This window comes from Xyrauchen texanus, chromosome 19 (assembly GCF_025860055.1).
Source record: "Xyrauchen texanus isolate HMW12.3.18 chromosome 19, RBS_HiC_50CHRs, whole genome shotgun sequence".
NCBI classification, from domain to species: Eukaryota; Metazoa; Chordata; class Actinopteri; order Cypriniformes; family Catostomidae; genus Xyrauchen; species Xyrauchen texanus.
In genome coordinates this window covers 9,091,655-9,235,833 of record NC_068294.1, presented here as the reverse complement: position 1 = coordinate 9,235,833, position 144,179 = coordinate 9,091,655, and the positions used below count along the sequence as shown (strand labels likewise).

At 38.5% G+C, this 144,179-nt stretch overlaps 1 protein-coding gene across 1 annotated transcript; it reads right to left on the bottom strand.

Moving 5' to 3' along the window:
- Positions 1-33,993: 33,993 nt before the first annotated feature.
- Positions 33,994-102,636, bottom strand: LOC127660129 (complexin-1-like). Its single transcript, XM_052150223.1, has 4 exons — positions 102,354-102,636; positions 101,396-101,506; positions 54,341-54,516; positions 33,994-34,534 (listed from the first exon to the last, which is right to left on the bottom strand). The coding sequence occupies exons 2-4, from the start codon at positions 101,424-101,426 to the stop codon at positions 34,337-34,339; spliced, it is 405 nt and encodes a 134-aa protein (XP_052006183.1). The 5' UTR covers positions 101,427-101,506; positions 102,354-102,636; the 3' UTR covers positions 33,994-34,336.
- Positions 102,637-144,179: the final 41,543 nt, after the last annotated feature.

Genomic DNA, 144,179 nt, shown 5'->3' with positions numbered 1-144,179 from the left:
GTAGTAATTTCATTGCTAAAAAGGCTGTGCAACAGAGCCACTGTGACCAAGTTTCTCTCATGGCGTTCATAAAAGTGCAATGGACGTCAAGATTTTAACTGAAAATGTACTTACATTTTGTGTTGTATCTCACCAAAACCTTTCGAATGCAGAGCCACAGCATGAAATTCTGGACCGTCTGACTGTATATTTCTCTGGGCCCCTTACCAGGGGTGTTTCTAGGCTCTGCGGCTATTCAGGGCTTATCCCAGACCCCTGTGGATACATAAGGCCACCTTTGATGAAATATTGAAATATAAAACACTTTATAATAAAAGTTTCAAATGTTACTTCTGCGACGTGTCATTAATATAATTAATATTTGAATATTACTGGAACTAAAAACAAAATGTCCTTCTAACTTTTGTCTTTGCCTCAGCTATGCTGCTCAAAATCAGAAATTGTGTACTTTTAATACTATGTATTTTAAAACATGGTTTTTGGTCCCTTTTACCTTTCAGTAGTTCAATGCTCATTGTGTACAATTGACCATTTTATGGCTTATTATTGATTTGTCTGGTGTTTTTAACTTTGTTTAGAAGATAACAGGCTGTAAATATGCTAAAATATTTCACAAAGAAATATAACAAAATAAATAAAAGTTGCTAGATTTGGCAAAGTTTGAGAGGTTCATGGCATTATTTTATAAAGAGTTTTGCAAAAAACACAAATGTCCTGGCTCGAGACATAAAGTGAGCAAATTCCTCGATCACATATACAGTATATTACTCTTGTATTAAGGGTTTTATATCTAAATATTTGGAACTGACCAGAGTAATATTGAACATAACAGATTATTGTGTGTTCAGTTCTCACACTGGCTTGCTGTAACATTTAGAATTGATTTTAAAGTACTACTACTCATTTATAAATCACTCAATGCATGGGCCTTAAATACATGGCAGATATGCTTGTTGCATATAAAACTAACAGACCTCTCAGATCATTAAGATCAAGTCAGTTAGACATACAGAGGGTTCACTCAAAACAAGGCAAGATGGCATTTACCTATTATGGCGCCAACAGCTGGAACCAGCTTCCAGAAGAGGTCAGATGTGCTCCAAACAGTACAAGTTCATACAAGTCCAGACTGAAAACACATCTGTTTAGCTGTGCATTTATTCACTGAGCACTGTATTGCACTTACTGTTTGCTCTGTATCATTTTATTTCTGTATTATTTTTTATTTTTGTATTCATTTTAATAATGTTTACTAATTGATTTTAACATGAATTTTATCCTGTATATTCTTTAGCATTTTAATACTTCATTCATTCACAAGCTTGGAGGATGTTAGCTGCCCTCTGCTTTCAGTTTCTCACTTAAATACGAGAGAATGATGGATGTACGTGCCAGTGTCTCATACTAGCATACTACTCTTACTAGTTCGGCCGATCTACTGTATATATATTGCTGAAACAGTAAGAGTAGCATGTTTGTATGCTACTGTGAACACAGCCACTCAGTCCGTGCGGTGGCGACTTTCTGCTTGTATGGGAAGGACGATGCCACAGCTCCTAGCAACCATAGAGAAAATGATACATGTGTGGTACAGCGACAGGAGAGAAAGATTATTCAGGACTATAGTCCCGAAAGCCCAGGGCTATCTACGCCTCTGCCTCTTACCTTTAAAAAAATAAAGTTTAAAATTTGTTGTTGGCCACCATGGACCATTGGGCCCGCAGAATCTTTACCACCTTTTACCACACTAGCTACGGCCCTGTTCGTATTCCTATAGAGGACTTGGAATATGATGCAGGAGTCATTTACCTGATTTGAATAATTCCTTTAGTGATTCACACACTAGAGTGCCTATTCTGTTTCCTTTATCAATTTGTGTGAGCTAAGACTTGAACTGGGAATGCAGCAATGTCAAAATAAGAGTCCCATTGTATTTCGGGCATTTCTGCATTGTGCACCGAATTTTATTTTTACTTGCTTCTGAAAAAACATCTAAATCGAGCAATTCAGTAATTTTTCAACTAAAAGCGTCCATTTGGCTCATTAATGATTCATTTTAGGAGCCAATGGCTCCATATTCAGGGCTGGAGCCCTGATATGGAAGTGCAGGATAAGGAAGGACTGGCGTGACAAAGCCTACAACACCGAGTAGGGACCAAAGCCTGGACTCCTGTCATCTACATATGACCTTCAGCTTTTCTTTCTATTCCCTGCAGACAGCATGTAGACAATACCATTCCCGCAGGAAGCTTCTGATTTAAAAAGCTTTAACGAATACAACTGAAAGGTCACATTTGAACTAGAAGTTCAGTTTGACAATTTGTTAAACTAATAAATGTTAATAAATGTGTCACAAAAGCACTAGCCCAAGGATAGATCCAGCTTGCCTGTTTGATTGTTTGTGACACAGTTAAGGTTTTTTCACCTCCGATATATTTCCTGATGTTGCCATAAATTGGAAAATTGTCAATTAGCAAAATAACAGCAGCCTCTTACGGGTGGACAGTGAGATTGAATTAGCCTGGCTACATACTACTGTGTTTGACTACACCACACGGATAATAAAACCTGAAATCACATACATTGTGTGGAGCAGAAAACAGTCCCCACAAGAAAACTGATAATTAAACATAAAAAAGAATGTTCTAATTCAAATCTGTGAGGTGTTGGGACATACAAGACATCCTCAATTGGAAATACGAGTCATGCATAAAATAATATTTGTTAGTTTTTTTATACAAAAAATTATACAAAAAATATTTTAGGGTAAGTGTGTGTGTTTGTGATTTTAGCATCTGCTATGGAGTTGCTATTTTATGATGGATGGAAGATGGTAAGATCAGACATGTTCCTCCTTTAATTTTATGCCTCAGGCCCACCCTGAAATTGGATATGCAGTCAGACAATGACGTCATGCCTCAATGAAAATGATCGATGCCAGTGCGCGTTCACAGCCAGTTAAACCTCAGTGCTGGCAGAATATTGTGACTGTATATACAGTATCCATATCTAAAACTGACATGATGCAGTGATGTCTCACACGGATTCATGCTGTGATAATCATCTGACTATAAATTCACCTAAAAAACAGAAATTATGCTTTAAAGGGGTCGTGATATTAGGAATCTAATTTCCCTTGATCTTTTGACATTTAAGAGGTCACTGTACTATAAAATCATTCTGTAAATGTCTGAACTGGGGCGCATGAGCAAGTGCTGACCCAGACGCTGGCGTGTTCATGTCTGTTATTTTTGTCTTAAAACAAGTTTCAGAACTCAAAACTTCCTCATTGCTGCAAAAAGAGCATTTATTGAAAACAAGCTGCCAAAACTATTTGTATACCAATCATCTGAAAGGTCCTGCGACTTACCTAATACCTAATTAATGTCAGCCATTCAAATGCTCGCACACTAAAACACACACAAACAGATGAAAACAAAAGCCAGTTTATTGTTTACAATTTTTTGTTTTTTTGTCTTGGATATTGTCTGCCTTATTGTACACGACAGACAAACGCTTTTGGACATTGGTTCTGCAATTACACACCGAAAACCGGACTTCAAATTCCTCAATGCCGACCCGCTGTTTACAAACATGCCAGTGGAGCCCTTTGTTTGGGCTGCACAGCCGCGAAAACGCAGAAGGAAAAGGGGAAGAGCCGGCGTTCTCATCAGAGTAAGACGTCGTGCAAATCGACCCCCGCTACCCAGTATACTACTGGCAAATATTCAGTCTCTGGACAACAAGCTCTGCGAGCTGAGAGTGCGGATCTCTTTCCAACGAGAGACGAGGGACTGCTGTGTTATCTGCAGAAACCTGGATTCTGCAGAGACTCCAGAACCCCGCGGGGTTCTCCGTGCATGGAGCGGACAGAGCGAAAGACCTCTCAGGTAAAAGCAGAGGTGGTGGTGTATGTTTTATGATCAACAAATTATGGTGTGATCAGAGGAACGTACATTTTATCAAGTCTTTCTGCTCTCCTGATCTGGAATATCTCATGCTTCTGTGTTGACCATTCTGGCTACCGAGGTAATTCACAGTGGTCATTATCACAGCTGTGTACATCCCCCCACAAGCCGACACAGACCGGGCACTCAAGGAACTGTATGGGAGCATAAGTGAGCAGGAAACCGCGCTCCCTGAGGCCGCGTTCATTGTTACCGGGAACTTTAACAAAGCCAATTTTAAAACAATCGCACCAAAATACCACCAACACATAAACTGCAACACACGAGGGGACCGGGTTTTGGACCATTGCTATTCTCCTTTCCGGGATGGCTACAAATCCCTCCCCTGCCCACCATTTGGCAAATCAGACCACTCTTCCGTTCTGCTTCTGCCTGCTTACAGGAAGAAACTGAAACAGGAAGCACCCACCCTCAGAACGATCCAGTGCTGGTCGGACCAATCAGACACTATGCTAAAAGACTGTTTTGATCACGTGGACTGGGAGATGTTCTGGTCCGCCTCTGATGACGACATCGAGGTTTACGCTGATAGCGTAACATGTTTCATCAGGAAGTGCATAGAGGATGTTGTTCCGACCAAAAAATACGGATCTACCCCAACCAGAAACCATGGGTTAACGGCGATGTTCGAGCGGCACTTAATGCGTGGACTTCTGCTTTTAATTCCGGGAACGCGGAGGAGCATAAACAAGCCAGTTATGCCCTCTGTAACTCTATCAGAGCAGCCAAACGCCGGTACAGGCACAAAATTGAAGGACAGTTCAACACCACTGACTCTAGAAGTATGTGGCAGGGAATTAACATCATCACGGACTACAAAGGAAATAAAAACTCCGCTGTGAACACCGCTGCCTCTCTCCCAGATGAGCTTAATACATTTTATGCTCGTTTCGAGGACAATAACACCACCCTCGCGGAGAGAGCACTCGCGGCCGAAGCTACAGAGGATGGTTCACTCTCCGTCACTGACGGGTGAACATCCGTAACATATCATACCCATAAGGAAGAAAAACGAGATCTCGTTGACAGTTGTTTCTCCTATATAAAGTTGTTTCTCCAATTAATGGACACTTTTGTCCAAGTCTTCTGCTTCTCAGATTTTCTCCTGAAAAAGTAATCTCTCCACAATAATCTTATATGTTTCTCCTCTAGAGTTTAAATAGAGATCTCAACAATGTATCAAACTGCTCAAATTTGCTAGGATAGCAAAGCCTGTAATCAAAAAATCTGTTACAAGTCCCTCAATGCAGACTTAAACGTAGAGGGGATCGAGCCTTTTCTGTGGTTGGGCCTCGGTTGTGGAACAGTTTGCCCTTGGACGTTCGGATAGCCCCTTCTGTGATTTCTTTTAAGTCACTTTTAAAAACGCACTTGTTCTCTTTGGCCTACAAATAAGGTGCATATACGTGTATATGTATGTGTATATGTGTACATATATGTGTGTGTATGTATGTTTGTGTATGTATATATATATATACGTATGTGTATGTGTGTGTGTATGGGTGTTTTTATAGATATATTTATACTTATATATTTTTTTCTGTCTATTTTATATTTCTCTCCTTCGAGTATGATACTAGTATTAAACCTGTTACTGTTTTCTCTGTTTTTATTTTCTACTACTGATAGTCTCTGAGACTGCTTGGACGTCTCCCGTTTTAAGGTGTTCTTAACCTTGTTGTACTGTTTTATGATGTGCTACTACACATGGTGTTGGTGTCTTTTAATTTTGTAGTTCTGTAAAGCACTTTGGTCAGTCAGTGGCTGTTATAAAATGTGCTATATAAATAAAATGAACTTGAACTTGAACTTGAAAAGTCAGAGAAATCAACTCAAGACTCTTCCAAGATTCCCAAGACAAATGATCTGAGCTATGTATCCACATTAATTTGATAGCTCTATACTCTCAAATGCTGTCTCAGATGTGTTTATTTTGTAAATGATCTTAATTCATTGAAAGAGCAACCTCTGAGCAATTACATTTTCCTCTCTGTTTACAGTATACCGCACAGAGTGGAATATATTTCTTACTTTTTTAGAGCTGTGTACAGGTAATTGTTAAAAAAGGAAAATTAAAGGCTCTTTCGATAAGATAGTCCTTGTAAACATGTTATAGATTATTAAAGACAATGAGCATTATTCATTGTTTTGCTGAACAATGGGGCTCAAGTTAATTTCTAATTTAGTGAAAACCCTAAGTTCTGAACAAAATTTGTTAATTTTCCTTAAAATAAGTTGTTCTTTATTTCAGTTATTATTATTATTATTATTATTGGCACTCTATGCAAAAGAAGTTGAGTTAAATCACTCCCAGGATTAATGGTGTGTTATTGAGTTTGTGTTTTTATAAGGCTAATAATATACATCAATGAGCCAAAGCATTATGACCACCTGTCTAAAATGCTGTTGGTCCTCCACGTGCCACTAATGCACAGTTTGCACAACACGATTTTAGCCCTGATTTTCCACTCACTGACAGTTATTGGAGATTGCAGACAAAAGGCCAAAATCAGAGGCAAATCAGTGCTCGCTCCTGTAAGCGACAATCGCTATGTGTGAATTTTCAAAGACACGATCTGACAGATGAGCTGATGCGTTGCAGATGCCTGAGTGATATTTAGTCATGTACTGTAAGCTTAGGGAACTAAATGTTTCACCTGCATAAGAAATAAAGTAATCACAAAATATGCATTAATATACCCTTAAAATTATCAATAGCTAAATCAATTAAATATTATTTTGATATTGCTTTGGTAGACCCACTGGTTGCCATGAACAGGCAATCCTTGCTGCCTGTGCCTCCTCAACCATTCTCTCCTCCATATTATTTTATTTTTGGGGTTTTTGCTGCAAATCAGCTCACAAACAACTTGGATCGCAAGCACCATTTTTAGAAAGAAGAACTTCAGTCTTGCATGAGAAATCTTGTCTTACGAGTGGTCTTATATAATTTCCTGTATTGCTTCTCGTATGTGTTTTGTTGTAAAACGTAGTTTGGAGACCAGACAGAGTTGTTGGGGATTCTTCCTCATGAAATGTTTTTAATGTGTGACCCCCTGTCGCTGATCCCTCATGTAATGTGCAAAAAACAGCAACTTCATGTAACTCCAGTATAGACAGACAGTTGTGTAATTTGAACAATACAGCAATCTGATGACTTTGAAAGTATAGTGTGTGGGTGGCATAAAACCTGCAGAGGTATGGACAGTACAAGACCTCTTGAGGAGTCCTGTGATATCTGGCACCAAGAAATTAGCAGCAGATCCTTTAAGACCTGTAAGTTGTGAGGTGGAGCCGCCGTGGATCGGACTTGTTGGTCCAGCACATCCCACAGACACATAATCAGTTTGAGGTCTGAGGAATTTGGAGGCCAGACCAACACCTTGAACTCGTCATCATGTTCCTCAAACCATTCCCGAACAATGTGTGCTGTGTGGCAGGGCACATTATCCTGCTAAAAGAGGCCACTGCCATCAGGAAATACCATTCCCAGGAAGGGGTGTACCTGGTCTAGAAACAAAGTTTAGGAAGATGGCACGTGCCAAATTGGCATCCACATGAATGGCTGGACCCAGGGTTTCACAGCAGAACAGCAGAACAAAACAACATCCCTCCACCGGCTTGTTGTTTTCCCACAGAGCATCCTGGTGCCATCACTTCCCCAGGTAAAGGGCACACATATACATGGCCGTCCATGTGATGTAATAGAAAACGTGACTCATCAGACCAGGTGACCAGCTTCCACTGCTCCAATATCCAGTTCCGACGCTCGCGTGCCATTGTAGGTGCTTTCGACGCTGGACAGGGGTCATCATGTGCACTCTGACTGGTCTAAGGCTACACAGCCCCATATGCAGCAGGGTGCAATGCGCTGTGTGTTGTGACACATTCCTCCCGTAACCATCATTACCATTTTCTGTGACTTGTGCCACAGTAGACCTTCTGTCGGTTCGAGTAGGTACTCACCACTGCTGACCAGGAGCACCCCACAAGCTTTGCCATTTCTGGGATGCTCTGACCCAGTTGTTTGGCCATAACAATTTGGCACTTGTCAAAGTCACTCAGGTCTTTACTCCTGCCCATTGTTTCTGCATTCAACATGTTGACTACAAGAACTGATTGTTCCCTTACCATCTAAAATACCCAGACCTTGACATGTGACCTTGTTAGGAGATAATCAACGTTAATCGTTTCAACTGTGAGGTGTCATTATGTTTTGACTCATCAGTGTCCTCTCTTGCCCTTGTCTTCTGTTGGGCTCTGCATTCTGTGATACAGCATGTATATTTCCTGTCTCCTAAAGTACCTCTGACAAGCTCAGCACTTTTACTCTAATCAAGATGATTTATTAGAACAGCTGTAGTGTGTGTTGATACTCATCTTGAAGGAACAATTTTAGTAATCTCATTATTACAATATAGACATACTAACAGTGCTAACAGTTTTGCCCTATGGAATTGTGTAGTCTTAAGCATAATTTAGTTTTAGGTACATATTAGCCTTGGCGCTTGATTAAAGCATTTTCTTCTATCATCAATTCCAGGTTTATAATAAGGTATTTTTATATGAGGTTCATTGAAATTAAAACTCTTTAAAAATATATATATTTTTCCATATTATGCAGTATTTTAAGATGTGGTCCAAAGTGGCTTGCTAGAAAGTCTGTACTACATAGACCTGACTGCCAAATTTTCAATCCCCAGTTCATAATGAGAAAGCTCGATTAGTCTATGTCATTGTGAAACCATCAAGCCAGCCAACATTAAACTTCTAAAACACTTGATCATTTCCGTTTCAAAACCATTCATTCATTTACCTTGTTCTCGTCTCCTTTGCCTTTGCATAAATCTAGTCTAGACTACAGATAGTGAGAGAGGCCTGAGCATCTTTACTTTAATAAGATCCAATTAGGTCTTCCACAATAAGTAATTGGTATTCTGATAGAGGCCTGGTGGACTCGGCATATGTGGGAGGTAGCGTCGGCCAAAGAGAGTTGAACTTAAGTGGCCCAGATGTTTCATCAATCAGTAAGATAAAAAGATATCAAAGGGCCCCTCTGGGACGGTGGTGACGCTCCACCAACTCTTGCACTCCTCTTCTCTCTTCTTGAATGCCTTGCTTTAATAACCATGAAAAGCTGATTTACTTAACACCACTCTTCTCATGGGCCTCAGAATGAGAGCGAAATTAGGGTTCAGTTGTTAGGCTCAGCTATCAAATTTCTATAGGTGCCTGGCAGTTCAATTTTGCAGCCCAGCAAAGCTTAATCCAAAGCAATGCACTGTGTGAAGTTGGAGAGGGGATTTGCTTGTAGAAAATGGGCTGTGATATTTAGCACCTCCAAATTCAATGACAGCAGGGCTTGTGTAAACCTGTCCTCAGTGTATGCTGTAGTCTGGTATATATCTAAAGTCTGGATACTTTAAACCGCATGCTGCACAGTTAAGCTCTTTCCATATCTTTGTGTTATTTATGGGCTGCTAAAATGCCATGAAGCATGGCATTACATAAACCAAGGCACTATAAGTACAGACATAGAGTATCTAAAGCATGCTAATGCACACCTGGATATGTTCGAGCTGACAGAAAGCCTATGGTAACTCTGATAACCGCTCTGTACAATTGTAGTGAGCAGAATAGCATCTCAGAATGCACAACATGTCAAACCTTGAGTCGGATGGGCTTCAACAGCAGAAGACCACGTCTGGCAATTTATTAGGACCATAAAGTGCTCAGTGAGTGTATATAATACAGGTCCTTCTCAAAAAATTAGCATATTGTGATAAAGGTCATTATTTTCCATAATGTAATGATAAAAATTAAACTTTCATATATTTTAGATTCATTGCACACCAACTGAAATATTTCAGGTCTTTTATTGTTTTAATACTGATGATTTTGGCATACAGCTCATGAAAACCCAAAATTCCTATCTCAAAAAATTAGCATATCATGAAAAGGGTCTCTAAATGAGCTATTAACCTAATCATCTGAATCAACTATTTAACTCTAAACACCTGCAAAAGATTCCTGAGGCTTTTAAAAACTCCCAGCCTGTTTCATTACTCAAAATCGCAATCATGGGTAAGACTGCCGACCTGACTGCTGTCCAGAAGGCCATCATTGACACCCTCAAGCAAGAGGGTAAGACACAGAAAGAAATTTCTTAACAAATAGGCTGTTCCCAGAGTGCTGTATCAAGGCACCTCAGTGGGAAGTCTGTGGGAAGGCAAAAGTGTGGCAAAAACGCTGCACAACGACAAGAGGTGACCGGACCCTGAGGAAGATTGTGGAGAAGGACCGATTCCAGACCTTGGGGACCTGCGGAAGCAGTGGACTGAGTCTGGAGTAGAAAAATCCCGCATTCCCCAGGTCAAGCCACTTTTGAACCAGAAACAGCGGCAGAAGCGCCTGACCTGGGCTACAGAGAAGCAGCACTGGACTGTTGCTCAGTGGTCCAAAGTACTTTTTTCGGATGAAAGCAAATTTTGCATGTCATTCGGAAATCAAGGTGCCAGAGTCTGGAGGAAGACTAGGGAGAAGGAAATGCCAAAATGCCTGAAGACCAGTGTCAAGTACCCACAGTCAGTGATGGTCTGGGGTGCCATGTCAGCTGCTGGTGTTGGTCCACTGTGTTTTATCAAGGGCAGGGTCAATGCAGCTAGCTATCAGGAGATTTTGGAGCACTTCATGCTTCCATCTGCTGAAAAGCTTTATGGAGATGAAGATTTCATTTTTCAGCACGACCTGGCACCTGCTCACAGTGCCAAAACCACTGGTAAATGGTTTACTGACCATGGTATTACTGTGCTCAATTGGCCTGCCAACTCTCCTGACCTGAACCCCATAGAGAATCTGTGGGATATTGTGAAGAGAAAGTTGAGAGACGCAAGACCCAACACTCTGGATGAGCTTAAGGCCGCTATCGAAGCATCCTGGGCCTCCATAACACCTCAGCAGTGCCACAGGCTGATTGCCTCCATGCCACGCCGCATTGAAGCAGTCATTTCTGCAAAAGGATTCCCGACCAAGTATTGAGTGCATAACTGAACATAATTATTTGAAGGTTGACTTTTTTTGGGGGTATTAAAAACACTTCTTTTATTGGTCGGATGAAATATGCTAATTTTTTGAGATAGGAATTTTGGGTTTTCATGAGCTGTATGCCAAAATCATCAGTATTAAAACAATAAAAGACCTGAAATATTTCAGTTGGTGTGCAATGAATCTAAAATATATGAAAGTTTAATTTTTATCATTACATTATGGAAAATAATGACCTTTATCACAATATGCTAATTTTTTGAGAAGGACCTGTATATTGAAATACATGCATATACATTTCTCTTGACTCATGGGATTGACTTATCAATGAAGGAAACATGTGATGCTGCCTTAAAATTTCAAGGTTAGATATCGTAACCTTTTTGGAACAGCCTTTGCATTAGGAGCCTTAAAATGTTGTCTTGGTAGCTTACTTTTTTGGAACAGAGCTGTTTATTGCTTACATTGTCTCTTGATGGCTTATGTGCATCGACTTGGAATATTCCGTCATTTTGGCTTCTGACTGAGAGCATTATGTGCCCGCTTCTCAGTATCAGTAAAATGGCTAAGGACACAGACTCTCTAATTGAGGTCATAGGGTCTCTCCAGTGGTGCTTTCTAATCTCCATAGCCTTCAATCTCTCTTTATAACATGCTGAAATGGAGATGTCCTCCAGGGGTAACCTTTGAAATGAAATGGGCCATAATTCTACCGATATGTGTCAGTGTCTGTCATTAGTTAGTGGGGCTTGTGTGCGTATTTGTATATGTGTGTTAATGATGTCCGTTTTGTGAACAAATCGTTCTTTTTAAAGGGTAACTAAACCCTAAACCAACTTTTTTTAGTTAATGATCTGTAAGCATGGGGCTTTATTAGTACTGGTCATTGATTCAAGTAATTTTTTTGACATTTGTGTATAAAGTGTTTTAATTCTACAATATATGGTGTAAAAACGTCTGAGTGCTGCCCTCTTCAGGTTGAACGGTGGCTACTGCAGTTGAATTTTCCTATTGGCTGTTGCGGTACTCGTGGCGTAAGCGGTGACAGCTGACGTAAGCAGGTTCCAGCTCACCACGCCAGATTCATGTACATGTCGTCTTGCGACCGTGTGAGGAATAATAATAAGATAGAGTCTGACAGCAGCTGTCAATTAATCCGTCACTACGAGTCTCAGGTCAGCTGCTCTATATATCAGGGTTCAAATCCAAGTCACACCTTTCAGTCTCAATTTTATCATTGGCACTATTAATAAACTTTTTTTTTTTTTTTTTTTTTTTTTTTTATCGAATTGGGAACCATTTTGTTACTCTATGTTATTAACAATATTGTTGGAAAATTAAATGCCACTTTTGACACTATCTATATAACCAGCTAAATTTCTAGGAAAACAAATATATTTACATATTTGGCAGATGGCTTTTATCCAAAGCGACTTACAGTGCAATTATTACAGGGACAATCCCCCCGGAGCAACCTGGAGTTAAGTGTCTTGCTCAAGGACACAGTGGTGGTGGCCGTGAGGTTAGAACCTGTGACCTTCTGATTAACAGACCTGTGCTTTAGCCACTACGCCACCACCACTCAGGATATATGTGTGTGATTTCTGGTAACACGTTTGAGTGATTACCCAAAATTTTCAGTGAATCAGATCTTTGAATCAATTCTTTGAAACAAAGCATCCAAAATGAATGAGACTTCCCAATGCTGGTGTGTGTGAGGGACGTAACCATCTTCTCAACTGTCTTTAAAAGCATGGCCACCACCAGTATTGCAATGGCAATCCTACTTTTAAATTAAGTATTGATTTGTAATTCTGCATTTTTAGCTCTGGTGATCCAGTTCAAGTCAGAACTGGTGATCCAGTTCTGACTTTACCTTTTGTGTTGTGATTGCAATCGTTGTGACTGGTGAAATTCAATTGGTTGCCCTGCCCTTCTGCTTAACTGAATGTGCTGCTTCAGCGTGGCCATATTTCCTGCCCGGAGAAGATGAGGAGCATGGGCAACGAATGTGAGAGAATAAAATAGCTATTTATGATACATATTGATTATTTGTTTATAGCGTATTATAGATTTTTTCCATTTTATTTTTAAAATTGTATTATTCTAAAAGACTAACTAAATACAGCATGGCAGAGTGTTGTAGCCAAAAAACGTACATTTAACTCGAAAACCAGTGATCAGGAGTAATCAAACAAAATGTGGATTGTCATATTTAGCATTTTGTAAATTGCTCGTATGTTTAATTTGCTTGCTAATGTTACAAATGTTGGCTGTTGATTAACTTTTGAGCTTTTTTCTATGCAGGAGTGGATAATGCTAGCTAGGTTTTTGTTAGCCATTCCAACCATGAAGCGCACATGTGCAGCTCAAAAGAGCAGAGATTATTTCTTCAAAAGGTTTCTCAAGGGATGTGGGCACAAAGTGCCGCCGTTTGGCAGGGAATGTGCATTTGTAGCCATCGCTGTGCATAATATTTCATTTAAATGAGCACTTTTCCCGGAAAACAGTGCAGGGAGAGTGAAGACACTTAAAGATGCTTATATGAAAACGGACTGAAATTTAAAAATTAAAGCAAACATTGATAATATTTTATTCAGCAATATTTAAATTTGTTTTGTAAATATTGAAACAAAGAGCTTGCTTACTAATTATTAAAACTATAGTTTTCATTGGACATAGTGGATATGGAACTTCTACCATTACGACTTCGTTTAAATCAAAAGGAAATTGATTCTTTCAGAAGTTTAATCAATTTCCATAATAAATGTGTATATCTTGATATATGGTTAAATAAAAGGGTTAAGAATTTCACAGTACAATATTTGCTTATAAGAGGTATTACAATTTGGCAATACCGCTTTGTGGCATGTAATGGAAACCCTGCTTAAAAGCATCAGGCTCCAGAAGTGCTGCTGTCATTAACTTCAACCATTACTCTTCTATTCCACAGCAAATGCTCTTTTCACCCTTTGCGTAACAATGAATCAATCAATCACTGTGTCCCCTGGCCGTAAAATATCCATCATATTTCAGAGGATGAATCTCAATTCCAGGGCCAAAAACTGTCTCTATCTGATGCAACTCTGATGGAGATTTGATCAATCCAAGCTATAACTCTCCCCCAATCTTTGCTCCCCAGCCTCATTTACACATCTAATCTTTGGATGTATTGAATGCAAATAGAAATTTCCTGACTGAGTGACTGACGTGCAGATTTATGGAAAGGGGCCGAATTGGGATATAACCCAGTTTGGTGATAGAATGCTTACAGTATATTGTGTTTTACTCCTAAGCAGAATCTGGAACATCCTTATTATTAATTTATCACTATTTAATCATGCTTTGCATTAATTGAAATTTAGGGTGCATTTTGTCAAGATAATGTATTGCTTATACTACAGATAATTTTCTAAAATAAAGTGATTTATGGTGACATCCATACATTAATTAAAACCACACACCTCCCACCTCCTGCTGAAGTGCTGATGTATGGTAGTGTCATTTTGTTCTGTGTTAAAATAAATTTTCCAGTTCAATGTGCAGATACAACTATTAGGTAGGCTGACTCCATGAAGTGTATATATACTGACTCTGTGGCACTTTCAAAACCCTACTATGTTTGAGTGGCCTGACATGTCAACTTCTGGATCAACCAGTGGCCTGACTACCAATTTGTCTGAAAAATGGAAGATCGGGGTGGGTCAGAAGTAGCGGTAACCATGTTTGCGAAGCTTGTTTGAGATTTTATGAATCTCTTTTTTTGGACTGAATAATGTCAGAACACCTGGGGATGTGATATCTGACCGGTAATCCCGGTATTGCCAGTCACCTTTTCTACTTATCAAAATAATCAGCTTTCAAGTAATCTTTTCAAGTAAGCTAATGAAATCATAAAATTCAAATCAATGTTCCATGCCCATGTATTAATTTATTTGGTAAGTAGTCGTGTAATAAGTGGAAAAATGACCAGCCAGATGGTTATTTTCACTTAATTAACACCAACAGAACTTGAAATTCAGCTGTTTCTGGAGACTCTCTTTCTTCTCACATAATATAATTTCAACGCAAATCATTATATGATGCCCATTTATTTACATATTTTATTTGGCAAGTAGTTGTGTAATAAGCATGATAATGAGCAGGCAGGTGTTTTTTTCTTTCATGATTTAAACACCAACAGAAATTTTATGCAAACCAGAGATGGAATTCAGCTGTTTATGGAAACTATGTAGTCGCTCTTCTAACATAATAATATAATTTTAATGGAAATTGATAATTAATTTCCATGTATTTGTTGCAGGTCCCGGCACCGGAGACCCAGCTGACAGATTACTGTTATCTGTAAAACAGGATTCAATGTAAAGAATGAGAGAGTCGCGTCTGCTCTTTCTCAGCCCCTCTGCAGATATCTTTATTTTATGCACAATAAGTCAATTAAGCACAACAGTTGCTTTTAAAACATTAATTCACATTCTTTTGTCTGTCTCATTACATCACTTTTGTCACCAACATCAAAATAAATCACTTTTTGTCTCATTTCGTCACTTTACCATCTTTAGTTAACATTTAACATGTATATATATTATTGTTTTTATAATTAGTAATACCAATATTCATTAGCACAATGAAATTAAGTATGAACTTAATTCATATGAACTCTGAAAATGTGTATTCCCAAAAGGCACTTGCTCCTTCAAGCCATTGTGAAACAATTCACTTTTTTTTCTACATTTCTATCAGTGCCCGATCACGTGGCTGGCAAGCGCGCCAAACGCGATCACAGAGTGAGCTTCAAAGATACACTAACTCGACATATTAACTAATTAACATGAGCAAACAAACTTTTCATGACACACAAACTATTAATACAACAGTATAGCTAAATATAATGACCACTGGAGTGAACTAATCTCATTTTCCTCATGTTATAGTGAGCATACATCAAGACTAACAAAACGTCATCAACTAAAACACATTTAACACTTTACACTCACTAAACAGTAATAATAGTGCAATCGCTGAGGTATAGGTACATAATACTCTTTTGAATGTCCATGTTTTTACCTGTAAAACAGGATTCAATGTAAAGAATGAGAGAGTCACGTCTGCTCTTTCTCAGCCCCTCTGCAGATATGAGGGAGCATGCACAGTTCATGGTTTCGTTCGCGACCCTCCAGCCAGCATGTCAAAATAAGAGTCCTTTACTTTTGTCCATATAAATGCAAATATAAGTATGTTAATTTGCATACAACATAAGCCAATAATGCAATCATTTTACTCTTAACCATATTCAAAAGAAGGGAAAAAAAACACAATTGTGTACATACTTTGTGTGTATCACACTCTCCCTGGCAAAATAAGAAAAGCTCCAGTGGTCAACCTCTTTCCTCCAATATGTGCAATCAACACACGGGCAGAGTGAAATTGTAAGGTATACATGTGTGGGGAATGTATGAATTGGGATAACCAATTTGTGATAAGCAACTATTTATAGCACGGTACGTGTGTGATTGGATAAGCGGTTACTGCATTAAGTGTCGGGTATGGCCGTAGCACAGGCTGACCTAAAGCGTCATATGTGTAAAGCTGGCGTGGCCTTTTCTCTCTAGTAGACCTTCTCCCTGCAGCTTCATCCCCCATACTTGGCGTTTCGGCCTCTCTTGCTACTCCCTCTGACTCAACACAAGCAGCTGTTTCCCTCTCCTCGTCCACATCATCCTCCACAGGTGGTACCAGGTAAGTATTTGGTTTCCAGTATCCTTGATACTCCCCTTCTTTGCATTTGATTGAACTCTTCCCTTACAGACGCTCGCTCAGGTAGTAGGTTATTCATTGGTTCGGTCCAGCTAACTGGGTTTCTCAGCCAGTATCCTCCTCCACTACTTTCCTCATCTGAGTCCGTCATGTCACTGTCTCTGTCTCTAATGTCTTCTCTGTTAGGTGACTGACCTCTTTTCTTTTTTTTCCTTTCAGGTTTTGTCAATCGGAATGTCGTCGTGGGAGCCTCCACAGGTAAGTCATTCACCAGTAGTAGTAGATTCCGGTAAAGTGTCCTAGTTTTCTTATTGTCCCCATTTTCAGGGGAGACTACATAAACTGGGTTATCAGATACCTGCCCCTTCACCATATAAACCACCTTTTCCCAGTAGGATCGTAACTTCCCTGGACCTCCTCGTTCTCCAAGGTTTCTGACGAGCACTCTGTCTCCCACTTTCAGTACCACTCCTCTCACCTTTCGGTCATATTGAGCCTTCCCTCTCGCACTTACTTGACGACTGTTTCCTTCAGCAATCTTGTATGCCTCAGCCATCCGCGCCGCACACTGATTTGCATATCCCTTTGAAGTGACTCCATCCGTTGGCTCCACCAGACCGAAGATTAGGTCTACTGGAAGGTGAGGATGCCGTCCATACAACAGGTAAAAGGGAGAATATCCAGTTGACTCGTGCCGCGTACAGTTGTAGGCATGCACGATTTGAGGCAAGTGCTCTTTCCACCTTTCTTTTTCTTTGTCTGCCAGAGTCCTCAACATCTGTAAAAGGGTCCGATTGAACCTCTCGACTGGGTTTCCTTGGGGGTGGTATGGTGACGTTCGAGAGTGGCCGATTCCAGCAAACTGTTGGAGAGTGCGAAAAAGTTCATTCTCAAACTCACGGCCCTGGTCATGATGTAACTTGGCCGGATACCCAAAGCGCGGAATGTAATCTTGGAACAAGCGCTCAGCTGCAGTCCGTCCTGACTTGTTCTTGGTTGGGTAGGCTTGGGCGAACCTTGTGAAATGGTCCATGACGACCAGGATATATTCATATCCTCCACGGCTCGGCTACAGGTGCAGGTAGTCAATGCAGACCAGCTCCATAGGTGAGTGTGTTGTGATGCTACCCATGGGCGCTCATACATGTACAGTCGGTTTCTTCTGTTTTATACACGGGCACTTTCTGGTCACATATTCTTCCACTTCAGCTTTCATGTATGGCCAGTAGAACCGTTCCCTCGCCAGGCTCAGTACTCGCTCCGTACCCACGTGTCCCATCTTGTCATGGAGGTGCTCAAGTGCCAGCTTTTTGTACTTGCTCGGTAAGACAAGCTGTTTTCTCTCCCTCGTTCTTCGATATAGGAGTCCTCCCTCAAGATGTAACTTATTCCACTCATACATCAGCTTTCTGTTGGTTCCTGTCAAAACTCCCCTCATCTTGTCTGTGAGGGTGACACCCTCCTCCTTCCATTGTCTCACTTGAGATATTACAGAATCTTCTTTCTGGGCTTGAATCAGTTCATCCTGTCCTATTGTTGGCAACCAGGTAGTGGGTTGACGTGGTTCATCCTCCCCAGTCGACATATACAGGGCAGCAACCCAGGCCACGTCCTTCATCTTCGACACATGACTGCCCTCCCATGCTGCTTGTATTGCCCCCGTGGGTAGCCCTTCCGTGCACTCTGAAGTGTATACATCAATGTCCAGAGGAAGATGAGACAAGGTGTCTGCGTCGATGTTGACCTTTCCTGGCCGATACTTGACATTGAACCGGAAGTCAGACAGCTCCCCGACCCACCGATGGCCTACTGCGTTGAGCTTTGCCGTGCTCATCACATATGTCAGGGGGTTGTTGTCTGTGTACACTGTGAAGTGTGGTGTGTAGAACAGGTAGTCCCGGAACTTCTCGCACACTGCCCACTTCAATGCCAGGAACTCAAGTTTACCACTGTGTAATCTGTAGTTCCTCTCCGTCGTTGTCAATGTTCTGGATCCATATCCTATTACTCTCAACCTCCCGTCTTGTCGCTGGTATAGGATGGCCCCTAGGCCCCTTTCGGATGCGTTGGTGTGGAGCGTGAAGGGTAAGTTGAAGTCCGGATATGCCAGTATAGGTGGGCTTGCTAACATACCAATTAGTTCCTCCAGGATATGTTGGTGATCCCTGGTCCATTGTACTGGAGTTCTGGAGGGAACTTGTGGGCCTTTAGCTTTTTTCCCGTTGTGGGTATCCCGCGTTGTTCCAGGCTGCGCCTGCAGCAGTTCGTACAAGGGTTTTGCGGTCATGGAAAAGTCTTGAATGAAGGCACGGTAGTAACTGAGGAACCCAAGAAGCCTCCTCACATCACCTACTGTCTGGGGAGTCCTGATTGTTAAGGATCGGACAGCCTCCAGGTCCTTAGGATCTATCTGCACTCCTTCCGCTGACACCAGCCGTCCGACGTACCTGACCTCACTCCGGAACATTTCACACTTTCCAGGTTTCAGCTTTACACCATGATACTGGAGGGCCCTCAACACCCTACGGATGTTCTCAACATGCTCTTCAAAGGACCTTGCATAGCACAAGACGTCATCTAAGTACGGGATGCAGCACTCATCCCTGAGCGAGTCAAGCATTTCTTCCATACTGCGTTGGAAGGCAGCAGGCGCATTGGACAACCCAAAGGGGATCCGGACCCACTCATACAGCCCTCAGGGTGTGATGAATGCTGTCATGTGTCTGGATCCCTCTGCGATGTACCCCTGGTGGTACGCTTTGCCTTGGTCGAGAATGCTAAACCAGGAGTATCCCCCAAGGGTGTCAATCAAATCCTGTATCCTAGGCAATGGGTGACGGTCAGGGATGGTTTTCCTGTTCAGGAGACGGTATTCAACACAGAGCCTCAGCTTGCCATCCTTCTTGCGGACACAAACTACTGGAGCGGCGTATGGTGACTTTGATTTGACGATCCATCCTTTTGCTAGGAGATCCTGTATGTAGCTCTTCACCTCCTTAAACAAGGGTTTTGGCACTGATGAGTACACCCTCTGAACCGGGATGTTGTCCTTAAGTGTGATTGGCATCTGCAAGCTGGGTATGCAACCAATGTCATTGTCATCTCTGCTGAAGGCACCAGACTCCTCATACAACATTCTTTGAACAACCTCTCGTTGGCCCTCTTCCAGGTGGTCCAGGTTGATGGATGGATGCCACAATGATGTTTTCATCTCATCCTCTCGAGTGGTCGCAGAATGGACCATTGTCTGCGTTGCCTCACTTGTTTTACCAGGCTCCACTAATATCCTCTCAATCCGCTGTAATGTTCCAATCACTGTGCCTCGTGGCAGGGTCACATCACCCACTGTGTTATTTCCAATGGGTATGGAAACACAAGGGTCACCTTGGGGTTGTATTTCTAAGAGCCCCTCTCCAATGTCCAAGAATCTTAAATGGTCACTATTTTCATGAGGCTCAAACAAGACCACAGTGTCGGACTGTGTCATCCTCAAAGGGATTCTGCACTTCACCCAAGTCACCTGTCCGGCCCGGATAACTACCCCTCTTGGACCCACCTTCAAGTACCCGTCTTCGTTATCTTCTTCAACAGCTTGGATCCCCTTGACTAAAGTTTGTGCCTTTTCGCGAGGGATATCAATGGCCCCAGCCAGTAGTGAGGTAAGTGTTGACATCAACTGCTCAGACTGTCCTTGAATCAGTTCTTCAATTAAGTTGAAACCCAGGAGTGGTCTCTCAATTGGCATCTTACCAGGAATGGAAAGACTTGGGTCCTCATTTCCAAGCAGGCTGACTGTAATGACTGCCCAGCCGTCAAATGGGATAAGGTCTCCATTTACAGCGTAGACTCTCAGATCATCTTGACACTCAAGAAGTTCCCGAAGCGGCCTCACCTCAACACTTGGCAGATATTTCTCTTTCCACTCACGGTCCACCATGCTGACTTGGGCACCTGTGTCGAGTAATGCCCTCACTGTCAAGCCATTCAAGTTGCACTGGGTCAGTGCCTTGCTTCCGATCAATTTGATTATGTTGTCATTTTTTTTCTTACAGGGGCCCAGAACACTTGCTCCTTGGCTCCTGGACCTCACCTCATTTATAGATTTGTTTGTTTGTCCCTGGTGCTCATGTTCTTGTTCTAGCACTTCTCTCTCCCTAGGCCTGGCCGGCTTTGGGGGAGCAACTTCTGGTTGGGGCATTTGCTGTGCGGTCACTGGTTGCCCCTTGGCAGTGACCGGTTCCCGTTTCCCTGTCTCTGAGGTCGTTGTAGGCACCCCACTGCCCGGTGTCCATCCTCACCACAGATGAAACAGTGAGTACAGTCCTGTCGCCCTTCGTCCGCACACCGTGGACAGCAATGCCAGCGGCTCACCCGGCGAGAGGATGGTTGGCTGGAGGAGCATTGGCAGCCACCCTCCGTTCACACTGGCATGGAGTGTTGTATAGCGTCTACCATGCTGGTTAGAGCATCAATCCTGGCAGTAAGAAGCTTAATCTGATCGTTCTGCCCTTTGTGTGCAGCAAATTCTTTTGCCGCTCTCACATCTCCGCCAGTTTCATCGCTAACTTGGGCACTATTAGCCATGGGTGGTTTTGCTCTGGTTGGTGGGCCCAGTCGACGCAGCCTCTCATTCTCGTCACTTGTGATTTTCATAACGTGCCTGAGGATAGCATCGTCAGTTACATCACTATCGGCTAGCAAGGGTTTCAGCTCGCTGCGAATATCTTTACACCGGTGGCTTAGACCCTGGTAGACAGTGTGTAAGAACACATCCTGCACCGTAGCTGCACTATACTTCCTGTCTGAATCCGCTTGTTTAGCCGCAAAGAGTATTTTTTGTTTCAACACCATGACTCAGTACAGGAACTGTTGAGGGGTTTCGTGTTCACTCTGCTTGGTGCACATTAGTTCTTGGAATAGCTCTGTGCTATTTCGGTCCCCCAAGTGTGATTGTAAGAACCCCTTTAGTTCAGCTACAGTCATGTCATCTTTGTTCATCAGCATATCTTTAAAAATGCCTGGCTTGATAATTCGTAGCACCCCTCTAACCACGTCGGCATCGCTAAAGCTCTCTTTTAGACCACTGTCCATTTGCCTGCAGACATTGTTGAATGTGATGTCTGACAAATTATCTCCAATCTGGCCTCCATGTATCTTAAACTCACAGGGCTGGATATACTTAAACCCCCCCATAGGGAACGCAAAGTCATGAGCTACATTTTTTTTCTGGTCAGTCTGGTACATGTGTGCTGTAGTGGCGCCTCCCTGTGCTACAGTGTGGGTCAAGTTAGTGTTCTGGGTAGGTGTCATGCACTGGCGAATTTTTCTGCCAATTTCTTCGTACTCTGCAAGCATTTTACGCATATCTGTGTTTGTTTCAGGTACAGCCCCCTTAACACTCCCAGAGTCAGGTGTTATATGTGATGTCAGATAAGGATTATCAGTGGTAGGTGTAAGGTGAGTGTCTGTATCAACATCAGATGTACATACAGCAGTGCAAATCTGTTTTGCTGATTTTACAGTCTCTTGCAATGACAACAGTTCACTCATACCTTGGTTCTCAGTCTCGAGTAAAGATTCACTTGACATGAAGGCATCGATGTACTCTAAACAACCCTCACGGTCTTCCAGGTCAAGTTCAAATGAGTCTTTACCTTGTACTGGCCCGATGACCTTGGCGATACGAAACAGTTCATCAGCAGGCAGCGTCATCAGGTCTTTTCTGATGTCCCACACCAAGCATTTCCTCGTATGATCTGCCATGACGTTGTTCTCTGTTGTCCTTCCCGAAACTGCCTTAACCTCAGGATGAAGACAGCTGCCTGTTCAGCCCTCTGCGTGCGTCTCGTTGTCACCGTTGATGCAGCAGCCACCGGCCTCTAGCCCCAGTGCCACCTTGTCCCACGGTCCTGATATCTCTGGATCCGCCTCCTAGCGTCACCTGGAGTGGATCCCGGAACGAGCCCCCAAGAATCTGTTGCAGGTCCCGGTACCGGAGACCCAGCTGACAGATTACTGTTATCTGTAAAACAGGATTCAATGTAAAGAATGAGAGAGTTGCATCTGCTCTTTCTCAGCCCCTCTGCAGATATCTTTATTTTATGCACAATAAGTCAATTAAGCACAACAGTTGCTTTTAAAACATTAATTCACATTCTTTTGTCTGTCTCATTACATCACTTTTGTCACCAACATCAAAATAAATCACTTTTTGTCTCATTTCGTCACTTTACCATCTTTAGTTAACATTAAACATGTATATATATATATATTATTGTTTTTATAATTAGTAATACCAATATTCATTAGCACAATGAAATTAAGTATGAACTTAATTCATATGAACTCTGAAAATGTGTATTCCCAAAAGGCACTTGCTCCTTCAAGCCATTGTGAAACAATTAACTTTTTTTTCTACGTTTCTATCAGTGCCCGATCACGTGGCTGGCAAGCGCGCCAAACGCAATCACAGAGTGAGCTTCAAAGATACACTAACTCGACATATTAACTAATTAACACGAGCAAACAAACTTTTCATGACACACAAACTATTAATACAACAGTATAGCTAAATATAATGACCACTGGAGTGAACTAATCTCATTTTCCTCATGTTATAGTGAGCATACATCAAGACTAACAAAACGTCATCAACTAAAACACATTTAACACTTTACACTCACTAAACAGTAATAATAGTGCAATCGCTGAGGTATAGGTACATAATACTCTTTTGAATGTCCATGTTTTTACCTGTAAAACAGGATTCAATGTAAAGAATGAGAGAGTCGCGTCTGCTCTTTCTCAGCCCCTCTGCAGATATGAGGGAGCATGCACAGTTCATGGTTTCGTTCTCGACCCTCCAGCCAGCATGTCAAAATAAGAGTCCTTTACTTTTGTCCATATAAATGCAAATATAAGTATGTTAATTTGCATACAACATAAGCCAATAATGCAATCATTTTACTCTTAACCATATTCAAAAGAAGGGAAAAAAACACAATTGTGTACATACTTTGTGTGTATCACATATTTATTTACTTGGCAAGTATCCATCCATCCATCCATCCATCTTCAACCGCTTATCCGAAGTCGGGTCGCGGGGGCAGCTGCTCCAGCAGGGGGCCCCAAACTTCCCTATCCCGAGCCACATTAACCAGCTCTGACTGGGCTGACCCGAGGCGTTCCCAGGCCAGTGTGGAGATGTAATCTCTCCACCTAGTCCTGGGTCTTCCCCGAGGCCTCCTCCCAGCTGGACGTGCCTGAAACACCTCCCTAGGGAGGCGGCCAGGGGGCATCCTTACCAGATGCCCAAACCACCTCAACTGACTCCTTTCAACGCAAAGGAGCAGCGGCTCTACTCTGAGCTCCTCACAGATGACTGAGCTCCTCACCCTATCTCTAAGGGAGAAGCCCACCACCCTTCTGAGGAAGCCCATTTCGGCCGCTTGTACTCGCGACCTAGTTCTTTCGGTCATGACCCAACCTTCATGACCATAGGTGAGGGTAGGAACAAAAATTGACCGGTAGATCGAGAGCTTTGCCTTTCGGCTCAGCTCTCTTTTCGTGACAACGGTGCGATAGAGCGAGTGCAATACTGCCCCCGCTGCCCCGATTCTCCGGCCAACCTCCCGCTCCATTGTCCCCTCACTCGTGAACAAGACCTTGGCAAGTAGTCTTGTAATAATCAGCATAATGAGGACATTTTCTCAATATAAACACCAAAATAACTCTGACACAAACCGGAGGTGGAATTCAGCTATTTCTGGAGATTCTGCTGTCTCTTTCTTCTCACACATAATTTCAATGGAAATCATTATTTCATGTCCATTTATTTATTTATTTGGACAGCAGTTATGTAATTACTGGGATAATGAGCCATATTTTCACAATATAAACACCAACAGAACTCTAACAAAAACCAGGCAGCTGTTTCATCTCTGTCTTTCCCATGGAAATTATTTCAATGGAAATAAATATGTTGTGTCCATTTATTTTTTAATTTGACAAGTAGTTATGTAAAAGGGGGATAATGATCAGTCAGGCAATCATTTTTAACAATATAAACAACAAAACAACTCTGACACAAACCAGAGTTGGAATTCAGCTGTTTCTGGAGACTGCAGCCTCTTTTCTTTTCTTATATAGTAACGTCATTTTGCTTAAATCACATTTTTTACTTATTTTATGTCAATTTAATGATTTACTTGGTAAGTAAGCCGCATAATCTACAATCATCCGGTCATTGTCACAGAATAAAACTCTTAAACCCCTTCAAAACCAAATGCTAAACAGATATTTTTGTCAGTGTTTTAATCTACTCAAAGTCATTTGTTTAAATAAAAAAGCAATCTTTGCCCAGTGTACTCAGGGCAGCATTAAGGTACTCCGGAACTTACCATTTCTCTGGGACCTGCTAGTCGTAAGATTGCGGTGTCTCCCACTGAACGAGTTTACATACGTGTCCTCCTGTGAACATCAACGGGGGAGAACATGGTGGCGGATGCCGTGATGGGGTCCCCCCCTCACAGGCCCCTGTGCGTTAACACGGCCTTGAGTATGCTCCTTACATTCATTAGGACCCAATAAACACAGATGATAGTCGTACTGCTGTCATGTTTATAGGTAAAATTGAGTTTTTTTTTCTCTAACAGAATAACTGCAGCCTCATGCTGCTGTGGAACAGGAAGTGGATTGCATACTTTGATAAAAAAATAACTGGCATGGTTGTAAGCGGATATAATATGCTACGCTATGCAATTAGAACACAAGCCATGTGATTTCTTGATTTCCCCCTTGAATGGTTTATAGAACAATGGGTGTCCAAAGCTATTTACTTTTATTAGAGCTTTTAGGCCAGAGGCAATTTGGGGAACCACAACAACAGAGCTACTTCTTTCCCACTTAAGTGGCAGCATTTAGCATTCAGGCTTTATTGTGGGGGTCAATGCTGGGAAAGCTACTTTGGAACTGGAGCTTGTCAAAAGAGGCTGAGGCTAGTTGTCACACTTCTTTTTATCCAGTGAATATTTCTCAGGCCAAGTGTTTATTGTCTTAAAGTCTTGGCTACCAAAAAAACGACTTAACATTTACACTGTTATTGCCCAATTCATGAAGACATATGACCTTTTGTGATTCAATAACCAAATAAATGTTGTCACACTATGTGGGTTAAGTTGGTACAATGGAGCCAGCCATAAAACAATTTTAAATACATTTATTTACTTAAAGATAATGTACAGATATCTCAAACCATTTATTTGTCCAACAAATATTGCAAATTGCATACATCTGTAATATTTAATACAGGATGTGACCCAACCTGGCATTGCCTGGATACATGCTAGTGTGGTTTAATTGTGTTTATCAAGCGTTATTACAATATATTTAAGCAATATCACATGAGCAAGAGTGCAATATGGCCCTACATCAGAATTGCTGTGATTCGGCCACAGTAGGTAATTACAGCAGTGCTGATATAGGGCCATATCGCACTCTTGCTCATGTGATATTGCTATTATACATAGTTACATAGTATCATGGCTTGTGCTGCTTCTAACACGTTATTGGATAAACAAGGATAGATGGCTGGATGTGTGTGAGAGAGAGTTCAGTCACCTGTTGCCACACCCAATCAGAGATGCTGTCAGCTTTTTCAGTGGAAAATAGACACCCAAGCTGGGGTATTCCTCTGTTTCGTGGTAGCCGGTGTGCAAGAGTTGGAGGGTATTCCTCTGTTTTTTTTCTCCATATCAACAGATTATTTCAATTTTATCACCAAAATGGTGTTTGAATAATTAAATTCATTAAAACTTTAATCAAATGAAAGTATAAAAATTATTTTTAACATGATATTGTATTGTTTTCATTAGACGAAGAGCTTTTGCACAGAACCTCACTGCACTGTCCAAAATACAGCATTTAAGTTATTTTTGTCAAAATAATTGCTGCATAACAGCACAGATGTGAGACGTTTCAATACAATACAATACAATTAACTATTGATTAATTATTATTAGTAGTAGTAGTATTACAGTGAATATTGCATAATTATATAGTAGTAATCTATGTTTTTAGTACTTTTTTGCCTTTAAATTGAGCATTTTTAGTGAAGGTATCTGACCTGATTCTGATACCAGGATTGGTATCTGGACATCCCAACATTTAATGATTTCATTATAAGTTGATTTGCTTACAAAAAATGTATGCCAAATGTAAATGTCAAATTTTCATTGTGAACTCATTAAGGGCATTAAAGCTCAACATAATCCGTGAATCTTATAAGAAACACAGACCAACTCGTTAACAGTTTGATTTTATCATAAACTCATAATCAACTAATTCCACGGTTTCTGATAATGTGTCCAAAGGGAAGCATATATAAGGAGAACATCAGCGGACCTAAAACATAGCCTTGTAGCACTCCATACTTTATGGTAATTGTGTTGTACATTTCCTCTTTTACACAAATAAAGTGGTAGCAGTCGTAAAAGTAGGACCTAACCATGCTAATGCCAGTCCACAAATGCCAGTCCACAAATGCCAACATAATTATCAAGCCTATCCAACAGAATGTCATGGTAGTGTCAAAGACAGCACTAAAATACAATAACACTAGAGGGCAGGGGTGTAAAGTAACAAATTACAAATACTCACATTACTGTAATTAACTCCTTTTCCCAAGAATTGTACTTTTTTTGAGTAGATTAAAAATGATATATAGGAGTATATTTTAAGCGCTGTAACTGTACTTTTACTGCGATATTTTCACACCGTCTCTGTGTTTGCTACATTCCTGTCCTGATTTCATTCTTATTTATCAACATGATTGGCTAGGGAGAGTCTCGTGACTCCCGTCAAATCAAATCACACGTAAAAAACTTGAATGGCAGCTGCAGATCTGGCACCAACTGTGGAGAATGCCTCAAGCACAGATTAGACCTGAACATAACCGGCCGCACCTGAAAGGGATTTTCGCAGTGAAAAAGGCCAATTGTATGATTGTGTCATGTGAGTTTAATTTGCTCAAGCCAGATATCAGCATTAATCCTGCCTCTAATTTGAGGAAACAGATCGAGGTAAAAATGAGCTGGACTTGAAGTTGACATGTAACTGATTTTAACAGGCTATGTCATATAAAGGCTATTAATCAAAGAACATTAATAAAGAAATGAGCAAACCGCTCACTACTTTTGGCCGAATAACTTGAGTAGCTTTAAAAGTATTAATGTAATAGAATAAAACACTGACATTTTTAATAATAATATATTTTTTAAATATTGATTGTTTTTTAATAATACTGAACCCTGATGTAGAGAGTGTGTTAATTGTATAATAAAATACCAGGAAGGCAAGAGATGATAAAATTATTTATAATTATGCTTAGCCTTTATAAAGATAGAAAAGTATCAACATTTGTGGAGCAATACTTCAGCAGAATATTCCACCAGTCACAAACTTCAGAAAATTGTGCATCATGCATTAGAATGAAAACACAACTATTTCTGGGCTTAAAAGATACAAAAACTAAATCAGTGTTGAACATTGTATCTCAAAAGGAGGACAATGTGGCCCCCCATGTGCTGCTTAAAAAAATACTTAACCCAAAAATGAAATTCTCCTATCATGTACTCTCATGCCATCTATCTATGACTTTCTTTCTTCAGAACACAAATTAAGATATTTAGAAGAATATTTCAGCTCTGTAGGTCTATTCAGTGTAAGTGAAGGGGTGCCAAAATTGTGATGCTCCAAAAATCACATAAAAGCAGCATAAAAGTAATACATGCAACTCCAATGGTTTAATCCATGACTTCAGAATTTATATGACAGGTGTGGGTGAGAAACAGACCAATATATTGAACACTATTTTTGCTCATCATATCTATCATATGGCTTCTGAAGACATGGATTAAACCACTGGAGGCACATGGATTAGACTACTTTTATGCTGATTTATGTGATTTGAGGAGCTTCAATATTTTAGCACCGATTCAATTTCATTGTATGGACCAAAAGAGCCGAGATATTTATCTAAAAATCTTAATTTTGTGTTCTGCAGAAGAAAGAAAGTCATACACATCCAGGATGTCATGAGGGTGAGTAAATGATGAGAGAATTTTCATTTTTGGGTGAATTAATCCTTTTTAAGCGTGATGTAGGCCCTGTACCAAGCAACTTTTCCCATGCCTGCTCTACCTCCTCTATTGTGCAGGACATGACATGTCAAGTTATCCTGCTTATTTAGCATTTTTTTGCATTCCTTGCCTTGTTTGAACATGTTTTATGCACAACAATAACACTCTGTCAGCATTAAGGGAAATTTAGATCCTACACATCAACTGATTTTAGTCTAATTGTTTCATACATTACGATTAAAATGGTGATCAGTGTATTGAAAATACGTTTTTCTATTATCTGTTATCATGTTGCCCTTTTATTTTTTGGAATCAGAATCCTGTAATGTTTATCATAGATAAGTGATGTATTTTAAAAGTTGGCATACAGTGTTCATTATAATCGGGCATAGGTTTTGCAACTCAGTATTCAATACTCACTACTCATGAGTACTTTTAAATGAGCTACTCTTTTCCTCTTACTTGAGTAGTTTTTAGGACAGCTACTTTTACTCTACTCACACTAGACTTTTTTGGAAGTAACAGTACTTTACTTAATTATGATGTTTCAGTACTCTTTCCACCCCTGCTAAAGGAGAAATGCAGAAAAAAATTATAATAACACTATACCATTATTAACTAATTCAGTGCATTTTCACATTGTTGCATCATCCATAAATTAGAGATTCTCAGACTACATGCATATTGTTCTGTATGTCCATGGCCATATGGACAAGGCAAAAACTATTTTTCATACAATAGACAAAGAGAGTCTATTTTTTCTTTGGAAAATGTGAAAAAGCTGAACAGTCTGTAAACAATGCAAAATAGGAAAATAATGCACAAACAGTACTTTCCTTTTTTGGATCTACATGCAGGATTTGCTAAGTAAATAATTTATGGGTTCACCCACTAGTAAAGAAGTTCTAAGAATCTTTTTTGTAATCCTGCATTTATTTTTGTAGTCTTGCAAATATTTAGGGAGTCCTTTACTATAAGTCTAAGATTATTCTTGCAGTCTCTATGAAATGTACAATGATAACAAGGTATTCTTTGGACAAGGAAGCACTAACACAATTATATGAAATCACTTTATTATCCGTGTTTGGTGATTCCATTTGGCAGGAATGTTACAGTCGAAAATCTGTCTATAATGGGCATGCAGTGAGGCTAACAACAGGTGGAGCGCTCGGAAAACACGGAGGACACACAGACATATAATTTATAACCTCACCTACAGTGCACATCATATGCATGCATACAATTTATCAACAAATAGAAAGGCAAGAGAGTGGAGGATCTATGGTGACTTTTAAAAAAATGCACCAAATAAGAAACATATTTTCCAAAATACAACCACCAGGAGACAGGAACAGATTACAGACGGAAAATCACACCAAGATAATTTATCTTTATAACACAGAAGAAGCATAGGACGATGCAGTAGAACAGTACACAATTACATTCAGATAACAACAATGGAATATTTCATAATGCTTCTGTGTTAGGCAGCAACTTCATTAGCAGAGACAGAGAAAGACATTGAGTGAATGGATGATAAATATCAATCAGAAATTGATTTAAAGATGGTCTAAAAGTGGTCACAAAATATCAGAAAGTTACAATAATAATTTATTACAATTATGATGTCATAACTTTTAACAATACACTTACGGGCCTGAAACAAACAATTTGAGAAGAAAATGTTTTTCAGGGTTGTTTTTAAAACTCGATCGCATCCAATCCTGTGAATCTTATGGGCAATCCCAAAACCCAAAGACTAAAGCCTACCAGATGTTTAAGAGAGCACAGATGGTAAAAACACATCATATCACTTTAAAAGAATGAAAAATAAAAATAAAACATTAAAATAATAACAGTACACACACTTATAACATTCTCACAAACAAGGACACTCTTTGGTTTAATAAAACACAGTTGAAGATAAGATGGGATATACAAATTGGGCAGTATTTATTTATTGGTGCAGCTAATAAAAATTGTCACGTCAAGGGCAGTTGTACTCGCATAAAATAAAAATGTAACTACAAAATTTGTGCTCAAAGTGGTCTCTTTTTTTAAAGTACACATTGAGTCTAAGTGGCAGAATTTTAACACCCATGCATGGATTTTTTTTATGCTCACAAACATATTTGCATTCAAGTTTTGAACATGTTTAGCTAAAGATTAGACATTATGCTAATGTTTTTAGCAGAATCTCATCTATCCAAAAGTAGTACAACTGAACTGACATTATCGTTTCTAATATATAAAGGCTTTGAACATTGAATACAGAAATAGTGCAGTGGCAGTAAAGTCTGAAAACACTGTTCTGTTGATTGACAGCTAATTTATGCCAATGCTAATGAAACATCTTAGCAACTGGCTAATTCTTCTGCTGTAGATTAACAACATTCTGTAAGCACATTTATATAAACATATACTGTATATATTTATATATAATTCTACTCCTTGTTGCTCCTAGTACATGGCAGGACAAATAGCTTTGATATCACTTTGACAGTGCTCTCTAAAATGTCACACTTTTATAAACTAAACCGAGTTTTACTCTCAAAGCCACGGATTATCAAAAGATTTCAAGAGACACTGTATATATATATATATATATATATACATACATTAAATGGAATGTCTGGAATATTTGGAATGTTTAAAACAATAGAATGGCAGCCTGATACAATTAGCAAATTGCATTAATAACAATTTACACTAATGTTCTCTTTGTTAAGGATTCGTAAAGGGGTTCAGAAATGACTTAGTCGTTTACAAATGCATTATAAATCATGTACATACTTGTCTAGCAACATACATGAAAAGAGCCAATTTTATACAATAAAAAGTAAGAATTTTAAAATGTTTTAAGCATTTTAACATGTTATTAATGCGTAATAAATAAGCTTATGCATACTTGCAGTATATTAATCAAAAACATAACATGCCCTAATAAATGTTCCATGCTTTGTGTCACAGTGTAGCAAAAAATAGACTATAATAGGGACTATATAGGAGGGTTTATGTCATTTTGCTTCAGTCCGCTTTGTGTTTATATTACTACGTTGATGTCAAAAGAATGATATTACTTAGCTCTTCTTTACTAGTCAACTTCACATTAATAATTTTTTTTATATGTTACTAATGTTGAATATGTTTTATTAAGCATTTATAACATGTGAGGCAAACTAGCTCACTATTTGGCAAATATTGCATTAAAGTCACCCTTTTTATTTCTAATGCATTTTTAACTGAAATATTAGTCAACAATGAACCCTTTCATAATCCCTTAATAAAAGAAATATTCATGTAAATTGTTGCCATTGTATTTTTTTCTAAATCTTAAATGTTGTTGCAATTTGTAACACATGCATACACAATGATATGCAACTAACAATTATTTTCACAACAAGTGCTGACTTGTGACCCGTGCATACATGAATTTAGTGTTGTGGTTATTTACACTGGCTGGAGATAACTGTGGGCATGACCTAATGAGACTACAACCACACTCTATCAAACCACCGTGTAGCTTAAAGTTTTCTTAATATAAAAGAGAATGGATAATAGAATCTGACTTTGCTTCTTTCAAATCTGATTTTCTCATTATTGAGGAATTCAGACCAACTGTGTTCCTTGGTACCAACGCAGTTACAACAACGAGAAATAATACATAAAGTAGCGGCATGCAAGCATAAAAACACAGGTCAAACCAGGGCTGGATTATGGTTCGGGCCATTGGGGTTAGTGCCAAGGGGCCACAGACTTCCAGGGGCCTTGTGAGGCCATGATCTGGCCTGGTTGAGACCACAATGTATTAAAGCCAGGTCATATCAGTCTAAAAAATAAGTGCCAGTCTCCATTTAGAAACGGTGACCTTACTGAAAGTAAATTCCTTCTCCAATTACTATTATAATTTTTTTACTAAGCCCATCAGTAGCATTTTGTTGGACTCATACTAGGAAGACAACACAGCATTTGCACACAAACATTCTCTAGCAAATAAGCTGAATACATAATAATGAAGATTGTCTGTTATTGCTGATCTGGGATCCAAGTCCCATATACAACCAACGGACACAGGACATCCTCATTCAGAAAGAAATATTGCACCATTGTCACTGTCTGATCACGTAATGTGTGCTCACAACCACGTAATTGTGGACACTAAATAACAAAATGTACTGTACAGCAGTGATGATAAAGTGATAATATATATATATATATAGCCCTATTGATCCAATTGTAGTTTTATGTGATCTCTGACACCCCTCACATTGTTAAAGGGAAAGTTCACTCAGAAATTAAAACTCTAGTCATTAACCTTAATGTTGTTCCAAACCGGATGACTTCCTTTCTTTTGTGGATAATAACTCACATTGTGTTCCACGGAAGAAAGAATTACTGGTTTCGAAAGACATGAATTAAAGAATGTAATATTTTTTTTTACTTATTTCTTTAAGTACTGTATAAGCACAAATATGTCGATTCAAGATTACATCTAGCTTCTGACATGTCAATCATTGCGCCAAGCTAACATTTCTGATTCCATATTATTTCATCGTTTGTGTATGTGCGTTACATCATAATGAGGGACATACAGTTTTTTTCTAAAGGAAGAACTTCAGAGACATGTATGGACCAACAAGTTAACTCTGGCATCTGTCAGATGACAAAATCCAAAAACCAGAGTTATTGCCTTAAATTTCAATATATTTCATCTAAAAATAGCAAAAAATGAGATACAGTGTACCGATAAACAAAAGCATGCATAGAGGAAAAACAAAGCAATAATGTATGATAGTTTAAGTTCTTTTCCATTTTAAAGTTTTCCGTCAAACTAATCAGTAAAATGACACAATTCATGATGGCTTGAACTATGTACTACAGTAGTTTAAAGAATAGATATCAAATTAATTTGTTTATAGTATATATCAACAGGTATACCACATGGATCCTTCAATTATATCTATAACAGAGCAACAATCAAAAATGTGATATGATCCGGAGAACTCCCTCCAAGATAAAATTATGGCTTTTACTCTTAGTCATTATATATATATATATATATATATATATATATATATATATATATATATATATATATATATATATATATATAATGTATTCATCTACAGTTATTTTTTCATTTGCTATTTACAAACTAAATTAATAAAGCATAAGGATATTTTTGCTCTAAGGTCTGGACTCATGGGGCTTTACATTTGTCTTTAAACAGAGAAGCAAGGCAAGCATGTATATATCTATATATAAACTGTATATATATATATATATATTACATTTCTAGTAAAAGTTAAAGACAGATGTTATGGCACGTAGATCGAGTCCAGAGATCTTAGAACATATGTGATAAAGGTGAAAGGGAGAAAGGTGGTGGATTTCTTGACATTAATGATTTTGACTTGTTATGAACCACTGTTACTTTTTATTGAACATATCTTGAAGCGGGCCTGGGAGGAACTTCATGACCGTATCCACGATGCTCTCCTCTTCCTCTTCTTCATTGCCGCAGCCGGCAGGGATTGCTTTTTTAGGACGGGTCAAACTGCCTTCTGACGCCTGCTCCATGGCTGCCTGTGCCTCGGCCTCTTTCTCTTCCTTCTTCTTTATGCCATACTGAATAATAAAACAGCATAATGTTAGACAAATGTCCATAAAATGTGACTTTTTTGTGTCAAGGTCAATTTGGTGTCTACACTAACTAAGCTCTATATCCTCCTGACTAACACACAAATGTATGAGCAATGGGGAATTCTGATTGTAGCCAATTCTGGATTCTCTCACAACCTGGATATTCATTTAGAGACTGTTAAATTGGAATGGTATTGATGATTAGGGGTGTGCAGCAAAGCCATTATCTTAATCTGTATCTGTTGCTCTGGAAAAATGATCTGTATCTGTATTCCGATAGAGATATGGTCAAGGCTTAAAACCAAAGTGTATCAACACTAAATTAAATACACATTTTTAAAAGTAGCACTATTATGTTTATAGTTCATATAGTTAAACCATGCCTGGTATATGCCTATTAATAGAATATTCATATTTGTAATAATAATAATAATAACAACAACAATAATAATAATAATTAGAAGAGAATAGCAAGAAAAGAACGAGCATGTTATATTTTCTCCATGTGTACACTATTTAAACATAAGCATTTATGGAGCATTTAAACATTTTTGGTAATAAAGGCTTAACCAGCTGTGGGTATAAATGTGGTCAACGTTAAGAGATGGACAGATGAGCTCCACTGTGAAATCATCACTTCAGGTCAGGAATTCATTCATATTTAGTATTAATTGACAATTTAGTCATCATTTTGTTGTTATTATGCTTTATCCTTGTGCTTCTTTGCCTCTTGGATAATCAGTCTAATGAATATTTGTTCTATCATTTGGATGAATTTGTTATTCGTTTTGAAGTCAATATTCATGTCTTTCCGAATAAGATATATGGTTTCGGGCACATCCCTATTGACTATGTACCCAAAACTTTGGCAGACGTCCACCTGGCAAGCCAATATAATTATTTTCCCCTTTCAGTTATCTCAGTAATTCACCGAACCTTCATTTAAATCAGAGACATTTCCTAAGTTACAAATAAATGTCCTTTGATTTAAAATAATGTGCCACATATTGGCATGGAAATTAAATTAAAAAGTTCTTTGATGACAAATGGACCATTAGTTCTTTTACCCCCAAAGGGTGTGAGGCTACAAAAATGACGGCTCGTTAATTCTTGTCCATTATAATGTTTTACTCTTTATCAGAAAGACCACAAAGGCATGAGAAGTAATTCTCTACTTAAGTCAATGACATTTTCTTTTGTTTGTTTCTCTCTATTTATCTCATCAATATTTCTGACATTCTGAGTTTGAGATTTGACTCGATTTCATACATTTACTACAAGTATATTCAGAGTGGTTGGACTAAGTGTAATGAACTTAACAGTATAAATTGTAACTCTTATAGATGTGAAAAACTTACATTAAGTAAAAAACATTTACAATAAAAAAAACTTTTATATATAACATGTATTATTAAAAATGTTTTTTAATCACAGTCTATGAGATGTTTATTGATATATCATAAAGAAAACTCCGGTAGAAGGTGTCATAATTATGTAATCATTATGTATATCAATAGTTAAAAAAGCAAGTAATATAGTTAAATCAACTTTCTGAGCCACACTCAAGCAAAAGTATATATACTTTACTATGCATACTTTGATCTTGTGTAAATTTAATGGTAATAATTAAACGTTGGTTCGTTGAAATGTTATCTTTGTGTCCATGTTGGTTTCTTACAGTTTTTGAAAAAAACATTTATATCATTTTATATAAAAAATAAAAATAAATAAATGGTTTATTGAATTTAAAAAGGTCAAGTCATGTAACCATTTTAATACCAAGTAAAGGGTGTTAAAATATTTTCCTCGCACCTTGAATACATGAGAGTGTACACAATAATAATAATAACAAAAACACATGTTTTTACAAAAGTCTTTTTTTTTTTTACAAAAGTATTTTTAGGGTTACTCCATTTGAACAAAATGGCAATGTGTTTCAATGCTTTATTTATTAAATTTTTTTTAAGAAATAATAAGAAAAGATTATTCCAAACTACTTATGACAACATTTCTTTTTTTCAAGAATTTCAGCTTTTAATTAGACATTTATTTATTTATTTAATATGCTTTCTTTGGACTTAAAGATTTGTGACTTTAAAACCCTCATATAAAATATTAAAACTCACATTCTGAGTGATTTGCACTTTAAATGTATTTCTGAATAACTTTATAGATCCGGATATCTTTTGACCCATAGCTATACTTCAGCATTATGTGAATATGTGATAAGTCCGCTTGGAGAAAGTGGGACCTGATGAACAGATGATGGTTTTTATTTCCTAGAGTCCTTCATGATTCAGTCACATCTTGAGGAATAAGGCAACTGGAAGGGGTGGGGGGTTATATGTAGGGTTCATGATAGGGCAAGGCGTAAACCCCCTTTAGACACTTCGAAGCCTGAGACATTGACTTGTCATTAAATGGATTAAATGATGGAACAAATTTGGCATTTGGCAACTAGCGAGGTCAGAAGATAGCTCAGGTAATCATCAGCTGATCTTCTAACCAATGGATACCAGCTTTTCTACAACCATCTACTGAGCATGTCATTTCCATCACTTATGCACGCATGGAATCTTATTAACGAAGCTTAGTCAGAGATACACTTAAACGGGTTACTTAAATAGAGTGCTTGGCAAACTCTGAAGTGCAATCATGGATAAGACATAAGGACTTCCCTCAGTATTTCAGTCACATTTTCCACAGAATGTGGATATGCTGCCTTATCCATGTGGTATATTAGACCCTTGGGGTGAGGGCTTAGTGGGGGAAAAAAACCTATTTTCTTTTGGCTCCCATACTCTTGACATAGATTTGCATAAAATTTATCTGTTTTACTCAAACTCTGTGAGCTCACAAGAGGAGATCATTCTCCATTTTGTGCAGTCAGGCAAACAATCTCTGCAACAATGCCCAAGGTGCATTATCACAACAAATTTTCAAGAACCAAATCCATACTTTTTTCTAGCACTGACTTTTAGCACATCAGTGTATCTAATCAGTGTGATCTCATTAGTATTCATTATGTATGTACAAGAACAGAACTCAGTCAAATGCAACCATACTACTTGATATCATTTAAACCATCACAGATGAAAGGGCATTTTTAGGTTGTACTTCAAATCCATGACCTTTTCTGGCAATGCCTGACTTTATACTCTTAAAGACTACTTCAAGACTTTCTAAAAGATTTTTCTCTATGATCCAATTATAAAGAGCTTGAAGCCTGCGATTAAATACATTTCTGTGGAAAAAATAATCATATAAATTTCACCTTTAAATAAAAGCACACTGTAAAAAGTGATAACCTGATCGAACCATTACAATTAGCTGTATTGGTGTAACATCTCTATTACTGTCGTAACCTCCCTTTCCTGAATGAGCCCCTATAGTCAGAGAGACATACGGGTATAAAATGAGCTGGAATGCAACCACTCATTCAGGCTTTGGCTGAGCAGCTGAGACAAGGTCCCGGCCATTTCAGCGGGTAGTTCAGTGCTGTGGCAAGAGGGATACAATGTCTCGTTCCTTCCATCAGGGAACGGAGGTTACAACGGTAACCGAGATGTTCCCCTTCTGTCACTCCCTCAACGTTGTGTCGATGAAGTGATACTAGGGGTCCCTATACAAAATGGCACGACTACTGAACTGTGTAACGTGGACTAGCGGTGCGAGTCGACAGAACTATGTGTGCAAGCACACCAGGCAGTCACGTAACCTCCCCCAACACTCTTGTAGGCATCAAACAGTCCCTTGCATCTCGGGGACAAGTCGGCAGCACAAAAAATAAGTTCCGGCTGTGGCTGTTCTCCCCAAAAGTAACAAAGTAGTTCAGCTGGGGACCATATAAGGTCCACATCAGGGGGGTGTCCCTCCAAAGAGAAGGAGGAGGGGGGCATTCGAGTGGAAATACATCACATGGCCTTACCGAGTCCAGTCGGAAGCACGTCATGTGGAAGGGTCCGTTGGTAGGTCCTACCCGAGGGGGAAGGAGTTTCTACAAACATGGTGACCAGGGGCAGAGGGACCTCTTTACCGTTTACCAATGGGGAAACCACTTTGCGGACAATACATCACATGGGTTACCAATGGTGTAGCCAGTGCATGTGGAGCACCTACCCCAGTACAGGGCCTAATTAGTACACTTACTGGGCGGCAACTTGCCAGCCACAGGGCTAAGGAGGAAGGACATTCAGGGTCCACACTTTTGTGAACATGACTGGGAGAGAGAGAGAGCGCATGTCTTCGCCTCATGGAGGGGAAAGGCGCTATATGCAAGCGATAAACCCGGCCAGCTGTCCTACATTACCAAACTTACCTGTTCATACCTGACAAAACACAGGACAAAACTGGCTTAAACCAGAGTGTTAGGTGTTGCCAAGCCCACTGCTCTACAAATGTCTGCTAGAAAGGCGCCGTTGGTCAGAGCCCAGGAGGCTGCTACACCCCTGGTAGAATGGGCGCGTAGCCCCAAGGAGATGGGGGGTGTTGGGCAAATCCTGGGCATGATATGCCATAGATATGTCAATGACCCAGTGGACGATCACTTAAGTCTTCTGTGTCCTGTCCAAGGGCCAGACATGGAGATTCCAGAATTCTGGTCACAGGTGCCAGATGGTGCCCAATCCCTGAGAAAGAAGGTCCTTCCTCAGGGGAATTCTCCAGGGGAGGGGGGCTGTTGTGAGGAGCATGAGGTCCGAGAACCAAGTCCAGTTGGGTCAATAAGGTGCCACAAGGATGACCTCCTCCTCGTCCTGACCTTGGAGCGTCTCAGGGGCGCTTTGAAGCCTTTCTTGGGTCCTTGGCGGCCGGCCGTGAGACTGGTGGTGAGACTCATTGCCGGGGCCGGTCTACTGGGGCGGAGCCAGATTTGCGCGGGGATTCAGGGGGAGCGGAGGATTCCACTCCAGCCCGACGTTCGCAGTCACCCTGGCAAGCATGGCCGTCAGCTGCGCATGACGTCAGAATGAACCACCACGCTCTCCAGTGCTGTAATCGAAAGCTCATCCCCTTTGCGAGCCGCGAACGAGATCACAAACTAGCCCTGAGATTAGCCGGCGATCCCATCGCAGAACTCGCTGCTCCCATTGAAATCCCCAAATCGCTCCCAGTGCTAACCAACATGGCTTTGAACCCGTAGGCAGAAAGACTGCGGCGGCAATCGGCCACGACTGCAACGTTGCCATAATCATGCTCTCGCAGTGAGAAAATGACCCGTCCACGAATGCTGTTCCCGCATGGGCAGCGCCAGACATATGAGGCAGCGATAGTGGTCGTGGGAACGGAGAGGTAATGATCGCAACCAGGAATTATACACAAACGGAGAGGCATCTTTAAAAAGATGATCTCTGTGATTGCCACTATTTTAGAAGGGAAACATACCCTTTTAGAGGAAGAATATACTCTTTTAGGGTGCTGAAGCTCCACTCAGCACTCAGGAGGTGAAACCGCTTTAATGTGCTTTAAATCCAACAGCTTCACTGAACTCAGAAATGAATGGACAGGCAGAGTAATTCAGCTCACTGAACACAACCGCTCGGCTCCAAAGAAAAAGTCTGAATGAGTGGTTGCATTCCAGCTCCTTTTATACCCGTATGTCCAGGGGAGTGGCATGCAAATTCAACTCGCCATTTCTCATTGGCCTTTTCTCAAAAATCAGAGATGTCTGGGGATCCTAAGGGCGACCCCTAGTGTCTCTTCATCGACACAATGTGGAGTGAATGACAGAAGGAGAACCTAATGCATTCAGGTACATTCATTGATGTTAAATAATATTTTTGACTTGAATCAAACCAGTTAATTTAGATGTTACCACATGAAAAAAATGTTTTAGGTTTACAATTTTTTAATACTGTTCATTGTGAAAAGCTTGGTCTGATTTTAATATAATTATAACATATTATAATATATGACGCAACACACCCGAGACATGACACAAGCATGTCTTACGCAGGTCGTATGGTCTTTACCTCACAAATATTTAATTACCAACAAGGTTAAGGAGGTGTCCTTTAAATTGTTACACCATTTTTACCCAGTCAATCTTTATTTAAATGCTCCCTGAAATAGATCCCTGAAATAGATCCACTTTGCTCCTTCTGTAATGCTGTAGATGAATCTGCCCCTCACCTTTTTTGGGAATGTGTCCACGCTGTAGTATTTTGGAGAAAATTTGGTTTGTTTGTACATACCTCTATTTTAACTAGTTTTTCTTTGCTTTATAAAGACGTTTTATTTGGTTTTCACAGTTTTGATAACTTAAGTTAATATTTTGTGATTAATCTGTTTTTCTACCAGTTAACTCTTTCTAACCAAGTTTTTTTTTAATACATAAGTGTAAATTTATATGTCTATAAAGCCCCTATTTGCACTTTTTTGTAAAGACTTATAATATTATTTAAATACTCTTTGTACCTTAAACAACTCCAAAACACTATGTAATGAATATAATGTCTTGGCATTATTGTAAAATATATCTGTAGTATTGTATACTTTGTATACCCCTGGCTTGTTTCTAAAAAAAGAAATGTCTGACACAGGTGTACATTGACGGGTCCTTAAACAAGCCCTCATAATAAATCTCCAACTGATTGACAAATTCACTTGTGTAATGGATTGCTGTGAACTGTATGCCAAAGATCAGTAATATGGTAGTAAACAGTACATTGTATTCTAAAGCCACTTTTTGAATGTTCTTATTAATGATGAACTCTTCTGCCACAAGAATGTAATGCATTTTAATTATCTGAATATTTTTATTTTTAATATATATATATATATATATATATATATATATATATATATATATATATATATATATATATATATATATAATTTTTAATATTTAAAGATAACTATGTATAATTATTTCATCATTATATATTGAATTATTGTTATATGAGGGGCTTTCTCAGCAAATATTTGTATATGCGTTATTAATCGTGATTAATTAATCGGGACACCATGTAATTAATTCGATTAAAAATTTTAATCGATTAAAAGCCCTAATTATAAGTTCTCATAAATAACTGTACAGTTATAATACATTATAATAGTTAACCTATTTATATACAGTATCTACCTTAAAGCAGAAGTGCCCAAACTTGTTCATATGAACTGCCAAAAAACTTGATTGAGGGCAGTGGGACAAAAGTAAACGTTGCATATATCAAACTGTATTATTTTAAAATAAATATTAATACTACAAAAACACAGGACTCTAAAATTAAAATAATCAAGTGACCTATACTTGCACAATGCACATATCTGATTTCATTATAATTTTTATGTATGTCTCTTTCTCATAGTGGTAAACTACTAAATGTAAGCATCACTTAAAACATTGTTATTGTCTCTTTGAGAACAGCATATCTCCTCACATCGAATACATGGTAGTTCTGTGCAGTTTTGGAGAGAAGAAGATACAATGGCATGACGTAATACTATCAAGTAGGATATTGTTTTGCTTTGTGACAAAGAAGATATTACAAATATTTCTTATCATAGAACAAGGCTACACATTGTCCTGGATTTCACTCAGTATTACAATTTATTGAGACTGCGAAATGTAATAGGAATATTTAATTAAACAGTATTGTATAATATTTTTGCGTAGTTAATGCATTTATCCTACTTATTTTTAGTAGACATTAAAACTGTTTTCCAGTTGTGATATCAAAAACTTGAATTGTACCTTTGCTTCTTTTCTTAAGAGGCGATGGATTAAGGCTGAATGCATAACATTATGAAAGGAAATAAAATCTACAAAGCACATTTCTACATATTAAAAAATTGAGAGGCCTATTAATTTCGTTGACTCCAAAATATGATTACGATTATCAACCTGCCGAAATATGGCATTGTATCTTATGGTTATTAAAAACTTGCAGCTATCTGTTTTTAGGCAGATCGTTGTAATGAGATATCCTCACGTTTAACAAACTAATTACAGTATGATGCACACAGATGTTATAAACACCCCAAAATGGGTTTTAGTCAGAATAAAAGAGGAAATATGAAGAATTAGTTCACTGCATTACCGTTTTTGTCTTGCTGGCAGGGCAGAAAAGGGATTTTTGAGAGTACTGGTCTGTTCACTGTAGTGCTTGTCATAATGTTGTGTGGTGTTTGGAGTAAATGGAACTGTTGTTTATATTGAAATGCTTCCTCGCCTGAATTTATCAAGCCCGCTTCACGGGTGCGCTTCAGTGGTCACATTAACGAGGATATGAAATGTTGCACAGTTGAAAGCTTGGTTTGTTAAATGAAGCTTAACATTGTCTTTGTATTTGTTTTTGAGTTGCCACAGTGAGCAATAGACTGGCATGTCTTAAGCACAATATTTGGTAAAAAACGGCAAAAAAGAAACAGCTTTCTCTAGAAACTCGGCAGTCAATCATTGTTTTGAGGAATGAAGGCTATACAATGCTTGAAAAAGATTTCATACAAAGGCAAAAGACAAAGGACAACTGGCATGGACAGAAAGAGACGCGGTAGGCCAGATGTACAAAACGAGAGGATACATCAGAGCCTCTAGTTTGAGTAATAGATGCCTCACATGTCCTCAGCTGACAGCGTCATTGAATTCTACCCGCTCAACACCAGTTTCATGTACAACAGTAAAGAGAAGACTCAGGTGTGCAGGCCTTATGGGAAGAATTGCAAAGAAAAGGCCACTTTTGAAACAGAAAAACAAATAGAAAAGGTTAGAGTGGGCAAAGAAACACAGACATTGGACAACAGGTAATTGGAAAAGAGTGTTATGGATCTTAACCCCATTGAGTATTTGTGGGATCAGAAAGTATGTTTTTTACGCATAAAAGGAATTTGTTTTGGTGTTGTAGGCGCGTGTCACACATTCTCTAAATATAAAAAACAAGTATTAAAATATAAGCAATATAAATATAAACATGTCCACACAGTATCAATTAAAAGTAAGAATAAAATAAAAGAGAGCAGAGTAGTACAGTGGAATGAAGAGCCAGAGGTGGAGTGTGGAGAGTGTCATGGTGGGTACCGGGCCTTGTTGATAAGGCAAGTGGAGGATGGGAAGAAACTGTTCTTGTGGCGTGAGGTTTTTGTCCTGATCGACCTCAGCCTTCTGCCAGAGGGGAGTGTCTCAAAGAGATTGTGGCCGGGGTGGGAGAGATCAGCCACAATCTTTCCAGCATGCTTCAGGGTCCTGGAGGTGTATAGGTCCTGGAGCAGAGGCAGATTGCAGCCAATAACCTTCTCTGCAGACCGGATGACACGCTGCAGTCTGCCCTTGTCCTTGGCAGTAGTAGCAGCGTACCAGATAGTGATGGAGGATGTGAGGATGGACTCGATGATGGCTGTGTAGAAGTGCACCATCATTGTCAGCAAGACTGTATGGTGCGTGAGAAGTGCCAGACAAGACAGTCACATCTATGGCAAGTGCTACAGGAAGCATGGGGTGAAATGTCCTCTACGGTGTCGCCGAATAGGCCAACCTGGGAGACGTGGGCATCAAGAAATCGTACCTTGTCAGTCTCCCTTGACTCGACCAGGATGAGCCAATCTGGACAATGAGTATCTGGACAAATTTACATCTAGAATGCCAAGGATCTATAAAGCTGTCATTGCTGGGATTTTAGTAATTTCAGTTATTTTTTTCAAAATGTAATATTTATTTTTCATGTTATTAATGTCCTGACTATATATTGTGATCAGTTGAATGCCACTTTGGTGAATAAAAGTACCAATTTCTTTTCATAAGAGCAAAATCTGTACATTATTCCAAACTTTTGACCACCATTATATAAATATATATATATTTATATTTATTCTTCCCCCTCTTGTCATCTATGGCAAGGCGAGCCAAATCAAAGGTCATCAAGAGCCGAATTTGGCCTGCGGGTCCTAATTTGAGCACATCTGCTATAGATTTTCAACGGCATCAGATCCACATTTTCACTCATAACAGTATGAGAGTGCCCTGTCTGCTCATATGAATTTAATATATCATAAGAAAGTGTTTCACTACTGTTCAAAAGCTCCTCGGATCATTTAATTTTTAAAGCAGAAATGTTTTCCAACTGAACAGATTAAATACAAAATGAAAGAAATGGCAATAAATGCAAAGTAATCCCTTCAGTATTCAAAATACTTTTTGATAGTAACTGTATTCTGATTATCTGTCATGTTCTCTGTTGTCTTTTGTTTTTGTGCTTTTATGTTTAAGTTTAGTTTAGTCCCTGTCCTGTGGCCTCCTCCTAGGCCTCCTGACCCTGTTCCAGTCCTGTGGCCTCCTCTCAGGCCTCCTGACCCAGTTCCCGTCCTGTGGCCACCTCCCAGGCCTCCTGACCTAGTCCCTGTCCTGTGACCTCCTCCCAGGCCCCCTGACCCTTTTCCCGTCCTGTGGCCTCCTCCCAGGCCTACTGACCCGGTCCCTGTCCTGTGGCCTCCTCCCAGGCCCCCTGACCCCGTCCCTGTCCTGTGGCCTCCTCCCAGGCCCCCTGACCCCGTCCCTGTCCTGTGGCCTCCTCCCAGGCCCCCTGACCCCGTCCCTGTCCTGTGGCCTCCTCCCAGGCCCCCCTGACCCAGTCCCTGTCCTGTGGCCTCCTCCCAGGCATCCTGACCCGGACCTATGTTGAAGTTTAGTTTAGTTCCTGTTTCCTGTCCTGTGGCCTCCTCCCAGTCCTCCTGACCCGGTCCCTCTCCTGTGGCCTCCTCCAAGGCCCCCTGACCCTGTTCCCATCCTGTGGCCTCAATATAACCAACAACGGACTCCCCGTCCGTTGGACTGCCTGTCTGCCCCTTGTGCCCCCTTGGACTGCCTGTCTGCCCCTTGTGCCCCCTTGGACTGCCTGTTTGCGCCTTGTGCCCCCTTGGACAATCTGTTTTATGTTTTTGTTTTTTTTTTGCTTTTTGGAGCGTCTGTAATCCGCTCCCTGAAGCGGGGGCTCTGTCATGTTCTCTGTTGTCTTTTGTTTTTGTGCTTTTATGTTGAAGTTTAGTTTAGTTCCTGTTTGGTTTTTGTAGTTCTTTTGTAGTTTAATTTTATGATTGGTTTTCCTCTGATTAGTTCTCATTCCCTGATTGTTTCCCCAGGTGTTCCTCATTCCCTTGTTTGTTCCTTTATGTATTTAAGTCCTTGGTTTCCCTGTTTCCAGTGTTAGTTTTTGCATGTGTTATTATGCTCTGTGCCAGGTTTCCTTTGTTTTTCTTTGTCCTGAGTTTTCCTGTTTTTATTAATAAAAGCTGCACTTAGATCCGCATTCTCTGCCTGCCTTCATCCCTCCCAGGCCTCCTGACCCCTGTCCTGTGGCCTCGTGGTGGTGGTGTAGTGGTCTAAGCACATAACTGGTAATCTGGTAATCAGAAGTTTGCTGGTTCGAGCCCCACAGCCACCACCATTGTGTCCTTGAGCAAGGCACTTAACTCCAGGTTGCTCCAGGGGGATTGTCCCTGTAATAAGGGCTCTGTAAGTCGCTTTGGATAAAAGCGTCTGCCAAATGTAAAATGTAAATGTATCTATAGTGGAATACTGTTAATCATATCTTGTATTTTAAATCCGTTTTCCCATTAGATGTATCTCGTTACTACACAAGCCTGATTATAATACATTATAACACTTACCTATTAATTGTTATACTTTGTAGTATAATGCATTATAACTTGAGCAACATAACATTTTATCAGCAGAAGTTATAATGTATTATATATATTTGAGTTATGTAGAGTTGAATTCAGAAGTTTACATACACTTAGGTTGAAGTCATTAAAACACATTTTTAACCACTCCACAGATTTCATATTAGCAAACTATAATTTTGGCAAGTCGTTTAGGACATCTACTTTGTGCATGACACAAGTAATTCTTTCAACAATTGTTTACTGATAGATTGTCTCACTTTTAATTGATTATATCTATAACCCCAATTCTAGTGGGTCAGAATTTTACATTCACGAAGTTAACCGTGCCTTTAACCAGATTGGAAAATTCCAGAAAATTATGTCAAGCCTTTAGGCAATTAGCCAATTAGCTTCTGATAGGATAATTGGCTAATTTGTGTCAATTGGAGGTGTACATTTTTTAAATGTTATTTATTTATTTGTAGGTCTTGGCTGATTTATTTAGATTTTGCATGGTCAAGCAAAGAGGCACTGAGTTTGAAGGTAGGACTTAAAATACATCCATAGGTACACCTCCAATTGACTCTAATTAGCCTATTTTCCTTGGGAGCAATTTCCAAATGCCCGAAGGTATCGTGCTCATCTGTAACAAACAATAGGCACAAGTATAAAGACCATGGGACCACGCAGCCATCATACCACTCAGGAAGGAGACGCATTCTGTCTCCTTAAGATGGTGCGAAAAGTGCAAATCAATCCCAGTACAACAGCAAAGGACCTTGTGAAGATACTGGAGGAAACAGGTAGACAAGTATCTATATCCACAGTAAAACGAGTCCTATATCGACATAACCTGAAAGACTGCTCAGCAAGGAATACACGACTGCTCCAAAACCACCTTAAAAAAGCCAGACTACAGTTTGCAAGTGCACATGGGGACAAAGATCTTACTTTATGGAGAAATGTCCTCCATTCTGATGACACAAAAATGTAACTGTTTGGCCATAATGACCATCGTTATGTTTGGAGGAAAAAAGAGTGAGGCTTGCAACCCGAAGAACACCATCCCAGCTGTGAAGCATGGGGGTTGCAGCATCATGTTGTGGGGGTGCTTTGCTACAGGAGGGACTGGTGCACTTCACAAAATAGATGGCATCATGAGGAAGTAAAATTATATGAATATATTGATGCGACATCTCAATACATCAGCCAGGAAGTTAAAGCTTGGTTGCAAATGGGTCTTCCAAATGGACAATGACCACAAGCATTCCTCCAGAGTTGTGGCAAAATGGCTTAAGGACAACAAAGTCAAGTTATTGGAGTGACCATCACAAAGTCCTGACCTCAATCTGATAGAACATTTGTGGGCAGAACTGAAAAGCGTGTGCGTGCAAGGAGGCCTACAAACCTGACTCAGTTACACCAGTTCTGTCTGGAGGAATGGGAAAACATTCCAGCATCTTATTGTGAGAATTGTGAATTCTCTCTACTATTATTCTGACATTTCACATTCTTAAAATAAAGTAGTGATCCTAACTGATCTAAGACAGGCAATGTTTTCTATGATTAAATATCAGGAATGTTTTTAAGTATTTGGCTAAGGTGTATGTAATCTTCTGACTTCAACTTTATATTAGGTATGCTTTTAAGTAAAGTGGCAAAAGCAATGTCGTCTTACATCCATACAAGTTTTTATAAGACATTCAAGTCAAGCTTATAATATGGAAGTTATATACAAATACACAGAATACAAAGGAAGATTTTTAAAGGGATAGTTCGCCCAAAAATTGAAATTCTGTCATCAATGAACCACAATTTCCATTGATTACGTTACACTGGTGCCGAAGCCCGGGAAGGAGGAGGGATACGCCGTAGTAGAGTTCTCGCCACTACCGTCCACCCCAACGGAGCAGCCGTGGCCATCTGCCGGGGGACGAGGAGCCCAGCCACCTGAACGAGGACGATGGCCGATGACCGCGAGGGGAGAAGGGGCTCCTAGTCAGGGCCGCTGCCAGGGGCGCAGGAGTCGCCTACCGGCCGCTGAAGCACGGCGGGGTTAAAGACCGTCGACCGCGAGCGGGGAGGTGTGTTCCGTCCGCCAGGGGCTGGAGGACTGCCTCGGATCTGCCCGGAGAGGCGCGGCTGTCGTCCGATAAAGGGTGGAGGAGTGGCCGAGAAACAAGCTGCAGCGTATCGGAGAACTGGCGAGTAAGAGTTTTTTTTTTTTTCATCTCTCTCTCTCCTCTCTCTCTCTCACTGTCGCTCTGCGTTGGCCTTTATCCTCTTTTAAATTGTACAGTTTTTTGGGGGGTACTACACTGTTACAGGAAGTACCCCCCATTTTAATCATTTCTGTTTCCCTCCCCTTGTCCCCTCCCTCGTCCAGGTAGATGGGGATGACCTGCCGGAAGACAGCGCGGAAGGCGCGCCCTCCCCAAGGGAAAGAGGGGGGTGTACGTCAGGCCGGGGCTCCCCAGCCTGAGAGAACGAGGGAGGAATGTGGCAGGGCGGAGGGCGGGGCCGGGTCGTGATCCTACACACCCGGTCCCGTATTAGGCTAATTATGCCTCCGTGAGGTTTAAAGGCTGACTGCAGAGGGCCGTGCGTGAGAGAGAGAGAGAGATCGTTAGCGGACATGTCCGTCATATGTGTTTGTGTCTTTGTTTTAAGTTTACCATTAAACTATAATTTATATTATCAAGCCGGTTCTCGCCTCCTCCTTTCCATTGAATACGTTACAATATGCAACGTTTACTTTTGTCCCACTGCCCTCAATCAAGATTTTTGGCCCTTCATAGGAAAAGGTTTGGGCACCTCTGATCTATAGCAATGAAAAAAGAGTTAGAAATGCTCTGGCAGATGAAATATAAATTCAATACAAATAAAAACATGATTATAAGGCTATTTGTTTTGTCATTTTTTTATGTGGTTTGAGTATTTTTACAAGAATAAGGGTGCTTGTGTGAGAAATACTAACCAATGTAGCCTGTAGCATAATATAGAAAGTTACATTTACATTTTATGCCTCATTTTATGAACCGAATCCACAAATGATCAGAAGATGTTGTTGTGTACGCTGTGTGTTTTTTTTTTTATTAAGTTTGGAGCATCAGAAATCGTTCCTTCCTTGTTTAAATTGCATTAGGATTTTTTGCAATAAGTCAAGTTCAATTGATATTTCTAGCCATTAGATGCACCTATTTCCTGTCGCAATTATATTTTATAACAAATTCTATCAAGAAAATCCACGTTTGAACTTTTTTTCCTTCAGTAAGACCTATGATATTAGTGCAAAGATGTACTCTAAAATATTAGTAAAAAATTATTTTTTTTTTCTCACTTTTTCACATGTTTATAGTCAAAAACAAGTGAAAAAAATCTACCAGTGCTGAAAAAGTAATCCAAAGTATTTAAATTACTTTACTGACTATGAGTAATCTAATGGAATATGTTACAAATTACATTTTGAAGCACAATCTGTAGTGGAATAGATTTTAAAAGTAACACTCCCAACCCTGATTATAATTGTGGTTAAAATTATACAATAAGTTATAACATATTATAAGGCATATTATGAGACATTACAAATCAATTTTAATGCATTTATAATGCCTTTACCGCACATTATAAATATGGGCTTGGGCTTTATATAAAGTATTTGTAGAATGTGAAACAAAGTCATTAACAAATAATTTGATACATGCATATGCATAATCGACAGTTCATGCACATTGAAATATGAATACATTAATGTTTCATAACATTTCTATTTGAATATGTATAATACAATGCTTAACAGAACAGTAGTTAATGTAATAATGTTTTTTAATGTTATAAGCACTGTCTTTCATTAAAATAAAATGTCATAATCCCTGGGCCTTCCCATGCCACCTTCTTTTTTTTTTTTCCATAGTCACGCAGTAAAGCAGCCATATGGCAGTATCAGCGCAGGAACTCAAGCATAGTCAATCTCTGTTTCTCCACAGTAATGGAAAGCTTGCAAAAGCTGGACTGTTATTTTTCCAGTCCCTCTGGTTCACAGCATGCACATTTAGGGCCCTGCCATCTCAATTTGCAACGTACCACTCAACTGCAACTTTCCACAATGTAACATTCAGCTTCACCCAAAAGCCAATCAAACAAAGAAAAACTCATAACTACTTTTCACAGCCTGATCTCTTGAACTTTATGTGACTGTGGAGCCATTTTTACAAAATGTTATTTTGGTTCAGTACATGTATCTGCAGTTCCACATTGAAATGCCCACTGTGTGGTGCTAAAAGCAATTTTCCTCCCAAACGGATGATGTTTTTAAGGTTAATTCTCCATTTAGTTTTAAATCAACAAAACCAACATCCCTAACCGAAACCTTAAACCTAAACTCAACCAATAGTGTAATACAGGGGTTCTCAACCTTTTGCAAGTGCCCCCCGCACCATGCTTTATTGTTGTTGTTGTTATTATTATTATTATTATTATTATTATTATTATTGGCAGTAGCACCAGACTTCTAATGTGAGCTTGCAGGCATTATTATTATTATTATTATTATTATTATTATTATTATTATTATGAGTAGTAGGCCTATCATCATTACTAGGCTATTGCTATATAATTATATGAGGTTACATGCTTTATTGTTGTTATTATTATTATTATTATTATTATCATCATCATCAGTAGGCCTATTATCATTACTATAATTGGGAATTGGCACCAGACCTCTGATATTAATTTATGCTTTATTATTGTTATTATTACTAGGCCTAATAGTAGGCATCATCTGCATTTTTTACAGAAGCTTGCTGATAGGTGATGTTAATGTGAGACCTGAGCCTGCTTTGCCTTGCAAAGATCCTCAATTCTTGGCTCAATGTTTGATAAACATAGCCTCAAATCATCCTCGATTTGTGCACGATTGCGGTATTTCGTTTTGAGTGCAGTAATTTTTGAGAATCCTGCCTCACACAAATATGTCGACGCGAAAGGAAGGAGAATCTTCAAGGCGACGTCACAGAGTTCAGGGTATTCCTGCATCAATGCTGCCCAGAATGATGAAAGAGGGCTCAATAAGCTGTTCCTGCATATCAATTGATAGCTCGTTTGCTGTGCACACAAACGGATCTCGAACCCACGCAAAAGAGCGATAATCCTCTTTAAAGTACGTCGCAAATTGTTTTCTCATTGCTGACAGGTGCTCAGACGCTGATTGAAATAGGGAGGAGAAATCGTGTGACGTGCCTGCATCAGTGATAAAGTCTGCAAGGCTGGGGAACATGGCGCAGTTCCCTCGACTGATGCGGCCATGCCAGAAGTCTAGTTTTTGTGTGAAGGCATGCACTTTGTCTGCAAGGAGCAAAATATGAGTTTCGCGGCCTTGCAAAGACAGGTTGAAATCAAACAAATGAGCGCCGTTTCCTAAAGTCTATGAGCGCAGCACACACAAATAAACTAAACTGACATACTGCAGTTAAATTTCAAAATGTGGTGTTTATATATTTATAACATTTGAATACAGTTCAGCAACATACATCACACGACCTGACGACCAAGAGAGCTGACAATTGACCATTACTTAATTTACCATCACCTCACAAATGTGACACTGATTTCATATGACAGTTCAACAAACAAGTTAATAATATTAAGTCACTTACATTTTAGACGAAATAATGACTGTTTTGGTCTATTTTAGCAGCGAAAATAGATCCGATGAATCCAAACAAAGATCACAGCATAGCCATAGCGCATCTCACAGCAATACTCAATCGTGTTTTGAATGATTCAGTGTTGTGAACGAATCGGTTGAGTCAAAGATTCAATGACCCATTCACAAACATCTGTCTCATTCTTGATGAATCGGCCGTTTGAACGAATCGTTTGAATGAACGACTGAATGACTCGCTTAATGAAACCGCTTATCACCTGCATTTGCGCTCACTATCGACAAACCAATAAAATTTGTTCAAAACTTTTTTTTTTAAAATCAGTCCAAACACATTTACATTTTTGAGTTATGTATGTACAATTTTATAAGAGCTATGTACATACAAAACTATAACTTTTTATGACAGTAGTTTAATGATAAAAAAAATGTGCCCCAAAAAAAATGTTCCCAGTTTTTTCCCTTCCATCGTAGCCTACTCACGCCCCCCCGGGAGAGTGGGGCGCTCCACCGGTTGAGAACCACTGGTGTAATAAAACCAAATGTGAGTGAAAAAACATAATTTTGTGTAGCTTTTATCAGTTGAGCAATCTGATTGTACTTAAACAAACTTGAAATGTAGTTTGTTATGTAATACGAACATTCAAATGGCCTTACAAGTTATGCACTATAGTAAAAGGGGTGGGGGAGGTGGGGGTGATTCTAAATGAGAAGCTGGTGATTATAGTTTATAAAGTTATAAATATGGATATTTTTCTTACAAAAATGCATCGCTTCACTTCAGAAGGCCTTTATTAACACCCTGGAGCTGTATGGATTACTTTTTTGATGGATGGATGGACTTTTTTGGGCTTCAAAATCTAAGGTACCATTCACTCCCATTATAAAGCTTGGAAGAGCCAGGATATTTGTTTATATAAGTCCCATTGTGTTTGGCTGAACGATGAAAGTCATATACACCTAGGATGGCTTGAGGGTGAGAAAATTATGGGATAATTTTCATTTTTGGGTGAATTAACCCTTTAAGAAGGTTTTCTCCCCCGTCATTGGTCTCGGGAGGGCGCATATTTAAACACTTTCAGCGGGAGATGCTGATGCAAACACAGAGAGGGTGTGAAATGACTAAACTCGTCCGTGGAAAAACAAATCATGCATAGTCATGTTATTGATTTATAATAAAGAATCAATAACATGACTATGCATGATTTGTTTTTCCATCAACATGGCAGCCAATATGAATAATGAAGAATAACCACTGTCTTACCTAAAGCAGCAAAGTCCAACACTTGAACCTGAATCATATGTCATCATGTGCTGTACCCATTAACAATGTCAAAGTCAACATAAGATATTTTTCAAAAGCCAGGACAAACTTCAGTAGGGAATGCCAGTCTAACATGTTCAAGGAATGTGTCTGATAATAAAATATTTACTTAAGTCATCTCAGTGCATGCTTTTTTTTGTTGTTGTTCCACAGTGTGTACAGACCACTGATTGATCGCATACAACATCAAAGGTGCATGTTGATACAACTTGAATGGAATCTTATTAATGCTACCAAAATGTCATAATAATGTTTTGTTTTATTAATCAAATTACTTGTTTATTATAAAACAAAAATTTAGAATATTTTTAGAAACTAAGACATTTTCTCTGCATACACAATCGATGTAGAACTTTGCTCTGAGCCACTGATCCAGAGTCAGCTTTTACGGGGAGTTACGGGAGCTGTAATATGGAGCAGTTCAGCTGCATAAGTCACTGAATTGAGCGAGTATTTCACCCTGTGTATCATGTTGTGGCCTTGCATGATACCATGACACCAGGAATCTAATGCGATCAGCCTTATAATTGTAGGCCAAACTATTCAGAAGTTACAAGCAAAAAATATCCTTTTTTATGTATCCTGACCACTAGGTGGCACTGTTCCAAAACACTGCAGGTACCCTCAGGTCATACTTGTGATGACATATACAAAGTTTCTTATCAATACGCTAAAGCTTTGCTAAGATACAGCCTCATGTCCATTTTTGAGTGTTCGCAATCATATTCGATAAAGCATTATACAAGAATGGTTTATCATAATAAATCTCATAACTTTTTGTCATTAACGTCTCTAGATGTTTCGTGCAAACTTTCAAGCCAATCGGACATACGGTATAGGAGGATTTAGAAAAAGTATGTTTTTCAGAAACTTCTAAATGGCGGAGCTGCCAAGAAAACCTCAGGTTTGGAATGAGACGAGGCAAGCGTATTTACAGGTTATTCACATTCATCAGTCATTTGTTTTGAATAAATAAATATGGAATGACCAAATTTTATTAACTGATATTTATTTTATTCAAATAAAGTGTTGAATAGGAGGCTAGCTAAATTTGATGCCTGTCTTGCATCGATTTTAAATTATGTTTCTATGGGAATAAAAACTTTTCAAACGAGCCATGTCATGCAATATCGTATGATTTCAACATCTTATTCAAATTATTTGAAGTTGTCATGGGACTATGTTGATCATCTCATGGTATATTTACCTTGTCCCTGATGCCCTGTCGAATCGATTCTCTTTCCGCCTCCATTTTTGCATACTTCGCCTTCCTCTCTTCCTCCTGTTGCCTGAGGGCTTCCTGTCTTTCTTCCTCCTTCCTATCAGCATCAGGGTCCTTCTCCTCCTCACCGCCTAGCATTTTCCCCATGTCTTTGGTCGCCCCTTTAAGAGAAAGACATTTAAATTATGCATTGACCGAAGCTTTTATCCAAGCGACTTACAGTACCTTCATGGTACACATTTTAGCAGTTTGTGTGTTCCCTGGGAATCTAACCCATGACCTTGACCTTACTTGCATCGTGCTCTACCAGTTACCTCAGGGAGAAATGAGAACAAGAAATCATTCAACAGTCCATGAGTCCATGAACTACATTTCACACAGATTTGGAGGATAACCTTTAACATTCTGCAAGGTTGATTGAAAGATAAAAGAAAGTACATCTAGTTTCTTTTATAAATTCCCTCAATGGCGACTGCTCTCTTTGGCAATAGGACAGGCAAGTAGTACAGGCAGCCAGAAAAGGACAATGGGTCAGAATATTAAAATAAAAGGGCTCCATTAGGGCCATGAGAACAAACAGATTTTGACAGAGCAGATAATAAGCTCTGATTGCATTCTGTAGTGTGAGTATCTATAATGCTCTGTGTGTCCCAACTGTTGGTCAAACCGTATTAATGCAATGTGATATTACGTTGTGTCAGGCTTACTTTTGTTAATGAGGGTGTAATTAGCCTTTGCAAATAGACAAGTGCTGAAAAACACACAAAGCATGGCCGGAATTACTCTAAATAAACAGCCAGTGACCGTGATGTCATTAAAGGTAATACAAGCTGAAGAGTATATCAGCTGTGCATGAATATTTAATTATATCAAGGGAGTGCCATTAATATGCTAGAAGACAGGACACTGTGAGCTTCCCTACATACAGTACATCATCTATGGTATGTTAAAGTATGCTTAGAAAGATATCTCGCACTTTTTTAATAATGTTGGACTTTTTTTATTATTTGTATTATTATTATTATTTTATAGTGGCACTTTCCATGTTCCATTTTTTCCAAATGTTCCTAATTTGAAAGTCACTTTGGATAAAAGTGTCTTCTAAATGAATAAGTATAAATGTAAAGCACAAAAAAAATAAAAGGTGGCCAAATGCATTGTAAAACAAACAGAAATCTCTAGGTTAGAAAGTACTCTCTTAAAAATAAAGGTTCTTCTATGTTTTTTGCAGCATTTTAGGTTCTTAAAAAAACAAAAAAAAACAATCAACTATTTTTGCTGTTTTGACCTGTTTCAGTCAAGTGAATTGTGACTCGCTGTGCATGACACCGCAGAGACTCACAGCACGGTAGACCCATGCTATTGTCCGCGATCCATGCACAACTTACCACACACCCCATTGAGAGTGAGAACCACTAATCACGACCATGAGGAGGTTACCCCATGTGACTCTAACCTCCCTAGCAACCGGGTAAATTTGGTTGCTTAGGAGAACTAGCTCCTAAGTCACTCAGCAAACCCTGGATTAGGACTCGTGACTCCAGGGTTGGTAGTCAGCGTCAATACTCGCTGAGCTACCCAGGCCCCCATTATTATTATTATTATTATTATTATTATTATTATTATTATTATTTTATGTTACTTTCTATTTAAAATTTGGTCACAATATTGCAAAACATCTCTGAAGATCCTGTCTATATGAATGTAAGAGCTGCTTTTAAAACTCACTTTTTTAACTATGTTTTTACCGTTTGTTAAATATGTCTCTTTTGGAGCATAGTTAATTTAAAGTTTAATTTAGTAAAGTTATTTTAAAAATATTTTTTTAAATTCTACTCTGTAGAATATATATTTTACATTCTACTCTGGTGGTGTGAATAAAATCTGTGCTCCATATTCTTATGATGTGCTTTTTATTAACTAGCATTATTAAATACAAATTAAAAATATACTGTATATTGACATGTTAGTACTTTTTATTTATTACAGTGTGTTACAATTATCAAATATCTCTAATTATACAGTCTGGGTGTTATGAATTTAACATTGTCCTATGTGCATCTCCAGTATAATCGTATCTGACTCGATTATGTTTTACATGTAAGGACAACTGACATGTTAAAGATGTTTGAGGTTAAAATTTTAAGCTTTTGGCAAAGCATTTTCTGAATAAATGACCAAAATCCCTGCTCTCTATCTCTGCACTCCCCCTTAATCGCTGCTTGACTTTGGCAAAATGTCATATTACTGCATATCACTTGAAAGATATAACTTTACTGAAATAAAAATAAAGATTTTGCTCTTAGTAAACAGCAGTTTCACTTTATCAAGCTTTATAAATAGAAATAAATGTTTCGACAACTTTTGCCCCATCCCAAAATGTACAACAAAAGGTATTTGGGGTGGGGCTTGGCTAGCTCAGCGAGTAAAGACGCTGATTACCACCCATGGAGTCATGAGTTTGAATCCAGGTCTCCTTAGCAACCAAATTGGCCCGGTTGCAAGGGAGGTAGAGTCACATGGGGTAACCTCCTCGAGGTCGCTATAATGTGGTTCACTATCGATGGAGCACATGGTGAGTTGTGCGTGAATGCCGCATAGAATAGCATGAAGCCTCCACATGCGCTATGTCTTCGCTGTAACGCGCTCAACAAGCCATGTCTCATTGAGATTCGTCCTCCGCCACCCGGATTGAGGGGAGTCACTACGCCACCACAAGCACCTAGAGCACATTGGGAATTGGGCATTCCAAATTAGGGAGAAAAAGGGGAGAAAGGGAATTTGGGGTTTTGGTCTCAAACATGCTGACACGGTCATACAGTGACTTCACATGAAACAAGTCAAGAGGGTTCATGAGTTGGCTATATGGTTCTATAGGTTTTGCATATTGGTTTCTGCCCAGAGGACAATTTTATTGCTCAGAAGTGGCACTCTTTCATATCTTAGGAAATGTAATTAAGTTATTAGTTTTGTCTCATTTAAGGATCAACTTTGTCTCAAATGTTTGTCCTAAAATTCCTTAAGAGAACTAAAAATAGATACAAATGCAAACATAAACTTTTGTGTCTTTTTTAGGCTGGTATAGCAGAACAGAAGTTATCCAAGTTCATGCAATATGTATTCATGTCACATCGGTTTGTTCTGGGAGACGGAACGACATGTAAATGCATTAGGGGTTCTGTTTTTCAGTCCAGGAGTTTTGTTCTTCCCGGATCAGTTACAGTTGGGGGTGGCACAATGCCATTGCCCACCAGCTCATGAGGTCTGCGTTCAACCTGCGTGACGTGGTCTCACATTTCCCACTCTCCAGAAATTTTAATGAGGTATGGGCCTCTCTGACAGCAGAGACGTGTACAGACTTCAGACCTTCAGATCTGATGATTCACTCCTATTTCATCAGCCTGGGCTGCTCGTTCACATCATATCTGCATAAGGGTTGAGCACACCAGGCTGCTCTTTCCTCTGGAGGAGGGTGGAAAAATATAGACAACTGCTTTTCACAGTGCATGTACAACAGACCAATGCAACTTTATGGTTGATGCCTGAAAGAGGCTTTATGTGCATGAAAACCATTAATGATTAAATCGGAAGAAAGTGATAATTGCTTAACATGATTTTGTAGGAGACAAATTGAGAGCATTCTACTGTAATGCTCTAAAGTCAACATGAAATAAAAATTGACCCATGTCTTAATTCATGTTTCTGGCCTGTCTGTCAACATTAATGTAATAGAAGTCATGGCAACAATAGCAAATAACAATCATTTTGCAAAAGCGCTATCATTAGGATATGTTAAAGGGATAGTCATCCAAGATGTGTATGACTTTCTTACTTCAGCAGAACACAAACAAAGACCTCAACTCTGTAGGTCTATACAATGCAAGTGATTGGTGGCCAGACCTTTAAAGCTCCAAAAAAGTACTTAAAAGTAATCCATTAGATTCCAGTGGTTTTATATATGGTATGTCTTCTGAAGCAATGCAGTCACTTTTAAATTTTCAGATATTTCAATAATGTTTTCCAATAAATCTCTAGTTTCACTTTCAGAATGTGAAAGAATGTAAAAGTGAAAGTGGAGATTTATAGTAAAAAAGAAGTACTTAAATATTGATTGTTTCTCACCCACACCTTTTGTATCGCTTCTGAAGACATGGATTTAACCACTGGGGTCATAAGGCTTACTATTATATTTCCTTTATGTGCTTTTTGGAGCTTTAAAGGTCTGGTCAACATTCACTTGCATTGTTTGGACCTACAGTGTTCTGCTGAAGAAAGAAAGTCATACAGATATGGGATGACAAGAGGGTGAGTAAAAGATGAGAGAAAGCAAAATGGCGTGAGCTATTAAGTCTTGTTTTCAGATAAATCTAACAATATTTTAACCCATTGACCAATTTTCTTTTCTTGTTATAGGCATAAATGTAACTTATCTTTGTTAGATTTATCTGAAAACAAGACAAACCATCATATCTTATCAATATTTTATTTATGTGTATATGTTGCTTCGTTGTTTTATGAAAGTTAAGATATTTTTTACTGGAAAAAATTTAAAATAAATACTCATAATAATAATTATATATATATATATATATTTATATAGCACATTATAAAAGTCAAATGGGTTGAGAATGCCATTTCATGACTTTAAATTCAACAACAAGATAAGAAGTAACATTAATTCACTGTTTCAAAAACTGATCCAATTAACAACATCTTCTCAGAGTGACTCACTTTAAAATCCCCAATGTTAATCTAAGTCCAACTAAATGAAACACAATTATCCACACTTGTTTTACACTGCGGAGCCAGCCATTCAGCTTTATCACAATCAATAAGTCGAAATAGTACAAGTTTATGAGCTGTTTGGTCTAGTTTGAACATAGCAGGCTTACACCAGCTCAGAAAACTGCCTCAAATTGAGTTCTGTGAAGACGGAATGAGTTTGTACAAAATTGGGAACATTTAGAAAGCAATCTCCATCTTAAAAATCCCTTGATTTCAGAAGAGTTGACTTTGGGCTTTAATTTTAGGGCAAAAAATTAACCTATGCGGATTGTCTCTGCAGCAACTGAACTGAAACTACTCACTGGGGCATCCATGAAAAGGATTAGCTGACATAACTGAAAACTTGCTGAAATGGAAAGATTCTGTAGAGAGCTGTCATCCTGAATAACCAGACGTTTGGAGCGGAGAGTTTATCCTTGCACTGAACAGCTTTAGCAAACTCTATTTTGGAAATGAAAATAGCTGCTGTGAATTCTCAGAGTATATCTCTGGCTTGGAAATTCTTACAGGTACAAATTTTGCTTCAAAATCGCTCTATTGAATTGCTCAACATAGTGAATGTTTTTGTAGTATCTGAAGGTATGAACGCAAAAGTTATACATGACATTCAAGGTTTGTGTGAACACAAAAATTTGTTATTTGAAACTCTCTTTGCCCATTATAGCATTAAGTGGGCCTAACCATATTTGTTTATAGGTATTTAGCCTATGAAGTTAAAGAAATATGCAATGGGTTGCAAATTTAACAGAATTTGCAACCAATTTTTTCCTGTAATATTTTATATTTCCAAGTGCAAATGAATAAAAAAGAGCAGGACTTTATCCATTCCATTTATCCATTGATTGGATGGTGATAAGTGGTTTCTAATTGACTGGTGGCTTGAAGGGAGGGATTGAAAAAAAGGGTTCAGTTTGTGAGTTGTAATGTAAAGTTTTTTTTTAGAAGTGGAGCAAGTTAAAAATAAATTACATTTTGATAAAATATGTTTTGGAATAATGTGCACAGAGGAATTGTTCACCAGTGTTGAGTAGTTAACTAAAAGTAGCAAATGTACTAACTTAACTACAATTTTCAGTTACTTGGAAGTAGCTCAACTATTTTCTTAATAATGTGGCCTTTCCAGTAAAGAGTTTTATTTGCCAACAAGTAGCACTGTAGTGTCACAACACACAACATTTTTCACATTGTATTGCAAATGCAGCAATAGAGCCAAGGGAGTAATCAAACACACTCACCTAAGCTGTCCTCTCTCTCATGTATCATTGGAAAACACAAATTAATTAAGTGAATCGGTTCTTTTGGACAGCTCATGTTAAAATAAACTATTCTCTTATATTTAGCATTGGGAATTCATTTTAGTGAGTTGGTTCTTTTAGACGGGTCAAATGATGCTAGTTCACATAAATGATTCAATGATTCACTTTAGTGATGGGAAGTCCGATTAATTTCCGACAGCTGGTTCTTTTGAAGGGTTCAAAGAACCCATTCACCAGTTATTTTACGTTGTCACGTAATGACGTCACCATTATGAAATTCTAACATACCGGCATCGTGATATAGATACTTAAGATAAGTAGAAAGATAAGCTACAAGTGGGCAGATTATTGCAGATTATTACTTTTTTTCTGTTAAGTTATAAATAAGTGTGTTTATTGTCATTAGTGATTCCGTCAGCAATCCTGCACGTTGAATATGACCAGAGACACTTTAGCAGAGACAGGTCACTTCTACAGTATTAAAATGAATGGGAGAAATTGGAATGCCCAACGGTCAACAGCGGTTGAAATGAGGTCCCACCTTCAAGGTAAAAGAGCCAATCACCCTTTAGATACAGACATGTCAATCAACTCCAGAACGCGTAAGTGCATTAGCTAGACGAGCCAGGAAATTTAGTTTTTTAGCATAATCTAAGGTGAAGTAGCATCATTTATGATTCCATTGTTGTAAGATTTTACTGCTGATTTGAAACATGTGCTTTGATCGCAATCTTGACCATCTGTTTTGGAGATTTCGGTCTTTCTCTATTTAAGAAGATAGGAGCTGCTCTTGTATGCTGCGTTCCAAAGATGGCTGCCAGTGGACTGACTTGCTATTTGACTTTGATAAGACTGACATATATCGATTAGGTTTTGGATACGTTTCCAATATTTTGCACCTAAAGCACTGAAAACATTCAGTAATGCACAGAGCGGGGATGTTCCTGTGTGTTTACAGCATAAAGAGAATAAACTAAACTTAACTCCCCTCTTTTTGTTAACAGAAACCATGATCCAGCTCATTACATAGTAAAATATATTTACATTTCTTGGAAAAAGTTTTTGCATGCTTTGATAAAATGCTATTTAATAAAACTTAATCAAATCGTAAGCATATTTCCAGTATGGCTTACTTGTTCTTAAAGAAACTTACATTTATAACTGTCATGACTGATTCAGTGTACTGTTGAGCTGAGAACTACAGCGACTGGATCATTGTCGATACAACTTTTACAATAAAGTCCTAAACATATTTCCTATATATACTATCTGTTTTACTTTCAGCTGTTCAGCAAAATACATTCATAACAATAATTCCGTCCCCCTGAATGAAACCCTTGGCACATGCATGCTCAGTATCAGCAGCACAGCATGTCGGACATGTCCTAGAGAGCCGGTTTTCAGTTCTGTGTACTGTTGCGACCGGAGTGTTCAGTTCGACTTGCTAGTCAGAGCGGTTCATTGCAAAGTAAAGTTGGCTAAATCAGACATCACTAGTTATGGGATCATATTATTCCAGAACATTTTGTGTCAGGGTGTCAGGCACATCCGAGAGCGTGTTATAATTGAGTAACTTGGTCAGATTTGGTGAACTGGATCAATCATTTCACTGAAAATGGTTCAAAAGAACAATTCATTCAGAATTAATCAATAACTTTATAGTAACCATGACTGAAGGAACTATGGTTAAATTTGTGGTTACTATGGTTTTTCTACAAATATCATGGTGACGGTATTATTGTTACTGTAGTAAATATATAACTATCAAGTGACATTATTGAATTCCGCAGTCAGAATTAATTGCAGAATTAAATAACATAATATAATAGTTACTTCTTTAAATAGCTACAATATATTAAGGTTTGTATTAGTAGCTTGTAGTGTATCTTAATACTTGAGTAGCTTGAATGTAGTTTAACTAAGTTATGAGTAACTTTTTGCTTCTGGTAGGCTGCAGATTGAAAGTAGCTTCCCCAACTACTTGTTCACAAAAAGAACAAGGACAAGCAATGCTGTAAGTAAACTTGGTCCATTTTGATTTTATGTTGACATGTTTGACTGTATAGGACAGTCAAAAATGGGTCAGGATAAAATGTAGGAAAGGAGAAGGGTGGGACACCACGCATCATTCACTACATGCCAGACCACATCTCTGACCTAACCAAGAGGGAAACCTGCTTCAAACATTTATAAATGCATCAACCATCCTTTCAATCCAATTAAATTTAGCAATTTTTCTACATTCTCTCAAAGCAAAGTTTCTGAAGATCACAGACAAAAGCCACAGCTTCCCACTCCCATTTGAACTTGTGTTTTTAATTAGAGCTGTTTTCACTCACGTTACTTGCTTTTGTCTCAGTTCCTCTGCAGCACAGCGCTGTTAATTTGCACTCCTAAGGATTAATTAGCTCATCTGATCGTGACAAAGTCGCTGTGCCGCCGTGTGAGACAGTAGCGCTCTGAAAACTCTTTACGGCTCCTCTGTGCAGTGTAGCGCTATCTACTGCTAAGCCACTTGTGCAGACCAGACCAGAGTCCCTGAAGTAGATCTCTTTATAACAAGCAGCTAATAATGCTAAAGCTAATAGGGTTCGAGGCTCTCCTCTATGTGTCATTGTGCTTGTCGGCCGAGAGGCACAGAGCTCTATGAAAAACAGCAAAGTGATGCTTGAGTTTTTTTTTTTTTTTTTAATGACACAATGTGGACTTAAAATGCACTGTGTTGCATAAAGAGAGCATGTTTGGTTAAGTATGTCTATTTTGACAGAAAGGGATGGAGATGGCATACTTGACAGGTGGCATATCCTCGTATTTTTGTGCAGTTAACAGTATGTGTGTGTATGTGTGCATGTGTGTCCTTACTGTGAGAAGACGTGTGGGTAGATGAGAACAAAATGTACCACTCTTTGCCTAAGTGTGTTTAAATGTGTGTGCGTGTTCGTGCGTCTGTGAATGTGTGTAATGAGAGAAAATAAAGAGTGGAACTCAAGATCATGTTATTAAAGACAGTATAGCTTTTTACGTTTGGAGAGTCCTCATAAACCATATATACAAACGTGTGTGTGTGGACGGATCTGGGTGATTAACGAGGATTTTTTTTTAGGTTACAAACTGGTAATTACAAGGGTGTCGTTTATGAGGACATTTCTAGTGTCCCCATAATTCAAATCACTTAAACAAAACATACTAAATTATGTTTTTGTTTTTTTTATGTAAAAATACAGAAAGTTTTTGTGATAGTTAGGTTTATGGGTAGGGTTAGGGGATAGAATCCATAGTATGTACAGTATAAAAATCATTATGTCTATGGTGAGTCCTCATGAGGATAGCAGCACCAACATGTGTGTGTAAGTGTGTGTGTGTTTGTGTGTGTGAAGGTCATCTCTACACACTGAAGGACTGCGATGGGTTATCAAGTCCCCATGGAGCATGGGCACGTGCAGAAAGCTGCAACTCCAGGATTCTGTATTCCTCTCTTGCTCCATCTGTCTTTATCTCACACCTGCTAAATAGCCAGAGCTCAGTGCCACACCTTCCCCCTGCTGAGACATTAACCTCCACCATCAGCACAGATACCACACTGGACAACCACCTTCACAGCATCACCTTCACAGTAACACAGAGAATAGAGGGTCAACTATTGGTTGCGCTAAAGGTAGGCTACCCAAGCTTAAGCCCAGAATGTCTTCAGTCTTTCAACACAGTATCGATAATACAAATATTGACTCAGTTCAATACCAACACGCTGTCTTGTTGGGCAGCTGCTTTGCAGCACTAATGCAAATGTGCATGCATCAATGTGGTTCGCATGCAATTCTGATTACGGCTGTGTCAGTAGAGTGTTGATGAAATATTGGAAACACTGTTGAGTTGGTCCACCCGGAAGCTGTAAATACCAAATATTAAGATATTTAACCTTAAAAAATATAAGTAAAAATGTGCTCAAGGAAATTGCACAGTCACTAGCCAAGACATTTGCAAACTTTGGCAAATCTTGCAATTACTTTTTTCTTATAAGCACCTATTTTGGCCTATTTACAGCCTGCTATCTTCTAATGTATTATATTTAGATTTTTTTTCCTCAAAGGCTGGCCCCATACGTACCCACATAGGGCTGAGCTACGCCCCCAATATCCACTGACCCTAAAACTGCACCTAGGGTCAACCCCTCCACTATACTGTCAACATGTTAGCCATCATCACATGGCGTTCTTTCATTGATTATCTTCATATCTCTAAAATAATTATGTATTACAATTATTACTAGCTGAACTTTTCCTTGGAAAAGTCAAAAGGTGATGCTAAATTTTACCGGGCTGGCTGGGATTCACAAAGATCCACAGACTTTATCATTTTCAGTGAATCAGCCTACGAATGGCTGACTTATAGTTGACTGCATATTAAGCTGAGATATGAAAATGGATTTTAACATTGAAAAAAGCATATCAAATACAATTTAAAATATAGATAAAATAAATGTTTAATTGATTGTTCAGTTGAATGTAATATCTTGAATCTTTGAGGCACAGATTTTTATTTTATTTCCTAATTTATTATTTATTCCTTTTTACTTTTCTTTCCTCTCTACTCATTTAGCTAATTAAATGGTTTTGTTATTGCAATATTTTAGAAAAAATGCCTACTGGATTCAGACAAACACAATTAAAAGTACATGAATTGCACATTTTGTATGTTAAAGTTGTAGTTAAATTGTTTTATAAATATATACTCTATATATGTATATATATATATATATATATATATATATATATATATATATATATATATATTACAGTAAACAGATGCCATGCTCCTTTTTGCACTACATGCACTGTCGCTACTTCTGCCAACAAGACAATTAAACAGTTTAGAACATTCTATTCGATGCATCCAGTGTAGACCACCTCAAGCCATTGCGTTGCGTCAATGGACACGCACATGTGTAGCTAGACAGTGTATTATAGCGACTTCAAAAGCTCCAGCCGGCGAACGTCCTGTTTCCTAACATGCATGCAATTCTGTTGAATGCTGAAATGTTGAAGGGAGACCTCTCACCATTGGCAACCCTTATTATTTTTTATTATTCATTCAGTTGCATGTATTTAACAGCTGCTGATCGTGAACACAATCATGGTGTTGCATTCATCTATTAGAGGTTTGTTTTTATTTTTAGCCTTTAGGATGGCCACAAGGATATCAGTTTTTATATTACAATGGACAACAAACTGTTGAATATCATTGTTGGCACTGATTTTGTTGATAAGTTGCCAGTGTTTGGTAAGACCGTTTGCCTATTTACAGAGAAACAAGATTAGCTATGTTTCACAAATGGAGACTACATTTGTAGAGCACTTTCATGCTTTATATGTTGAAAAACAAGAGCTCAACTTTTCAATTCTGCCTGGTCCATTGCGTTACTATAAACCCTTTGAAATTAAGAAGTTGTGTGGAATAAATTAACTTTTCTATTTTGTACCAGACATTTGCTTTGAGTCAGTTACTTGTTACCTCATGCACATATATACAGTGTATTTTGAGTATCCTGTAAAAAATGTAAAGTGTGTAGAAGAAACAATAAATAAATGTTTTCTTTCAGTTTTTGTATTATACCGTGTCCTAACCAGATGAGACGCGACAACTCAATAAACACTCAATAAAAGTATCTTTTCCATGTTAATCAGAGTTTTTTTCCTAACCAGCTGCAACACACAACGAGCGACAGCAACAGGGGTTTCTATTTTTGGAATGGTTTCTATTTCTGCGACGTCGTGCCAGGCAGCGCAGTCAACAAATATGTCTAAAATTATGCATATTGCAGTATATTAAAGCTGGCATCTTATAAGCCGGTTCAGAACAACTTGATTTTGGCTGAGGGTGTCACACACCTACCAAATTTTGTGCTTGAATACTCGTTCTCTTTAGCCGGAGCTCTGTCACACACACACACACACACACACACACACACACACACACACACACACACACACACACACACACACACACACACACACAGGTGGTTTGTGCGGCTATCCTTATGAGAACTCTCCATAGACATAATATTTTTATACTGTATGAACTATAGATTCTATCCCCTAAACCTAACCATCACAAAAAAACTTCCTGCATTTTTACATTTTAGTATGTTTAGTATGTTTTTAAGCAATTTGAATTATGGGGAGACTAGAAATTTCCTCATAAACCACATTTATAGCATAATACCCTTGTAAATCACCCAAACCCATATACACACACACACACACACACACACACACACACACACACACACACACACACACATTCCCAGTAAGGAAGGTAAAAATAGAAAAGAAGTGAGCTTTAGGCTTCACCAATATGATATATTGTGTCTTTCAGCAAAGGTCAATGAAACGAAGAACTGAGCAAAATCCTAGAACCAAAATGGAAGGATTTGGCCAGCATACTATTCTCAAATGAGAAGTGGATTCTTTTCCTTTCCTTTTTTTTTTCATTTTTCTAAAGGACTGTGTTAAAGGAAGGTGTATCTTCTAAATCTCCCAAGAATCGATAGGAGAAGGTGGCAGAAGTTCTGTCACGGAAGTCTTTTATCACCTATTCACCATCATTATCTTCCCAAACCAGCCTGCCAGGAGACGGGAAATGGGACTGATTGTGCAGTGCTGGGCTGATCCATCACCGGTCTTGGATATTATGCAGGAAAGGCCACCATCTATCTGCTTCATGCAGGAGATAAACAGCCCATGGGTCCATTGTATCTTATGTCTAATTCACAATATTTGACATTTCCTTGAGAATCTCAAGGAAAGTGCGAATGGAACCCATAAACGGGCTGTGTTTTTGTTGAGTTGGGGTTTTTCCTAGAAATAATCTTAAACTTTGAAATTGGCACAAGTCAGCTATTTCATAATCTCAGCCTTAAACCTGATGTGTGAAATATTTTCAATGTTAAAATATTTTCTCGTATATCAGTTTAAATAAGCAAAGTCAACTTTAATTAAGATGTTGATTTCCCAGAGAATTGTAAACACTGTGGCTCTGTGACTTCAAATCATTGCTCTGTATGTTTGAGCTTTCCGACTGCGACTGCCTGACAAAGCAACATTGGCTCAACCAATGGCGAGAGTTGGGAGCTGGAAAATCTGTTTGTTCGACCAATGGAAGATGTAGGGATTTGGAAAAGCTGTTTGAAACAATGTTTAATTATGAAATTCTGTCTGATGCATATTACACATAAAACTGGAAAGCACTTCTGAAAATCGATAGTTATCAGTAACACAACTTCCTGGATTCAGGGTGCAAAGGTTTTTCTTAATCTGTCAGAAAACAAAATTGTGTTTCAAAGGTGCCGGGTTATGTTTTGAGATCTAGAGAGGAAGAACTTATCACTGGAGTTGTCAAAGTTTTCGAGGTTTGTGGCTTCAAATCACGTAGTTTTTGACAGGGGGCCCCACAAAAAAGGTCAGAAATGGCCCTGCAGGTGTTGATTTTTAATAAAACAAATTCAAACTTTTTTTTTTGTTGTTACATTGGCACATTAAAACTTTTTACCATGCCTTCATGATGTATTTTTGGTACTTATCAAATGCTTCTTATGTAAAGTTTTTTTTTCTGTTTTAGCCTTTAATCCCAGACCAAGACTTTAAATACTAATCTATGAAAATCCATTACAAAAATACAAATTATTTCATGTTTAGAACTATGATAATCTAAACAATGAGTAAAATAAACATAAATCATTTCATCATTTATTGTGGGATCATTTTTATCAATTTTTAAGAAATGTCTCAGTGGAAATGGTAATATTTTTAAAAGTTTTTCGAAAGTTGATGTACTTGTTAAACGAAAAAGTGTCAGTGAAGAGCATGCTTGAGATAAAGTGATGTTACTGTAATAAAATAATAATAAAGATAAATATCACTTTTCAGCAGAATAATAAATTTGCCAATCAACCTGTAATTTTGCCAAATTATGCAAATTAATTTGAAAGTATTATTTAATTGTGTATTTAGGATACATACAATGTTAGTTATTATATTAGCCTCAGCAAGACAAAGGAGTTAAACATTTTGGTATAATTTTACAATAAGGTTACATTTGTTAACATTAGTCAACAATATTAGATAATATGAACTAACAATGAACAATATTACTAATATAACAATTCAACATATACTAATACATTTTTAAAATCAAAAGTTGTGATGATATAATTGTTTAATGCACTATGAACACACATGAACTAACAATTAACATTTGTATTTTTATAAACTAACATTAACTAAGATTTATCAGAATCAGAATCAGAATTTATAAAATGTTATCACCAATATATTTTTAACTGTATTGTCATGTACTGTCATTTCCATCAGTGTCATATCCACCATATATTTCTATTAAAAACAATGTAGAATTTGAGATGTGGTGGAAATTGACAGTGTGGTTATAATTTCCATGATTATCAGAAAACACTGACAAAAATGACACAAATCTCCCTTGATGCATGTACATATACACTCAGACATTGTTAGTTGTCAAATGTATACATATATATTAGGTCTGTCAATCGATAAAATAATTGTAATCAAATTAATTACATGGTGTCCCGATTAATTAATCGCATATACAAATATTTGCTTAAACCCCCTCATATAACAATAATTCAATATATAATGATGAAATAATTATACATAGTTATCTTTAAATATATATATATATATATATATATATATATATATATATATATATAAAGATTCAGATAATCAAAATGCTTTGCATTCTTGTAGCAGAAGAGTTCATCATCGATAAGACAATACAAAAAGCGGCTTTAGAATTCAGTGTATTGTTTACTATCATATTATTGATTACTATCATATTATTGAAGTCAATCATTGGCATACAGTTCACAGAAATCCATTTCACAAGTGAATTTGTCAATCAGTTTGAGATATATCATGAGGGCTTGTTTAAGGACCCGTCAATTTACACCTGCGTGAGTCATGCTTGTGTTGCGTCTCGGGTGCATTGCGTCATAAACATAACATTTTTAGGTCACTGTGTCAAGTTAAATATAGTTTAATACTTAGAACACATCTTGAGATCCCTTAGTTCGAATTTGCACTCCATCAAGTGTTTTGAACGCAAGAATGTAACATGCCACACAGCTTAAATTTAAATTACTGCCCTCTATATATATATATATATATATATATATATATATATATATATATATATATATATATATATATATATATATATATATATACACATACAATTATTTAAGTATTTTAGCAAGACTTTATTTTCTAGAATTTCACAGTGTTAAAAGCACCCGGAGTTGAAGAAACACCACTATTATGTTTAGTTATCAGTCAGTGAAATAATAATTACATATTACTTTTGGATGGACAGGAAAGTCACAAGTCTGGCTATGTCAGAATACCTACTTCCACCTTACTATATTATAATTCCTCATATTTATTTTGGGAAGACAAATAAAGGTTTTTAACTAATTTTTCTAATCCATTTCTATTAGTTTAAACAATCACACCTGAATTCTCTCTCTCTCTCTCTTTTCACTTGTACTCCACCTCTCTAGTCGTGCGTTTTGGAAGTACTGCAGACTCGGGCAGCTTAGCATGCTGATGTTGGTGGGCTGCCAGGAATCGTGTTAGGGCTGCAGCCATCTCTCACAGTCTATTACTTTCATCTTGCTAGGTACAGAGTTATGGCAGAAAGTCAAGACTGCATCATCCTGCAGTACCAGAAACAGACAGAACCCACTCCACAAAATCTTAACACAGGGGGATTATCGTATCAATATTTAAAGTGCTATCGCTGTTGCCCACTGATTGCCCTTCAGTTTGCAGACAGTTGTGTAATGTGTCAAGGCTCAGCGTAAGAAAAGGAAGTTGTGGGAGGCAGTTAAAAGAGGATGGCTTTTGGGGACTGGCATCCATGGGATATTTAATCTTCAGCTAAAGGATTCAGGGATGATACTTTGTCTCTGTTATGAATGTCTGATCTGCAGAGCTTATGTTCTCCTAACTTTGACGATTCTTTTGAGGGACTACGCTGAGCTAGAATAAGAACATTTAAGTGCAGTAACCTTGCATACCAATTACAAAGGAACACAATGACTCTGCTCAAATGTATAAGAGCACCCAGGAATATTACAAATCTTGTTAAAAATAGTCTCCTTTTTTGCTTGTTTGTATGTTCATATCCTTGTGGATTGGTTTAGAGTGTTAGATTGTGGAGGATGCAGCAGAAAATCATTCATACTGTTAAAATGAATTTAAATATTTACAGACACCACTATTTAGTGCTTGGTTAAAGTGGATTGCGGGTGGTTAGAGAACAATACGCTGGTTTTTGCGCTAAAAAGGATCACACAAATTGGCACATCTAATCAGTGAATTTGTGCCTAAGCCCTGAAAAGACTACAGAACACGACAAATGGGAATAAAATGTAACATTCTTAGCATCTTGAAATTCAGCACTAAAGATTCTCTTCATATTGCCTTCTCTTGTGAGGAAGTTGTAAGAATAGAGCATATACTGTACCTTGATGTTTAGGAACTAGAGAAATTCATCACCTCACAGTATTTTTAGTCTTTTGAACTTCCAGACTCTTCAAATGGAAAGATCAAGATTTTCTTTTTCATAAAATAAAGAAAATTACGAGGCAGCGCTAATATTGTTATTTACTAAAGCACAAAGGAGGTTGGTATGTTGCCTTGGATACACCAAATGCATGTGGAGCTGTTTAATTATGCCATTTCCTTTCATGTTGCTGTCATTTGTGACCTTGACCATTTTCATGAGTCTTTTTTCTAAAACGCAGGCAAGCTGTGCTCCTGTATTAGCATTTAAAATGCAGTCAAACGGAATACTGTTATACAGGTTTAACTGAAGGAAGGCTAAAGACATACCTTTTCTGCAAGCATTTAATTAATCCAAAACCATGAATAAAGAAACAGGGCGGGCTGTTAGTATGTCATAGGTCAAAGAACATGTGGGCCAAAAGGAAATGCCATGTATTGAAATGCACTTTATCAACAGTCAAGTTCTTTATTGAATTCAGTACTCTGAAATGTATGGGATTACCAGCATAGTTTCATGACAACAATTACTTTTTGATGGCTAGATTAAATAATCTTTGTCCTTTGATAATGATTTGAGTTGACTTTAATGGAAAACTGTGCCAGTTACACTCCATGGCGCTGCAGATTTTTCAGCAGCCTCGAGAGACGGCGAGTGTATGTACCTTCATAGAAAAAAAACATTTCTATTTTTAATTTAAATAAATCATATAAATGAACTATAATGAGATAAGGCTAATTTCATCTGCATATTAGGTACAGCTTTGTGTGCTCCTAATTGTGGATTCGGCCGCCAATTAAAAACGCTTCTCTGGCAGGGTCGCAGAGACAGAGCTAGTTATTAACACCTACTCTAACACATTTACACACTGGCATTGAGCTAACCAGGGAACTGGATCAGACTCGCTTACAAATTAAATGCCGCATGTTTGCGTTGTGTAGTCTCTTAATTGTCCTTGTCTTGCACAATTAGGACTTTTCTTTGGGCCAGTTAGTTGCTATTAAGACTTTTAAGACTGAGTGTTTAAGTTGGTTTTTACTTTCTTTTCAAACTTTTTGCTTCCGCCGTTGCTAAAGTGTTAATAAGCTGTCTTCTCAACAAGTGCAAAGATGAGCCTGAAACTATCAAAACAACAATTCTTGTATGTCGTGTTGCCGCAGTCTCACAGATTTAACAATTGTGTGATTATATCTTGTAGTGTGCCTTGCCGTCACCAAACACCCTGTGAAAATACATTTACACGAGCAAATTAACACATACCTATATGTCACACTTTCTCATCTGTACGTCACACTTTATTCTCTCTGCACTTCACCTGGCATAAACCTTTTGTACTTACATACACTGTTATACTGGACTGTTGATATTTCAAAAGTAGTTTTTAATTGGGATATTTTAAACTAGAGGCGTAACAGGGGTGACCAACAGGGGGGTGTTAAAATCCCAGTGACAGGCCTCATATTGCCTAGTAACACGCACTGTAGTTCAACTCTACTTTAATAAAACTACTGATGTGTTCATTTTTTATTTTAGAGTTTATTCATTTAAAACCATTTAAAACCACTTAAATGAATAGAGCATGGTTTTATTGCTCGGTGAGTTCTCAGTTATGTTTAGTTTAAGAATCAACTTTGTCGTTGACTTTTCTCCAAGAAATCCTTAGGAGAAATAAAAATAAAGGAGAACAATTGTTGACATATTATAAGAGTATAGAGCTATAAAATGAATATTGTTAGTATAGCACTCTCAATTTGGTCTTGAAATAAATTTGATATATTTTTGAGTTCATACTGTGTTGAAAGATCTGGCTTTTGATTGCAGTCTTTGGTATCTTGAAAATCTGAGCACAGTTTGAAAATTCTATTTTAATACTCTCTGATCTACATTTAAGCTTGTTGCTGTCTAGACTAAATAATTTAGGTATTTTGTAGATCTCATTATTTTTCTTTTCTACAGGCAAAGATTTATTTAGAATTTTTCAAATGTACACAGTATGTTTACATTTAAGTTGCATGCCTGTAGCAGCAGTGTTAGCAGTATGTTCTCTACTTTTAATTGGCATTGAATGAAATCATGTTTTGCTCTTGAGTGGAGGAAACATTATAATAATTATCATACTATTATATAAAATACATAGACTCAATTGTGATTCAGGTGATACTTTTTTAAACTGTAAGTGTCATAACACTATTCTAATATATTCCTCAGGATGACTTCTAAGCTGTCATGGATTGAGCTACTTTTAGTTTTAAAATGCTTCATGAAATACTCTTAGATTAAAATTTGATGGGACCTAAATTTAGTATTGGCATGCCCCTAATTTTTAAGAGTTGCTTCAAACTTATTTGTGAATACGGGCCCAGAGGTGGATGTGACAGCACAGGGATGTGTGAAAAGGTCTATTGTCACAAGTCAGTATTAGGTGAAATGACTGAGAGCTCATTACTCTTCAGGCCTGGTAAATGTCAAAAAAGTTTGAATAAGGTCAGCATTAAGGTCAACTGATTTATACACATAAAGGTAATAGAAAAAGGTCAGACTCAATGATTTGCCATTAGGATAGAATCACTTAAGCCCCAAAGAAACCAATGCCAGGGTGTTGATATTAAAGCAATAAGTCTACCTCTCTTTCTGGATAGGTGATTACAGGCATAACACATATGCTACACAGACACGCACGTGCGCCAAAAAGACCGCATTACACATGCACTCATGTGACCTCTGAGAAATAGCATTTCCTCTCTTGTAAAGTGGCAGTTTTGACCCTGTATGGTTAAATATTAAAGATCTAAATTTTCCTTTTTTATTTTACATTAACGTGTCAGCCTGCTCACTGTGACTCCCAGAAGCCACCCATCGATCTTGCAGCCTGATCAGCCTGATTTTCAAGATAGCTAACATACAAATGTGGGCTCGCCTGCACTACCCCTGCCCTCTGCCAGTGTGTGACAGAATTTGTTTGCCTTCAGTTAATTGTGTGATCTATGAAAACTCATCCGAGGACAATCCCGTTCCCAGCATGGTGCTAGTGAGTAAGGCCAAACGAGTCAGAGCGACACTCGAAAAGCTCATTAGAATATATTATTCAAATGCACAGTGTTGGTTCAGCAGCTTAGTATTTGTTTTGCTTCTTTCATGTTTTTCTCCCCACGGGTTTTAAAAAATCCATTTGGCGAGACGTCCTTAAGCATGCATTGAGCCGATAAACCAAGGTCAAGGACAAGTGCACTCTATGTAGTTCACATCCATTGTTTTCACATCCAATTTACAGACATAGACTCACTTTATCTTGCTGACACCTTGAATGTGATGCATTATCATTATTTGCCTAGTTAAAAGTCCAGTATTGCTGGTCACTGGCATATGTTGTGTTTTGGATGCATGCCTGTTACCACAAGGTTCTTAACTAGCTTAACCATCAAGACTTCCTTAGTTTAACAACTTCACCAAAAATAAAACATGGTTACTTTGAATGGCATCAATGGATAAAGATTGACCAGCTAGACCAGCAGCAAGATATTCTAAGTGGAAATCTTATACATTCATGTCATGTGATTATTATTGGCATTGTTTTAGCATACTACATAAATAGAAGGATCTTTATGATTAGTTAAGGTATACATATACTTTGGGTTGGGGATTAACAAAATACATATAACGGGATTATGTATTTAAAATACAAAATATAAGTAACTGTATTCCACTACAGTAAACATTTTAATAATTGTTATTTAGAATACAGTTACATTTAAAAAATATTTTGATTACTGATTATTAAGAGATTACTTTGCATTTTATTGTCATTTGTTTCATTTAATATTTAGTCATTTCAGATGGAAAAATATATCCGTATAAATGATGCGATCCAAAGTGTATTTGAACAGCAGTGAAACACTTTCTTATGATGTGTTACATTCATACGAGCAGACAGAGAAGTAAGTCTGAAGTAAATTTGAAGCACAAGAAATAGAAATAAATCTTGTTTAAATCGTCAGCTTTACATTAAGCTAAAATGTTATTTCTAGCCATTAGAAAGAAGGTCCTTCCTCAGGGGAATTCGCGGCGGGGGAGGACCAATAAGGGGCCACTAAGAGGACCTGCTCCCCGTCCTCCCTGACTTTGCACAACGTCTGTGCAAGTAGGCTCACTGGGGGAAACGCATACTTGCGAAGCCCCGGGGGCCAGCTGTGTGCCAGGGCATCTGTGCCGAGGGGGACCTCGGTCAGAGAGTACCAAAGTGGGCAATGAGAGGATTCCGGGGAAGCGAACCGGTCTACCTGTGCTTGGCCGAATCAACTCCAGATCAGCTAAACCACCTGGGGGTGGAGCCTCCACTCTCCCCTGGATGTAACCTGCGCGTCCGCTGTGCTGTTGAGGTAGCCTGGGATGTGAGTGGCTTGAGTTGGTGCTGACTCCAAAGGAGGAGATGGTGGGCAAGTTGTGACAAGCGGCGAGAGCGTAGACCACCTTGGCGGATGATATACGGCTGTGTTTTCCATCCGGAGCAACACATGCTTGCCCCGGATCAATGGCAAAAGCCTCCTCAGGGCAAGTAGTACTGCCAGCAACTCGAGGCAGTTGATGTGCCAATGCAATCGCGGGCCAGTCCAAGGGCCAGCGACTGAGTGCCCGCTGCATAAGGCGCCCCAGCCCCGTTGGGAGGCATCTGTCGTGACCACGACGTGCCTGGAGACCTGGTCTAGGAGAACTCCTGCCTGTAAGAACGCTAGGTCTGACCAGGGGCTGAGAGAGAGGCAACACGTCTGCGTGACGAGGACACGGTGTGTGCCGTGGTGCAATGCTCATCTCTCGACTCGGGTCTGCAGCCAGTGCTGGAGTGGTCTCATATGCATCAACCCAAGAGGTGTAACCGTGGCTGAGGATGCCATATGCCCCAGGAGCCTCTGAAAGGATTTCAGTGGGACCAACGTGTTCCGTCTGAATGTATGCAGACAGCTCAGCACTGACTGTGCGCGCTCGATGGTGAGACGCGCCAAAATTGTGACCGAGTCCAACTCCATTCCGAGAAAAGAGATGCTATGAACCAGGACAAGCTTGCTCTTTTCCCAGCTGACCTGAAGCCCAAGCGGCTGAGGTGCCTGAGCACCAGGTCCCTGTGAGCACACAACATGTCTCGCGAGTGAGCTAAGATTAGCCAGTCATCGAGATAGTTGAGGATGCGGACACCCGCTTCCCTCAGTGGGGCAAGGGCTGCATCTGCGACCTTCGTGAAGGCGTGAGAAGACAGGGACAGGCCGAAGGGGAGGACTTTGTACTGATATGCCTGACCCTCAAAGGCAAACCGGAGAAAGGGTCTGTGTCGAGGAAGGATCGAGACATGATCGATCGAGGCGGGGGGCGTCGCCGTCCTGCGGGTAGCTCTGCGTCGGGGCCGGCCCCGAGGGGCGGGCTGTGGCGAGGCTGGTGTTGGTACCGCAAGGGGACACGCTGGGCGACGAGCAGACGGGGTGCAGGGTCTGTAGCTCTGCCTGGGCAGGATGTTCTGTATAGCCTCAGTCTGCCTCCTCACCGTTGAGAACTGCCAGGCGAAGTCTCCAATGGTGTCGCCAAACAGCCTAACTATTTATATATACTAGTTGTTCACTCCGTGGGTAGCACCCAGACACAAGAGGCAGCGATCGTGGCCATCAGACGGAGAGAGAGAAATACACACAAACAGAAAGACATCTTGAAAAATACGCTTCACCGTTTGCGCCACTCTTTTAGAGAAATATACTCTTTTATTGGTGTTTATATATATATATATATATATATATATATATATATATATATATATATATATATATGGGAATATAAATATATATATAAACAAAGTTATTCACTCCGTGAGCTCTTTTTCAGCCGCTGAAGCGCCCATGGGTGTGTGCTCAGCACAACGTAGTATGCGAGGGGGAGGACCGCTGGAAAGCGCTGTAAAACCAACAGCTTGTAGAGATGAATGAACGGCAGAGGAATTCAGCTCTGTGACTGCTCTCTCGGCTCCAAAGAAGATATCTGATGTGTATTTGCAGCGTCACTCCTTTTATACCCATATATCCGGGGGAGTGGCATGCAAATTCCACACGCCAATTCTCATTGACCTTTTCTCAAAATCAGAGATGTCTGGGCTCCGCAGGAGCGACCCCTAGTGTCAACTCATTGACACAACGTCGAGTGAGTGACAGACGGGGAACTTTTTTTTTAAAAGATTTGTATTGTTTTCCTGTAAAAATGTCTAAAAATTCTTAAAACAACATCAGTTAAATTTATCTTGTTATAGAAACAACACTGCATAAAATATTTAGGTTTTTCACAGAATGTATTTTTAATATGTGTATTTTTCTCACTGTACTTGTAGAGTTTTTATAGTCAAAACAAGTGAAAAAATATACTAGAGCTGAAGAAGTAATCCAAAGTATTTAGAATACATTACTGACCTTGAGTAATCTAACGGAATACATTACAAATGACATTTTACGGCATATATTCTGTAATCTGTAGTGGAATACATTTCAAAAGTAACCCTCCCAACCCTGCATATTGCTCAACTTTAAATTGCCTGATGAAAATGGTCTAAAATGACTTTAAAATGTCTTCTTATCAGTTCTGTTCAAGGAGATGTGGTATTCATAAATCTTTGATTCAGGACAATGACAAGGTTATTTGCTTACATTAGATTTCATTCATTGATTTAATTTGATTCAGAGTTAAGCAGAGTTTCAATTAAGGCGCAATGTGGCTGTCTATAGTGTTCGGTGTTTGCCCAATCAGCCATTTAGTCCCCTGAAACTACAGTAATGTGCAAATATCCCACAAGCAAGTTGATCCAAAAATGCTACATTTGTACTTTGATTATTTATTCAAATGTTCTCCTTTATACTGGTGAATTACTTTTTTTGAATTACCCATCAGCAGGTCCAAAATGGGGTGCTATGTTGCAAAAAAATGCTATGTTTTACACTTAAAATGTTCAAGTCCTGGAATACATAAGTATCGTTTGAATCTTCTGCATTTATGTTACATAAAACAACACCATAAGTCCTGAAAATATCACAAATCAGCACCACCTAGAAATAGCACTTAAATAGACTAATCATATATCAAATGAAAGCTCTCATTCTCAGGTATGTGACAGTACAGTTTATTTTGTTGCCCTAATACCATATTTTGAGAGATTTAACTTGTGGCAAATACATCACATGGGCTCACAGCCTCATATGGAAGAGGCGCAGCGATAGGTCCTGCCTCGAAGGGGAGTAGCTCTACAAACACAGCCACCGTAAAAGGTGTCCCCCACGACCTCGTCAGCTTGTCGTGCACCTCCGGGAATAAAGGGCAATGAGCAGTGCTCCGACCCCGGGAACCAATCGTAAAGCCGTGAGTGCTCAGGGCCCACGATATGATAAAATGAGACGTTATGCGTTCTGCATACCTCAAAACGTGCTGCGATATGCAGAAAAGGTCAGATTTCTTTTGGAAACTTTTGGGCCAGTTGTTATGTAAAATCCCAGGCCAATTTCTCTTCCCAGTCCAGCCCAGATGAGAATGCGGGGATTAACCTGCGGAACCGAACCCATTAGAGCCCCCAAATCGCATCCAGCATCAATTGGGCTGGCCTCGTAACCGTACCCAAAAGAAAGACGTGACCGTGACGTTGCCATAGTCATGTTCTCGCAATGAGAACATAAACCATCCACGAATGCTTCCTCAATGTGTTTATGGCCCAGGCGTGTGAGACAGCAATAATGGCCATCAGAGGTGGTGAGGTAACGACCGCACCCAGAAACTACACAAAGACGGAAGGGCATCTTTAGAAAGGCGCGTCTTTAAAAAAACGTGTACATCAATGTATTTGCTCTAATAGAGGAATATACTCTTTTTCTCAGAATATATACTCTTTTAGAGCTGTCAAAGCACCCAGGAGCGTGCTCTGTACTAATTGTGCAGAGGGAGAGAAAGCCGCTGGAATGCACTGTATATCCAACAGCATACGCTTCTTGAGAGGTGACACAATGTTATATCTTAGATGTCCAGAACAAAATATGCAGTCCAGCAGGAAAAGCATGCTAAACAAATCATCAGAAATATCTGTTATTGACTATATACATCATCGCAAAGGGGAGGATGTCAACTTTCTAATGGCAGCTAGATTGAGCTTCTAGTCCACTCAGAGGCCGAGATATTAGATGAAACAATTGGGGTGGTGCATGAACTGAAAATAGACCGAATGTCTATGAAGGAGCACATCTGTGAGGGACCAAATGCATTAAAGGCAATCGTTTTGGATGAGGGTGGAGCGAACAGAACCAGAATTAAATGCTTACAAATTTAGGACAACAAAAAAAAGTTTGTTATTAAATTGTTTTATTCTATTCTAAATTCCCCAAAGTGAGTGAGTGGACAATGACACTGAAACAAAGAGAGTCAAGCAATATATTCTAGGTTTTGATAAGCTGACTCATGCACCATGATGACCCTCTCCTTGAGAAAACAGGCTTGCCCAGGAATATCAATAGCTGTATCTTGCAGAGCCAGGCTGATTATTTCACCCAGTGTCCCAAACAACCTTTTGCTGTTGCCTCGTTTGTCTCATTTTTCACAGAAAACACTTTGGACAAGGACAGCAGCAATGGTACATGTATAAACAGAAAAGGCACAGAAGGGAGAAAATACTTTAACAATATATTTGTTCTCAAAGCTGTCATGTTTAAGAGAGCAATGTTTTTTTTTTTTAGCCTGGTACAAAAGCTGATACTCCAGACTTCATTCCTCAGCCGTATTGGGGAACAACAATTGAAAATGTGATACGTTGAAACACTGTGTTACTATTATAAAAAAGTAAATAGTTGTTACTTTTTATGGAAAGCAGCAACTAGTTTTACATTAATATTTCTCTCTAGCAGCTGACTGAAACTGGTATCTAGAGTGGAATTCTAAACTTGGCTTGAAAGCATTCTTTAAAATGTCTCCCCTTCTGTTGCAAAGAAGAAAGAAAGTCATGCAGGTTTGAAATCACATAAGGGTGAGTAAATAGTGACAGAATCTTCACTGTTGAGTGAAACATTCCTTATACCACAAATACTCCATTTTCATCCAGCCTTGCAGGTGTTAAAATACTTAAAAAACCACACGGCATTTGCATCACAAACCCTGAAAGCTCAACCTCTCCCTAAGTTATCTGACTCAACACTCAATGAGCCACACGGCGAGTGTGTTGACCCCCTGGCCGGGTCTGTGTGTGTACACACTGCCATTGTCTGGATCTATTACATTCGTCATTACTGTAATGCATCTGACAGGACCTGCTCACTTGGAAGATTAACCTTTTTATCCTTGCGGAGAGGCTGGCAAATGGCGTGGGCTTTCTCCAAATCTTTCAGTTCTAGCTACTAAAAGCAAGAGAGAATGAACAAGACGGCCACAGACGTTGATTTATTTGGTGCCAGACCCACTTGGATTGTTCTCACACTTGTGGTAAAAGCCTGAGGCTGAACAGCACAATGAAAAGCTGTCTCAAAGCCACATAAACAAAAGCCCACACCAGCCATACAATTAGGACAATTAGAGAAAAATCTAGTGATTCACATCTGTAATTTGTCCAAATAGAACTTTCAAGAAATGTTCTGGAAATCCTTAAGGGCTTTTCTTACTACAACACTATGCTTAACCCTAGGTTATCATCTTTTTCTGGTCTCTCAGTACTATCTCCAGTAAATATTGTTACATTTAGTCTTTCAATAAACATTTTAGATGATATGGAATATAATTAAAGGAACTAGTTCGGTCATAAAAAAAAAATATTTTTGAGGACTTTATGGTGGATTTTTAGAGCTTGACAGCCCAGTGCCCATTCATTTTCACTATATGGACAAAAATCAATTCTGCAAAATATCTCTTTTTATGTTCTACGGATAGTTTCAGCATTCATCAAATACAGATGGTTTCAGCATTTGAGGAATACAGTAATGGCAAACTTTCCTATGAATTTTCCTTTAATTTCATTTATTTATTTATTTTTTTATTTGTTGTATGTTTTAGAAGACGTAAGACAACCAGAACTGTTTATTTGGCAACATTTCAACAGATGGACAAGTTTCTGTAATTTTGTGTGCTGTACTTGTTCAATACAATTTTTAATCTTGTAAATATGCAAATAAAAATGTCTACCCTTAAATCCATAACTCAAGTATTTAGTGACTCTTGACCTCTTTTTACCCCCTTTACCTCATCCATTTATTTTTAATTTCTTTTGGAATTACAGATTTAGAGTTATTATCACCTCATTAGTATTCCTCATATATATATATATATATATATATATATATATATATATATATATATATATATATATATATATATATACTAATTATATTTATATGCACCAGCTACCGTGAAATAGGGAGGAATACCCTCGCTTGGACAGCTATTTGTCCACTGAGAAAATAGGATGAATTTCACTAAAATAACTTTATCTTCAGAAAGATGACTAACACACTACATCATCTTTGCTTGGGAGTGGCAACAGAGACAGGTGATCGCACATGTTCCATCTTTCTCTCTCTCTTGCTCTCTCTCTCTCTCTCACATACACACAAACACACACATACATCCTTGTTTCTCTAATAACATGATAGAACCAGCCCAAGCCATGATACGAGTAGTTCTAAAGTGATGTTTTTGAGGGGCTTGGACACATCATTTATTTTGAAGCAGCAATGGCAGATTCTGATCTCTGGCATAAGAAAGTAGTTCCACGCACAAATGCATACTCAGTTTTTCCTAATTTCTGAAAATGAACTTGTTCATTGAACTGCTGTATATAAGCAATATCAAACTTGTAATCTTGCTATATGGAGATAAATCAGAATGCTGCGGCCGAATCACTACAATATAAATTATTAAACAATGTATAATATATAAAAAAAACAAATAATAATATATATATATATACACATACACAGTATATATACACAGTGTTGGGGAGTAACAGAATACATGTAATGGGATTACGTATTTAAAATACAAAATATAAGTTACTGTATTCCACTACTGTTACAATTTAAATCATTGGTAATTAGAATACAGTTACATACAAAAAGTATTTTGATTACTGAAGAGATTACTTTGCATTTTACTGTCATTTGTTTCATATAATGTTTATTGCTTTCAGATGGAAAACATTTATACATATAAATTATGCGATCCAAAGTGCATTTGAACAGCGGTGAAACACTTTCTTATGATGTGTTTCTAACTCAGTGTAAAGAAAGAACATTGTGAAACATGGAACAAGATAACCCAAGATTATGTAAACAGTAACAAATGCAAGAACTGTTCTGCTTGAAAATGTTAATGGCCTAGCATTGTAGGAACTATGAACGTGTGGCTTTGATTTTGGATTTACTACTGTGTTCCTGGTTAAATTGTCTATTTTTAAGTCTTATCCTGTAATGAGCAGATTCTAATTAATCTACATTACCCTGATTGCATTCCAGCATTCCTCTTCCCTAATCAAAATAATTCGTAATTAACCGCTTTAGGCATGTACCACCATTGTCCCCGTCTCACTGCTGAAGCCTAGCATATCATTTTGGTTTCCCCCTCATTACCAAAGCCCAGCATGATACCAACTTGACTTGGAACATGGCCCATGGTGACATCATGTCCTGTGCATGGTTTGGTGATTCCTATTAATATAGTCTATTGTTTCAAGAAATGCTTCCAGAAATGCCACCTTGTCATGTTATTTGTGGATTCTGAAATGTTGATTCAACTTAGTGATTTTTCTTCATGTTCAAAATGCACTAAAACATGCTTTGAATAATTAATCTAGTCTGGCAGAGGTGTAATAGTGACATAAATCACTTTGAATACTACACAAACATGTTGACAGCTCACGCATGTGTAAGAAAAGCAATTACCTCTAAAAATGTGATATAGTGAGAAGAAATCTGGGAAAATGCCTTGCATCAAAAATCTCATAGCACAGTCTCCAGAAAATATTGCTACTTTAATTCTAGTTTTTAGATAATGTGTAATATTACTAAAGGAGTAGTTCACTCAAATAACAAAATAGTTCACCCACTTTTATGGTGCTCCATTTTTGGAGCTTAACAGCCCATTTTTGTTGTAACAAATGTTTAGCAAAATATCTCCTTTTGTTTTCCACAGAACAAAGAAAGTAATTCTGGAAAAACATGTGAATTCGGCAACTGAAGGTCAAAAGTTTTGTTACTGGAAGTGTTGTTGAACTACAACCCTCAACCTCACAATCAGTGGAGTAAAAATGGAACTTTAGTGCGAAAATGCAACATCTGAATCATGCTCACCATTGTTATGTAAATGCAATTACTTCCTGGTTTCCATGGGACCAGAACCAGAGGCTGCTCACGCAATGCGCTATTGGTAGCACCAGAGGGAAATGTGTTCACACTAAAACTGATGCAAAAATATATGATTGGGATTGCGATTGTCAATAATTCAGCAGATTTGGCTCAATTTCAGGATACCTGAATTTTCGGATGCAGCATGCCGATTTTCCATGTGAACATGTTAATCCCAGGAACCCCCAGTATGAAAAAGCTAAGATTTCTCAGTAAAATTTTAATAATAACTTTAATTAAGTACATTAACTAACATTACTACATTATGCAATGCTTAAAAGTTAATTAATTAGATGTACCCTCTGGAGCATTTACAGGAACCTCCAGTGGTCCACAAACACCTATTAGAAAACTCTGGCTATAAGACATAAAATATTTTGCAAAAATAAAAAAAAGAAATCTGCCAGACCATTATAGAAAATGCAAACCCTCTAACCTGTTCATGTAAAGGAACAGAGAGATGTCTGACCTTTCCTTGGACCTGACTGTGATTATGGAGATGATGCTCTCTATGTCGCTATTACGCAGCTATCTCTGTGCATTAGCCACAAATGGGTTGCTAATTACATTCCATTCCATTACTAGCTTTGCTGGTCCACTGTCTGCTCTGACATACAAAAACAGCACACAAAACTGGTGCATGGTCTCCACTGATGTATTATTTTATGGAGTCCTCTGTTTAGCACTTTCCATGGTGTTGCTTCACCGTAAAAGATGTTCATTGTTGAAGGGTGCTGGAATATTGCGAAGCAGTTCACTTTATGTCTCTGACCTTTCCATGTGCAGTCGTGACACTGGAATTGTTCACTGGCAGAAATCATGAAATGCAATGGATTTTTGGTCTCATTATTATTTTTGGGGGGTCATGGTATCTATCTTTCTTTCTGACTGTCTCTATCCACCTGTCCATCCATCGGTCATACTCCAACGATAATTAAACGCAAGCCAAATCAGATACTGTATATGGTATATACTGTATGTTCGACCCACTGCAATTTACACAAGAGTTTTTCTCTTGTCAAGACGTAATGGATTTCCAAATCTTCACTGAAGAGACTCCATCTATGCTTGACAGTGCTCGAAGTGAGCCGGTATGCCATTTCGGAAATATGCTAAAATGACATCACAGTCCTTTCGCATCTAGCAACAAAATCACTGGCAATGTGAACAGGTTTTTAATAAGGTGCCTGTATGGTGACAGGCTCCCGTAAATGCTGTGGGGGTGACAGAGTGATGGGGGAGTAGTGGTAAGGATTTTGAGGACTGATGCTAGAAATGTCTTTATGATTATAAATTGATCTGATATTTTTGGAAACATTGATGAAGTTATGTTCAATAAGAGTTCTAGTAAAGAACCATCCAGGTATGCATCGATACAGAGCACTACATGACGTGCATCAGTTTCTTGTCTGTTCCAAAACTTAGCAAGCTGCCTGGCTGTCTTCTATGGCAGTGTCCTAACTGAAATGGAGCATTATAAGAGACTGATTTGGAACGCTGTACATCGGTGGCAACTCCACACGTCATTCAAATAGCGTTCCTTATGTGAAGCGCACAGGAGACTTGACTCACAACTGATTTCAATACAGGTGGTGCGAGAGGAACGATGTGATACTCTAATGAGCATAAATATACATAGCACACATACATTTAGCATTAAATAATACTTCTCTGTGTTGAATGGATTATAATATAATGGATTATAAATAATATATATTTATAATCGAAATTCATAACGCTTTGTCTGCTATGTTGGATTTATTTTTCTACCAAGAATATCTTAGGAGGCATCATAATCAAGATACCTTCCTTTTTAACAGCCTTCACCTTAGGAGCGAGCCTTTGGCCCCTTAAAATTCTGCATCTGGAGGCAGCTGATTAGGATTTGGAACAGACCTTTTGAATTATTGTGGTATATTCCCATTATGTTTTAAGCTATAATTTACTTTGCTAATTTTGTTGTGTTGTGCATACCTAGGCGACCATATGTTTGGGTTAGCGGAGTTCATAATGTATTCCTGTTGACTGTATTATGTAATGTACAACTAAATGTACAACTAGTTTCAACCACTGGGGGGCAGTAATTAATATTTCTGTAAACACAGACCGATTTCAAGTAATCACAGTGCGATCAGTCTTCCTTGTACTAAATACTTGATATATACTAATAATAAATAAAACAAATTAGCTCATGTGCATTTTTCAATTAAAGTGTCACTCCAGTTGTTGTACTTTTTACATAATTTGAAATGAAAAAAAAAATTAAATAATGCAAGAAAACTTTTTTTACTAAACCACTAGTCAAGTCATTTTTATTTTATAGTGCTTTTCACAACACACATCGTTTCAAAGCAGCTTTAAATGTTTGGACCATACTCTATATCTTATCTTTCTTTCCCAGGACAGGCTGGTTTGGTCCAGTGTGTTTGGCCTGTAGTCAGGCGTATTGGTGCCTGGGAGTGTATGGATGAGACAGATATCACCAAGCTGTTGTTTTCAAGGACAATGCAGCCCATTGATGTCTATGCTCTACTAAGTCCCAGAAGTCTGCCTGTCATTCAGCCATCCACATGAGCTTAGCACTTCCACAAACACAGCCCAGCCTAACTTTTTCAAAATTCAGACTACAAGACCGATGTCGAGTTGATCATCGGAGCCAGGAGAGCACGACCTACTCTCTCTCAAGGTGAAATTTTAACTGGATAAAAAATGTTCTAGGACTGATATGGTTAGAGAAGAAACTGCATGTGGACACAAGATTCTCTCCCTTCCCTTTCTCTCTTTTACCCTTTAAACCCTCCTTTCCATTTGTCCTGGTCTGGTTGTCATGCAGAATGCTTTGACATTTTAAAGGGATATCTGATCAAATGGGAAATGTGCCATCTTTGATTTAGCTTGTCACATAAAACAATTGCTTTCAACTTGAGCTGGCTGTTAATCATCAAGTTCTTACATTCTCTTCCTTTTTTGGTTTCTTATTTTCAAATGTGTCTTCTTAAAGTGTGTGCTATCTACACTAGCATGACTGAGCAGAATTCAAAGGCCCTTTAAGGCAAGTCCCATGATGGACCAGGCTGGTTTAATGCTGGTTTGGTGCTAGTCTAGCAGACCAGCATACACCAGAAAAACCTAGCTGGTGAAGTCAGATGACCAGCATGGTCTTTCTGATGTAGCTTGCTGAGATAGTTTAAAAGACTGGTGAAGACACCATCACACTAGTATCCTATGCTGGAGGACCAGCACACAAAACACAAAAAAGCAGAAATGCTGGTCTTTTCAGCAGGGTCATTACAGTACAGCCAGCCAAAGCAGCTCAGCGTTACAGGAATATTCCGTTTTCCGTTCAAGTTAAACTCAATCAACAGCATTTGTGGCATAATGCTGAATACCACAAAAATGTGTTTGACTTGTACCTCTTTATTTAAAAAAAAAAAGCAAAAAGGAGGATACAGTGGGGCACTTACGTTGCAGCATTCTTCTAAGGCCAGAGGCAGCTGTCTTCTAAGGCCACATCCACACTAATACGTTTTTGGTTGAAAACGCAGTATTATCACAAATAGAGACTTTCGAAAATGCTCTCAATCGCTACTTTGAAAAACAATGACATATGCAACAAAGAACTGAGTTTTTAAACAAAAACTAATTAAAGTGGCCATAGCCTAAGGAAGCATCCTAAACTAAAACCTTAAAAGTGACTGATTCTAAACTTTGTGCATCATGCAAATAGCGCTCATCATAGGAAGCACAAGTGACTTGACTCAACAACTGATTCCAACGAGTTCATCGTTAGCATAACGCTAAGCTAATGACATGACATTCTAATAAGCATAAAAATACATCACTCTCAACTATTGTATAAAATAGTTCATTTTTAATTAGTGAACTATTTTTATTGAGAATTTTTGGTGTTTGGCTTTCTCTTTCACTTGTCCACCATCTTAAATAATTTGTATCCTTCTGCATGAAATAAATGACATGAGATTACACAGAAGGTGGTTGGCTTGCGGAACACAGCAAACATTAGCTAACTATCTTTTGGAACCTGTTTCAAACATAAACATCAAACAGCCTGTTTACCAATCACACTAATTACATAGTAAAATCTTTTGGAACAGACTTTGCATCGGTAGTGCCAACTGTTCTACTCTATATAGACAACACATTAGGTTTTGCAACAGAGCATACGATACATAAAAAGAGGCTATAAACCCAGATCTTCTTGGTAGAGCTTTCATTGTTATATATTTGGCAGGTCCCATTGGCTTTAGATGCATGGTGGATGTGTTTTTTCAGATAAAGGTGGTAAATTCTGGTGGAGCTCTGCAAGGACTCTGTAAAGCATTGGCGGGTCAGCAGAGGCCTCTCCACACACCCAAAACTTCCTTTCAATCTGACACCTACCTTTGCAACACGGGTGCCGCTCCGAAGACGTTTCGAAACACAAGACTAATTCTGAGACATTTAACTCAAGAGGAAAACAAAACAAAGCTATAAAATACATCACACAAGGAGTTTTTCCATCACAGATGTTTTTAAAGCTTGTTTTTTAACCTTTTCTTTTTACACTTCTAATATTTTTAGAAAATGATGGGTACATTTGTGCTGATTTGCATAATCGGTGATAAAACAATGCATGACATGCATGCAAATAAATAACTCTATCAGTGGGCACAATTCATTCTTGGTGAATTCCCCCGAAACCATTTGCAGTCACGGTATTACTCTTCCCTTTTTGGAGGGCACATACTCCCTTTTTATATTCCAAATGTCCAAAGCTCACAGTTATGATGAATGCTTTTTAAAGAGTGCCATTGCAGGTCATAACTCTCCACCAGAGTCACGGTAGTTTAGGATATGCTGCACAATTTCATAAACACCATTTGTTAAACCGAAGGCCCTCACTCTCTCTCTCTTTCACCCTCTCTCACTCTCTTTCTCACCAAGAATAGATTTTTAGTGGGTGTATAAGGCCAGGTGAGGTTGTGTTGAGAGATTCTGTATAGAACATTTTCATTCCTTTACGTGCTTTACGTTTTAAGGCCTTAAAGTATGAACAAATTAAACAATGATAGCCATGTTGAAAAGACCAGCATTGCTCATCACCAGCACATGTTGTTTTGGATGCTGGTCACTAGCATTAAATGCAGGTGTTGGTCAACCAGCTTCACCTGAAAGACCATGCTTGTTAACCAGCATTTTTTGTCTACCAGTCAAACCAGCACCAATACAGCACTAACCAGCATAAACCAGTCTGGACCAACATGGTACTTCATGGATACGAGTATTGAAGTGCACGCGAGTAGACGCCTGAGCCCCGAAAGTGCCATAGAAGCATCACAAAATGATGTGGTAGCTTCAACAACTTGCGTTTTTAATTTGATTTTTAATTTGCATCACATTTGTTTTATGTGACTCGGTTAGTTTAAGGTTTAGGGTAGGGAGGTAAGTTTTGTTTGTTCAAAACTCGCTTAAGCATTAACCTTAAAAACCTCACCTTTTTGGGAGAACATTTTCTCACTTTTAGCGCAACACAGTGGACATTTACCCTCGGAACTGCTATGATACGTGTAATGAACCACGCAATATAATTTTGCAAAAATGTCGCAACAGTCACTGATGGCAAATGTCAAAGATGCCAAAAGCCATTCGTTTTTGTATGTCACATGAGCCTGTGTTACTTCAAATGATATCTGAGAGCCACAGAAAAAAGATTTGGTCAAATAGATTTGGAACAATAAGAGGGTGAGTAAATGATGATAGAGCTTTCATTTTTGTGTGAACAATGCCTTTAAGAACCAAACATCCAAAACTTTATTAATCAGCTATGCTTATGATTTTAGCAGTGGAAGCTTTTACCATAAAAATGACATTTTTGAAAGAGATGTTAAATGGTGAACTGTGATCATTAGCTTACACTTTTCAAATCTATATTACCAGTGTGCTGCAGGAGCAGCACTCTCGTATTGTGCTGTCAAGTTATTGATTCAGACAGATGACATTCAGTCATTAGAAAGGCTACACTCATCAGCAATAATGTAATCATTACCGTCATCATAAACTACTGACCTCCTCTGTCCTCCTCTTCTTCGACATCCTTCAACCTCCTTCTTCTCATCCTTACCATCAGCATGGTAACTTTATTGCATCTAATATTGCCCAAGTAAAAAAAAAGCTGTAATGCTCCCTCCCTGAAGTACAAATATTATAGCGTTGCCTGAAAAAGAATATTTATAATAAAGAAAAAGTTATCTCTCTCTCTCTCTCTCTCTCTCTCTCTCTCTCTCTATATATATATATATATATATAACTACTGATCTTGTTTGATGTTGTTCAAATGGCACCATTCAAATCAGTTTGACATTTCATTTCTTTGATTCATTACAGACAGTCCTCTCGGCTCGCTGTTAAACTGTTACTTTCCTACTACAGCCTGGCTGATATTAATCCAGTGTCATGGTAGGAGTACCGGGTTAATCTCAGCTGGGTTAGTCTAGCCCAGGGAACAATTATTATACAGTATGTAAAATAAGTGAGTCATTATCCCAGTGCACTTCAGTGAAGATGTGTGCTGACATGAAAACTTTAGATGACTTTTTAGCATCACAATTTAAGACTTTACGAATTTCTGAACAATTTATGAATACTCTTTTATAAAAAACAATACAATAAATCCAGACACAATGAACTCCGGATCTCTCTTAAGAGTGAAAGGGATCTGAATAAAATATCAAACTAATGAGTATGATTTGCACCCTAAATGTTCTCATTACTGTGCAACATTACATAAAGGAATCTCGGCGAGCAAAAAATAGGTTGTTGACGTCAGCTGTTAGATAACCTTGACCTGCCAAGCTTTGGCGGTTGGGTTTCAAAAGCTATCCGGTATCCCTGTGAGAAAACTCAATTTCTTGCTGGCACAGGGCAGAGGTCTTTTGGCCAATAGGCTGCCCGCCCTTGACCATGGTCCAAAATGGCTGTCACGGCCCAGCATGAAACTGTGGCAACATTTCTGTTCTTAGCTAATCCTATAGCAATCCTGAAAAGGTAAGAGCTGTTCCCTTTACATGTGTGTGGCCACATACATTACTTTATCTACTGTTATCTCTTTAAAAAGATCAGTTATGACCCCACAGACTAGTGTGAATGTTTATTATGCAGTCTGGTGCTCTTGTGATGAAGTAGACCATTTGTAATTGTGTATGTATTTGTGATACAGAATGTACATGTTAACGGCGGTGGTAGTTTGGTTCATACTGACAGTAACACAAGGTTATGCTATCACACTCTTTAATGGGGTGTCAGTTTCAGCCTCATTACCATAGAAATGGATTCAGTCCCTTTGTCAACATTACAGACACCTTGAAAAAGAGTGAATTCACTCATTAATATAAATTCTCATGTTGAGTTTTGCTTCTGTATTGAGGTATGAACATCTATTCGCTTCAGAAATTATGTGTTCACTTCATGTTGGAATTATTGTAATAATTATTGTTATTGTAGTGAGTAATTATGTAAAAACCATTCTCATATTTGCAGAACTTATATTTACAAATTAAACTCTATAAAATTCTATAAAATCTTTGACTTGACTATTGTGACATCAAGTAAAAAGAACCAATATGGCAGTGGCCTCAACAGTTAAAGGTAGTTTACACATATTTCTGTTTGTTAAGCTATTTTACTACAGCCGGTGTAACCTGGATGACTTTCTTTATTCTTAAACATTTTGCTATACAGCATCTGGTACCGGAAGTAAAAATCCCATTAATTTATCCCATAGACTAATTGATTTTCAACAATGACTTAAAAACCTTTAAATACAGACCTACCGTGAGCTATGTATATACTTCCGTTGAATACATCCGTCCATGTTATTTCAACTGCATTGTTTAAAAATTGTGTTTGATAGTGGAATTCCTGGTAACAATCTACATTTTACATTTACATTTATGCATTTGGCAGACGCTTTTATCCAAAGCGACTTACAGAGCCCTTATTGCAGGGACAATCCCCCGGAGCAACCTGGAGTTAAGTGCCTTGCTCAAGGACACAATGGTGGTGGCAGTGGGGATCGGACTGACAACCTTCTGCTTAACAGTTTAGTGCTTTAGCCCACTACACCACCACCACTCCTACTACATTGCCCATGGTACAGCAGAGAAAGATCCACAGATCAGAGAACCGTAGCAAACGGAACCCGCAAAAACTTGCCTCTGAGCGACCTCGTGCTGTTAATGACGTAATCAAATTGTGTCTCTTCACCCTTAAACTACTTGTATATTTGTACATATCGTAATATTTTACAATAAACATTAAATATATTGTTTCTGTACTTATAATCAACATCCTAAAATCAATAGTTTTATATATTCCAATTGTTTTATATTCAATGACATCATTTGCAATGCTTTATGGGATTGTAGTTTGTGCCCTCATGAAAAAGGGTAAGTACACAGCCTTGTACCTTTGTCTTTTTGTCCAATTTTCTAATTATTTTTTGCCTCAAAACAAATTTTTGATGTTTTGATTCTCCAAGGAGGAGGTTGGTTTGGTTCATGGCTTACAACTCATTTATGAAGTATTTTATAAAAAGTCTATATAAGAAATGGATGGGGAAAATACTTCCGGAACCCAGACGGCTGAAAAAGTGGGTGGGCACTGTTGTGCTCTATAGCACATACTGTAGAGGTGAATTAATGTGATGATTAAATATTTTGCTGTCTTTAACATCAAAGCTGTGCATGGATCTGTTCTGATGTCACAGTGTTGCTATAGAAATTAGTAAGGATGTGAACAATTCTGAGTAGAATCTTATAGTTACAGTTAATCCCACATTAGGCTGCATCTACACTAATCCATTTAAAGTTTGAAGTTTGAAACCTCTGTTTTCCAAAGTATGTGGTTCTGGAGAGCATTTTCAAAAGTCTCAATTTTCAGTGGAGGAAAGCACAGTTCTGGTGTGGATGAGAGGCGTAAACATAAAGAAATCAATGCATTTTTTTACGAAAAACAGATTAATCTGGACATGGCTCTAGCCCTTGCTGGTAAATACCATTACACTATTATGCTGGCATAAACTATGTTTTTCCATTGACACCTTTCAAAAGTAGTTGTGTAATACATAAAAGTCAATAGACGAAATACTTAACTAAAGACTTACACTAAGGTATTCTGGGCTCTCTATCAGCACCTGTGGGTTAAAACATAACATTGCAAGAATCACCAAGAGTCACTGACAGTAAGAATAAAGTCTTATAATATGTATATGCGAAAAATATGTCGACAGAGCAAATAAGTAGCACAACATATGCCATATTAGACGGATCTTCTTTTCTTTGTTTAGGAGCATGAGGTAAACATACAAGGACGAATGACAGAAGCCTGAAATTTCCCGGCAGTTACTGTAGGCTTCAACATAGAGAAAAAAAAAAGAAGAAAAAAAAATAGTAAGGCAAGAAGGCGGTCTTGAACACTGATTTTCTTTTTACTTTTTTTTAAAGTTTTAGCTCAGTAATGGTAGGTTGTTCATTTCTAACAGCAAAATTCCACAATAAATCATCCACAGGGGACCTAAATCACTGAAACAACAGTGTGAAGAGGTAGGTGTGGCAGGGCGGAGGGCGGGGCCGGGTCGTGATCATACACACCCGGTCCCGTATTAGGCTAATCAAGCCTCTGAGGTTTAAATGTCGACTGCAGAGTATCATGCGGGAGAGAGAGATCATTAGTGGACATGTCCGTCATGTGTGTGTTTATGTTGTCTTTTAAGATTCTCATTAAAATGTTATTTATATTGAAAAGCCGGTTCTCGCCTCCTCCTTTCCATTGATCCCTTTACAGTAGGATAGATATAAGTGAAGGGTTTGGGACTGTGAACATTCTCATGGTGCACACAGGCAATCAGCGTTGTAAGGACATTTTCTTTTTCTTTTTTGCTTATAAAATGCTTTTAAGCACTAGGAGCCCATGAAGCAAAAATTGCATTATCCAGGTCTCATATTTCTGGGACTGCCGGGCCACATGAGCAACTGCCATTTAGATTAATGAGAATAAGGGATAGCTTTCTCCAGGTCTATTAGAACCCCATTATTCCAAGCAACTTGTGTAGTTTCCATGGGTTACCTATAACTCTCTGTCTGTAGGTGTGGGATATATATGTGTTGGGGGCAGGGGTTGTATTGGGATTTTTGTAATCTAATGGAAAGCCCACGTCTTTCTTGTTTGGAAAAAGGCAGCTTGGAAATTCTTTTAAACATCTTATTTTCTTTTATACAGAAGAAAGAATGTAAAAAAAAAAAACAGACTTTTCATTTCTATTTCTCCTTAAACAAGAAAGGTCGCCTTGGTCAACCAGCCAAGTTTTGCAGGTGAAGTTGACCAAAATGTCCCTGGGTGTGAAATTTGCTCGTTAGTAAAGATCATTTCATTTTCATTTAATATTTTCTACAATTAAGTGAACATTTGTCACTTTGAACTGGCAGAAAATACCTGATGAAGCCACATGGCATCATGTTGGTACAATTGGCCCAGTCCAAACTCATGACTCACCCATTTAGAACACAGATGAATGGCTTCAGCTTGTCTAGATATCTAACCTGCAGAAATTCTGGGGACAGAGCCCATCTGTGCTGTGTCTGTGTGTGTATGTGAGCTTGTATCAGTATATGTGCAAATTTGTCACTGCATGTGACTTAGCAATTAAATTTTTTTTTATTAATTGATAGAATATGTGCTGACAAGGTGCATAAATGGCATAATTTGCAGATGCATGTATGACACTGTAACTTTGTGCATTTATGCATGTATTCCTCAGTTGTAAGTCACTTTGGATAAAAGCATCTGCTAAATGAATAAATGTAAATATATCAGTGCCTTGGGGAATTCTACAGTGTGTGTGTGTGTGTGTGTGTGTGTGTGTGTTTGTCATGTTAGCAGGTGTTTGTATTTTTTTCTTTCCGTGTGGAACACACATTAAGTCCATGCAGCTCGGAGCCAGAAACCTGCAGCCTGAGAACCTGCCCATGTGTTATGTGGTCATCTGCAGACCCGAAAGAAAGAAGGAGTGAGAGAGTGAAAGAAAGAGAGAGTGCTGTGTTCTGCTGTAAGGCTTTAAGGTCAGGCACACATCACAGCAATACTGTTTCTTACACCACCTATAGCAGAGAAAAGAGAACATATTGCATCCTTTCCTGGTGAGACTGTCAAACAGGTGAGAAAGGTATGTGTGTGTGTGTGTGTGTGTGTGTGTGTGTGTGTGAGGTAGACATCTAAAACGAAGGTGCACATGTCTATTTGCGTGGGCAGACAAGTGGGCGCCCTGAACTCCACCAGCCATCACATTTACAATCACCCCGGGTTGCTCCGAGGGTGCCATGCAAGCCAGCGGGATTCACTGAGGGAGCCAGAACCACTATTGCACGCTGCTTAGGGTAAATGAGTTAGGAAACTGTAGGCAAGCCCAATGATTGTACATTTTGCCACATCTAGCATTACATTTTTTTTATGCATTTTTTTTCTTCACACCACCCTTTGTGGTCATTCACACGAACATGTTTTTTTTTTCACTGCACATATTTTTTATAAATTTTTGTCATAATTTTCATTTGCATGCTAGCGGCACGTTAGGAACTGGTGGCTCGTTTTTGTCGGTAATTTGATTCCGAGAGCTGGTTTGTGAACAGACTGAATATACTAATAAACTTTGCTGAATGACTAAATGAGAGGAGGCGTGTCATTCGTTCAGTTTGGCATGTGAGTCAATTGTGTTAAACAGGGGTGAAATGCACTTAAGACAAGTTTATACTGTTGGTATACTCCAAACATACAGTAATCCCCAATTCATGAATGTGTAGAAATGACTGAAGACATATAGTAAAAATGGCATGAATTACGGATGGAGATGTTGTGCTTTGACGCACAGTGTAAGATATTTTTCTTTGTCTTAGTAATATTAAGCCCAGCATTTGACAAAATATAAGGAAAACAAGACCTGCCATTTGTGGTGAAAACGGTTAAAGTGTCTTCATACATTTGTACATATGCAAATAGCATTAGAGAGCGGGCTGTGAGGAGCACATTATTGGTTGGACCCACTGAACTAGTCAGTCATTTCGTTCATGTTGTGAACAAACTGAATGTACTGGTAAACATGTTCACGACCAACGTGAATGAATCAGTCATCAATAACGATGATCTGACCAGGAGGAGGAGCTGCAGGTCATTTGTTCATATCGTCAATCTCGTTCAACAAGAAAAGGGGCTGAATGAATTATGACCACACATTACAATGACATGTGTTATTGAAACAAATTTTTAGGCTAGTATTGTTTTTTGTATAGCTTGAAAAAAAATTATAGATATGCTTTGTTGTCATTTGTGGAGAAAGTTTATGATGCTTTAAAACTTTAGTGCTGAAATCGTTTAGTAGAATTTTAATAAAGGACCATTAGACTTGTTGACTGCTTTCCGTCCAAAGCAATTTCTTAAAATACATTTGCCGGCATTTACAGGCACAAAGGCATTGTTTGTATTGTTGGACTGGGGGGTCAGGTGGGGGGTGTTGAGTGGGCTGGCCAATGGGGTGGCTAGGTTTCGATCTCTTAACCACTGACCACTCCCTAGCTCTGCCCCTGCTTAACAGTCCATGCTACTTATTCTCTTGATCAATCACAGCGGATTGGAGTGTCGTGATGGAGGAAACTCATGGCGGACAAGATTATATGCAGATACAATATTGATTTCATTTATTGTTTTCTCTGATTGTCAACAAAACAGCTCTTTCTTTTCTTGTGTATACAGTATAACTTTTTTATATGATGTTTATAACTGGTTTAAAGAATTATGTTTTATTCAGTTTCCCAGAGATGGAATCACTCATATTTTTTTCTTGGGGTAATCTTGCATTCATAAAAGTAAGTAACTTAAAACTGAACCTTTGCTATCGTTTTGTCATAGAGAATTTGAGTTTTATTTTGAGTCTCTACAACATTGAGACATGAGAAAGTACATTACTATACATAACTGTAGCTTGCGAGATTTGTAATATTTGTTTTAAAAGCAACATTCGGTCTACCTGAGATATATATATATATATATATATTTGAAGAAATCTGCCTTTGAATATAAATATAATGATTTGCTTACATCACTCCAAGAGACTCGAAGGAGGACAGCAAGGGCGTAGGGTGCCATTTGGGACAGGGCCGTAATATAATTTTGCAAAAATGTAGCCATTGTCATGTAATTTCTATGAGATCTGGCTGTTACTGGCATCATCTGCCTCTCCCTCTCTTCGCTCTCCCAAATGTGCTGCGTCATTCTCTGCCAAAACATCCAACGCCAGAGGCTCACATTACAATTAAAAGTTGATGACTGTTAGATTAGTCCATGAGCCTGGCTCTAAGAGCTCCTACAAGCCCTGTAATCTAATTTAATGTTCCTCTGATTCCGCATGTAATGCTGGATGTAGCATCTAACTCCCTTCCCTTGGCGGAGGGATTGGCAACTTGCCCCATCTCAACCAGCGTTCTGATTTCAGCCCCGGCATGCAATGGTCATTGCATTTGCGGTCCCTCTCATTACATGGTTAAAACTCTTGCCGGCTCAGTGCAAGTGATCAGTCATTTCTAGGCCAGTGCATACAGTAAATCAATAGGTATCAGCTCTTGGGCTGCGCAGAGCTTTGCTATATGAAGTTACAGGGTTTGACTTCCCCTAGTAACATACACACGTATTTGGAAAAACAAGCTTCATTATCACTGATGCATGTTGTTACTGTTCTAATTTAAAAGGAAACATGAAATATGTAATAGCTTTTTTTTTCATGTGATGAATTCATTAATGTATTTCTTATTTGTTCACTCATTATGGTGAATCAAATTACCCTCTGACTGCTATGACGTGGAATTACAGCACAGTTTTTTTTTATAGCCTTCAAATAATTGACATTTCAATGCATTTAATTTCGATTTACAATTAAGTTTCAGTTGAGAAATTTAATTTAGCTGATTCCAGCTGCATTGGGGTGTTAATTAAGGATATTTGATTAGATTAAGCATTTCCACCAATACATGATAAAATGTGTCAGAGCTTCGTGCTAGACCTCTGCAGGAAGTGAAAGAAAGCTGACGCTGGTGTGATGGTGATCTGATTCAGGATCAGGCTTGGCAGTGCAAACACTACATTGCAGTTTTCAATATATGTGACTTTTGACTCAGCACAGTACCTCCTGCATATTAATGCTGAATCTCAGGACAACCGGTTTCCATGTGCCACAGAAGTCATCCCACTTAATCATCAAAATAAAAGCATTAAATAAACAGTTGGTCAATGTGCTAAACCTAACCCTAACTCACAGTAAAGTGAGTTCTTCTGTTCTCTAGAATGCCTGGTCTACAAATGAAACTATTGTGTCATAATAAGTGACACTTATTACATTGTATATATCTTTTTTTTAAACATTTTAATCAGAGTGCATATGCAATAGTGTAACTATATTGTACATGCATATCACATACAGTATATTTGTGTTTATGAGCTAGCTCAATAGGCTTTGTGTGTGTGTGTGTGTGTGTGTGTGTGTGTGTGTGTGTGTGTGTGTGTGTGTGTGTGTGTGTGTGTGTGTGTGTGTGTGAGAGCGTGTATTTATCACTTTGTGGGTACCAAATGTCCCCATAAGGATAGTAAAACCCGAAATTTTTGACCTTGTGGGGACATTTTGTCGGTCCCCATGAGGAAAACAGCTTATAAATCATACTAAATTATGTTTTTGAAAATGTAAAAATGCAGAAAGTTTTCTGTGAGGGTTAGGTTTAGGGGTAGGGTTAGGTTTAGGGGATAGAATATAAAGTTTGTACAGTATAAAAACCATTATGTCTATGGAAAGTCCCCATAAAACATGGAAACACAACGTGTGTGTGTGTGTGTGTGTGTGTGTGTGTGTGTGTGTGTGTGTGTGTGTGTGTGTGTGTGTGTGTGTGTGTGTGTGTGTGTGTGTGTGTGTGTGTGTGTGTGTGTGTGTGTGTGGCAGAAAAATGTGCCCCATGTCAGGCTTATTAACACAGTTGGCCAACTCTGTGCAGGACAACTGACTTTCCACTCCACTGAGCTGGCTTTAGCCAGAGAGATACAAAGAGACAGAAAGAGAGAGAGAGAGAGGGAAAGTGGTCAGGAATAAGGAGGAAAAGGGGAAACGGAGGAGGATTATGGAGAGATTTGAAGGGAAGGGTTATTTGGGAATGACTCTGGGGTGATATTTACACTTTCTATCTCTGCCATCGAAACATGCCTCTTAGTAGAGAAAAATTCTGCAAAAGTGTGTGTGTTGGACAGTGGGTCATGTTTTGGCTGCATTGTGTAGACCAGCAAATGGTCCCTGAAAAGAAAACGGCTTAGTATACTAAATGAAATAAACTAAACTAAATAACGTCTATCTAAATAAACTAAACTAAATGCAAAATGTGTATGTGAGGGTTAGGTTTAGGAGTAGGCATTGAGGATAGAAAATATACTGCAGTATAAAATGGAAAATCAAAGTCAATGGAAAGTCCCCGCCATGACAGAAAACAAAAGTGTGTGTGTGTGTGTGTATGGGTTTGGGTGGATTACAATAATTTTTTTAGGTTACAAATGGGTAATTACAAGGGTATTATGCTATAAATGTGGTTTATGAGGACATTTCTAGTGTCCCCATAATTCAAATCGCTTAAAAAACATACTTAATGTTTTTTATGTTAAAATGAGGTTTAGGAATAGGGTTAGGGGATAGAATCAATAGTTCGTACAGTATAAAAATCATTATGTCTATCTAGAGTCCTCATAAGGATAGCCGCACAAATGTGTGTGTGTGTGTTTGTGTGTGTGTGTGTGTGTGGCTGATGCTGTAGGGATACTCAGGAGATTTCTCTCACATAACTATGATTAGTCCGTGAGCTTTACTGCCGTGCCCTCTCGCCACCTGCTGACCTGCTACCTCTAAATCTCTTACTGAGCCAGACAGTCCCATTATTTCACTTCAGTCTGAGCTTTTTTAAGGGGGGGGTCAAAATGGCTGCTGGCAAATGGAGATTGCATGCCAGTTCCCTGATTTACAGGATCAATCAACGGTGGAGACTGCAGTCACACAAAAACCCCACATCCAGTAGAGTTGTACTACGCCAATACAGTAATGCATTAATGCATGCATCCCAATGATGCAATAAATGCTGTGGGAAAAATGCTTGCATAATTTTTCATCTTGGTTTACCAAGCTACTGAAAGATAACTGCAAGAATTGCAATGTTTACAGGAGAAGGAGCTTGTACATTGATTAAGGTGCTCATACATTTTGGTTAAGGGTTTTCTTAAGCACTAACCTCTAAGAATTACAAATTGAAAAAACTTTGTTTTGCTGATCATTTCAACCTTAGGTGTGCTGCCTTTTGTTTTTATAAACATTAAAAAAAAAACATTTAAGAAATTTAGGATTAAAGTCTTAGCGGTAGCCTAAGATTTGATATTCAAGCCTTTGATTTGGATAAAATATTCAGCATTCAACATTTACCAGCAATGGCACCATTGTGATATATGCATATTGAATTGCATTTGGTCTTCTTTCTTACATCTATTTGCATCCTGAGTTGTAATTGTTCTTAACTTCCTTGCATATATTTAACCATTTAAAGCTAAAGCAGCTGCCTTTACACTGCAAAGTGACTATGTGTTGATTCTTGTGTGCAGCTGACTGTAACAGACGCATATTAAGGGTCATAACTATAGCAAAGCAGGTCTGATGAAGCATTTTATTTACCCATAGCAAAGAGCCTAAAACTAAGCTTATCTAAAACTTTACACACCATTCTTTAACAGTAAATGCAATTCTAGTTATCTTTAAAAAAATAAAATAAAACCCCAAAACAACCTAAAGCTTGGATCAATTTTTCTTAGACACGCTCCGCTATTCTCCGAAACAGAAAGGACAGAAATAGCGAGAAAAGTTGTGTGTAAACCTGAAGCAAGGGACCACTCTCTCTTCTCAAGGGTGAAATCCCTTTCAACACAGCTCATTGGATTTAACTCATTTTCTTTATCGATGGAGCAAGTGGACTGGGGCAGGACCAACATGGGTTGCTTTACCCAGCAGCTGGTTAATGAAACAGGTCGCACGCCACCTTTTTATAGCACATCCTCTCTAATCAACCGCTGCAGCCCTGCTCTCCTGAAGTCCCTTGGGACTGCACTGTCAATCTCTCTTGTCTTGAACGGGCTAAGTGCTTTGAGGAGCGGAAGTCCACACCGAGTAGGATGGATAAAATGCTCATTATGAATGCAAAGGATATTAATGAACCACATTAGGTCTTCTGTGAGATGCAATATTACAGTTTAAAGGGCTATATTTATGTAATTAATATCACTGGGATTATGCAGTGTGTACATTCTCTAGTTTTAGTTGTTTTGGATAATAATAATAATAATAATAATAATACATATCTCTTGTAAGACTAAATGGAAGGGAAATTATGTCATAAAAGTTACAAAACCTATAGAAAAATGCAAATATTTGTTACCAGATGGAAAATAACAGGCATCGCGCGCATACTGCAGCAGATTCTGAAATGCGCAAAGACGCACGAACTCTAAGACGCGTTTACGATAACCTCAGTAAACACTAACGGGAATCTTTAGTCCTGAACAAATAATTAGACCAAGAAATAGAGGGTTTTCCGATGTATTACACCACTATCCTATACTTACGGTAACCGGATCCTACCAAGATGAGAAATTCCTAGATAGACTAATATATTCCAAAAGAAAATACTAAAGCAACACTTGGTTCATTTCCCAAAAGCGCAAATAACAAATAAAGAAGAGCGCATGACACACAGACTAAAATAAATGTGGTGTATAAGCAACTGGAATATAATGTTCCGGGTGTACAGAAAATATATTCATATACGAGTTTAAATAAACCCAATCTAAGCCTCAGTGCCGATGTGTGTGCCACTATTATGTTTAGAGAAACGGGACAATCCCAAACTTACCTCCCAACGCTTGCTTCATTACAAAATTCATGATGATGGCTTTTTATTCCTGCCTTCTTCAACCAAATATTACATTCAGGTTAAGCTTTTCAAGTAGTCCTTTCACCAGATCTAAAATGTGAAACAGACACTTACATAAATGCAAAATAATACAACTTTGTAGCCTTGTTGAAGAAAAACTTCACATCTACAATGACGGAATGGAATAAACATAATATTATGCGGTAGATGTGCACTGCAAATATCGACCAGTTCACACAAGATGCAACATATGAAGGAGAGTAAAGGTCAATCAATATACGTAACATGCAGTTCGAACAAAGTGTGGAGAAAATATAGTACTCTATGCTATCATAGTGGTTTACCAGAGCCTACACAGCCTAACCCCTCTACCAGCACAATAACGTTTATTCGGATAAATAATGCAGACTCATTTGAGTGAAGTAAATCTACGGGCAGCATTTTTTGTTCTCAAATATCTTTCAGTAACATCTGAGGGCAAGACGTACCTAACGTGTTTTATGTTTATTAATGTTGGTGTCTATGAATGTAAATAGTATTTATGCTTACATTTAAAAGGATATTACGAGACAACACTTTATTTGAAATCTCTTAATCTGTGTGTAAACTTTCCCTCATCCATCCGAATCAAACCAATAGGTCCGCGAGATCCTCGCGTGTGCATTTATACTCCAAATACAACCGATACGTTTGCTGGTGAATGAATTCACCTCAGCGTTTAAAGTCCAGATTATTCGTGTGTTACACATCTAAAGTGGCCTCTGCTTATAGATATGTTCAGATAACCTCTCTTAGTATTGACTCGAAAACAAAATTACTTCCTCGTTCACTGAGAGGCTCATTTCAGCACCATTGCTGGCGGACAGCTCGCGCTCCATCCCAACATAAAGCAAACCCCCAAACGTTCGCTTTACTCACATATAAATGTCATAATTACCTGTAGGGCGATTTCAAATGTCTCTAGAAGCTGATTAACTCCCCAGAATTGAAAGTTAAGCGACAATGGCACGGCGAGGCTTTAACTGCTCGTTCCTAACATCTCCGGTTTCTAGGCAAAAGAAGGACGTCCTTGTTGCTCTGGCAGTGGCAGAAAGGCAGTGTGAGTGTTGTCTGTGAGGGGAACTGCAGCTGCTCTCACTGAATCACATGGAGAGATCCCATCCGAAACGTCCCACGTTCGTAGCGATCAATTATTTACGCTGCCGCGCGACCCTTTTCCCCACTACACGGTCGCTTCTGCATGAGCGAGGTTGCTTTAGGTTGCTTTGGCGACCAATACGTTGTCCAGCTATATGCTTTTACAATCCCATCACTATCCCAATTGGGATGAGTTTATTTTTAGCGTCTTGCCTTGGGGTGCACAGGCAAAAGTCTTGCTGCATACAAATGGGACATGAATGGAAGGTTATGTATAGACTACAGTGTAATGCATTCAGCGTCAGTCTGATTGAACGATTAAACCCCGGGCTGCTCGCCTTCACCTCGATTCGTCCTTGGGGTTTTTTAAAGAGGCATGAGGCTGTTTGTTGCCACTATGCACGCCTTTTCACGACTAAGCACGATTTCAGGAATATGTTTACCCCGTGAGCCTGGTAATGGCGGTGAAGTGGTACTGGGCTTCGGCATTCAATTAGCATGCTAAGCCACGTACAGTCGAGTGCGCTGAAAATATGTTTAGTTCTTTAGAGAAACCTCCTTAAAACACAAAACAAAAGTTGTCGAACCTGCGTGTGTGTGATAGTCAAGCACTCATTGCAGTATTTTGGAGTCTAATTGAAAGGGAGAAATGTGGGACATTTCTTGCCCGTTCGCAAGTAGCCTATATGGTTTTGCGAGAAGGGGACACTTTAGAGCACAACAGTAAAAATCCCATTAATTTTTTTCAATAAGTCAATTGATTATTAATGATAACTTATAAACCTTTAAATACAACCCTGAGCTCTGAAGTAGTTAATCAATGGTATATGCTTCTGTTGAAGCCATCATCAACTTATAATTAGATTCCTCCGTAGGAGGGAATCTATTGTAATTGATGGTTTTATTATTATTATTATTATTATTATTATTATTATTATTATTATTAGATTCCTCCGTAGGAGGGAATCTATTGTAATTGATGGTTTTATTATTATTATTATTATTATTATTATTATTATTATTATTATTATTCTTCTTCTCCTTGAGCCCCAATAGCTCAAAAAGTCACTGGTCAAAAATTTTCTAAATTGGCACATTGATACTCCATGCCAACGGGTACCCCCAAACCAAGAATGGCCCACATTCGCCCATAGGTGGCGCTACAGGCCACGCCCAAAAAACAAAATTCAAAGTGATACAATTTCCACGCCATTTGTCCAAATCTTCTGAAATTTGGTGTACATGCCTCATTCCTCATGGGGAACAAAAAAGCCTCAAGAACCCATAACTTCCGCCATGATGGATTTTCCCGTGACGTTGAAAATTTGCGAAAACCTACAAAACTCTTCTTCTCCTGAACCGTAGCTCCAATTGACTTGAAATTTGGTACACATGTGTAGAATGGACATCCTTGAAAACGTTACTTAGGAAAAATGAATACGATACAAAATGGCTGAAAGGGGCGTGTTTATGTAAATGTCCAAATTTTAACAATATATACATGTCAATAAATCAAATGTAATTTTGACTGATGGTTTTTCAAACCTAACATGCTTAAAGATGACATCACTCTGAAGTACTGTGCAAAGAATGGCCAACATTCGCCCCTAGGGGCTTACAGGCCATGCCGAAATTCCCATTTTCTGGTCTAAAATGTTCTAATTTGGTACAATGGTACTACAGGCCAACAGGAACCCACAAACCAAGAATGACCGACATACGCCACTAGGGGCACTACAGGACAAGCCAAAATTCCCATTTTCTGGTCAAAAATGTTCTAATTCGGTACAAGAATAGTACAGGCCAACAGGAATCCACAAACCAAGAATGACCGACATTACGCCACTAGGGGGCACTACAGGACAAGCCAAAATTCCCATTTTCTGGTCAAAAATTTTCTAATTTGGTACTTTGATACTACAGGCCAACAGGAACCCACATACCAAGTGTGGCCCACATTCAGCCCTTAGGGGCGCTACAGGCTACTCCAAAATTTCGTTTTCTGGTCAAAAACATTCTAATTTGGTACATTGATACTGCAGGTCAACAGGAACCCTCAAACCAAGAATGGCCAACATTCAGCCCCTAGGGGCACTACAGGCCATGCCGAAATTCCCATTTTCTGGTCAAAAATGTTCTAATTTGGTACATTAATAGTACAGGCCAAAAGGAATCCACAAACCAAGAATGACCGACATTCAGCACTAGGTGGCGCTAGAGGCCAAGCCGAAATTCCCATTTTCTGGTCAAAAAAGTTATAATTTGGTACATTGATACTACAGGCCAACAGGAACCCACAAACCAAGTATGGCCCACATTCAGCCATTAGGGGTGCTACAGGCCACTCCCAAAATTTCGTTTTCTGGTCAAAAATTTTCTAATATGGTACATTGATACTACTGGCCAACAGGAACCCACAAACAAAGAATGGCCAACATTCAGCCCCTAGGGGGCACTAGAGGCCACCTGAAATTCCAATTTTATGGTCAAAAATGTTCTAATTTGGTACATTGATACTACAGGTCAACAGGAACCCTCAAACCAAGAATGGCCAACATTCACCCCTAGGGGCGCTACAGGTAATTCCCAAAAGTCCCATTTTCTGGTCAAATATTTTCTAATTATGTACATTGATACTACAGGCCAACAGGAACCCACAAACCAAGAATGACCCACATTTGCCCATAGGAGGCGCTACAGGCCACGCCCCAAAAAATATTTTCAAAGTGATACCATTTCCACGCCATTTAACCAATTCTTTTGAATCTTGGTGTACATGCCTCATTTCTCATTGGGAACAAAAACGCCTCAAGGATCCATAAGGTATGATGGATTTTCCTGTAGACTGAAAATGTTTCGTTTAGGATTCAGACAGAAATACATGTTTTTGGATTCATCCATTGAGAGGGTTTAACCCCAACCCTCTACTGATCAATTTGAAATGATTTGCCATTTTGAGGAGGAATCCGCATTGCTGCTTGCAGCTATATTTATTATTATTATTATTATTCTCCTTGAGCCACAATAGCTCAAAAAGTCACTGGTCAAAAATTTTCTAAATTGGCACATTGATACTCCATGCCAACGGGTACCCCCAAACCAAGAATGGCCCACATTCGCCCATAGGTGGCGCTACAGGCCACGCCCAAAAAAACAAAATTCAAAGTGATACAATTTCCACGCCATTTGTCCAAATCTTCTGAAATTTGGTGTACATGCCTCATTCCTCATGGGGAACAAAAAGCCTCAAGAACCCATAACTTCCGCCATGATGGATTTTCCCGTACGTTGAAAATTTGCAAAAACCTACAAAACTCTTCTTCTCCTGAACCGTAGCTCCAATTGACTTGAAATTTGGTACACATGTGTAGAATGGACATCCTTGAAAACGTTACTTAGGAAAAATGAATACGATACAAAATGGCTGAAAGGGGCGTGTTTATGTAAATGTCCAAATTTTAACAATATATACGTGTCAATAAATCAAATGTAATTTTGACTGATGGTTTTTCAAACCTAACATGCTTCAAGATGACATCACTCTGAAGTACTGCGTAAAGAATGGCCGACATTCAGCCCCTAGGGGGCTTACAGGCCATGTCGAAATTCCCATTTTCTGGTCTAAAATGTTCTAATTTGGTACAATGGTAATACAGGCCAACAGGAACCCACAAACCAAGAATGGCCGACATTCAGCCACTAGGGGGCTTAAAGGCCACGCCAAAATTCCCGTTTTCTGGTCAAATTTTTTTTAATTTGGTACATTGATACTACAGGCAGACAGGAACCCACAAACCAAGAATGGACAACATTCACCCCTAGGGAGCTTACAGGCCATGCCAAAATTCCCATTTTCTGGTCAAAAATGTTCTAATTTGGTACACTGATACTACATGCCAACAGGAACCCACAAACCACGAATGGCCAACATTCAGCCATTAGGGGCGCTACAGGTAATTCCAAAAATCCCATTTTCTGGTCAAACATTTTCTAATTTGGTGTATTGATTCTACAGGCTGACAGGAACCCACAAACCAAGAAAGGCCCACATTCAGCCCCTAGGGGCGCTTACAGGCCACTCCAAAATTCCCATTTTCTGGTCAAATATTTTCTAATTTTGTACATTTATACTACAGGCCAACAGGAACCCACAAACCAAGAATGACCAACATTTGCCCATAGGTGGCGCTTACAGGCCACGCCCCAAATTTTTTTTTTCAAAATGATATAATATCCACCCCATTTGTCCAATTCTTCTGAAACTTGGTGTACATGCCGCATTTCTCATTGGGAACAAAAAAGCCTCAAGGATCCATAAGGTCCGGTATGGATTTTCCTGTACATTGAAAATGTTTTGTTTAGGAATCAGACGAAGACATGTTTTTTTGAATTCCTTCATTGGGAGGGTTTATCCCCAACCATCTACTGATCAATTTTAAATGATTTGCCATTTTGAGGAGGAATCCGCATTGCTGCTTGCAGCTATATTTTTTTATTGTGTTTATTAGCAGAATTCCTGGTGAACAACTACATTTTCATCGTACAGCACAGAGAAATCCACCAATCGGAGAACCGTGGCCAACAAAGTGTGCAAAAGGAGTCCAGTAGTGATAGCATACTCCCTTAAAGCACTATGAATGCCACAATTGAGTCGGTCTCCCTACATTTACACTTATGCATTTGGCAGACACTTTTATCCATAGTGACTTACAGTGCACTTTTTGCAGGGACAATCCCCCCGGAGCAACATGGAGTTAAGTGTCTTGCTCAATTACACAATGGTCATGGCTGTGGGGAGTGAAACGACAACCTTCTGCTTACCAGTTCTGTGCTTTAGCCCACTATGCCACCATCATTACATACACCCTCAAACTACATATACTGTATATTGTATATATCTGAATATTTAACAGTAAGCGTAAAATATAATGTTTCTATACTTATAATCGACAAATTAACATCAATCGTTTTGAAATATATTTTTTATTTGACGGGCAACCAAACAGATACACGAGACAGGACTAACTAAGCAGAGAGAGTGAGATGAGTTTCTTCATATCAAACAGCTTTCTTTAATGATAACACACAAACAATCATTGCAGACTACATACATTTACTAAACTACATTCAACAATCCAGCAATGAACATGACACACAAGGGGATTAAAATAGGCAGGAACAAACAAGGGACAGGTGCCGCTCGCAGCTGAAAGTTGGCATGATAAGCATTCCCATGGAAACAATCAGGGTTACCATGGAAATGCTGATTTCACATGCCAGCGGCACCTGAAACACATGAGGGAGAATAGTAAACACGATTTGACCACAACAAACATAACATGGAGCATGAGTGTCCGGATGTCGACATAGATCGAAACCGAACCATACAGGGAGTCGGGATCCAGACACCATGCTCCGGACATAACTCAAGACCGACCGAAGAGCGCATGGCGGTAACTCACAACACAAGAGATGGGATGATGATGTTTTTGTCTGACGAGACCGTGACATCATCATCCCATGTCTTGTGTTCCGTGACATTAACCCCACCCCACCCAAGGGGAACATAAAAAAAAACAAGACAAACCAAACAAGCACTAACAAAGAACAGAAAACACAACAGAAAGGGAGGGAAACCAGGAAGGGAGTTTAAGTAAAGGGGTGTGATCCGGAACAGCTTCCATGTCTGTGAGCACTGGCAGTGACAGGGGAACAGCCTCTATGGCCGTGAGCACTGGCAGTGACAGGGGAACAGCCTCTATGGCCGTGAGGACATGCAGTGACAGGGGAACAGCCTCTATGTCCGTGAGCACTGGCAGTGACAGGGGAACAGCCTCTATGTCCGTGAGCACTGGCAGTGACAGGGGAACAGCCTCTATGTCCGTGAGCACTGGCAGTGACAGGGGAACAGCCTCTATGGCCGTGAGGACATGCAGTGACAGGGGAACAGCCTCCATGGCTATGAGCACAGGCAGGGACCAGGTAACGACCTCCATGGTCATGGACATTGGCAAGGGCAGGTCAACAGCCTCAGTTGCTGTGGGTACTGACAATGGCAGGAGGACAGCCTCCATGGCTATTGACGCTGGCAGCAGCAGGGGAACAACCTCTATGTCCGTGGACGCTGGCAGCAGCAGGGAAACAGTCCTCGTGGCCACGGAAGCTAGCAGTGGTAGTGGAACGGCTTCCGTGGCCATTGGGCCAATCGGAACTTGCCACTTGGAAGCCATGTCAACATCCATAACATCCCATATGCAGAAACAATCAGGGTTCCCATGGAAATGCTGATTCTACGTGTCAGCAGCACCTGAAACACATGAGGAAGAAACATAAACACGATTTGACCAAAACAAACTGAATATGGAGCATGAGTGTCAGGATACCAACACAGATCAGAAGAGCACTGACCAAAGACTGACCGAAGAGCAGATTGTGGCAACTCACAACCGGACATGTGCACTCACACAAAGAACGTACCCAAAACACAAGACATGGGATGATGATGTCACGATCCCTTCAGATAAAAACCCAACCTGACAAGGTGACAGGACTGTGACAGAAATGTTGTATCACCTTGGTGCTGGTTGGTTTGGTTCATGGCTAAGAACATAATGGCTTAGAATGATGTAATTGATAAAATCCCTATGGAAACAAATTAATGGGAAATATATTTTTAGAACCATGTTTGGCTGAATAAGTGGGCAGGCACTGTTGCGCTTTATTTGAAGGGTCGTTCCAAGCGAAAGTGACCAACTTATTCCCTTTATGAAAGCCCTTACATGAGGCCGTTAGGGAAGGGTGATGGAAGGAAGTAATTTAATAGTTTATAGTATACTCTGTGTTGTATTCAGTGTGGCGTGTATGTGCATTTCATTTCTAATGTAATTTATTATTCATGTTTCCTGCAATTTAAACCTTTTTAAATGCAAAGGGAAATAATCCATAATAATCCACTTGTCTTAAACAAGTGCCACAAAATGAGACAAAGTTTATTCAATTCAACTTTTATAATTATAAGCAGGACATTTTCTGTTAAATTCAAGGTATCAAGGTATCATTCTTATTAAAATAAAAAAGTGTCAGTATATCTATGCCTTTGAATAGGATGTTCCAAACAGACACACATGAGACAATAATGCTTCTTTGAGAGTGATCACTTTAATGGCTCTGCCCTTTAAAGTTAGTGTATGGGGTTTTCACTTTCTACTGGAATTCGGCCTTTGTCAATATTACTATTTTCTAGCTAGTGATGTAATAAAATCTCATTTGTTGTCTGAAGTGTTGGGGTGACAATCACATTGAAAGAGCAAAATACCCTGATTAACCTTATCCACCCTATTAGTAACTAATCTCTGTATAGCGATAGAGTAGAAGCAAAGCTTTTCATTTAATTGATGAAACCATAGACAAGTATTGAGGTGGGTGAAATAAGCTTCATCTAGTTATGACTAAAGAGTTTTAAAGCGAAGCATGGACTAGTACATCAGTCATGCTTCATTCTGTGCCTTGATGTGACAAGCAACAAAGAAAATCCTTTTGTTGATCTAATTGTGTTGTATATGCAAATAAAATATGCCAAGAGTTAAGTTGTTTTTTTAAATGTAAATGTCTTTGAGGTTATCTGTTGACACTGACAATTTCCTGCATTCTTTACGTTCAACTAGATTGGGTAAAAACCATATTGCAGCAGAATTTACAATAAACATCCAGAGTGGGTCATGTAGTGATATTTCATCTTTATGAATTGTCCATCCTCTCTACACTGTGTACTGCAATATTTTAAGGTTTGTATTCAGATTCACTCATTTGTACTGATGCCAGGAAAGAAAATGATTTGCATATGGAGGAGTGAAGACTGGTAATAACCTGGATTACAGTACGCAGTGGGTGTCAGATTCCTTCTGAATTTAGAAGTTGACATTTTGAGACATTTTGCCTCCCACCGCGCTGTTACAAACAGCAGTGAAAAAGATTTCAGCCTCAATCACTGTTGTCGCCCACACAAGAACCTCACAACGCTAAACAATGCCTAAATACTTTTCTTTCACCACAACAGCAAACATACAATAATTAATAAGACTGTTGTGGAGTTAACAACAATGATGAAAAAGCTAAGTATGTCAATGGCTGTTGTATTATTTTGAGAACATCTGTGCTTTTGCTGTTTTATATGAATGAATTCTAAAAACAATGCATCCTTAAATCTGTTCCTCAATTTAGAAATGTATTCCCACATCTGCATGTTTATTATTTGTGTTGGCTCTTTCTCCCTCATTTCAATCTTAAAGTGTTCAAATGTGAAATGGCTTGAGGGTTGAATTGAGTACCATTATCAAAACAGCCTATCACACTTCAGCAGTCTTTGATTTCTTGTCTCTATTTGTTGGGCTATTCCTACCTTAAATTACAGATGGCTTATTGAAAACTGTTATATTAGATTTATATTCCAAATTGTCATCAATCCAATGAGACATAGTATACAAGTGTGCCAATGGAAGTAGCCTGAATTTTCTCAATCTATTTGAAACTGGTTGTCAGATTTTACAAAAAACTTTTTCAGACAGCTGTCAATTAATAAACAGTTTGGTCCAAGATTTTGCCCATAAATATTTTTAAATCAAATTACTTTACACTAATTCAACTGGAAACACTTTACAATATTCCCTTTGTTAAGGGTTTCTAAAGGGGTTATATGTTGACTAATAATTGATTTACAAATGCATTATAAAATCACTGATATGCAGTTATAACAACATGCATAAAAAGGGCAACTTTCATGCAATACTTGCCATATAGTGAGCTATTTTACCTCACATGATATAAATGCTTAATAAAATTTATTCAACATTAATGACCTATGAAAATGTACTTTAATGTAAAGTAGAAGCACTGTAAAGCATTTATAAAGTAATTTCTAAAAATAGAAAAAAGACTTGAAAGGTGATTTTGAAGAGGAATTTAGGTAACTAGGACTCGGTATAACCTTATTCTTTTGACATTGTGACAAGGAAAGTGACAACACAAGTGAGGCAAGATATTACAGTAATGAATATAAATACAAAGCAGACTGTAGCTAAATTACTGTATATGATCCCTCCTTTTGATCTCAGTCTGCTGCATTTTGACATAAATCATGAATTAGGCCATTTTATATTTTATATAAATATATAATGTGAAGTGAATAATGTTGATTATCTTCTAACAAGGCCACATGTCATAATTTGGGTACATTAGATCAGTTCTCGTAGTCAATGTGTTGAATGCAGGAGAAATGGGCAGGAGTAAAAACCTGAGCGACTTTGACAAGGGCCAAATTGTTATGGCCAGTCGACTGAGTCAGAGCATTTCTGAAATGGCAAGGCTTATGGGGTGTCGCCATTCAGCAGTGGTAAGTACCTACCTACAGTGGTCTGAGGAGGGAGAAAACACAAACCAGCGACAGGGTGTTGGGCGCCCAAGGCTCAACAATGCATGAGGGCAACGAAGGCTATCCCGTCTGGTCCGAACTAGCTGAAGGTCTACTGTGGCACAAGCCACCGAAAATTTTAATGATGGTTACATTAGGAATATGTCTCAATACAGAGTGCATCCCACCCTGCTGCGTATGGGACTGAGTATCCGCAGACCGGTCAGAGTGCACATGATGACCCCTGTTCACCATCGAAAGCACAGAAAATGGGCACACGTGCATCGGAACTGGACCTTGGAGCAGTTGGAAGAAGGTCGCCTGGTCCGACGAGTCATATTTTCTTTTACATCACGGACAGCTGTGTACATGTGTGCCATTTACCTGGGGTAGTGATGGCACCAGGATGCACTGTGGGAAGACGGTGGAGGGAGTGTGATGCTCTGGGTAATGTTCTGCTGGGAAACCCTGGGTCCGGCCATTCATGTGGACATCAATTTGACACATGCCACCTAACTAAAGATTGTTACAGACCAGGTGTACCTGGTCAACCATTGCCATGAAGGGGTGTACCTGGTCTGCAACAATCTTTAGGTAGGTGGCATGTGTCAAATTGATGTCCACATGAATAGCAGGATAATGTGCCCTGCCACACTGCACAAATTGTTCGGGAATGGTTTGAGGAAAATCATGAAGAGTTCAAGGTGTTGCCCTGGCCTCTAAATTCTCCAGATCTCAAATTGTATTGAGCATCTGTGGGATGTACTGAACCAGCAAGTCTGATCCACGGAGGATCCACCTCACAACTTATAGGACTTAAAGTATCTGCTGCAAATGCCTTGGCGCCAGATACCACAAGACACTATCAGGGGTCTTGTAGAGTCCATGCCTTGGAAGGTTGGTGCTATTTTGGCGGGACGTGGAGGACCAACAGCATATTGGGCAGGTAATTTGGCTCATCTGTGTGTATATATATATATATATATATATATATATATATATATATATATATATATATATATATATACAGTCAGGGCCATAACCAAAATATACTTTGAAGTCCCCTCCAATAATCAGCCAAATTGTCCCCGCAATAATTGATATTCTTGTAGCTGTTATGTGGTATAATTGTTTACATTAAGTTGTTGCAGGAATAACATGATGGTTTTAAAAAAGTAATTTTTTTAGAACGCTCTGAAGTCTAACACAGAGCCAATCAAATCGATGAAGGCGGGACTCAAGTTTAAGATGCTGAGCGGGACTCAAGTTTAAGATGTTGAGCAGAACCTCATGGATTATTCCTGCACCGTGCATCAGCAAGCAGTTCAGGTTAAACGTGTTAGTGTCATGTAAGATGTCCGTATATAACTAAACATGCAAAATGTTACCTCTGTTTTATGATTAAAATGTTACAAACGGTAAGTAATTTCCAAGGGTGCAAACTATTCACCATTTGGCAAAATTCACTATATTTAATTGAAAATATGTTGCGTACAGTACCTGATTCATATGTCATTCATAACTGTAAATGTGAAAACATTAACAGAGCTGTTTTCATCATGTCAGGCCTTAGATAAAGTGCAAAATTTGTCTACATTGTGAAGGAATTTAATGAATTTGGTTATCTGGCAAACTTTTGAAGAAACTTTTTAGAAAATTCACATTGTCTAAGAAAATGATTCAATTGAGTTTTTAGGTTGTGACAAGGACAGTGTCATATATTTTTGGTGCAAATTTTATTCGAATCAAGTAAAGATTTTCCAGATAATTTATTTGTCTTTATTTAAATCTTAAATATGTACAGCATCTCCTACGAGTCTCCTTTTATAAGAGACCATGTCCTTGTCAGGTCTGTGCTCAGGTCTGTAGTTCACCTAAAAATGGAAAATGTACTTATACTCACCCTTATGTTGTTGAACACTCATATGCTGGTACTTTTTCTTGGAACATAAAAATAGGTATTTTAAGCAGATCTATTCCATAATAAATAGCCATTTATAATGAGCAGGAGCTGTCAAGCTCCATAAAGGACAAATACTATAAATCGTTATTAAAGGTTCTGTATAAAGACATCATGACAGTAGTCCATATGACTTGTTCACTATATTCCAATCTCTCTGGGGTCATAGAAAAGCTTAGTATGTTGTTGTATGGACTACTTTAATGGTATTTTAATGATGATTTGTTTTCCCCTCTTTGGACCTTGACAGCGGTCAATATGAACTGTTTTTGTATGTAAAAGATCAGTGTTAGGATTCTTGATGAAAAGCTTGTTTTAAGATTCTATGGGGGTTGCACAACTTGATGACATTAAAAATGTTTGTGTATTTTCTTTTTGCAAGCCAGCTGATGTCATGTCATTTTACAGATACATCAGTGGTGAAAAGAAATTCAAATTATATTTGTCTTTTCTTTGATACAGCACAAAATAGAATGCAAAGATGACTGAAATAGGCAAATTACTAGCAATGCAGACACAGTGTTTGTTTTGTACTGTGTGGAATTAAAAAAAACATATAATTTAAAACCAAAAATGAGCATTTAAAGCCTTTATTCAGAAATGTATTGCATTTATCGCATTCGCTATTTCAAAGGGCCGAGGACACCCACCCCAAAATGGTTTTGTCCCCTCAATGTTCAAGATATGGTTACGGCCTTAATAAATATACTAATATATATTATTATTATTATAATATACACTCACCTAAAGGATTATTAGGAACACCATACTAATACTGTGTTTGACCCCCTTTCACCTTCAGAACTGCCTTAATTCTACGTGGCATTGATTCAACAAGGTGCTGAAAGCATTCTTTAGAAATGTTGGCCCATATTGATAGGATAGCATCTTGCAGTTGATGGAGATTTGTGGGATGCACATCCAGGGCACGAAGCTCCCGTTCCACCACATCCCAAAGATGCTCTATTGGGTTGAGATCTGGTGACTGTGGGGGCCATTTTAGTACAGTGAACTCATTGTCATGTTCAAGAAACCAATTTGAAATGATTTGAGCTTTGTGACATGGTGCATTATCCTGCTGGAAGTAGCCATCAGAGGATGGGTACATGGTGGCCATAAAGGGATGGACATGGTCAGAAACAATGCTCAGGTAGGCCGTGGCATTTAAACGATGCCCAATTGGCACTAAGGGGCCTAAAGTGTGCCAAGAAAACATCCCCCACACCATTACACCACCACCACCAGCCTGCACAGTGGTAACAAGGCATGATGGATCCATGTTCTCATTCAGTTTACGCCAAATTCTGACTCTACCATCTGAATGTCTCAACAGAAATCGAGACTCATCAGACCAGGCAACATTTTTCCAGTCTTCAACTGTCCAATTTTGGTGAGCTCTTGAAAATTGTAGCCTCTTTTTCCTATTTGTAGTGGAGATGACTGGTACCCGGTGGGGTCTTCTGCTGTTGTAGCCCATCCGCCTCAAGGTTGTGCGTGTTGTGGCTTCACAAATGCTTTGCTGCATACCTCGGTGGTAACGAGTGGTTATTTCAGGCAAAGTTGCTCTTCTATCAGCTTGAATCAGTCGGCCCATTCTCCTCTGACCTCTAGCATCAAAAAGGCATTTTCGCCCACAGGACTGCCGCATACTGGATGTTTTTCCCTTTTCACACCATTCTTTGTAAACCCTAGAAATGTTTGTGCGTGAAAATCCCAGTAACTGAGCAGATTGTGAAATACTCAGACCGGCCCGTCTGGCACCAACAACCATGCCACGCTCAAAATTGCTTAAATCACCTTTCTTTCCCATTCTGACATTCAGTTTGGAGTTCAGGATATTGTCTTGACCAGGACCACACCCCTAAATGCATTGAAGCAACTGCCATGTGATTGGTTGATTAGATAATTGCATTAATGAGAAATTGAACAGGTGTTCCTAATAATCCTTTAGGTGAGTGTACATATTATTATTCAAACTGCATATCAGCTAAATGAAATGCATTTGTAAATGACATATAAGTAGTTAATGAATGCCTTTATAAGCCCTAAACAAAGGGAACATTAATGTAAAGTGTTACCATTCAACTAGCAACACAGATATCAACTCCCAATACAATGGAAAAAATTAAATAGTAATACGGATAAGCTGATTATTAGGTAATCAATATGAGTAGTATTTCGCTAAACCTCAGGCTGCATTGCCTTCATTTTTTAATCACACCATAGACAATTAAGGCAACAGTCTGCACTTTAAATGTGTATTAACCAAATCCCAGCCTGCAAAATGGGTAAAATTATGAACTGCAGAAACTGAGCCACCCACACATGGTATTTTATAGCAGGTCTCTGCAGCTTTCAAAGAGAAAAAGAGAGATAGAGAGAGGCAGAAAAGACAAAAATGTTTACAGGAGTTATGGATGTTCTGACTCACAAGGAAACAACACAGATCCTTGCTACTAATCTCTTATATAAATGCTCTAATTCTGAAGGTATTTGATCTTCTGAGTGTTTATCTGTGTTCTAAATATTAATGTGTGACTTCAGTGCAGTTTAGATGAACTGAATGTGTTAATGTGCCGTATGAGTGAAATAATGTGCAAGAACTATAAATGTCAATAAATGTCAAAAAAGCACCCAGAAAACAGGATATAACACAGACACACAAAGAGGAAAAGTATATACCAAGCAATTTGCTTGATCCCGAAATGACCTGAATTACCCTTTGTATGCACAGTATACGCCATATACACTTGTATTTGTTGTTATTTCTCTGTAATTAATGTGCAGGTTTGTGATAATAACCATGGGTAAGTGGATGCCAGGGGTGTAAATAACGAATTATAAATACTCACGTTACTGTAATGAAGTAGTTTTTCCCAGGAATTGTACTTTTATAAGTAGTTTAAAAATGTTATACTTTTACTTGAGTATATTTTAAGTGCTCTAACTTTACTGCGTTATTTTCCCACTGTCTGTGTTCGCTACTTCCCTGTCCCTATTTTATTTTTATTTATCAACATGATTGGCAAGAGACAGTCTCGTGACTTCCGTCAAATCAAATCACACACTTGAATGGCAGCAGCAGATCTGGCACCAACTGTGGAGGATGCCTCAAGCACATTTCAACACCTGAAAGGACTTTTCGCAGTGAAAAAGGCCAATTGTATGATTGTGTCACTTGAGTTTAACTTGCTCAAGCCAGATATCAGCATTAATCCTACCTCTAATTTGAAGAAACAGATCGAGGTATATTTCATATTTCTGCTTACTAGATTCTTTGTGTCTATAATGTAGCCTGTAATTTAACTATCACTGAGATTATTGGGCTGCTGTGAGAGAGTAATGCAATGTTATCAACATTGATAGGCAGTAAAATTATCTAGATGTTTATCGGAAAAAAGAGAGATGTCCTCGATCAAACTTTTGAGTAGTTTTCTATATTTAGCCTATATTCTACATCTAGAACAGGGGTGTTCATTACATCGATAGCGATAGCGAGACAACCACTAGTTGCTTGATCTAGATACAATATAAAAGATTTAATTTTTATTTCCTGGTGCTGTTTGATAAATTACCAGGAAAGAAGAAATTATAAAATATTTTATAATTATGTATAGCCTTTATCATGTTTCTTCTAATGCCTGATAGAAAAGTATTTTTAAGGCAGAATATTCCACCAGTCACAAACTTCAGACAATTGTGCATCATGCATTAGATTAGAATGAGAACACAACTACTTCTGGGCTTAAAAGATACAAGAACTAAATACATGTTGAACATTGTATCTCGAAAGGAGGACAATGTGGCCAACATGTGCTATTAAAATAAATATTTCACTCAAAAATGAAAATTCTCTCATCATTTACTCACCCTCATGCCATCCCAGATGTGTATGACTTTCTTTCTTCTGCAGAACACAAATTAAGATTTTTAGAAGAATATTTCAGCTCTGTAGGCCCATATAATACAAGTGAATGGATGCCAACATTTTTATGCTCCAAAAAGCACATAAAGGCAGCATGAGTCTCTTGAGTGAGAAATGGGTTAGAGAGTGTCAGTTTCCTGTTTCAATCTATAAACCTGCATTACCCCAGGGCAATGAGTGTTGATAAGACTGCTGTTTGATTACTTGTTGTTTTCATTACAGCTGAAGTGTATAATGTCTGTGCCACTAGCATTATCAAATGAAAAAATAATCATTTTCTTTTTCAGCAGGTTTCCCAAATACTTCAATAATCTTACATTGAACAGATAGCCCCTCCCCAAACACACATCATCAGTTGAGCCAATGCTGCCGTGTTGGGATGGACGCTCAAACAAACAGAGCTGTGTTTGATAGTGCTGTAGAGCCACAGTGTTTACACATTTCAGGGAAATAAATATAAATATATATATTTTATATATATATTTAATTATTATTACATACAGGTTTAACTGCAGTTGGGGAAAAAAAACCTGGGATCTGTAATCTAAACGTTCATCAAATCACATGATGTGGAGCAGAATTGTTAAGGTAAGAGATAATTACTGAATGGAAATCCCCATTGGTCACTTCCCATTGGATTCCAGGCATTTATGAAAGTTGGAGTGTTTGAAAGGTTTAATAAAAATTATCTTTAATTATAAATGCTCTTGTGTTCAATTACACACCCTTGAGTAAAATGTGATGGATGTAGTAAACAAACCTGCTCACATCCTTGAGGCTGTGATGACAATTCTTTTGTTTAATGTGTTTATTCTAACTATTGACTTGTATTTGTTTTCAGGTTTGCATTATATCCACCTGTAATTTCAAATGAAATAAAAATGTCTTTGTCTCTATGGAGCCAGAAATATGCCAAAACAATTTGAATTTGAATTATAGACTTTTGAATTTTAATTATAAGTGGGATTTTTGCCAAATGTAATATTATGTTGTATTTTAAATAGGTTTGAATACATTTTGTTATGTAATGATACATATTTCCAAGTAAAACAAAATTATCCATGAGAAGAAAAAAATGTCAGACTGATCTCATTGTGAATTTGGCAAAAGCAGGTTGAAAGTTCTTCAGCTGAAATCAGTCTGTGCTTACCGAAATTCCAACCACTGCCCCTAGTGTCCGAATACGGAAGTGTTTTTAAACGTACAGTATGGGCAATTTAGCTCCAGTTTCTGGATGAAATGTCCACAGAGTGGTGCAAAAGCAAGATGTAAAGCAAAATTGATATTTTATTAACAATACACCCTAATTCAAACACCAAGCCTAAACATAACCTTCAGTAGAGTAAAAATGTATTTTTAGAGCATTATTTCAGAAGTAAAACATTTTTCAACACTGACAAATCTTGCACAATACGTCCAGGAATGTATTGAGAAAGTAAATAGAGTTCAGTTTGATTTCAAGTGTGGCATGCAGTATTTATTTACCCCCTGTCGAAATGTATAGATCTCTTCTTCGTACTTTGTGAAACTTGCATTGACACATGCCAAATTGTTTTGCTCCATTGCTATTATTTTGTGGCTTACAGGAATAGACAGCTGTCCATATGGCATTGCTCAGTTATGCTGCTTTCTTTTGGCTGAACAGCCAATCTAAGTTTAGACCCTAATCTCTCTTGCTCTCTTCCACTCATGACCTGGCCTTTCAGACAATGATAGACCCAATTCAGAATGATTACAGGTCCTCACAGAGAATCAGGCTACCTATTTCCAACAGGACAGCATGTTATAATCTTAGAATCAGAGGTAACTTCCTCTTTCTCTGACTGTCTGAGATCAAGCCAGAACTCGTCATATTTCACATTCTGTCCTTATATACCAGCTCACACACTGGGTCTGTGCCAAAGCATCATAGACGCGCTCCCGATGCGAAGGCTGTTTCAAAAGATAGGTATTTTGCTGGCTCCTAAAATACCTCATACTGGCCAAATTCGAAAGTATACTCGTATGTGTTCTTTCCCTGGTAGGCAATTTCAAAATGCACTGTAAAGAGGTTGGTGAAAAAATATAAATCTCTCTCTTATGAGGCTCCATTTCAGTTAGGATGCTGCCATAGAAGACAGCTGCATATGTAGGCAAGAGACAGAACAGAACTGTTAGATGTCCTCACTGCACAAACTGGACATACTTTACTGTAAACCCTTTGTTATGAACTGAAAAAACTCTCTGTGTTATTTTTATTTACTCTCTGTTTGATGGAGGCAAATACACAACAGATGTTTTAGTGGTGCTTGGCTGCTTGCTAAGTCAAGTATCACTACCTACTGGCCTTTTCCAACTGGTCTTACTTGAGCAACCCACTCACCCAAGAATTAAACCTGCCCTGTCCATGCTACGGACATGAAGGATACCTCATGCAATTACTGTTCCAGTGGGTTAGGACTTGCAGTGTTCACCTGGCGGGTGATAAAATGGGCAAAAAAAAATAGACTTAAATTGAAGGAATGATCAGAGTGAAATTCAGAAACCAGAATATTATAAAGAATTTGATGTAGGCATTTTTTATTTAGGCCAGAAAGCAACCAAACAGCAATTCACTCGTAATGACATAACTTACAAAAACAACTTAGCACAACTTAGCAAACACATAGCAATGCCCTAGCATTATGGCAGTGATTTTTGCACAGAACATGATTAAATAAAAAATGATGTGACTGGCGACATTTTTGCCTAATTATATTACGTGGCTCCTTAAATATATGTTTTTTTTTATAGTTTATTTTCTTCCTTGAGGTCAACTGACAATGCTATTAAGTTTTTTTGCACCAAAGCAGTCATAATTTTGTAATATATAATCATTTTCGACCCTGTCTGTGGCCCTCTGTCTGAAAAGCTCTGTTTTGGCCTCAGCGTTAACACCCACTGTTCTAATTGGCTAACAACGTGCAGCCCCTCGAAATCAGCCATATTTGAAACTCAGTCAGAAGAGAATGAACAACCCCACAATATTACTACTAAATTTCAGAGTTTACACATGACGCACATCTAACACATTGCATCCGAATATATTAAACTGCTCATCTCATGCACAACAGTTAACACTCAGCACCATAAACTATCAAACAATCATGACATTTGAAATATTCATGAATGAAACTTACTGTTTTGCATCGGGTCCAAATGTTTTTAACTACCCCATCCTTCAATAATAGTTGCTTTGCAAAGTTTGAATTGTATTATGACAGGTTCACAAGCAATCCACGCTTACATGAGCCAATAAAACTTACAATCCACACTGAAATACGATGAAGAAACATCCACATGATGCACACACATAGTCCAAAGCACGGTGTGAACTAGACACACACATACAGCATCACATCACCGGAAACATATAAAAACGGTCAAAGACGTCCATCTAGCGCATGATTTCAAACACCAACAATTAAAAATAGCTCAGATGGGTGAAAGAACACATCCATGATGCTCCAAACAACAAGAGGAACAGCAGATGAATGAAACCGAATTGCTTCTCCTCTTCAAAGATCACTGAATATTGAGATAAGGGACATAGCATGTCCTACATACATACCAAATTTATGTTAAAAATCAAGAAATTCCTAATAATAAAAATACTGAAAAAATTCAATCTAAATGAGTGGTTCTCGACCTTTTTTTGATGAACGCCTCCCTACTTCATTCACTTACCCCAGCATAAAATCAATATGATCTCTAAATCTTTAAATTATGCATTGAATGCAAACATCATGTTTTAGTAACATTATAAGCACTGTTATAGCTGTTATTATATCTAATGATAAGAAACATTGGCACTGCGCCCTACCAAGAAAACAGAAAATGAGCTGTTAATGTAGAACAACTCTGTATTTTTGTCTGCTTTCTGTCTGCTACAGAAAAATACAATTTCTAATAAAGCAAATATAATCAGAACAGATGCTCTGAATTTTGTCTTGGTTAACATTAAACTAAATCTTACAGGATATACCTCAGATTAAAAAAAAGTGCAATTCTTCCATGCATTGCAGTTAGTGTGTATATGGAATTATAATTTGCACTGTTCATTAACTTCAGACTGTATTCAATAGGTAGATCATGCATTACCATCAGCATCATCGTTATTATTGTCATAATTATATGCTGGAGAGTGTCTTTCCTCTGCTTGCTCATGATCAAAAGTTAAATATCACAAGCTAACAGCTTATGGCTGATTTCTATGTTTCTGTTTCTGTTTGAGATGTTTAAAGTGGAAAAAGGTTTTGATTCCAAAAAGAAAAGAAAAATCTAGTTCTAAAGTATAGATCAAAACAGATTTAAACTTTTACATTTCAATTACTTATTCCTAATTACTATAAGTGTTGAACATGTTACATTTGCCAGAATGTCTCCCTCACCCAGACATTTGAACTGTTCTCAACATTAATGTATCAGTTAAATTCTTCATTGAACTTTCTTTCCTAAGAACTTAAATTGGTATTTATGTTTACAATTTGGATTTGTTAATAATGATCAGGTATCATTATCATGAGATGTGAAAAAGTCATAGCAAGTCTTCCAGGGGTATTTTTTCAGTTGATTTTTGTATTGTTGTTGTTGTATTCAAAACTTGTTTTTTTTTTCTTAAAAGATTAAGTTTTAAGTACCGTTCACCTGTGAGAAGGGTCCATTTTTCAGCTTCAATATGGAAAGGAACAACATACAGTACACTAATAAAGTACAGTTCACATTTGCAACAATGCAAACCAGGAATTTCTATGCAGTACCAGCAATGATGCGCAAAATGTGTCAGTATTCCACCGCCACGGATTTCTTTGAGCACTAAAGCTAACTCATTTTAACGCATTTTAATACGAACTAATTTTAGCTAACCTAGCTAATGTGATTTCTGTGTGGCTCTTATTACCTTCAGATTCTCAGGTCCTTGGGTAATGAGAGCATCTTCACAGCTGGAAGGCATAATTTCCACTTAACTTTAATTTTATTTTGATTTTCACTTTTAAAGAACGAATAATTTTCAATAAAATAATGTATGTTCTTCTGTGGCCATCATGATGAAGCAGTGTTTGCCTGGAGAGCAGAGTGCAGATGTGAGACAGGTGTTATTTGCGCATGCGACAGTTGGAGGTGCTCCTGTCATGAGAGAGAACCGGAAGAGAATGCGCATCTAAACCATCTCTCACTCTAAACAATCAGCTCTGTATCACATTATGTCAGGAATAAAATGTATAATCCTGACAATAATCCCAATTTTTTGAAAATGTAACTCTAATCTGATTAAGGTGGTTTTGTATGTAATTGTAACAGATTACATCCTGAAGTACAGTTAGTGTTACTATAGTAAATTCAAGGGTGGTCATATAGAATTCTGTACCGTTCTGTACTGTTCAAATGGTTTCCGCATATCACTGGTTCTTGCAGCGCTGCAGTGATCAGAGATGTGCGTTTAAGAGTTCGAGACCAGTTTGTGAGTAAACACTAACCTTCTTTGCGCTCACGCTATTCTGTCCATTGAGCCGTGTCCACCTACAGAGCCATACAGGTGCATTAGCGGAGGTTGTGCCTTTTTCTGTGTATATGACGCTGCTAAACCAGATACTTCAGATGAGTCGCTAGACTTCAAAATCAAATGATCTGTGGTACAAATGCATACCAACCCATATAATGGAGTCTAGATAAACATTTCAATGCAAACAGGAACGTGATGATAGGTTGGATTATCATAAATGTTACCCTGTCATGACCACTGTCAGTAGTTACTCCCCACTCGTCGTCTGGCCATAACAGTTTGGCCCTTGTCTCAGTCACTCAGGTCTGTACTCCTGCCAATTTCTCCTGCATTCGACACATTGACTATGAGAACTGATTGTTCGCTTGCCATCTAATCTACCCAGACAATGATGAGGAGATGATCCATGTTATTCACTTCACCTGTGAGTGGTCATAATGTTTTGGCTCATTGGTGTACTTTTAAATTTATTCATTATAATTTAAAAAAATGCATGCTCTATTCTTGGAAGCTCATGTAATTTAAACTGTCCACAGCAAGAGGTTACAATGTTAAACTGCCAAACAAAGTGTTTAAAAATTCAACAAATTCTTAAATATAAATATTAAATCAAAGGTAGGGATCTGTAAAATAATAAACAAAACATAAAGTAAAATTTCAATGATATTTTCTCAGTGTCCTCACATTGCATCAATAATTTTTTTAATAATCCTGAATAAATCAGACAATGTGATGGTCACCTATAACTAGGGCTGGGACAACGCTGACGTCGACGCAAAATATGCGCGTCGATTCGTCAGACCCAAAACAAAGATGGCGGCGCAGGAGAGTAGTAGCAACACGAGTTCTGAATGTTTATTTTCATTATTTATTTTTTGTTGGAAAAGCACTTTCTGTATTAGCTTAAAGCCCTCAAGTTTACATTGGTTACTGTATTCTTTCAATTGCTCTAAACAAGTATTTTGGGTGACCTTTTTATTTTTTTATTGAATGCTAGACATCAAGTTGTTGTTATTTTAATCTGAAAGAAGAATTACAAGATGCACTTTTTTTCAGTAAGCTAGGCCTATGTGTTTTCAAGGCTTCAAGGTTTTATTGAATGTTACCTCTGACTAAGAATGCATTACTTTGCACTTGTATAGTCTTTTATTTTGGAATTTTAAGAGCAATAAACTTATATTGCAATGTTAAGGAATTCATTATTTTTTTTCATTGAGATATGTAAATCAACATGTATAAATTGCTATTAGTCAATTAATTGGGAGATAATCGAATCGAAATCGAATCGGACTGGAAAAATGAATCGTTAGATTAATCGTTTAAAAAATAATCGTTTATCCCAGCCCTACCTATAACTCTAAGTAACCCTTTCCCACTTCCTGCTCATGGTAGATGCAACATCATGGTAGATGCAACAGTAGAACACATGGTCTGGTAAGTTTTATATTTTTAAAAAGTTTCAATCAAGCAACGTTTAAGCCTCTGCATGTCAACACCGTCATCCCATTTTAATATTGCTATTATAAATTGTGGAATGCATTTTGGCATTTTAATGTAGTTTATAGGGCCAAATTCAACTGAGAAAAAAACCTCCAAAATGTCTCAAGTGTACAACACATTGTTAAATGGAAAAATATTACATTTTGTCAACTCCATCAGAACTTTCAGAATAGTGTGTAAACAGAAAGAAATATTATAGAATGTATGTTATTACTATGCCATTATTAAATAATTAAAGCCTTTACACTCTCGTTGGATGGATCAAATTGAAATAGTATGCTTTTAATGTGTATAAAGTAAGATGTAAGTTATGAAGTGAATAAATGTCCGTTTTTAGAAAAAAAGCATTTTGATAAAAACCTGTTCCCTTATATGGATCATTAGCTGATACCTTGTCTACAGATATATCCAATTCAAAGTAATTTAGTGTAAAAATTACATGTTTTTTCCCTTATCCCAATAATCAGTGAGTTATAACTTGACACCGCGTTTTTTTAAAAGCGGGCCAAGATATGTATCAAGTGGTCAAAAATGTCTATCTAGTTCATGAATATATACAAAAATAATCCAAAATAGTAAAGATTGAAAGTTGGCCTTGTTTGCCCTTCAATCTCAATTTACAAACTGAAGCACCAGTGATGTCCGTGTAAAAGTAGAAGTTGATGTTTTTGAGCTGCAAAGGGAGTCATGAGTTAATGTACCCCTAGTGACCTAGGGATAGTTGCGTAAGTAGAGAACGAGGCATTTTTGCAACTTGGTTTCAATTGGAGATAACGTTTTGAGATCAATTTTACAGTGTTTTTATAGTAGAAAGGCCTCTATATGTCAAAATATCCTCATGACATGACCCCTTTAAATCGAGTGCAATTTTCTCCTAAAGAGATAAGGTTTTTAAGGCTAATTCATATCGAGTTTTAAATCAACTAAGCCTACATCCGTACCATAAACATAAATGATAATTTCATAAAAAGCAAATGATGAAAAATGCAATTGCTGAAGCAACCACATCATTTTTTATATTGTAAATTATGTTATGTTGTTTATGTTATGTAAATGTCAAAATATTCATGCGCTATAGTAAAAGTCTATCACTATCATATAAAGGCAGGGTGGGAATAGTGTTTTTGTCTGAAAGGGAATAAATGTAATTGTTATAACACCTCTGATGTTCATTTCACCAGGAAACTGCTGTGATACATTCAAGCCATGTAAAAATCATTTTTATGTCATGTTTTTTATGTAACATATTTCTATGAGACCAGGTTGTTTGCACGGTCAAGCACAACTTACTGTGTGTTGTCTTCAGAACATTTTAAAATCTAGTTTTATCTTTTTTGTAGTGGCTTTTCTATGACATGTTAAGATAATAAGTTTCTCTTCTGCTGTCTTATGTTTTTTTTTCACATTTTTGTTCTGTTTCTCTCACTTCATCCCTTTCTCCCTTTTTCACTTATTAGGTCTATGTAGCAGGTTCTAAGTTATGGACAAAGAAGAAGTCAGGAGACAGCAAAGAGTCAAAGATGAGCATTTTATTGTTCTCACGCAGTCTTAGTGAAGTTCAAAACAAAAAGTGCTCTTGTGACAAACACTAAACAGCTTCAGGCTCTGGTCTCTCTCCACCTCTGATGCTCTGGTGTGCCTTTTCATGTCTCCCTCCACCATCACTATAATGAGAGACAGGTGTTAGAGATAATTATGACCCAGGTGATGAGACTTTCCGCTCTCCCTCTCCCACAGACCGACATATGACCATGCCCCCATGCCACAGTCTGGATCAGGGGTGTCAAACATACAGCCCCCCAAAGAGTCATCCCCATCCCACTGTATGATTTGGATGAAAATTAATGTTTGAAAACATTCATGATGATTAAGCCTGTAACTTGGGTAAGATGTTATGGTAAATGGTAAATGGTCTGCACTTATATAGCACCTTAGAGGTTACCAAAGCACTTTACACTGTGTCCCAATCACCCATTCACACACACATTCATACACCAATGGCGGCAGAGCTACCATGCAAGGCGCTAGCCTGCCATTGGGAGCAACATGGGGTTCAGTGTCTTGTCCAATGACATTTCAGCATGTGGAGTCGTCTGGCCCTGGAATCGAAATGCAATTAGCAGCCAACCCGCTCTACCACCTGAGCCACAGTAGCCCCAGACAATAGATGTGTTCATACTATTATTTTATTAGCAACAGCAGAACAGATAAACATTTACATTTGTGTAATTTTAAGCAGGTTTAAGTTTCTTGGCATTTATGTTCGGTTTCAGATGGTTTATTGAGGCTACAACTCCAGCAAAAGAGTGAGTGGTTCTCTCTTTTTCTTGTAAATTGTATTGCTTGATTCCCTTCAACTAATTGTGTGTGTATATGTACCATGTTTTTCCTTTTGTTCAGTTGAAAATTAGCAACCACCAACCCAACAAATGTGGATATTTTATGCAGAGTGGTGGGTTATTTCTGTGGTGGGCGACTTAAAAATCTTGAAGTGACAAGAAATGCTGTCAGACACAAAGAAGCACATCTGAAGAAACACATGAATTATATTTTGAAGAATTGCCGTTAATTCGCTTTGTATTTAGAGGCGCTCTGTCGCTCATATGCATAGCTCTACTCATGGAACACACGCATGCAGAGTGCTCACTTTTTCTGCTGTTTCAGTCATCTGAAAATAGTTTGCAACTGCAAGAACATTGTCATCCATGAGAACACCTCATATGATTTCAGACCATCTCAGGATGTGCACTATTTTAGTTTGTTTGATTTCCATTGTGCAGTTTGCGTTTACATGGATTGCGAATGCAATATTGCCAAACATTTGTAGCTTCAGAAGTGGTGTTTTATATACCTTTATGAATAACCAAAGGAGATGGTAAAAAAAATCAAACAGCCACTGTGCTGGTGAGCAATTTTTTAAAATATTTTTACCCCAGTATTATATATTATATATATATATATATATAAAATTTAAAAATATAAACCTCGGCCCCCAAGCAATATCCTTTGGTCCAATCAGGCCCATGGCCCAAAATGAGTTTGACACGCCTGGTCTAGATCTAGCTTGTTCTTGTGACCCAAACTGTCATTCGTTTTCATTAATGCTGTCATAACTGAGCACAGTCTGAAAATAGGTAGCCTTTCTAAAGGTTAATCTAGCGCACTTAAGTCAATGCTTTAACACACCAGCTTTCTTTACTGTTAGAACACAAGTAGATGCTCTGAAGAACACTGATTGTCTGAATAAAATTATGCCCTACCCAGAAGTGACTTTTCCACCGACAAAGAATTTACACTGAAAGCACTCTACATGACATGACACAACGTGTTTAATTCACAGCTAGGTGTGTCCTCACATTGAACTTTTTTTTAAAATAACAAATGCTGTAAATTATTGGAATTCCAGATTGTTGAAAGTAATTACATAATCAGAATAAGAATCGCTGCTCTAGGGGATACACAGGTACCTTTAGCTGTGCTGTATTCTGTTAAAGTCAGCAGATCTGTCCAAGTTACTCTTGTACAATCCAACAACCATAATTTCAAATTCTGTTCCTCTGTAATAACAGAATGAGGACACAAGCCAAGCATCTAAATTTTAACAGTGACAAGTTTTGAGGCGAAAACTACCAGCAGTACAGACTGCATTTTAAAAGAAAATTGAGCTTTGTGCAGAACTTTAGCTGAAAATGCTTACAGCATGGTCCACATTCATTTGGTGTGTGCAAAGCTAAACCACCCTGAATTCCTGAATCATGCTGAATGTGATCCAGGCTGCTATGCTGGTCAGTGCTGATAAAGTGCTCATCTAGCACAATGGACCAGTATAGCCATGGTGTTCACCAGCGAAACTTAGCTGGTGCAGCTAGCACCTGCTGTACAGTAGTATACAGATAGCATGAGCTGTATGTTGTGTTTTGAATGCTGAATGCTCTCGTCACCAGGCTCTTAACTATCTTACCTGGCAAGATTTTCTTGGTACAAGCTTCACTATGTATAAGTTTTGTTGTTGGGTTACATGGCTTCAGTATTCTGATACACCAGTTACATAAGTCTTAAGGTGCATCCCAAACCATACACTTCTGCACTAGTAGTGCAATTAGTGTTAAAATTGAAAATACAGAATAAGAAGCATACTTAAGTACCCGGATGATGCACTTTTTCAACCATTAAAACGGAGTGTGGAATGTTGGCCACTACATGCACTCAATGCACGAGGCTTGCTGTACATAGTGGAAGGGGCTGAGTAAACTGGCTGCACTGCTGGTCTAAAAAAAAAGTGGTAAATAATGAAGAATGTAGCAGCTAGTGAAACTTCAGTGAAGACTGCGCCTTACAAATATGAGTTGAATGCTTTACCATCACCCCAAACTGTGTGAATAAGTATGTTGTTTAAGATACAAGTGTTGAACTAAACTTGGCTAACATGCTAAAGCTAGCAGTAACACATCACATGTACTTGAAATATCACTTCTGTCAGCTGGTAAATGGTGAATGCTTCCATGTAGTTAAAAAATTATAAGTGTTCCATTTCAGACAATACTACACTTTGAATGTGCATAGTGTATAGTGTGTCGATTGGGACACAGCTTTAGTCTTAGGCAAACTTTTCAGCAAGGTAAGGAAACAACAGTAAGGCAACAACTCAATCCTTATCACAGTGACCAAGTAGGAAGTAATCCTGGATGAGCATTGTTTTCAATCTGTTTTTTGGTTTTGAATATGTTTAGGTGAAGGTTGGGGCTTCAACGTCATTCTTTTAAACCTATCATTTTCCTCTGATCTTAGGGGTAGTTATTGGTTAGATTTATAACTTTATTTGTTTGACAGTTATGTTGTCATGCCATCAGCTGTTCCTGTCGCCTTTGCTCTGTCTGCTACATTGATCCATTTCTCCATCTTACTAAACTACAAATCCCAGCATCACTCTCTTCATGATCACACACACCTGTTCATCATGACTCTCACTATATGTATACCAGTCTTCCCCATAGTTCTCTGCTAAGTCTTGTCAGTTCATCTATAGTCTGTGATTCCAAGAGGTTTCCACTGTTTGTGTTGCTACATAGTTTATGACCCTGCCTGTTCATTGATACTCCCTTTGCCTTTAGTATTGGATTCTGTTTGCCTGTTCTCTTGCACTTGTTGTGTGACCCCTGCCTGTATCTGAATATGAGTTTGTCTATTATAGTTTTGCACATGGATCGTACCTCGTCTTCGTTACATTTGTTTATCCAGGACCAAAAAAATTATCTAAGAACATGTCCTACTTGACAAATCATGATCACCATCTCACTACCTTTTTAGCACCCACCATAACACCTCAGAAAACTTGATACCATAAACGTAGCAAATATAGTAAAGAGGAGAAGGCTGTGACATCTTTGATTAAAGATGGTGATGTATTATTCCCAACAAAGGTGTGTGAAATTTAATTTGACAGTGTGAATTAGATTGGTGGCCAACTGACCCACTCACAGTGGTGTAATTTTAATTATCTTTCCCCAGTAGAAGTAAAATGTTAATGATGAGACTGATTGTCTGTACAGTGCAGTATGAGCAAGACTTAAAATAGCAAGGCCACCAGGGGGAAAAAATAATTATTTTCTGAAGTTATTTGAGGAAATACTGAAGAGTTGGTACAATTCTGGAGCAGGGACTGATGATGTAGACTGCATGCTTCTGAAAGCTATGGCAATTGCATTGCTGCCTCATGACTTAGTCAATGACTTCACGGCAGCGATTTGCAGATGAAGGCAGCTAGTAAAGACACTGGTTTTTGACAGCCTTCCAAGGCACCATAACATAATTTCTAATTATATACCGCAAAACGAATTCAAGTAAGATTTAGAGATAGCTAAGCAAATATTTACAATATAACTAAATATTAAAAAGAAAATGTTTATTTGTAGAAATGAAGTCATACATTTGGGGGGACAAATTGGACAATTTAAAAAAAATTTGTGGACCATTTTTATTTTATTTTTTTTAACCAACCACCAAACTGCATCTATGCTGCCTTCACAAACCAAAAGAAAAACTAACATTGGATTCCGTTGTGGCTTGATGTCCCTTTTTCCTTTTGTATCCAGCCCATAAAGCTGCATTTTTCACCTTTCAGTTGAAGCTGTGAAATAGTTAAATGTGATGACAATGTAGCATATACCATCATTATGCTGAGAAAAGCGTGAGGGATATTGAGTGGTTCTGTTCATCATCAGCATTGCTATAACTGTTCCTCACAAGATCAAATACTACAGGCAACTCTGTAGTCAAAACAGGAAGAAAACGAGGGCGTAGATTGGCAGAATTCTCACCGGAGACCAGAAGAGGCATGTTCATAATGTAATTTCATGTGCACATGGCATCATATAAAGGTAACAAGCCTGAACATGTTCTCTAATATGAATATATGACCAGCAACATCAAGCCCCTGGAGACAGAAAACAAAGATTATGGTTCTGTTCCAAACACCTACTGAGCTGCCTACAGTGCGTAAGCAGCATTTTAAGGCATCATAGACAAACCCCAGATGCAAAGGCTGTTGAACAAGGTAGGCAACATAATTATGCTTCTGACGAAGATACAGTAGCATCTTTTGACCAGCATCACATGTATTCTTAGTAGAAAAGGCAATCCCATAATACATTGCGATGAGCATCTTGTCCGATGCTATTGCCAATGAAGATAGAAATGTCAATATAATTCATTTAAAACAAAAAACTATTGGTAACAAATTATTCAATCTAATTAAAATAGACTGTTTCACTCAACATGTGTGTGTACTATGTATTTATAATTATTAGAGTATCGCATAGTAAGCTTAGCAACATGCTAACTCCAAACCAGATCCCGGATCCAGGTGTTAAATAGGGTTAATAAATAATAGCACTATGTTAGAATTTGTTAACATAAGTGTAATATATGAGGGTTGTTGTTGAAAATATCTCTTAACTGTGTAACTGTGATATAAATTGTAATTTGAGGGTGTACTTTATGTTAAACACAGTTATATAAGATATTTACATTAAAAGAACTGAGAGCTCATGGGAAGGCTTGTTGATGGAAACCCCAAAAATGTATATAGTTTGTGTGAAATGTACTGGTGCGAACATGTGGGAACTATCAGTTTGTATGTCCATCATGATGTGATAGGCTAATTCCTTGCTCACGTATGAATTCTTTGATGCAGGGTAAATGTTAACAGTGCCTTGACATGTCAATCAAAGGAGTGTGTGAAAAATGTATATATAGAGAGACGAGAAGAGATGTGAAATAGAGAAAGAACGGAGATGAAAGGTTGTGAACAGAGATGATTAGAATGTAAATCGCTGTATTGTTTGTTTAAAAAAACTTATATTTGTGTTATATTGAGAAGAGATAACATGGAAGAGCCTTTTGTTTTGTTGAGTGAACTGACACTAAAAATCCGTAAGATTTCGGGTGTGATCACTGACGGAGATCATACAGATTGATTGCATATGAACACGTAAAGACTCTGTATACTAAGCAATAGTGTGTTTTAGTCATCGAGGGATTTGTTTGGACACTATGGAAGAATCCAAATAGCTCTTTGAGCCACCAGACGCACTCAAATGTCCTCTGTCTACGAGGTATTCAGACGGTAAGAAGAGGCTGAGAGACTGAATCATATCGGCGTGTGATTCATTGCAGTTCCCTGGAGAGGACTCTGAGCCCATTTGAAAGCTGAAATCCAGCGAGAGCTTGAATATCGGACATCGAGGAGTTTCAGGTACTCAATATATGGTTCTGTTGGCTCTAATGAGTGATGAGGCCAATTTACAATTTCAAAGGCCACTCCGAACGCAAGCTATGACACAGGCCTGCAACGGTGTGTGTGTTTGAGTGAGTGTGGGCCCACTGTGTGTACATTTGATCGATGTTTATTTTATAGTTACAAGGAATTAAGTTTAGTGAGGAAGTCAGGATTTAAGTTTAATATTAACACCGAAAGAGGAGACTTACCTAATGGGAAGGAAGCGTTACACAGTCACCAGAGGCCTCCTGTTCTGTTTGAATGGTAGTAAATTGAGGAAATGCCTCAGTACGCTAAATAAACTGCTTTTTTTGTTTTTGTTTAGTTTACCACAGAATAAATGAAGGCGAATTCACTTAAAATGTTGCATAACTTTTGTGCGTGATATTTCAGCGCATAAACGTGTCTTATTCACTATCCGCACACAGTCTAGTTTAAGCAGGCACAGTCAGCGCTGAAATAGCATTGTGTCTTGAGTATTTAATGACTGTTTAACCAGTGATTTCAAATCTCATGAAAACACGGTTATCTTGTGATGTCAGAATTTTTGAATGCACAAATTTTTGGTAGTTATCAGTGTATATTGGTGTGCACGTCAGAAATTGGGTTAATTGATACAGACCTCTATTAGAAAATCTTTGGCCAAATTGTATCACAATCAGTTTTGAGTTTAGTCTCCCATTCACTTTGTGTAAGGATTTAGTTTGCTCTGTGTAGGGTGATTCAAATCGGTCACTTATGACATTTGAATTCAGTTAAAATACTGCCTTAGAAGGAAGGTGCCTATGCAGGTAGCTGACAGCAGAGTAACTTACTAGATTTTGGAACAGAGCCTATTTGTTAGAATACTTGTGAGGGTGAGAAAAGCCACAACAAGGAAAGCCAGTGGAGTGGTCACTGCTCTGTACAGCTTGTTAAAAGCCTCAGGGTCATCACAAATCTCAATGTGATATTAGAAGAGGGACATGATGCTATTCTGCTCACTAATGAGGGGAAAGAAGAGCCTGCAGCCTGCGAGCAAGTCAACATCTGGCACTCTGTCTTTGCGACACACTGAGGTCTGTCATACTCTCTCTTTCTTTCTCTCTCTCTCTCTCTCTCTCGGTCCCTTTCTGTTTCACATACTCATTTACACACACACACACACACACACACTGAAATAAAGAAGATAACCAGGAAACCTCTCAAAGGACTGAAACTGGTCTGTGTCATAAACTCTCACAGTCTCAGTAGGGCACCTCATAGTTTCACACTGGGATCTGACTCCAATGACCTGTTTAATGAGCTCACCTCTCTCGTTTTCCAGGACCCATCAGGTATGTCAAATGGACCTGTTGTGCAAACAACAGCATCTAAATGTTGCATTACAATGACACGTTTCTATTGACACTATAAAAAGCATTGTACAATGGGTTCATGTTTGACCTAATGATACAGTTGAATGCTGTTGTACTTCAATGGATTGCGTTCAGAAAAACATTATTAATTTGCTGTGTACATATCTGCAGGATATTTTCAGTGGCATAACAGATTACTACAGCAGGTGGATATGCTCTTAATTTTTAAAAATGCTAAAAGAGCAGTTGTTAAATGCCTTAGCTGGAACAATAATATAGGGCTTTTCCTAAGTATTCCAAAAAGAATCATACATTATCTTTTACGACAACATTTCTTCCAAATTCCAAATAAAAATATTGTAATTTAAAGCATTTATTTGCAGAAAATGACAACTGGTAAAAATAACAAAAAAGATGCAGTGTTGTCAGACCTCAAATGATGCAGAGAAAACAAGTTCATATTCATTTTTGAACAAAACACTACTAATGTTTTAACAAAGGAAGAGTTTAGAAATCAATATTTATTGTAATAACCCTGATTTTCAAACACAGCTTTCATGCGTCTTGGCATGACCCTGTTATGGCCAGCCCAATCTTAAGACATGAACTTCACTGAAAACCTCTGGAATGTGATAGGGGAATATGGATTGCTACAAGCTATCAAACAAAGCTTAGCTGTTTGAATTTTTTGTGCCAGGAGTGGCATAAAGTCACCCAACAGCAATGTGAAAGACTGGTAGAGAGTTGTGATTAGAAATCAGGGTTATTCCACCAAATATTGATTTCTGAACTCTTCCTAAGTTAAAACATTTGTATTGTGTAGTTTAAAAATGTATATTAACTTGTTCCCCTTCTGTCACTCACTTGATGTTGTGTCGAGGTAATGACATTAAGGGTCGCTCTTGAGAGCCCTGGACACCTCCCATTCTTTGAGAAAATGCAAATGAGAAATGGCGAGTGGAATCTGCATGACACTCCCCCGGACATACGGGTATGCCCACTCCATTCAGATTTTCTCTTTGGAGCCGAGCGGTTGTACTATCAGTGAGCTGAATACTACTGCTGTTCCATTCACCTCTTAAGAAGCGTATGCTGTTGTATATACGGTGCTTTTCCAGTGGCTTTCTCTCCATCTGCACGGCGAGTGCAGATTTCGCCCCTGGCCACTTCGACAGCGCTAAAAGTGTGTATATTCCTGCTAAAGAGTATATATTCTCTATTAGAGGACACACATTGATATTGAACGTCTTTTTAAAGACGTGTCTTTATAAAGATGCCTTTCCGTCTTTGTGTGATTCCTGGATGCGGTCGTTATCTCTCCGCTTCTGACGGCCACGGGCACTGCCTCACGTGTCTGGGCAGCGTTCACACTGAGGCAGCGTTTGTGGATGGTTTATGTTCTCATTGCAAGAATATGACCATGGCAACGTTAAAGACGGCCCTCCTGATTGCGTTCACCTCCATCAAGAGGGTGGGGGACCTGCAAGCATTCTCTGCGTACTCTTGTGGAGGCAGACCCAGCCCTGTCGTTGCTGGGTCCAGTGCATGCTTTGCACACCTACTTGGATCGCACGCAGAGCTTTAGATGCTCTGAGCAGCTTTTTGTCTGCTTTTGTGGACAGTTGAAAGGAAACGCTGTCTCTAATCAGAGGCTTGCCCACTGGATCGTGGATGCCATTGCGTTGGCATACCAGGTACAGGCCGTGCCCACCCCTTTGGGAATACGAGCAGACTCTACAAGAAGTGTGGCATCCTCGTAGGCACTGGCCAATTGTACCTCTCTATCAGACATCTGCAGAGCAGGCTGGGAAACACCCAATACCTTCGCGAAATTTTTTAATATCCGAGTTGAGCTGGTTTCGCCCCGTGTTCTTTCAGTTACGAACAGGTAGAAATCGGTAATACGGAACAGCTGGCCTAGTGTATCGCTTGTGTATAGCAACTTTCCCCTTGTGAAAAAATGTGCTTTTACCCCAAGTCGAGTTCACGAAGTCATGGACACTGGATGTCCTTCCTCTCTAGCCCTATGGTTCGCAAACTTGGCAGAGGAGTTCGCAGCCAGCCCCACTACGGTGTCTAATATGCCCTGTACTGTGATAGGTACTCCACAGGTGCCGATTACTCTGGTAACCCCTGTGATGTATATTCCACTGTACAGTCTCCCTGTCAGTGGACCTGCGTCTCCCTTGGGTAGAGCTCTCTCTGCCTCTGGTCAATGAATTCGTGGCGGGACCTACCACTGTGCCTCTTCCATTTGTGGCTGCTGAGGAAATGTGTCATATTCCCACATGTTGACCTCCCCTTTTGGGAAGCATGTGGTCTCTGCTGTGTCTTTCCCCGCTGAAAGAATAGGAAAGGAAAAGAACACCTTCCCCAATGTGTATAATAGCGTAGATGGCCCCAGCCGAATCTAATACTCTGTGGAGAGAAAACATAGAGAGAAAAGGCCGTGGCTGGCACGGCCTGCTCCCATGCTAGTTATGGCACTTCCCCCCTCAGGGGTGTGGGGAACTACATGACGTCTTTTGGGGCAATTGGGGGAGGTTACATGCTGACTGATGCACCTGCATCAGCAGTTCACGTAATATGGTTCAGCTGTTGAGGAATATTTCTATATGGACCCTAGTGTCACAGAGTATCCTCTGTTCCCTGATGGAGGGAATGAGAAGTTGTGTCCCTCTTGCCACAGCACTGTACCAGCTGCTGAAATGGCCGGACCATGTCTCGGCTCCTCAGCACAAAACCTGAATGGAAAGGCATTCCAGCTCCTTTTAAACCTGTATGTCCGGGGGAGTGGCATGTAAATTGGTCTGTTTCTCTCTCCTCTCTCTCTCTCTCTCTCTCTCTCCTCTTCCATTGCCATGTCCTATTTACTCATAATTTTTCAAGGAGGCAGAAGTTGCTAGAGGATGGGGGTCTGTGGATTTGCGAGTTGTTTCAGTTGGTGTATTGACGGCAGCTGGATAAAAAAAAAAGGATTCTATCGACTGTACAGAAACTTTGGATTGATACGTATTCCTATAGAACAAATTAAATTGAAGTATGTTTTTGGTAGGTACACAAGGTCACAGGGTCCCTCTTTGAGGAGCCACAGTTTTAGGAGGTGTTACAGCCATGGTTATTGATGCAATTTTTGTCCACCATATGGCATAGTCTCTTTTCCAGGGAAGAGTCTAGTAACAGGTGCAACGAGTTACCTGATGAGTCCTGGATTCTTCACAGAGATTTTGCCTCCTCTCACCAGCACCTATTTTTTAATAATTAATAAACATTAATTTTTTATGTTAAATTGTATCCACTTGTGTCCGCCCTTTTGCCATCAGTCAAGTAGAAACAAAACCATTTTAACTTATATGGACAGTCTTATATAGAGGGATAGAACTCACTAACAATTACAACGACAAGAAAAGTACAGGCAGTAAGCAGAGAGCTTACCTGCCAATAAAATAAAGAAGTTTGGATACGTGTCCAACCTGGCAGACCGACTCATCTGTCAAAACCTGACCCGCTCTCCGCTCCAGGCAACAAAAAGTCAACCTTTACAATGTATTCACTTTGACATCATCGTTGGTAGCTTCGGATTCATTTTCAACAGAATCCTGTAACATCTCCAACTCATCATCTTTTGGTGTAAGCTTCAAAGATGGGTCTTGCCTGAAGGCATACGCTTCAACTTCGGCTGGTGTCCCAAGAAATTATGTCTTACCTTGTTGAGTAAACTTCACCAGTACAGGGTAGGTGGATATTCCCAGTTGAGCCAGCTTCTTCCTTGCTAGGGACATCGCTCTCCTTTTAGCTCTGGTAAAGGTGCTATTATCTGGAAAGAAAAGAAACCATTATGAAGAATTTGCTCTGGCTCCTGTTGAGGATAGCATTCCGATCTTTATAGTGGAGCAGCTAAAAGATGACTATTCGCAGACCGGTTTTGGAGTGCCCGTCAGTGTAGATACGATGCACTCTTTCAATCTCCAGTTCCTTGCCGGCAAGAGAAGGGATCCATTTGGGAAGGTGGTACTGTATAAATTGAGTGCAATTTATACAGAACCACCTTCCCAAATGGATCATCCCCTTCATCGCTCAACTAAATGATTGTTGAACTGATGGCTTTTATCTGCGAATAGCTGTCTGCATGTTGTTGAAGTTGCTTCTAATTAGTCCTTGAACATTTCTTTGACAAAGGTAAGATACATCTTTAGCTCATCAGCCATGATGGCGCATAGTTCCTCCTCAGAGCTGTGGTTTGGCTATTTTACCCGCTTTTTCTCTGGGGAGGCAAGCATCAGTTGACATTTAGACATCTCCACTTATTTTACAATCAGCTAAACTGCAAAAACATCTAGAAACTTAAGGCTGAATACCAAAACGTTGCAATTGGTCTGTATGTTAAATGTCACTCTGATGCCGTCTTAAACTAATTCAACTAAATGTATCTTTTTGTAACATGTTTTATATTGTTCGTAATTGGTTACGTTTAGGACTGGTGTTGAATTAGGGAATTTACATTATTGCTATAGAAATACATTATTTTAGTTAAATCATACAAACTATAATAAAACATATTGCGGTGGTATAATACATACATGTTGGATTGTGACGGAATCATTTTCATGGCGCCTATTTTATGAGAGTGCCCTGGTTCCTCTTACAAATCTATTGTATGGCTTCAGAAGATTTGAAATATAGTGCTTGAGTCATACAGTATACACTACTTTTAATGGTTCCTTTAACTCCATTTTGGAGCTTGATGGAGTCTGTCCCCAATTCACTTATGGAAAAGATTCACCTCAAAGTTTATGCTAAACTTCTTTTGTGTTCTATGGAAGAAAGTCTTCCAGTTTGGATCGATATAAGAGTGAGTAAATTAAGACTAAGAATTTTCATTTTCATGTGAACTTTAAGTTTGTTATATGCTGTCTGTCAAGAAAACCTGAACCATTAAATCTGTGTACCACAGTGTCTCAGGTAAACTACATATTGATTAAGCGTGCCTCACAGATGGAGAGCAGCAGCCACAGCAGGTCAGATCACTATAAAAATAAGATGCCATCTCTTTACTTTACAGAGGGAGAAACTGTTTTGGCACAGCTTGTTATAGAGAAGATATAAATTGTAACCTGAATTGTAAATAGTTTTTTGGTACAACAGCAGATGTGATATGACTTAAAACCTCAATACAATCCCAGTAAAGTAAATATCATAAGAACAGATGGATTTACCACACTAAGAGCTTTTCTCTACAGTAAATGATGCGTGTAAGACTGTCTGCCCTTGATTGCATTTAATTGACATTATGCCACATTTTTATGTCAAATAAGCCAGACAAGAATTAATTTTCACTGTGTTGAACTCTACATTGCACTCCTCTCAGATCACGGTTAAGAGCTTAGCATATATGTCTGACCTTTCAGTTGGATGGCCTCTCAACACTGTATGCTTACCTTGAAAAGACATAAAGTGTCTCCCATCTCCCTTCCGCTCCATCTCTTTTGAAAGTAATGCAATCATGTACAGTACCTGAGAACTCAATTAAATCTCCTGAGCTATAAAAGAGCAACCTCTGAGCAATAACATTTTCTTCTGGGATGCTTAGTGTCTACATTTGGCTTTCAATATTTCACAGTTTCTCTATTTTACTTTGTGCCTGTTGTATTGTTTTAGTGGTTGAAGAGGAGAAGAAAATGTTCCTCTTGGGGCCTTTAAAAGGAAAACAAATTACTGCAATTTAGCAATACAATTTAGAACGGATAGATCGGTGTGAGTGTATAGTATCCCAGAGCATTCACAGCATTCTCTTATTCATGAACAAATATAGCCTCAGACGATAAATAAATAAATAAAAAGATAGAAAATCCAATATATAGTTCAAATCAGTTCATGTCCTCCAAACTTGTATTCTGTCCCCTGTATTTCTCCTGGACTTGTGGCTTTCACTCATGAGTGTCCTTAAAGTCCAAAAGACCGTGGAGTGTCCCATTTGTAATTGTACGATTTTCGTGGCCACTGCGGACCCTTGATGCACCCTTTTATTGAGCCAGCACTGGTTTGGACTTCACACTCAACAGTATTTGTGACATTTCATCATCAAAGTGTTGACTTGGAGAAAGACCTCAGCAGGTAAGGAAGTCAAGGCCAACCTAACATCCCCTTCTTTTTTTCTCTCAGATCTATTAAGCTATTCAGAAATGCAATAAAAATGCAATTCATACATACAGTGACCTAAATACACATTTTCTATGTTTTGTTTTTGAATTAAAAATAATATTAGAATTTAAAATAAATTAATATTTTTTGTGGGGCTTAAAGTAAATAATGTGGTGTTAATGTATGAATATACTAAAAAAGAAAAACTATTTTATTAAAAGACTGAAATTTGAGGCTGAGAGTTTGAATACTTTTTTTTATATTATTTAATATTATAAAATATTAATAATATTTGAAAAATATTAGAAATATCAATGGTGTAGCCAACATGCAGGAAGCCATTCTGTTGTCATTTAACAAGAAAACCTTAAAACAGAGAACTCTTTTCGGCCCTCGTGATATTATTATTTCTTTTTTTTATAGATATTGTGACATTTTCTGAAAAGGCATGTGTTGTTCAGGTCAACAGAGTAACCATGAAAAAGCTTCTTCATATTAAAAAACTCAAAAATTCATGATGCATGTAAAAATGTCCCAGATACTGATGTAGCGTTGGTTCCCTGATAGAAGGGAACAAGATGCTGCGTCAGTAGCTGGCGCTGTGGGAGCTCCTCCTGGGGGCGGTGACCTTGAAACTCTATACCGTCACACCAATATGACTGGCTTGGTGACGCTTTGCATTCCGCCCCATGCTTGTTTAATTCCACACCATCAGGATTTTCCAACAGAAGGGAGGAGAGCGCATCTCTCCTGTGAACTTTAAGTTTGTTATATGCTGTCTGTCAAGGAAACCTGACATTAAATCTGTGTACCACAGTGTCTCAGGTAAACTACATATTGATTAAGCGTGCCTCACAGATGGAGAGCAGCAGCCACAGCAGGTCAGATCACTATAAAAATAAGATGCCATCTCTTTACTTTACAGAGGGAGAAACTGTTTTGGCACAGCTTGTTATAGAGAAGATATAAATTGTAACCTGAATTGTAAATAGTTTTTTGGTACAACAGCAGATGTGATATGACTTAAAACCTCAATACAATCCCAGTAAAGTAAATATCATAAGAACAGATGGATTTACCACACTAAGAGCTTTTCTCTACAGTAAATGATGTGTGTAAGACTGTCTGCCCTTGATTGCATTTAATTGACATTATGCCACACTTTTATGTCAAATAAGCCAGACAAGAATTAATTTTCACTGTGTTGAACTCTACATCGCACTCCTCTCAGATCACGGTTAAGAGCTTAGCATGTATGTCTGACCTTTCAGTTGGATGGCCTCTCAACACTGTATGCTTACCTTGAAAAGACATAAAGTGTCTCCCATCTCCCTTCCGCTCCATCTCTTTTGAAAGTAATGCAATCATGTACAGTACCTGAGAACTCAATTAAATCTCCTGAGCTATAAAAGAGCAACCTCTGAGCAATAACATTTTCTTCTGGGATGCTTAGTGTCTACATTTGGCTTTCAATATTTCACAGTTTCTCTATTTTACTTTGTGCCTGTTGTATTGTTTTAGTGGTTGAAGAGGAGAAGAAAATGTTCCTCTTGGGGCCTTTAAAAGGAAAACAAATTACTGCAATTTAGCAATACAATTTAGAACGGATAGATCGGTGTGAGTGTATAGTATCCCAGAGCATTCACAGCATTCTCTTATTCATGAACAAATATAGCCTCAGACGATAAATAAATAAATAAAAAGATAGAAAATCCAATATATAGTTCAAATCAGTTCATGTCCTCCAAACTTGTATTCTGTCCCCTGTATTTCTCCTGGACTTGTGGCTTTCACTCATGAGTGTCCTTAAAGTCCAAAAGACCGTGGAGTGTCCCATTTGTAATTGTACGATTTTCGTGGCCACTGCGGACCCTTGATGCACCCTTTTATTGAGCCAGCACTGGTTTGGACTTCACACTCAACAGTATTTGTGACATTTCATCATCAAAGTGTTGACTTGGAGAAAGACCTCAGCAGGTAAGGAAGTCAAGGCCAACCTAACATCCCCTTCTTTTTTTCTCTCAGATCTATTAAGCTATTCAGAAATGCAATAAAAATGCAATTCATACATACAGTGACCTAAATACACATTTTCTATGTTTTGTTTTTGAATTAAAAATAATATTAGAATTTAAAATAAATTAATATTTTTTGTGGGGCTTAAAGTAAATAATGTGGTGTTAATGTATGAATATACTAAAAAAAGAAAAACTATTTTATTAAAAGACTGAAATTTGAGGCTGAGAGTTTGAATACTTTTTTTTATATTATTTAATATTATAAAATATTAATAATATTTGAAAAATATTAGAAATATCAATGGTGTAGCCAACATGCAGGAAGCCATTCTGTTGTCATTTAACAAGAAAACCTTAAAACAGAGAACTCTTTTCGGCCCTCGTGATATTATTATTTCTTTTTTTTATAGATATTGTGACATTTTCTGAAAAGGCATGTGTTGTTCAGGTCAACAGAGTAACCATGAAAAAGCTTCTTCATATTAAAAAACTCAAAAATTCATGATGCATGTAAAAATGTCCCAGATACTGATGTAGCGTTGGTTCCCTGATAGAAGGGAACAAGATGCTGCGTCAGTAGCTGGCGCTGTGGGAGCTCCTCCTGGGGGCGGTGACCTTGAAACTCTATACCGTCACACCAATATGACTGGCTTGGTGACGCTTTGCATTCCGCCCCATGCTTGTTTAATTCCACACCATCAGGATTTTCCAACAGAAGGGAGGAGAGCGCATCTCTCCTGTGAACTTTAAGTTTGTTATATGCTGTCTGTCAAGGAAACCTGACATTAAATCTGTGTACCACAGTGTCTCAGGTAAACTACATATTGATTAAGCGTGCCTCACAGATAGAGAGCAGCAGCCACAGCAGGTCAGATCACTATAAAAATAAGATGCCATCTCTTTACTTTACAGAGGGAGAAACTGTTTTGGCACAGCTTGTTATAGAGAAGATATAAATTGTAACCTGAACTGTAATTAGTTTTTTAGTACAACTGCAGATGTGATTTAGACTTAAAACCTCAATACAATCCCAGTAAAGTAAAAATAATATTATAATTTAATATAAATTAATATGTTTTGTGGGGCTTAAAGTAAATAATGTGGGGTTAATGTATGAATATACTAAAAAAACTATTTTATTAAAAGACATTTGAGGCTGAGAGTTTGAATAAATTTCTTTATATTATTTAATATTATAAAATATTAATAATGTTTGAAAAATATTAGAAAAATCAATGTTGTAGCCAACATGCAGGAAGCCATTCTGTTGTCATTTGACAAGAAAACCTTAAAACAGAGAACTCTTTTCGGCCCTCGTGATTATATTTTTTTTTACAGATATTTTGACATTCATTTTGCTGTGTCCGGTGCGTGCTTTGCGTATCTATTTGGACCGCACGCAGAGCTCTAGACGCTCTGAGCGGCTGTTGTCTGCTTTGGTGGACAGCGGAAAGGGAACGCTGTCACCAAACTGAGGCTGCCCGCTGGGTCGTCATTGCCATTTCCTTGGCCTTCCAGACCCAGGCCGTTTACTATAAGCTAATCAATAATTACTGAATTGTATTTGCCTCTTTGAGAACTAATAACTAAATATGGCTAAATTAAAATAACTTCTAATTAATTACTCATCACCACATTAATTCTATAAGTCTTGAATGCAAAGAATTATATTGTTATTGTCAAATTGAAATTGCATATTCAGAGAAGCATGATTGTGCCTCTGTTCTCTTTAGAACAGAGCTGGATCAACTTCTGATGTAACATAAGAAGTGTCTGGTAACTGTATATGTAAATGACAAATAATTCAGAGATGTTATATAGAAACATCTTTTTAAAATCTAGTTTAAAGGTTTAAAAACATTTTTAATAAATTTTAGATTTTAACATTTGATTATCCCAGATAGCAAAAAATATCCGCACGGCTTCTTTTTGCCGCCGTCCCTAAGCTGTCGGCTATAGGTGCGTCCCACTGGCGGGAATGAAATGTTTGCCGCCGAATTCGTCACTCCCATTTCTTGCGATATGCCGCCCGCGAAAAGCC

Coding starts and splice junctions, on each gene's coding strand:
- LOC127660129 (XM_052150223.1), bottom strand. CDS start 101,426: ATGAATTTTGTAATGAAGCAAGCGTTGGGAG. Junction 54,517..101,395: donor AATGAAGCAAGCGTTGGGAG/GTAAGTTTGGGA, acceptor TTTCTCTTAAAG/GGGCGACCAAAGACATGGGG. Junction 34,535..54,340: donor GACAGGGCATCAGGGACAAG/GTAAATATACCA, acceptor TTTATTATTCAG/TATGGCATAAAGAAGAAGGA.